This window comes from Ursus americanus, chromosome 32, assembly GCF_024610735.1.
Source record: "Ursus americanus isolate L20-20 chromosome 32, mUrsAme1.1.p, whole genome shotgun sequence".
In the NCBI taxonomy this organism is placed as follows: domain Eukaryota; kingdom Metazoa; phylum Chordata; class Mammalia; order Carnivora; family Ursidae; genus Ursus; species Ursus americanus.
Window position 1 is genome coordinate 6089710 of NC_142158.1, and position 138440 is coordinate 6228149.

General features: G+C 40.5%; 1 protein-coding gene and 1 long non-coding RNA gene across 3 annotated transcripts; one reads left to right on the forward strand and one right to left on the reverse strand.

Moving 5' to 3' along the window:
- Positions 1 to 40009: 40009 nt before the first annotated feature.
- Positions 40010 to 115719, reverse strand: LOC148107304 (uncharacterized). 2 transcript variants are annotated; one of them, XR_015722631.1, is made up of 3 exons: positions 115595 to 115719; positions 59930 to 59984; positions 40010 to 42394 (listed from the first exon to the last, which is right to left on the reverse strand). It is a non-coding gene; the product is annotated as an uncharacterized LOC148107304 (long non-coding RNA). The 2 variants fall into 2 exon arrangements; XR_015722630.1 differs by lacking the exon at positions 115595 to 115719 and adding an exon at positions 73307 to 73630.
- Positions 68074 to 71002, forward strand: FOXQ1 (forkhead box Q1). The gene has a single exon (XM_045811649.2). The coding sequence runs from the start codon at positions 68911 to 68913 to the stop codon at positions 70132 to 70134; it is 1224 nt and encodes a 407-aa protein (XP_045667605.1). The 5' UTR covers positions 68074 to 68910; the 3' UTR covers positions 70135 to 71002.
- Positions 115720 to 138440: the final 22721 nt, after the last annotated feature.

The window sequence follows — 138440 nt, forward strand, 5'->3', positions numbered from 1 at the left end:
GGGTCAAAACCTAAGCAGTGCGGGACATCAGTGCCATTCACGAAGCAGGCAAGCATGCAAAAGGAAGGAAGGCATTGAACCTCCAAACCAAAGTGGTACCTCCCCCTTAGAATTCCTTCCTCTGTAGTATGTCCCAAACAACGTTTGAAGAAGCACAGATATCCCTGAGTCATCACCCAGTGTTCCCCACCTCACTTCCTTTAAAGGGTCCATTCCTATTAAGGAGGGCACGTGTTGTAATGAGCACTGGGTGTTATACGCAAACCATGAATCATGGGACACTACATCAAAAACTAAGGATGGACTGTATGGTGACTAACATAACATAATTAAAAATAAATAAATAAATAAATAAATAAAGGACCCATTCCGTAGATAGGCTTCAAAATCCCAACAAGGTTTACCCCCCTGAAAAATGTGTGCCCATTAGCGCACAAAAGCTCTGGAAAGTCTGTGAGAATAAACCCAGCATTCCCCAAACATATTTGACAAAAGAACACCTATTAACATCACATAGCACCTCCTTGGAATACAGTTTGGATAAAGCTATCCCATAGCATTCTGTTTTATTCCGCCTTCTTTGGGGGCTGCTTATGTTCCTGTATAATCCGCCCCACTACGCTATAAGCTTTTTGAGGACACAGAACACCACATCTTCCCTGGCCTCGCTTCCCCGCACTGCCTGGCACGGAACCTTCACTTTCTCCAGCACAACCCGCTGTAGACTGTACCTCCTTCTTTGAATTCTCTCTTCCGCCTCGCTTGGATTTTACCTTCAGTGACGTCATGTCTTCCTCCGTTCTCTAATGTTCTGTCCCCCAAATTTACTCCTCACCATCTCCTTTTCTCGAGAAATAAGATGCCCACATCTTCCAACAGCGGCCCCATCCACACGTGCTCTCCCTCCTGCCTTGGTCCTGCTGCTCCCTTATTCACTCATCATGTAATGGGCCCCCCGATCTGGTAGGGCTATGTCTCTGGGATTGGGGTATAAGGAGGAATCAGCCTCATTCCCTATGCGTTCCCATTCTGAACAGGGAGTCAGGATAGGTAAACGGTAAGGACAGATCAGCATGACTGGTGAAGGATAAAGATCCACAGGCTGCCAGAAGCAAGCAGAAGAAGGAAGCATGAGCCAGCCTGGAAGGACAAGGGAAAGCCAGACTATAGAGAGGAGGCCAGGGCTGAATGAAGCCTCAAACAAGTAGTGGGAAGGGAGTGGGGCTCCAGTGTGAGGGAGGCAGCTGGAGCAGTCCAGTCAACGTACACGGAAAGCCATGGGCAGTTTGATGTTGCTGCAGTCCCATTTTGGATGCAGAGAGGAGTAGAGAGGAGCCCTCAAAGACCGGCCTGCGCAGGGTCTTGTCAGCCCCGGTGAGGACTCTGCACTTGGTGGTATAGATTGTGGGCTCCAGTGGTGGGCTTTCCTCACAGTGGTGACTTATCTAGTGCCCATCTTAGAGAGATCGCTCCTACAGCTGGGTTGAGCCAGGTGGTGAATTAGACAAGGGTTACCAAGACCTGGGCAGATGGGGAGAAGAGACAGGACTACGGATATTTATGAGGGAAATCAGCTGTACTTCACTGAGCTTCTCTAACTGGATGCTGCCCGTCCTGCCTCATTCTTTGTTTACTCAGAATCACCATTTTTTCACCCAAACATTTCTCCCCATCTACTTTCCCATTTTTCCTTGATTTTTCAAGTCTCCAGGCCAAGAACCTTAAGGCTATCTTTGACCCTCCCTCTCCAAGTCCCGTTCATCCTTCCTTTATCCACATGCTCTGTCTCTGTCCCTCCCTCTCCATCCAGTGGCCTCCTCCCTAGCCCAGCCACCAGCACACTGGATCATTGTTCCTACAGTCTCCCGTCTGGACCCCTTGTCAGCATCTCCTCTCTCTAATCCACTGTAATTCACTCTCAAAGCAATGACACACATTTCTCTTTCTGCCTTGCATGATATGGCCCTTAGATATATTTGCACTTCTCTCTCTGTAAATCTTTGATTCCAGCCAAACCGATCTTCTCAGTTCCCCACTCTTGCAGTCATGCTTTTTCCCTACCCAGAGTGCTGTTCTCTCTCTCTGCTTGGACCTGAGGCCCAGCCCATTGCCACCTCCTTGGGAGGACTTTCCTCTGAACGGTTGTATCTGTACCTTCTGCTCCACTGCTTGGACCCTGACCATGTGCTTTCCATGTGCTTTCCTGAAACTTACCTCTTTATGTTTAGGTCTTATTTCGGCAGCTAGACAGAAAGCCCTGAGATAAGGGAGAGGCTTTATTCTGGATTTTGGCCCCTTCTCCCCTAATATACACAGAAGGAGCATATTAATGTTGTTTGATAAGAGACTTTGTGCTCCTATTTACTCTATGGGCCACTCTTAGCCAACCATGGTCTCCCATGAGTAAATGTAATTTTCTTAGATTCCTACTGTGGGGAAGTGATTCAGGAAATAGGGAGAATCTGGCTCGTCGGCTTTTTCTATAGATAATTTTTGTAAGTACTAGAATTTTTAGTCCTCTAATTTGCTAGAAAAGAACCTGATCCAACAAATAACAGCTCCCAGGAGATTAGAGACTATGAGATACTGTGTTCTAAGCTTGTTTTAAAATCATGATAAGACTTAGTGAAGAATTATCATAGGTTTTTGTACCTTGTAATACTCTCCCATCATACTAAATATTCAAAACAAACAAACAAAAAGTAGAATCAGACCAATAAATACAAAGAATAAACTGTTGGTTGCCAGAGGGGAGGGGACTGGAGGGTTGGGCAAAATGGATGAAGAGGAGTGGGAGGTGTAGGCTTCCAGTAATGGAATGAATAAGTCATGGGAATAAAAAACACAGCATGGGGAATATAGTCAATGGTATTGTAATAACATTGTATGGTGACAGATGGTAGCTATACTTGTGGTGAACACAGCATAATGTATAGAGAAGTTGAATCACTATACTGTACACCTGAACATTGTGTGTCAGCTATATTTAAATTTAAAATTTTTAAATAAAAAATAAAATAAAATACTCATCCTCTTCTCCCTACAAGAATGATTCAAGTAGCATGAGTACAATATTTTAAGCATTATTCTAAATGCTTTTGCATTCATTTTATCACTTTGTGATCATATGTCTTCACAGTTTTAGCAAAACTGAGATGTCTGTGTTTTACTTATTCATGTCTGCAGATTTCACTGAAGCCAGCTTGTTCAAAGTTACAATACAAACTATGCAAATCAGATAATAGGATCTACTGAGCTACATTTAACTAGGTAACTAATAAATATTTGTGGAATATACTTTTGGAAACATTAAACTTAAGCTTTCATACAGCCTCACAAGGTTGGCATTAGCCACATTTAGTATGAGAAAACTGAGGGTAATAGGAATTCCTTGCCTATGATTACACAACCAATAAATGAAGCAGGATTAAACCCTGCTCCGTCTAGCTCCAGGTCTTGCTCTTGGCTGCCTTCCAGTAGGTAACCAAAAGAAAAGACCTAGACACTCCCAGATTCAAATCTTCCCTTCATCTTTAAGAGAGCTCAGTAGAAAGAGCCGGAGTATGTCTCTGCACAGAGCACGCATAACCACAAATATGTCAACATACAGACCCTGAGTGGGAGGCTTCTCCTCCCTGAAGAGTTCGCACTTCTAATGCAATGGGTGGGTTCTGTTACTTTACTAAGAGGAGTTGAAACCCTAGTGGAGGCCAGTTAAGGCAGGGATTTGTGGGAAGGTCTTCTCCACCTCACCCTCCAAGGAGATACTTCTGCAGGAGCAGACAAAATTGAAATCTGTCCTTTGGGGTCTTCTGGTCTATCCTACCACCCTACATGCCACATGCAATTTGCAATTTACAAATAAATCCAATCCATAAAACAAAAGTACTATAAACAATGCTGGAAATGACCATGCATTCTGTACTACACCCCCCAAATCCCAGCATGGTACCTCTTCCAAATGAGAAAGAAGCCACATATGAAAACAGCCAACATAAACAGCTACAGCTTTTACAACTTTAACCTAAAACATAAGTAACTTTGAAAAGGTAGCAATTGTTTTAAATGAAGTCCTTAGGAATATATATATGTATTATATCCCTTATAAAAATTCTCATTATTTTCAAAGCAAATGTTTCATGTAAAGGAAATAGCAATGTTGAGCTTGAAGGTTGAGTCTTCATTGGGAAAATCTGAATTCAAATAGAAGAAAGCTATTACACTAATGTGAATGATTCACTTATAAGAAGCAGAAAGCTTGTTCTTAAGAGGAGACGTCTATTCATTGCTCACTAACTTAATGATATTCATGGTATTATTCCTTGCAGTTCTACAATTAACCTTTAGTCATGCCATTTTTTTCTTACATAAGAATTACCTAGATTGTATATAAAACTCGCATATATATGCATGGTCTTTGATCTAGAGCACCCATCCACACAGGACTAATAACATATGATTGTGAAATTCTAAGGAAGGCTGGAATTCTCTGTGATGTTGGAGACGTAAAAATCATTACATTTTGGTGTTGTTATTCTGAGCGGTAGTGCTTTCAGTTTAATTATTGGTGGTAAATCTCTTAGCTGAGTGCTTCTTTTAAGGATGACTGTTATATTAAGACAAATGGATCTGTTCCTAGACCTGGTAAGTACAGTATGTAAAAGGTCTAAACATTTGATCGAATTGTACAGTTAATCCTCTAATTGCCCACTGAGAAACTGTTTCAGGAATAATTACAGTACCTGGTCCTATTCATATGCATTGCTAATCCTTTTAAAAATCTTATGAAGCTATTTGGCTCAACAATACCCCGAGGCTGAAGTTGGTATGAGTTTGATAGACATTTGCTGTAAATTACTGCCCTGGACACACGCGTGCACAAACACACACACACACACACACACACACACACACACACACACACACATTTGCTTTCAAAGTGCCCAGTGAATTTTAACTAAGTGTAAACTCATCTAATTTTTGCCTGAGCACTGCATATATGTCACTTCTTTCTCAGAGGGGTGGCAAGTGAACATTAGTAAAGATCAGCTAGACTGAGGAAAATGCACACTCTTCCCATGCCTCTTAGCCTTGCTAAGTTCTATTAGCCCTAAATTTAGAGGTCATTGCTAAAGACCCAAAATGAAGTCAGACAGTCTCCTTTCTGTTCTCCTTGTGTGTTGGGACACCTGTCTCTATGCACATGCCAGCTGCTGGTGTTTTAAGGGAGTAAGGCACGTTGCTATTCTCAAGGGACTACCAGGTATATAACTACAAAATGGTGAGGTCTCTATTGATCTTCAAACAATGGTGGCCAAAGAAGGGGCTGGGCCTGAAGAAATCTGGGAAGGTTTCAGGGAGAGGGTTAGCAAAAGAAGGAATAATTTAGGCCACTTTCCAAAGAATCTCCCATGGGGTGTCTATCAGAATAGGCAGCTTACCATGATTATTGTTTTAAACCAAGTGGAATAAGTGAGTATAAGTTATATGAGTTTTTAACACACAAAAAAAAAGATAGACTGGTCAACTCTAGTAAAAAAAAAAAAATATATATATATATATATATATATATATATATATATATATGGCATTTTTTTGAAACCCCCACCCCCTTAATTCCTCATTTTTAATTCTTACTATCAACAGCCTCCTCTCCTCCAAAGGCCATACAATCAGATGGACTAAGGGAAGCCAAGACCTAAATCAAGGATGGGAGAGCATCAGAAATGGGGAGTCAGTGACCACCAACAGGGAACAAAGTCAGAGCCTGGTTGTTGGGCTTTAATGACTGAAAAGTCAGGGCATCTGGGAGAAAGAAACTGTGGTGAATACAGGGTAGAGGACATCAGGGGAACAATTATTCTTTCTTCTGTTGACATAAGGCAATAAAAGGAAGAAAAGAGCTATAATTATGTATTCTAATATGTACATATTAATTGCAGTCTCATGGGAGAACTGATTGTCTCTTGTGGATAATTATCTTAAGCACAATAACTGTTAGGTATGATAGTATGTATCACATTAAATTTGTTTCAAGTTTCATTTTATTAAAATACTAAGCCTTATTCTTGTTTGTTCAATCTTCTGTTGCCCTGTTAACATGCTTATCTGTTCATAACTCTAAAAATGTAGAGGTAACATCAGTTCAGCACAATAGGATGATTCCCCCACCTCCCAGTATGTCTTTCTCTCCTTCTCCCCAGCCCTCCACCATCTCCATCTCCACAAGAAACAGTTTAGGAGAATGACAATATGTGTAATGAACAAGATATTAGGGTAAAATTTTTTTAATATATAAAAAGATACTAAAAACTTAATATTATGTCATGTATAAATATTAAGGAAAGTTGATTAGGAATTATGCAACACAAGTCTTATCAGAATAAATGACTCCTATACCATCTCACATAATATCAAAAAAAGATCCACAAAATTACAACCGCACTAACTAACTGAAAAATCCTGGATCAGGAGGAGAAAACAAAGAAAGTACAAGGGGATCCCCAAATCATCCCTGACATTGACCCTCTAATGTATGTGTGATGGATATTAATATAATGAAAGTCATCCAATTTTTTTCCCCACTTCACAGCTCAAACAACTGTTTGACTATCATAGTTTTTAACCCAGTGCATTATGCTAGATAAGGGCGGAAGGTGAGTCAGGGGAAAGAAAGGTGTCCCAGGAGTCTTCAGGAGGCATTTGGGATGGCCATATGGAAGAGGCGCTGGCATCACACTGTTCGATTTTCAACTCACTAGCCACTTTTTTCACTCCAAACAACAAGAACAACAACAACCAAACAAACCAAAAAACCAACCAGTGGCCAAAGAGTTCAAGTGCAACCATATGAGCACCAAAACATAGTCATGAAAACTCAGAGGACCCGGGTTTTAATGAGATACCAGGAAGTTGATAATTTTTATTTGGCATCACACATGAAGTTCCACTCCATGTGTCAGATGTGTTCACCTCATCATATTATAAAGACCAAATATCAAATCACACGAACTAGGATATTACTTGAGAAATTGCTGCTGACCACTGCAGTGCTTTGACCTGTGGGTAGAGGGATGGAGTCACATGGCTCTAACTGGGGAGACAGGAGGGGCAGTGGGAAGTTAATGGGCTTTGGAGCCTGAAGGCCAGAGCTAATTCTCAGCTCTGCTTACTTACTAACTTTGTAACCTTGGGCAGGTTACTCAGCCTCAACTTACTCATCTGCAAAATGGGAGTAATCACAGTGTACTGCCCTGGTAAGGTTGTTGTGTGGTTTTACACCTAAAGTGACACATGGTGAATGTGAGTTTCCTCCCTCCCACTTACATGAGATTCAAGAAAATCTCTCACTCTCTTTCAATTTTTCTTGTTTTTAAATAAGAATCAGTAATAATTGCTGCCATATTCTGCCCATAGGTGCCATGAAAACCAATTATACAATTGTTTCTGTAATTCATAAATGTTTATCTTCTAAGAGTGAGGAATTATACAGAAGCACTTGATTTCCTCCCCAAAATAACAGAACCTTATTATTTTACCTATACTTACCCACTTGTGATAACATAACATTATTATGGCCATGTTGCTGGATAGAAAATTGCTATTTAAAGCTAATGAAATCGAGAAACATCTGTTTCCATACTAGGTTAAATTACCAAAGCTCCCATTTCTATTATAGAAACCCACCTGTGAGAGCAGCCTCCAAGACAGTCCCCAAAGGCCTCCATCCTTGTCTAGTCCCCTCCTATGCTACACCAGACTTAGTCTGTATAACCAATAGAATATGTCAGAACTAATGGTAAAAAGTCCCCAGTGTCTGCCCTCTATCTTGAATCACTGCTTGGGGAAAAGCAGCCGCCCATTCTGAGGATATGCAGGCAACCTTTGCAGATGTTCACAGGGCAAAGAACTGAAATCCCAGCCAACAGGAAGAGAGACCTGCTAACAACCACACGAAAAGTGAATTCTCCTTCAGCTGAACATTTAGATGACTACATCCCTGGCTTGACTATAACTTGATGATAGAGCCCGAGCTAGAACCCCCTAGCTAAGCCCTCTTGGATTCCTGGCCCACCGAAACTGTGATATAATAAGTGTTTGTTGTCTTAAGTTACTAAGTTTGGGATAATTTGTTACTCAGTGGTAGGTAACTAATACATTACCTAATCAAAACATACAATCATACACATACATGTGTACACGCACATTCATTAAAAAATCCTTAGCATATACATCAGCCTAATAATTATATTGTATTCTGGACTCCTGCCCTACAGTTGTTCATACAGAGGTACCATTATATGATGCCCTTTAGTTCTTCAGCCAAAAGACTTTAGTTGCTGGTGTCCAAATTGTACTCATCTCACATCAAATTCCATCATACATCAAAAAGTATATTTTAGGTTGAAGATAAGAGACCCTTTTGGCTTCCATGTCTTTATCAAAAGAAGGACAAATATAAATGAAAATATTTGGCCTACTAAATATAAAAGGCCTCATTAGACTCTTCCCATGGGATGAAAGGAGAATCCCAATTTTACCACCTCTGGAAAATTTGCTAAACATGGTAAGGAATTAGTGAACGCTTGGTGTATTGCCTGTTGATTGAAAAGATTCTTCCGAAGCAATTATAATATGGGTTATTATCAAAAATAAATCAAAGAAAAAATGAATGGACAATTTATGCATATATTAATGGTTATGCTTTGAAATATATGGGAGATTTTGTAAGAATCTAAAGATATTGACTATTCAATTACTCAGCCCATCAGAAAGGATGACTACTTACCATTTACATAGATGTGGATGGAACTGGAGGGTATTATGCTGAGTGAAATAAGTCAATCTGAGAAAGGCAATTATCATATGGTTTCACTTATATGTGGAATATAAGAAACAGTGCAGAGGATCATAGGGGAAGGGAGGGAAAACTGAATGGGAAGTCATCAGAGAGGGAAAAAAAACCATGAGAGACCCTTAACTATAGGAAACAAACTGAGAGGTGCTGGAGGGGAGGTGGGTGGGGGGATGGGGCAGTTGGGTGATGGACATTAAGGGGGGCACATGATGTTATGAGCATTGGGTGTCATACATGACTGATGGATTGTTGAACACTACATCTGAAACCAATGACATACTATATGTTGGCTAATTGAATTTAAATTTAAAAAAAGGAAGAGAGAAAAAAGATATTGACTATTCAGTATTTATGTAAAATGCATATATAAGTACATTCATAAAAGATTAAAAAGATTATGCCTCAGATCTGTCATGACCTATTAAATCCTATATCCATCATTTACTTAATCCCCAAATTCTTTGCCATCATCAAGAGATGAAACACCCTTGATCAACAAAATGATTTGTTTATTTATATAAAATGAATCATGAAGTAAACCTTTATTTCTGGCTTAGACTATGAAATTCATTAAGTGAGTAATGCTGTAGTGAATTACAGTGCTCTAAATACTAATAGTAATGACATTAAAAATATTGGAGATGAGTAAAGGAAATAAGTAGACAAAAACTAGAATATGTAGGTGTGCCATAACTGATTTAATTTTGAAGAGGTGGTCTGCCATTTGAGTTATTAAAACTGTTATTAAAATTGTTATTTCAAACAATTCTGGCATGCTTTATTCTGGACTTCAGTTTATTATATAATGAAAATCTCCAGTGCCTGTGGACCTTTTTGAAGGAAAATGGACTTGAAGAAATGTGGTATTATTCTTTGGACTCAGAAAAAAAATGCAGACCAACTGTCATCAAATCAACCAAGAACAAGATAATTGCTCTTTGAAGACTTTCTGCAACCTACCTCAATTTAATTCAGACCTGAATACTTAGAAATTTCCTGAAATGCCAGCTCCTTTTCAATTCAGACTTGAATCCACCGAATCCAATGAAGATAAAACACTTAGAAATGTCTCAAAAGCCAAGAACTCAAATCAATTAAAACTAAAACTGCCAAAAGTTTACCATTTAATATATGTACAAAAAGAATTTGGCAAAATTTCACACTCATTAATGATTTTTTAATAACTTGTATAGAAGGGTACTTCCTCAAACTGATAAAAGAATCTATAAACAAAACCTAATGTGAAATATTAAATGCTTTGCTTTGCCCTTAATACAGAGAATAAAGCAAAGAGTCTACTCTCACCATTCTACTCAAAATTGTACTTAAAGTCTTAGCCACTGTAATAAGGTAAGAAAAAGAAAAGCCATAAAGGCTAAAAAAGAATAAGTATAACTCTCTCAATTTGCAGATGACATGATGTTTTTTTTAGAAAATCCTATGAAATATATAATACAATGACTAAAATTTACATGAGTATTTGTTGAAGTCTCAGAACTAGAAGATTAATATACAAAATCAATTATATTTTTAATACTAAAACAATTGGAAAAGAAATCTTTTAAATTTCATTTACATAGCACAAAAAGACATATACTACTTTGGGATAAGTTTAACATATAAAAACTACAAAAAATATTTTTGAGAAAAAGAAAAATTACATAAAGGAAAAATAAATGCTGTGTTCATGGATTAAAAGACTTAATATTATTAAGATGCCAGTTCTCCCCAAACTGAGCTACAGAGTCAATGCAATAAACTCAGTAGATTTTTTGTAGAAATTAAAAGTGATTCTAAAATTTCTATAGAAATTTAGAGAACCTAGAATACCCAAAGAAATCTTGAGAAGGAAGAACAAAGTTGGAGATGGGTTGTACTGTATGGTGACTAACATAATATAATAAAAAAATATTATTATAAAAAAGTAAATGTACAAGGAATGATATATTAAAAAAAAAAAAGAACAAAGTTGAAGTTGAATGACACTCTCTGAATTTAAGATGTACTATAAAGCTCCAGTAATCAAGAGAGTGCGGTATTGGCATAAGGACTGAAAGTAGATTAATGACACAGAATAGAGAGACCAAAACTATACTCACACTTACAAGATCATTCGATTTTTCTCTAAAGGGGCTAAAGCAATTGAATGGAGAAAAAATAATCTTTGAAACAAATGGTACTATAATAATTTGATGTCTGAGGGCAGGGGAGAAATGTACTTTGACTCCTGTCTACACCATCCACACAAATTAATCTGAGATGGATCACAAATGAAAGTGTAAAAGCTAAAACTGTAAGCCTTTTAAAAGAGAGCATGAAAAAGAGCATAAGAATATCTGTGACTCTGGGTAAGCAAAGGTTTCTTTCAGATGAGATATGGAAAACAATAATCATAACATAAATTGATTAGACTTTACAAAATTTAAAACTTCTGTTCACCAAAAGATATTGTTAAGAAAATGAATAGGTTGGGGCCCCTGGATGGTGCAGTTGGTTCAGCATCTGACTCTTGGTTTCAGTTCAGGTCTTGATCTCAGGGGATCTCAGCACAGAGTCTGCTCAAGACTCTCTCTTCCTCATCCTCTGCCCCTGCCACCCTGCCCCCGACTCAAATAAATAAATAAAATCTTAAAAAACAAAAGAAAATGAATAGGCAAGACACAGATGGGAGAAAATATTTGCAAAACATATATTTAGGTTATATGAAGAACCCCTAAAACTCAATAAAAAGAAAAATAAAAGAAAGAGATTTCAACATTTCACAAAAGAATACACACACACGAGAAAATGTTAAACATCACTAGTCATCAGGGAAATGCAGTTAAAACTATTATGAGATACCACTACGGACGAAGTAGAAGACATAAAACTGAGAAAGATTGACAATACTAAATATTGGTGAGGATTTGAAACAATCAGGGAAAAGTATAAAATGGTATAATCACTCTGAAAAAAAGATCTTGCAGTTTCTTAAACTAAACATGCATCTACACAGAAATTCCACTAGTGGGTGATTTACCCAAGAAAAATGAAGGCACATTTCTACCGAAAGATCTGTATGAGAATGTTTACAATGGCTATATTTATACTAATAGCCAAAAAGTGAAACTAGCCCAGGTGTCCATCTACAGGAGAATGAATAAGCTAACTGGGCTGTTTTCATCCAGTAGACCACTATTCAGGGATTAAAAAAAAAAAAAAAAAGAACCGCTGCTATGCACGATGACACACATGAATCTTCAAACCATTTTGCTAAGTGAAAAAAGGCTTACACGGAGTACGTGATGCATGAGTCTATCTATATGAAGTTCTACAAGAAAACTTCAGCTGAGGCTGATGGAGGTGGAGCTTGGTAGACAGGATGGAACTTTGCTGGGTGGTGGTTGTAATGCTCTATGCTTTGATAGGGAGAAACACTTTTGTCAAAACCCAGAGAACAGTCCACTTGAGGTTTGCATTTCACTTTTTGTAAATTTGCCTCAAAAGAGAAAAGCTGTAAATGAATAATAAACTCTCTTAAGACCAAGTATTTATGGAAAAAGGATACTCTTGAAATGCACTAAAATGTAAGATGGTTTGACAGATGGATCAAGAGACGGATAGATGACAGGCATGTTGTAAGTCTAATAAGCTTGCTTGACTGGATAGGTAGACTGTGTGTGGTGGATATGTGACTCTTCACTGTGAATTCGATGCAACTTTGCTCTGTGTTTTAAACTTTCAAAATAACATTGGAAAAAAATTTCTCCAAGGCCGTAATTTCCTAGTAACTACATATTTTAGCTTCAAACTTTCACCTGGGTTTTATTTCTTCTTTCTCCTGCCAACGGAACATCTTCAAGTGGTCTGAAATGGAATGATAGCCAGACAAGGCCTAACCCTGTGTGTCTGTACCAGCCAGCGGGCCCAGCAAGACTGTCAAGCTTAGGCCAGATGAAGCTCAGAGTCTCACAGACCTTTCTCCTACTGTCGTACGTGAAGAAACAAGTTGCCAATTTTACCTAATGATTTATAGACAGGAAATACATGAGAAACCACAGAATTTATCATTTAAAGGTCAAACACAATTAGAAAACAATCGTGAGCCAAGTTTTAATTGAGATAAAATTAAGAATATTTGAGGCAACCAACAAAACTTTAAATTATCACTAATCTGAGTAAGTTGACAAATAAATTTTATACAAATACTTTTAAAAACCTTCTAAGTGTACTAGTTCAGTAAAGGATACAGAAGAAGCAAAAGTTCATTCAGTATTTGAAACAAACTCACACAAAACAACTACGTAACACTGAAATGTTAACCTGTAAGACAGAGATTTGGATTTCTATAACAGGAAACCTCAGTATAGACTGGAAACAGTCCGAAGGTAAGTAGGGTTGAGACCTACTGATAACAGCTTACTTAATGTAGAGCCCAGAGTTAGGTGTCAGGTTCACAATGGTAAAAACCTCAAACCCAGCATTACTACATGGCTCCCTACGAACTATAGTCCCTCATCTGAAAAACGACTAACACCTTTCGGCATGATAGCTTCGCATTCTTTTTCCTAGAGAGGACTCCCTAAGCCCTATAAGCTTCAGGCCCCACGGAATCTTGATCTTTCTCTGTATTCCATAATATTATCTACTCTTATTTTATAACACATCACATGAGACAGTTACAAGGGGACAGGTGAGAAGGACACCTCCTTCCACACTGCCAATTATCGGCAGAGATGAATTCAAAAGCAGGAGCCCAGAGTCCCTGCCCTAAAGATACAGACTCTATTGCCTCTCCAAACACCAAAAACATTAATAGGTAATGACAGCAATAACAAATACTTGTACAACTGAGCAGATCCTCACCAGAATTTCTAAGAGTCTGTCAGTTCTCAGAGGTGCTTAGAGGGAAAAGAAATTCCAAAACTTTAGGTGTTAGTGTTTCCCCTGAATTTAAACAAATTTCACCATGTGCCCAATCCCCGCCAGGCCATACAGATCAATCTATGAGGCAGCAACCAGAGTGCCATCTTTCAAATTGATTTGATGAACTCTGTTTTACTCAGAAGATAAAACAGCCATTCGACTGGAATTCGAACCAAATGTCCTCAGGACATGGCTCTGCTCATAGCAATAGTAATTTTTCAATGGAAGTTAGCTTTTCTGAAGCTGCAGACTCAATGCTTTATATACAGACCTCACATATTGTGAGCTAGGTAGGCCAAGAAGCTCACAAGGGGTTAAAACAGGCTTAAACCGGTCACACACCAACCAAGTGGCAGTGCTGGGGTCTGAGTCCAGCATCCACTCTGGAGTCTGTGCCATGAGCTCTATGCTGCCCTGCCTCTCTAAATGGGATAGAATGACAGACTGTGGGAGCCAAGGGGACAGTGAACACTCACATATAACCTGGGCTCCTGGTTTTGAGACTTAATTTAAAATGGCAGATAGTGGCAGAACCAGAAACAGAGTCACAGTAGGAAAAAGGGGTCTTTCTCCAACCTGACTCTCAGACACAGGGTCTTTGGAAATCTCCCATCATCTCTATTCCCACAGTCCAAGAGAAACTGCCTCCCAGCACACCTGTGCCTCTCCTAATGACCTGGGCTGGGCACCATCTTGTAATTTTGTTGGAAAAGCCCGTCCCTCAATCTCCTGACCCAAACTGACCAAGAAAACTTTTTCTAAGCCCCCGACTCTTTCCAGGGAAAGGTGAGCTGAGGGTAAGAAGTGGTTGTTTATGTAGATTCCAGGTTTAGAACAACTATCATCAGACTGGCAGTCGACACGGGTGAGGAAGGTCAAAACAATAACAAAACGCCCTTCATTTGAGATCATTGCAATTGCTTAATTATATAGTGCATTATGTTATGACATTGCTGGGGTTTCCAACCTCCTGTAACAAATGCCGTTGAACATCCAGCTCTGTTTGTCTGGACGTGGCCCGCAGAAACTTGCCACTGGCTGAACGGTTTCCATGTGGACTTAGGTCTTCTGCGCTTTGACAGTAGGGTCACTTGGCAAACCAAGACTGGGAAAAGCCTGGCACCTAGAATTAACCTGAGAATCAAGAAGCTTTTAGTTTGGTGGCAATATCTCTCCTTGTCTGTAGAACAACCCTTTCTTCTATTTTCTTTCTAAACAAACAAACAAAAAAAAGATTTCTTTGTGTTGCTTGGTCACTCACTCAACACGGAAAAAGGAACTGTTTCTATTCTTTATCATTTGCTGTTTATTTAGTGTTCAGAGGTAGAGTCCAATGCTTGTGGAAAATCCTGTGCATGAACTGGTAATTCTGGCTTCTTAAAGAATCTTTTCATATAATTTTATTTTGGGATGTACAGATTTTCTTTTCACTGATTGTCAAAAGAATATTTAATATTGCTGAGCGTTTGGGGTTTTTGTTTTAGTTTCTGTTTGGTTTGGTTGTCTTTCAAAGAACTGTAAAGTTATAGAGCAGTAAGATTAAGGTGCATTTTTTATTTTCTTTTTTTCTGTTTTTATATTTTTGAAAAAGAAGCTATGCTAAGGGAAAAGTGAATATAAGTATTTTAAATAAAAAAAATATCAGTGGGGTTAGGTGGTTTGGGATAAGGTTGTTAGGTATGTCAGTAGAAAAGGAACATAAGGAGGAATGAAAATTTTAAATTATAAAGTTGGTCCTAGACTTTTTTTTTTTTTAACTTATTTATTCGACAGAGATAGAGACAGCCAGCGAGAGAGGGAACACAAGCAGGGGGAGTGGGAGAGGAAGAAGCAGGCTCATAGCGGAGGAGCCTGATGTGGGGCTCGATCCCATAACGCCGGGATCACGCCCTGAGCCGAAGGCAGACGCTTAACCGCTGTGCCACCCAGGCGCCCCAGTCCTAGACTTTTTAATCTACATTCTCTAGAATGCTCACCACCCATGCAAAGTAACAATCCTCTATATTTGTTTGCATTCACGGATGAAGAATAAAAGAAGGATAAAAAGAAAACACTCAATGGAAAAAAGTGGAAACATCCTCAAATTAGTATATTTGAAATATACTAAAGCATTATTTTACTAAAAATTAACCTAGTGGTTGAATGAGTAATTGAGATCTTTAAAGCAACCTAATTTTCAAGTATGAAGTACACAGGTTAGACCCCAGAGAATTAGAAAACCCAACTTCGTAGAGAGAGTATGCTATGAAGAATAAAGAGCTCTCCCAGATGATAAACTGATGACCGATGTGGCTTTTAGGAATAGTATTGGGCAAAGTGAAGAAACTCTGATATATTTTCATTTCTCCCACCAACTCCATATGCAGCTTTGGTTTCAACTGCATGGACTTGAGTTTTCTCATTCGTAATAAAGGCAGCTCAACTATAAGGTTGCTTTTAGAAATGTAAATCTATTGCCATTTGCATTTTTATCAATGTCAGTTTACTTTCATTTGTCTTTTATTTAAGTCTTTAATGTTTGAGATTATGTCTGATTGAAGTTCAAAATATACACTATTCACTTGCTCCTTCAAATACATTTTTTATAAGCTCAGCAAACATTCCACTTTTTGGCTTTGGCAGAGACCGTCAAATGCTATGGAGCGTTGGAACCTGTCCCTGTAGGTATGGGAGACTTGTGGCTCTTTTCCTTTGAGATCTCTTCCTGCTAGAAAACATCTTGTTCATCTTAGCATCTCAACAACCCTTTCAAAAAATGTTTTAGGCTAGCAGAAGAAAATACCATACACAGAAAGAACTACTATCTGAGGCCAAGAGTGGCAGATGCCATAATTGAGTTGTAAAATTCCTGCCTGTTACGGGAGCTGCAAACAATTCACATACACATTTTTCCTGGAAGGGATTTCTGCTAGCCTGCAGGATGGCTCTGCTCTCCTCTCATCAGGACCTAATCTGTTCAACATTCCTTCACCTAACCTAGACTCCTATGTCAGGGTTAACCCCCTACAGATTTACAAATACGGCGCTTCCTCCCATCGTGTGTGTCTCTCTCTCTCTCTGCTTGGCCTCTACCCAATGCAATAACCAGCAGCCCAACTGGCAAAGGGAAGCAGAGGAACTGAGGAGACGGGGTAGGAGGCTTTAAAGACCAGTCAAGCAAGAGGTTTGATGTAGACAAATTAATGGAGTTGTAGCTGGAATTTTTAATGATTATGGCAGACTGAATTGTGGTCCCCCCAAATTCATATGTTGAAGTCTCAACCCCTAATGGTTTGTGGGTTTATTTGAAGATAAGGTCTTTGAAGACGTAATTAACTTAAAATGAATTCATCAGGATAGGCCCTTATCCAAATCTGACTGGTGTCCTTATAAGAAGAGGAGATCAGGACACAGACACACACAGGGAGGAGGTGGCCATTTGCAAGCCAAGGAGAGAAGCCTGAGAAGAAACCAGCCCTGCTGACACATTGATCTCAGAATTGTGAGGAAGTGAATTTCTGTTGTTTAAGCCTGTGGTACTTTGTAATGGCAGCCTAAGCACGTCAGTGTACATATCAAATAATTGTCTTCCTGGGCACCGGCACTTAAGTTGCAGGAGAACATTTTGAGGACCCGGGAGAGCTGCTGTGGAAGTTATCACTGCTCACACATCAATGGACTCATCTGCTACTCTCAGAAAACCCAGAGGGACTCCTGGGTTTTGCCCTGGAGACTATCCTCATGATGCGTGGGCCTAGATTGGAAACTAAATTGCTGTTCAGCGGATGGCTTGCTGAGTCAAAGTCAGAGCAGACAGTGGAATTCTTTCTAAGTTGGCTTTTCATTACAAGACTGGAAAGGAACGGGCATGTAATGGGTGCTCAAGAAATATTTATTCAATGAGCAAGGGAAGCCTTTGAGAGCCTGATGAATTCCCTTCTCCAGGTAGGGAATCTTTCTACCCAAAGAAGCTGTCTGTATTTCTTTTTCTCCTCCTTTTTCGGAGTTATAACCCTCTTCCCCTCTTTCAAGTTCTAAAACTACTTTTTTCCGAAGTATCCTTTCTGAGCTGCATTCCCCTTCTCTTTTCAGTAACAAAATCTGATTGACTGCATTCCAAAGGACAATGTACTTTTGCCTGCAGGAAGATTCCTGGCAGATAATAACCATCCCGAAACAAGCAGACCAGTGCTACATACAACAGGGCAAAGAAGAGATCTTTCTCAGAGCTCTGCTCCACCTTTCTTGCAAGGTCAAGTTTTTCTCTCAAAGGAACAAGCCGATGCTGGCTTCATGTTTAGTGTGCAGATAAAGTATCTTTTGACTTAGTTACACAGCACTTACCATCATTTACACATGAAATGGGACAAATGATTTACAGTGACGAATTATAACAAGACAAAACGCATTTCAAGGATATCTTGGAGGTGGTAAGAAAAGCTGACTTTTCCTTCATCTTCTGGGAATAGGAATGGCACGTGGGTGGCACGAATCCAACAGTCCGCCTTGCATCTGCGGAACATATCCTGACCGTGCACACCTTTCCACCCTGGCCGGACACCACCCCTCCCACATGGACTCTGTAATGCATTAGGCTATTTCTGCATCTAAATAAATGTTCATGAGAGAGACTGACTAGCTCTGACCAACTGTTAAGATATTTATTTGTATATTTTGATGCTGCAGGTAATCTGATGACTAAAGTCATTAAAGCGACTTTAAAGTGTGTTCAGGAATGCCCTTTCTGATACTCTGCCATTCTGTTTTCGCATTCTCCCTGGGGAATCAGGGTGGTGAGCAACATTCTCTTTATAAATGGCCAAGAGAATTCTGAGCAAGTCAAGGCTGAACCAATGGCTGGTGCATTGGACCAAAGTGCCCCCCGAAGTGTGTGGCTATGACATATTCTAAGCTGCCCCAAACAGTAAAGGAAGCCGGCTACAGCCTCTCCCTGTCAGATGCATTTCATTTTCCAATGAAACCCACATGCCCAGGTCCTAACAGGAGCTGCCAATCACAGATGTCTTGGGAAGATGATGATTTTTTTTTTCCATTTCTAAGCATGAGTCAGGGAATACAAAAGCACCAACAGCTGAGATACGATATGCAAAGCCCCGCGGTTCGGGGCTCCATGCCGAGCTGGAGCGGCCTGCTTTCTTCATGCGTCCTCAGCAGCACCCAGAGAGCCGCGGCAAGCTGCTGTCACCTCAGATGGGTGCTTCTGATGGAACACCAGTCTTTGAAACACGGCTTTCACAGAACATTGAGGACCAGGAGGGAGAACAAGCTAGCAGGGAAAACTGCCAATGTATAAGGCCACGTTTGGTCCTGAGGTCAGCAGCCAAAAAAAATTAAAAGTTTGACTTCTCACAAATCAAGAAAACTTTCAGTTGTTACCAGTTTCATCACTTTTTGCAGTGTTTTGCCTTTGTTTTACGTTTGATCAAAGATGACAGTCCCCCTCTGCCACCTGCACAAGTTGGTTTTGAGTCATTTTGCTTGCTCAGGGAATAGGATATAAAATACCTTTCATGGTTGCTTATTGCATGCCTAATTCCCAGGCGGCTGGCACTTAGGAAGAAGCAGAGTTCACAGTGAATACAGGACAGGGGTGTGCAGCGCTGAAGTGTGTTTCTTCAGCCTCATTCAAACCTTGCCCTCACCCGCTGAACCCCGTCACTTAAGAGCTGGGCCTCACCCAGCCTCTTCAGATGGAGGCAGCCAACCATAAAACCCAGTTTTATGATTCTGGGAAGTCATAAAACTCCTGCAGGAGTGCCACTCCCAACACACACACACACACACACACACACACACACACGTGTGCACATGGGCAAACACATGCACACCCACACAGACATCCATGAGCATCACACTGCCTCCCATCCACCCATTCGAATGGGCTCCTCCTCAATCCAAATTATGCCTATTCTTTGTCCTCCACTAGATTTGAAATTACTTGGATGTTTGAGCTGCTTTTCCTAGACTTCTGTGTGTCTCAATTTAGAGCCGTCACAAAGAAGGCAAAGGCCCTGTGGGACTGACAGGTCAGGTTAGTTGCCACCAGCAGCCAGTTTAAAGAACAGGCTGAATTCAGGTGTGGACATTGAAAGAATCCACAAAACACAGTAAAAACTACAGCCCCCTCCCATAAATGATGGTCATTGACTCCTTTCTCAGGAAGAAAAATAGCAGAAGAAAAGAAAAACTAAATACCCAAACTAAAATAACTTCTTAAAACATCTTTAGAATCATTTTCACTTATTTTTCCTGTTGATGTAACTTACCAGAAGCTTTCCGGACCCATGGCCTCTTCACCACAGAAAAAAATTACTCCTAATTTGGTTCTTCTTATGGTCTGCTATAATTGATCTCAAAATACAGGACAAGGGAAATCCAAATAAAAAGGAGCCAGGGTTCAGAGAAAACAGCAAGGCAGTGGATATGCTTCCTACAGTGGCAGCCAAGATGTAATGCCCTAAATCCTTTCCTTGGTGTCTATGAAAAAAGAAGGAGATCACAAACTACTAGCCCTTGGCAGAGATCCATGGTGATAAAGGTAACAGAAAACATGAATGGATTAAACCTTGGAGTTAATTCTGTCCAACTTCCTATTTTAGCAGAGGAGAAAAATAAGATCTGGGGAATTGAACCAACTTGCTTAAAGTCACTAAGGCAGTTTGTGGCAAAGCTGGGCTTAGAATCTTGGTTTCCTAACTCCTCATCATGAACTCATGGAATCCCAGGGCCAGGAGGAACCGTCCGGTCCAACCAGCTGGTTGCCACCAGCTTTGTGCCTGAGCTTCGGAAATGAGATCGATCTCCCCTCTTTTCAGGGTGGCCTGTCCTGCCTTTGTATATCTCTGAATGTAAAAACGTTTTTGCTCCATCCCAGTCCTACTTCTGCCTTTGGAGGCTACACACAGTCGTAGCTTGCTTTCCTAGGCCATGCCTTCAGAGTAGAACTCTTCAGTTTTTCACTCTTCTTGAGGCCCTTTTATAGCTGATCTCTGTGCTTTGGGCATATGTTGTCCTTCTCTTACATGCATTGCCCAAAACTGAATGCCAGGACTCCCAGAGTGGTTACGCTGGCCCAGAGAAGAGGGGAGCAGTTCAGCACTACAGAAGGAAATATCTTCCATAATGTAGCCGAAGATCGACTGAGTAGACAGATGATGTCTACTTTCAACCATAAGCTGTAGGTTCTTTTTACACTTTATACTCCGGTGTACTGGGTGATGTTGCACCCAAGGAGTACTAGTGAAGTTAATTCATGCAACCCAATTGAAGATAATTTGCACTGAAGCTTTTAAAATGCGTTCCTATCTTATTCAGCCTTTCTTTCTCACCTGTGCTATAAAGTCCTTGGAGACCTTCATCTGTGCCGTCCTCCCAAATGTGTTTATCCTGGGTTAGGACAGAGCTGAGTCCCATGACTCAGCATGAGAAGCATCTCTCCAAGTTACTGCTGGTCATCACCTAGACCAGTCTTTGCTGAGCGCAGTCATTGAACCTGTTAAGGAACTGCCGTCATACTGACCTCTAGTCACGTGCCTTTGTGTGTACACAAGGATATTATCAGGAGAGACTGTGCCAAATGCCTTGAGAATACCCCACAGTGGCAGCATTTTCTTGACCGACCAGTCTATTGGCCCTGTCAAAAGAAACAATGAATTTGCTTTAAGGTGACTTATGCTTGTGAACTTAGACTTGAGCTTTGCCACTACTGCCCTGCTACTCCAGCAAATACTGATGAGTATGCCCATGCCCTGGATGCCCATGCCCTGGTTGTCAACGGTGCTACATAAAAGTGGTGGGAGAATTCTCTAAAAGAGCATTTCACCAATTTAAAGGAGGAGGTTATCCAAGATGGTGTGTGTGTCCTTGAGCCTTGTTACCCTTATATGTCCGAAACCTCAGTTCCTATTTTGACTTCGTTGACGTTGCAACCCCCAAGCCATTTCAGGTACAGTATACACATTGTGGGAGGGAAGGGGCTGGCCACACAGAAGACTCCTCCCCAAGAATTAGCAATAGACACTGCAAGGGTGACACCCATACCCCATCCAGTGGGTCTACAGAGCCACAGAAGACCAGTCTGGGCCAGAGCCACCATCCCTCCCCTGAGGTTTAGGAACTGAGGGGCTCCCTTCCATCCCAGTTGGGGGTTCCCAGCTATAACAATACTCCCTCTGACCTTCACCCAGATAATCACAAGAGTAGCTGTCTCTGCTTTCTCACCCCATCCAGATGAAACTGATATTTACTTTTCTTTTTCAATGAGTTAAGCAAACAGCTATTCCTGTATGCTTGTACGCATAAATTTATTTTTCTTAAGTTTTTACTTAAACTCCAGTTAGTTAAAATACAATGCAGTAGTAGTGTCTGATATACAATCTAGTGATTCAGTACTTCCATACAATACCCAGTGCTCATCGCAGCCAGTGTACTCCTTAATCCCCATCACCTATTTTCACCTACCCCCCCACCTCCCCTCTGGTAGCCATCCCCTTGTTCTTTATAGTGAAGAGTCTGTTTCTTGGTTTACCTCTCTCTCTTTTTTTTTCCTTTGTTCATTTGTTTTTTCTTAAATTCCACGTATGAGTGAAATCATATGGTATTTGTCTTTCTCTGACTGACATATTTCACTTAGCATAATAGTCTCTAGTTCCAGCCATGTCATTGCAAATGGCAAGATTTCATTCTTTTTATGACCAAATACTATTCCACTGTGTGTGTGTGTGTGTGTGTGTCTGTGTGTGTGTGTGTGTGTGTCTGTGTGTGTCTGTGTCTGTGTGTGTGTGTGTGTAGATGGACACCAGGCTCTTTCCATAATCTGGCTATTGCAGATAATGCTGTTATAAACAGCAGGGTACATTTATCCCTTTGAATGAGTGTTTTTGTATTCTTTGGGTAAATACCAACTAGTACAATTGCTGGGTTGTAGGGTAGTTCTATTTTTAACTTTTTGAGGAACCTCCATCCTGTTTTCCACAGTGGCTGCACCAGCTTGCATTCCTATCAGTTTGTACAAGGATTCCGCTTTCCCCACATCCTCACTAATACCTGTTGTTTCTTGTGTTGTTGAGTTTAGCCATTCTGACAGGTGTGAGATGATATCTCATTGTAGTTTTGATTTGCATTTCCCTGATAATGAATGGTGTTGAGCATCTTTTCATGTGTCTGTTGGCCATGTGGACGTCTTCTTTGGAGAAATGCCTATTCATGTCTTCTGCCCATTTTTAATTAGATTATTTGTTTTTTAGGGGGCATTGAGTTGTATAAGTTCTTTATATATTTCGGATACTAACACTTTATCAGATATGTCATTGCAAATATCTTCTCCTAATCCATAGGTTGCCTTTTAGTTTTGTTGATGTTTCCTTCGCCGGGCAGAAGCTTTTTATTTTGATGAAGTCCCAATAGTTCATTTTTGCTTTTGTTTCCCTTGCCTCAGGAGACATATCTAGAAAGAAGTTGCTATGGTTGATGTCAAAGAGGTTACTGCCTGTGTTCTCCTCTAGGATTTTTGTGGTTTCAGGTCTCACATTTAGGTCTTTAACCCATTTTGAATTTACTTTTGTGTTTAGTGTAAGAAAGTGGTCCAGTTTCATTCTTTTGCATGTTGCTGTCCAGTTTTCCCAATATCATTTGTTGAACAGACTTTTTTCCATTGGATATTCTTTCCTGCTTTGTCTAGGTTAGTTGACCATATAGTTGTGGGTTCATTTCTGAGTTTTCTATTCTGTTCCATTGATTTATGTATCTTCTTTTGTGCCATTACCATACTGATTTGATTACAACAGCTTTGTAATATAATTTGAAGACTGGAATTGTGATACCTCCAGTTTTGTTTTCTTTTTAAGAATGTTTTGGCTACTCAAATTCTTTTGTAGTTCCACACAAATTTTAGGATTGTGAAACTAATATTTCTGATTAAGGTTTATTGGTGATAGAAGGAAAGGAAAGGAAAGGAAAGGAAAGGAAAGGAAAGGAAAGGAAAGGAAAGGAAAGGAGGAAAGGGAAATGGGAAAAGGGGAAGGGAATGGGTAAAGGGGAAAGGGGAAAGGGGAAGGGAAGGAAAGGGTTGGGAAGAGAAGGGAAGGAGGAAGGAAGGAAAAAAAAAAGAAAGAAAGAAAAAGGAAAATAAAAAAGAAGAAAAGAAAAAGAAAAGAAAAAGAAAAGAAAAAAGGGGGAGTTGTCCTGAAAGCTCTGGAAACCACTTAGGTCTCCAGGCTCAGCTTCCCCCAGAATTCAGCTGGATGTGCTTCCAATGAGCAGGCCTGCTCTTTCTTTCATGGGCTTATGGGAGGACAGAAGAAGACAGGGAGTAGTCCAGTGCTGCTGCCCATGTATGGTCCAGCAAGAGGCTGGGCATGCCACTCCTGCAGGGAGAGGTCCTCAGACCTTCCCCCGCCTCAGACTTCCTTACCTGCTCCTCTGAACTAAGCTTCAGTTGTTGCCTGCCTCTGGTTTAGCTCACAGGTCTCTGTAGGCCTATTTCTACCTCTCACCCCATCTCCACTGACCCTAGCAGGAAGGATTTGCTCTCAGGGCTGTCTGGAGGGATTTTATTACTTTATGTTGTTAAGGACCCCTCACAGCAACAGCATAAAACATTCCAATCAAGCAAAAGATAAACATTTATGGAGCCTATGGTCCTTCCTTAGATCAACTGATGTGCCACTTGTCAATGTGAATTTCAGAGAAAAATACTTCTCTCCCTAAATAGAGATGTAATAACCTCTGTGTTTGCAAAGCCACAAATCTTCCTGATCAAAATTCCATTTAAAATCATTACAAATAGGTCAGTAATCTCTGCCTTCAACAAAGAGGGGCTCCATTCCATTTTTTTTCAGCAGCTTATTGTGTAAGTATTATTTTTGCCATCACTCTTCAATGGGTGGGATCTCCAGTGGGCAGAGACAGTGAAAAATGAGCCTCAAGGTGTTACCACTCTTAAGAAGAGTAGTTTAACAAGTAGTCCCTTAACAAGTACTCAGGAGGACTGAAGTCATTTTCAGAGGCAGCTAGTAGTGAAGGTTCCTCTGTAGAGAATTATTCAAAAAAACACTGGCATATTTCATAACTACATGACTCTCATGCACTCAAGGAGACAAAATACAATGCCAATGTGTTGAATCCAGTTGAATCCAATTCTGTCAATTTTCTCTCTATTCCGGCAAATTACATTTGATGTTGGGCTGCAAATAACACAATACATGTGGTGGACTTTGCAAAGCAAGAGAATATACAGTACTTAATCCGACCATATGGTAAGCATGGAAGTTGACTCTTCCTAACTGTTTAAAGAACCAACTCCAGGAATGTGAGGGATTTAGTCAAGACTTCCAGGTTAATCAGCAGAAAGGTCAGCACTAGAATTCAGGTTTCTTTAGCCCAAGACATAGACTTTTCAGGAGAGAGATAATAAAGGAAGATGGAAGAACTATGGAGTTGGATCTATGAAGCTCTCCTTCCTACCAATTATGTGGCCTTGGGCTATCGTCCAAGCAGTCTGAGTGCTAGTCTTCTTGTCTATAATAGAAAAGTGCTGCAGACTCTCAGGATGGTGGTGAGAACTGGAAATGATGCACGTAGTGTGCTTGGCAGGGATTAGCTGTTACCGTAACACCACCGTGCCTCCACTTAACCTTGGTCTTCCTCACTGTGCAAATGTTTTCCAAAGCACATCCCACAAAACCCATGTGCCAGAAAATGTTCTCGCAAAGAGGGTTTCATCGGTTAAGTATGTTTGGGGACCTTGTCCACTTTATCTCCCTCTTTGAAATTAACATTTTAAGAGCTCCACCGGGGTTTAATCTCTGTGAGGGCAGGAAACATACCTGTCTTGCTTTGCACTATCTTCCCAGGACCTAATATAAATCCTGATACATGGTAAGCACTCGATAAAAGTGGTTAATGAGTGAAGAAGTGAATGAATGGCAGCATAAGAAGTCCTGCTTCAGGAAAAAAGAAAAACAAAAAACCCCATATAACTTTATGGAACCCAGCCTTTCCAAAGCTTGTATCAGGGTCCATTTTTCTTGGAATACCTGTAAACTGCTTCCTGAGGATGCTATTCTAGAGGAGTTAGTGCATTCTCAGTCCCTCTCTGGCTATGATTAGTCTGCTGCCCGAGAGATGAGGTTAGATAGAACCCAGCACGTTCTCCATTCTAACCATTGTGAATTTTAAAGAAAGCCCAGACTGGCTTTTCCCATACCTAAAGGTATAGCTGACTGCCTTTCTCCATCCACCAATTAACTGAGAAAACGCAAATACTAATTTCACTGTTAGTCTATGAGAAAAAATAATTAAGAAAGTCAGCACGATGCAAATCTGCAATGTATTCCAAGAAGACATAAGAACTTTTTCTTAGAGGTACTAATAAATGAACCAAGTCCCAACTCGCACCATTAGAATGATGTCAAGTCTTAATATTTAAATTTCTCCCTAGGAGGGGGCGGAAAAAAGGATGTCATTTCTACAATCACAAAGGCGTTCCAAATGAGGTTGTTTTATTTGCACAGAAGTCTTTGTAAACGTGACCCTTGCCAAGGGAAAGCTCTCAGCAGTCATAGGGGCAGGGTGTTGGTCCCCAGGATTCACAGCCTTGACTCCCCCTCACGGATACCATACAGCATGACTGAACAACACATGCAAGCTCGAAGCTGCTAGCTGAGGGGGAAAGAGTTTCTTTCTCTTATAGGTCCCTAACCATCTTAGTCAGCTCAGGATGCCTCAACAAAACACCACAAACTGGGTGGCTTAAAAACAGACTTATTTCTCCCAGTTCTGGAGGTTGGAAGTTCCAGTGAAGGTGCTGACCGATTCAGCTTCTCATGAGAGCTCTCTTCCTGGCCTGCTGAGGCCCACCCTCTTGTTTTGTCCCCCATGGTAGAAAGAGCTCTGGTCATTCTTTCTCTCTCTCTCTCTCTCTTTTTTAAGACTTTATTTATTTATTTGAGACACAGAGAGGGAGAGAACACAAGCCAGGGGAAGGGACAGAGGGAGAGACAGAGGCGGACTTCCAGCTGAGCAGGAAGCCAACACGGAGCTTGATCCCAGGACCCCGGGATCGTGACCCGAGCCAAAGGCAGATGCTTAACCGACTGAGCCAGCCAGGTGCCCCCATTCTTCCTCTTCCTGTAAGGGAGCCCATCCTATTGGATTAGGGTCCCACCCTCATGAAACTCATCTTACTTTCACCATCCCCTTACAGGCCTTACCTCTAAATATAGTCACAGTGGAGTTAGGGCTTCAGCATATGAATTTGGAGGAGACATAAACATTCAGTCCAGAACACTAACCTTGTGCTGAGCAGAGCCACCATGCCAATTGTCTTGCGGTTGCGAGAAAGTCTGAAGTTGAATGGACTTGACATAGACTAGCTTTACGTAGTGTGCAGCTGAGCCCAGCAGTAAGGAGTCGGGCGGACATCTCACATCACTAGCCCACACCTGACACACCTGGTCCCTAGGGCTGCATTAAACTTGAGAAAAAAAAAAAAACCACAGGAATAAAAAATGCACCCCAGACAATCTCAGTGTCTATCAACAAACAAAATGTGGTCTAAAAATACAATGGAATATTACTCAGCCTTAAAAAGGAAGGAAATTCTGACACAAGTTACAAATGAATGAACCTTGAGGACAATATGCTCAGTGAACAAAGCCGGTCATAAAAGACAAATACTGTATGATTCCACTTACATGAGGAACCTAGAGTAATACAATTCATAGAGATGGAGAGTAGAATAGTGGTTACCAGGGGCTTGAGGAAGGGGTGAGTGGGGAAGTATTGTTTAATTGGCACAAAGTTTCAGCTTTGCAAGAGAAAGTTCTAGACATAGATGGTGGTGATGGTTGCACAACAGTGTGAATATACTGAGCACTACTGAACTGTACACTTGAAAATGATGAAAATGATAAATTTTATGTTATGTGTATTTTATATTACTTTTTGAAAATAGCACCAGCTATTATTAAAACAAACAAACAAACAAACTTCTTTGAAGAAGCTATGGACAGCTTTATACAGCCTCCTCAGCATTCCAAAGTGAGTTCCTTTCCCATCCCGCCGCCCAAGCACGGATAACCATTATAAAAGCTGTCTCTACTCACCAAACCTAGAACTGCTGGCACTTTGGAGAAGTAGGGATATTTCTAAAGTGGTGGCTTCTGTTTAAGCCTGGAATTAACTCTCCTGCACGATAAGGCCTGTGCTGAGGCAGCTGGGTTGTGGAAAGCTCTTTGGCATTTCATAACTCACCCTCTACGTTCAACAGCACTCGGCGTTGGCTCTAGCTGGAAAAGCATCACCCCTTGGCAGAGCTCTGTGAGGACTGGCATCCTTTCACAACTCTTGCTCTGCAAAATGTTGTTTTAAAGCACCTCTGCCCATAAAGGCAATACAAACAAGTGGCCTGTGAGTCATAAAACTATAGAACACACACTAAGTCCGTGTAATAATCTTTATGCAATTTGCTCCTTAGTCATTGTCTAGCCCATTAGGTAAATAGGCAGCATGTATTTCTTTGAAAATAAAGGCCTCTATAAAAACAACCATTGTAAACACACTGAGCAATAAAGAGTTCCACAACAAGTTTCACCAAAAGGAATTTTTAAAAGATAAAAATAGAGTTGTTTTGAAGTCATTTGAGGTGAAATATCAAACAGGATTTCCCCCAAGTCAACTCTGGGCATTAACTGCTGTTAAAATTACATCGGAAAAAAGTCACGATGGCCTGTGTGAGCAGTAGGGACAAATGCAGAAGTGTCTCAGCGGAGGTCGACTTTGCACAGGAAAAACAGCAATAAGACCCAACAGGTAGAACACAGAGTTCGACCATTTGGCTCCCTTTCCTAAGCTTGACCTTGGCCATCCTTGCCTCATGTCCACACAATGAGCACTGTCTCCAGCACTGCCCTGCAGAGAAAGAGGCTCCCAAGAAGGGCATGTGTTCTCAGCACTGTACACAGTAAGAAAGTTAGGAACGTTTTACTGCTTACAAGGGATGGCGACAGAAGTTAATGTTGCTTCATACCTAACCTAACCTGATTTATTCAAAGTTATTTTCCTCACAAATAAAATGGAGAGAGTTGAACCTCACAGAGTAAAGTAGGATTCTATCAGAAAGATCCAAGAATAATTTGGGAGAAACAGGCATCATCACCTACACAATACACACACATGCACACTCACATACACGTACACACGCTCACACACTCGGACACACTCACATATGCTTACATCCACATGCACACACTCATCTTCACTCTCAGATGTTCAGCAAAGGGTTGAGAGTTCAAGACTCAAGCATGGGCCCTCTTGCCCGCAGAGCCCCAGGCAGACCTTAACTGACCATGACACCTCTCTAGGCAGCAAAGTCTTCCGTCCAGTTGGCTCTTAAACTGGAACCTGTGTGATCCTCTGATATAAATTTCCTCACTCTTGAATCCAGAAATCTTAAAAGAGCAAATCAAGCACAAATGGAATTTCATATCAATGGACTATTAATCATTTTTTTGCCTATTTGTGTAGAGGGGAAAAGATATATTACTGTGTAGGACAGGTTGTAAAGTTACTTGAATGCCAACCTGATTTTTTTCCTATGGCTTATTATGTAATGGTGGCATCACCTTGCAATGTCTCCAAAAGTGTACATGAGAGAATAATGTTCTCCTAGGGCTCTGATCTGGGACACGGACTTTTATGTGTCAATCCAGATGTTGTGGCCCTTGTCCATAGAGTTTGATGAGCTGCCGGACGTACCATGTGAATCCTGAATACACAGAGATGAAATGGAATGACTAATACTTCCTAAATCTCTCCTCCCTTCAAAAAGAAAGGAAACCATTTTATTTCTATTTTTATTAAGTTTATTGAATAGAATTAATTTAATTCTGTTGAATTAAGCTCAAAAATTTGAGCAGCCATCCTTCCTTTTCCTTACTGCGTGTGGGGGGCTGGGGAGGGAGCGGATGAGCATACATGTGGGTTTCAAGGAAAGAGAAGGGAGGACAGGAATTTTCTGGCTGCGTCAGTTTCACAGAAATAAAAATACAGGTATATGTGTTCGGCCTCCACCACCAGCTTCTTCAAGCCTCAGGGGCTACATGGTCCTTCTGTCCAGTAAGTCATGGCTTCAAACAAATGGTTAGCAAGGCTAAGGGCCTGGGTAAGACAATGACTCATGTGAGGAAATCAGAACTTTCCAATGAAGCATTTTGTACCAAGCAGTTTAAGAAACATGACCTATAAGTCCTTTTTCCACTGTGTCCCAGAACCAGGACCTACCCCAACGTTATCCTTTATGTGTGACAGAGTGCTGGGATGTCTTGCTCCTCTTGCCAGTTCATCACCAGGAACAGAAAGGGTAGATGCCAAGAGAAGAGGCGCAGTGACTCCTAGGCACACCTGCAAAGTTAGGTGGGCCAGAGATAAGAGGGATAGTGTGACCTCAAGAGGGAAGGGTAGGCTGTCTATTCCTACAGTGGGCTCCCAGCTCCTCCTCCCCTCTCACTTCAAAGAGGCGGCCAAGATCACCCTACTACCTGCAGTGGCCACCAGTCACATCCGTGGCTTGCCGATGTCACTGCTAGCCTTGCACGTGAGTAAACAGACCCCTCACTTCAGTGAATATAACATTAAGAGAGGTATATATCAAATGTAGCTTCAAGTATACTAGTTGAAAGTCAAATACAGGAGGAATTGATAACATATACCAGGGTGTTGGGTTTCACAACACACATTACTGTTGGCCCCGGATCCTTCTAACCTTCTTCTTTGGGCAAACTCTAGTCTCCACTCATCTTTCAAGACTGGGCTGGCTCAGGAGTGACCCTCTCAGTGAATCCTTCCCAAAGAACCCTCCTCACCTGGGCTTTTCCCCAGAACTCTGCTTTTACAGTACTGATCACATTCCACTGTAGCTTAGCCAATCAGCTTGCTTGCCTGGAATTTGGAATTCTGTGAAAGAGGGAAGAGTCTTTAATCTTTCGATCCACAGTTCAGAGACCCTCGGTACACGATGCTGAATGTACACCTGACTCGATCTATCAATAAGTATTTGTTGAGTATCTGTCTTCAGACCACAACTGAAGAGATCCCTGTGGGAAATGAAGACTAAGTAGAAGACATGATTTCTTTCCCTGAAGAGCTCATATTTTTTGTTGGAAAAGATGCACTTGGGTGGCAAAGTGTATACTATAGACGAGTTTCTAAAGTAACCAGAGGACATGGATGGGAATTTGACTAGTAAGGGAAGCTGCATGGAAGAGAGGCAAAGGTCTTGGACACGGGGACTGAGAGGAAAAGTGACAAGGAAAAGAACACATGAACTGAGAGGCTGCTGAACACTAGGGTTGTGAACATAACCATTGAGCAGTCAGTCCTGTGTTAAAACACTTGCTGCCCCATTCACTAATCACGTGATCTTGACGCTCTCTGCCTCAGCTTTCTCTGTAAAACCGTGGAACCTCAAATGGTTTTTGTGGAGAGTAAATGGGATAATGCATGGGCGGCCCTTAGCAGATGCAGAGCAAAAGTGCTCCTCAATATTAGCAATTAGCAAGTACCAAGTGGGAAGGAGCCCAGCTTGCTTACAAGATAGAGACAAGAGCTGTGACCATGTTGCCATCCACCAAGAAGAGTGCAAACCTTATTTGAGAGAAATATAGCAGGCATGCATTATAAGGACTTGGAAAACTGGCAAATGCATTTGAACATCATATGGGGAAAAACAGGAAGCCCCCAGAAGTATTCTCCCAGCCCCAAGAGAATACAGAACTGAGCCCTAGTCCTGATCCTGAGTCTCCTCACCTCATTCTCCCAGAGTTGAACATGGGCCTGCCCAGCATACCAACTACCTAATGGGGCTTTCAACAAATCAAATCTTCTGTGGTGCTTTGATTAGTGTGTGAGGTTTTGTTTCATTTCATTCCACTAATAAAGAGAGCCTAAAATAGGCTAAAACAATAAAATCTCTTCTCATCTCTAACTTTGTCTTTAACCTCAACTCAAGTAACACGAACCTGTGCTCCTCAATTTTCACAACTTCACAATATAGATGAAGCCAGTACCACCCGGTACTGGGAGGATGAGTATCCATCCAACATACTGGAAACCTTGGGTCCAATGGCCCTAGAAGGGCTGAACCTCTCCACATCTTGCTGTCCCTCAGGTCTATGCCATTCTGGATGTTCCTTCATTCCATTTTCATGTATCTGACTGTCCTTTACAGAGGAATGGTTTTCTCTCCAAACACCATTGCACATATAGCTGTTTTCTTCCTCTCTGTTTCTCATCATATTTCTCATTTGTTCCAAGTTTCCATGCTTCTTTCAAATCATGGAAACTAAGATACAGTCTGTCACCGACTCCCAAAAGGTTTGGTTTAAGTTCCACCAACACTGCTTGTAGGCTGGAGCCAGTTCATGCCTACTCACTAGAGCCAATTGTGAAATTTTCAAGAGTCTAGGAACTGGTTGTGAAACAACTGGTAATTTGAAATCATCCACAGTAGGAGTATTTACACCACAGAAATCAGCATACACTATAAATCATGGCTTGATTTATTGTTTTATTGATTGCCTAGACTTAAGAAAGTGATAAGAGAAAATGTGAATACTGCAGATTGAACTTTAAAATGTGTCTTGTCTGTAGGCATTATATTGCGGACAGCACAAAATAATTGAGGAAACATTCCTCCAGTGTTTGAAAACTCCTGTTTGATTCAACAAAGAAGTTGCTCATATCATGTCTTCATTGTTTCATTTTCATCTCACTTATTAATGGTAAACAAAATGTCAACTAACATGTATATGGGAACCACATTCTGAGAGCTAGCCCTGCATCCACCATCACTACCCACAAAACAGAATACCCTGGGGAGAGACGGCATTTCTTAATTTCAGTTCCATGGGAATCAAGCTGGTCAGCCCTCCTCAGCCTGCATGCTGAGATAGCTGACCCCTCCCCTAGGTGCAGACTCTATTCTGGTCATATAATCCATCCTTCAACCTGGCACTTCAAAAAGCAAAAAGGGCCCCTGAAGATAGCCATTTGTGGGTACTACCTACTTTTGCCTTCTTTGCTCACAGGCTTTGGAATTTGAGAATTTCCCAACAGTGAGATGCCTCAGAGATTGTGAAATAAATAGGAGCACGTCTTAAGCAAGTCATATACAAATGATGGGAAAGGAAATAGCATCCCCTCAGGCTGGACATTAATAAATATTTAGGATAAACTCTAAAGAAAACTAGACTTGGCCGCATTTTTCCACAGATTCTGTTTTGCACTTTTAGAAAATTTACACCTGGGTACAAAATTGTTTTTGCAAACTAATTGCACCTACAGTTGGCTAATTGGAGGGGCAAGGATCCAGCTGTGCTTGCAATTAGATAATTGCTGTTGCAATTCCTTGACTAAGAACAATGATCATTTTTAGATAGCACCTACAGGTTTTCAAATAGTTTATAGGCATCATGTAGTTATTCTTCCCAATAACCTTACACACCATACACCTTTTATGATGGTGAATCGAGCAGAGAGATCATGGGGCCAAAGCAGAAGAGAGAAACCTTGCAACCCCAAACACACGAATAGTACCGTATCACTTGTGTGTTTAAAACCAGCAAAAGTCCCTGGGATCTGCTAGATAAAAATCCAAATTCTTTAGTAAGACACACAGGTTTTTCTTCACTGGACTCCATCTATTCCCTGTGCCATTCCTATGCTTTCTCACCTTCCTAACAGCACCCTCGGCTCTAGCCACACAGCTCTGTACCATTCCCTGTGCACAGCATATTCAAAGGGACCACCACATATTTGCAAGTGATAGTCTGCCAGATGCCCTTCTTCATTCTCTCTCAGAAAACATCCACTTAAATGAGCTCAGCTGTCACCACTCTTGAGTTGACTTCCCTCGATGCCGCCAGGTAAAGTTGGTCAGTACAACTCTGCACTCCAAGGCAAAATTGTTTCTTGTATGATATTATAACTGAGTTATTCCTTGTGTGTTTATCTTTACAATTAGACTTTATTATGAGCTTGTCCAGGGTAGGAATGGTTTCTCTTCCATCTTCATATCTTCCTCCGCCCCTGGGAACCAGGTACATGCTCAACAATGCCCAGGGGATGAAAAAATGTAGTTGGCCCGGCTAAGGAAGGCTGTGGGCAGTGAGTTCTGGATGAAGGGACTGGAGCAGCTGAGAAGGAAATCTCAGGACTCATGGTGGAAAAGGATGGGGTCTGATGAAGGTGTGGGAGGGACCTCAGGCTAACTTAACCCAGCACTGTTGCACAGACTCAGAGGGTGAGCCAACTGAGAGAGAGCCTCCCTCTGTGAGAGAGAGGAGGAGCTCTCTCTCCACTGTATGGGCAAAGTAAGGTGCGATTTCACATCCTGGAAAGCCTCCTTATGCCGCCTATTTTATCTACCTTTGATGGTAAAATAACTGCCAACTAAAGACGAGATCTCTTTCTTTCTTTCTTTTTTTGTAACTAAGGAAAGGGTTTTATTTTTTTTTTTCATGTCTTATTGTTATTTGTTTTATTTTTTTATAAGAATTTTTTATTATGTTATGTTAGTCACCATACAGTACATCCCAAGTTTTTGATGTAATGTTCCATGATTCATTACTTGTGTATAACACCCACTGCACCATGCAATATGTGCCCTCCTTAATACCCATCACTGGCCTATCCCAATCCCCCACCCCCCTCCCCTCTGAAGCCCTCAGTTTGTTTCCCAGAGTCCATAGTCTCTCATGCTTCATTCCGCCTTCTGTTTACCCCCCTTCATTCTTCCCTTCCTTCTCCTACTGATCTCCCTGCTATTCCTTATGTTCCATAAATGAGTGAAAGATATGATAATTGTCTTTCTCTGCTTGACTTATTTTGCTTGCATTATCTCCTCCAGTCCCGTCCATGTTGCAGCAAATGTTGAGAAATCGTTCTTTTTGATGGCTGAGTAATATTCCATTGTATATATGGACCACATCTTCTTAATCCAGTCATCTGTTGAAGGGCATCTCGGCTCCTTCCACGATTTAGCTATTGTGGACAATGCTGCTATGAACATTGAGGTGCATATGGCCCTTCTCTACACTATGTCTGTATCTTTGGGGTAAATACCCAGTAGTGCAATTGCTGGATCATAGGGTAGCTCAATTTTTAACTTTTTAAGGGACCTCCACACTGTTTTCCAAAGATGAGATTTCTATCCAAAAGTGGCTTGATATATTTACCCACAAACATCAGCTTGCATTTTGAAATTTTCTGTTCTGATTCAAAGTGCCACCACTGTTGGCCCAATTGCCCAAGCCAGTGTCAACGTCCCTGGGCATAAAGCCCAATCCACATCACTCCTGAATCCCTCCTTTGTCCATCATCTCCTCTTTGTCCCCATTGGCACTGCCTCAGTGCTGGTCTTCCTCATCGCTCACCTGGGTCACTACAACCACCTCCAATTTATCTCTCTGGTACCATTCCCAGCTCCCTGAACTTAATCCAAAAGCTTCAGCTTGCTCCCCACCTCCTACAATATAAAGTTCAACTCCCTAAAGACTCTATGACTCCTCTTTGCCTAAATCTTCACTGTCCAATATGGTAGCCACTAGCTACCTGGGGCTATTTAAATTTGAATTTGAACTAAACAACATTACATGAAAACAAAAATTCTCAGTAGCACTAGCTACATTTTAAGAGCTCAAGAGCCACCTATGGCTTGTAGCTACTATATTAGACAGTGCAGTTCTAGAAAATTCTGTCACCACAGGAAATTCTACTGGACATCTCAGCTTGAGCTATACCTAGAGAGAGAGAATCAAGAAGCTATTCTAGGCTGTTCTTTGGTTATACCATCACCCAGAGAAGAGTTCCTGAGTGTCCCTTTTCTGGAGATGGAGGGCATGATCACAACAGTTTTAGGGCAAAACAGATTGGGACTGAGGAACTCCTAGGTGAAGTATCATTGTGCAGAGGGATCTGAGGGCTCTAGACCTACCCTGAAATGAAGTGCTACAACAGCAGGACTGCTCAACAAGTTACCTTCAGTAGCTGGGGTAAGGGAGGTGGTGACATGACTAACTTAGTAGTTCTCAACCCTCGCTACACCTGTAGGATGCCCAAGTTCCATCCCAGACCAACTGATACAGAACCCCAGAGGTGGAGCCCAGATGATGATACACTTCAGAGCTCTCTAGTGATTGAAGTGTGTACTTTGAGAACCACTGATTTGGCCCAACAAGATGTTACTCCTGTTTGGTCTTCTTTTCCCTTCCATCTTCCACCACAGGTACACATTCATAATAAAATGGGTAGAAAATCAGAATTCCTTTATGCTAATTTGATATGAATTCTTCATCAAGTATATTGATATAAAATTGGTGCTGTTGATTATTATTAAATTACTCATAGAAACATCTTGACATTTTTACAGCAATTTTCTCCTGAAAGTCACTGGAACTCCAAATGAAGAGGGCCTAGACAGACCTGTCCCTGCCCCAACTCCTGAAACCACTCTCCAGCCATTGAATTTCAACTTGTTGTTTTATTTGTAGCCATTGTGTATATTTGATATGCAGTTTATACACGATTGATTCTATTACCAAAATTTACCTGCAAGCATTTGTCAGTATTTACTCATACTTAAAAAACAAAGAAAAAGCAATTTGCTTTCTGTCGACTTACAAAAACTATTTTAAGAATAACTGAATTATTTTAAGCATCAAAAAGAAAACTGCCTTGTACCACAATATTGGGTTGACCAGCATTAAGTTGAGGAGTCATAGAATTTTGGAGGTTGAAGGGACCTTGAAAATCGTAAGCCAATAGCCTCATTTTACAGGTGAGGCCCCAACACTGGCGGGCTTGCCCAAAGCCAGCTGATTAATGCCAGAGCTGAGAGGAGGCCATGGTTTCCTCCCCCACAGTCCCGAGTCACTGGAAGCTACAGTGAAGGAGAATAGGAAAATAAGTGTTTGCATTGTTCTCTCAATAATTTATTTTTAAGACTAAAATTATAAAGCTTTGTACTGAGCCAAATATCCTCTTGCCCAGGTCCTTCAAGTTCAAGAGGCAATTACCAGCATTTAAGACAAACTTGTATACATGTGTGGTTTCCTTTCAAACTAGTCAATGCTCACAGGCTTTGGCCTCAGTAGACCTTCATTACCCCTTGCTCAAACAGCTCAGCTCAGTTCAGGTTGATGACAGGTGACCCTTTCCTATGTGTCAGGAAGTTGAGTGAGCACTTTACTTGCACGACCTCATTTCATCCTCACCGTAATCCTACAGACCACTACCATTATTACTTCCATTTTGCAGATTAGGAAACGGAGGTTAACAAATATCATTTCAATGTGCCCAAGGCCACCCCACCTGTAAGAGGCAAAGCTGATATTCAAACCTCGATCTGCCTAATTTGAGCTCTGAACCACCAAAGTGTACTGCCGAAGAGTCAATCCTAGAATATTAACCTCCAGTCCTGTTCAGGACTCTACTCCACCATATAGGTCTGCAAAACTGTCTTAAAATACTTCCGTGTATAATTCACAAGTCCCTTTCTCCCACATTTGGGACGCCCAGCTTCTCGCTAGACGATTTCTGGTAATGACACACCACGAGCCTGTTTCATGTCTTATAAAACTTTTAAGTAATCAGTTTCAATCATCACCCAAAGAAGAACTCACTGCCCTGATTCAGAGCTGGCTTCCCTAGATAGTCGATTAGTTAGGATGTCAAAACGTCTACCCAGCCAAATGTCATCCACATATGGAGACCTCTTCTTGCTGAGACTAATTGATCCTCATAATGACCAGGGATTTCACAGAAATAACCCTTATTAGCTAAACTGTGAGGCCTACAAAGCAAAATAAGGCTCCAGTGAATGCCCTCCAGGAACTTACCTCAACAATTAATTTGGGGAAGTTTCCTCCTCTCCCTTCACTGTCCCTTATGCTCAACTTTAAATATAATCACCAGCACCCAGTAGTTGTATTTTGACAGAACTGGTTTAGCACATTGTCCAGAAGCATGAAGGTTATTCTTTTTAATCATCACATGGTTGTTCTTAACATTAGATATTGCACTGAACACTTTCATTAACACAAGGAAACAAGATCCTTCAACAGCAGATCAATAGTCTTGCTAAATATAGTTCCTTTATAGCTATGGGAACCCTCTCCCCTTAGAACCCCTTGGCGATTAAATAAGATGTTGTGCCTCTAACAATGTTCCCAAATGACTTTGTATTTCAGGTCATAAAAATGCAAAGTAAATCACTCTCTAGGGATCTTGCCAGGCTATTTTTAAGTAGACCAATTCCCATAACACTGTTCATTCATTCATTCATTCCATAACTTTTGTTGAATTAGTCCCATGTCCTGGGTACTGAGGACACACACACGCACACGCACATACACATACATGCATACAACATACATTCTTATTCCCATGCATACACACATGTACATACACATGCATACACACGTACCCATGCGTGCACACACACACACACATACACACACATTCTAACACAAACACAAAGTGCTCCTATTTATTTTAAAAAGGTCTAGTAAGGAAAACAGACAAATATCTAACAGTACGGTGTAATAAGTATATAATGTAAGCACAGTTCCCGCAGGAGCACAAAGGAGAGACACTGAATCCAAACCAGGAGAGGGGAGGAATATCTGAGTCTTATACAAAGAAGGAAAAGCTAACACAAAAAAAGAAAATTCATCTAAAATTAGTTGGGTGGATGAATGAGTGAATGAGTGAAGGAATGGATGAATCTAGAGAGGGGTGATATGATAGACAAGCAAACGACATCAGTAAGTGTAACAGGGTTAGCCCAATGTGCTGTGGCTGTGGGGGAGCCCACATCTAGGCTCTAGGGGGATGTGCTTAAATGTGGAACAGAAGTTGCCAAACAAAAGAAATGACTTTCTGGGCTGCAGGAAGTGCCTGCTCAGCAGAACCCAGGAGAGCTTAGCATGTTTGGGAAACGTTTCATTTGTCTAAAGCAGGGAATAGGTTGGGGAGAAGAGTCAAGGGTGAGGGCCTGACATGTACTTAAGGTCACAGAACATGGACAGCCAGCAGAGGAATTTGGCTTTTGTCCTGGAGATGATAGGGAGGCATGGAAAAATGGCCAAGTAGATGGTCTGTGCTTCAGAAAGATGGCTGTGATAATGATTTGGCAGGTGGCCTGGAGAAGTGACTAGCATTCTGAATCTACTGCAATAATTTCAAGGGAAAATAATGAGGATCTGAAGTAGGACTGCTGAATTGGACAAAGGGAGACTAGGGTGGATTTTTAAATTATATATACATATTTTCAAGCACCTAGAGTGAGCAGGTGACCAAACAGACCAAGCACAGATGCTGCTGTGATCACTCCTAGAGCAGAGCCTTGACCAGAAGGCACCAAGGGGCAGGCTTCCAGCTGTACTGCCCCCATCTTTGCTCCCAAGTCACTAATTGTAAAAATGGACACCATTTCTTGAACACCTACATCTTGCCATACGCTAGACTAAACATTTTATACACATCACCCAACCCAACCCTGCCCAAAACTCTTAAGTGCATATTAATCCTCCCTTCTAGAGATCAAGTAATTTGCCCAAGATACAGGATTTAAGTCCAAGTTTAGAGTGACTCCAAAGCTGTTGTTTAACCATCACAGTAGACTCTTTCCCCAAATGTTGTCTTCTTGGAGTCCTGTTTCTTGCTGTCTCCCAAACCAGTTACTCTCAGGCAGCCTAGGTCAGTGCATAGAACAACAAAAGCCCCGATGCAGCCCACTGGCCATTCATCCACAGTTTTTTAGAGTGGGGTCTAAGTTACTGAAATCTACCCTCTCAAGGTGTCACATGGGACTGTCCAACCCCCACTTTTGGCCATGCAATCAAGTCCCAGGAACAGTGTGGCAGAAACTGATGCCAGATTCCTGATACAGATTGTCCCCTATTCCTTAATAGTAGAACTCCCAGTTCTTAGTCAGTCCCCTGTTTCCCTGAATAAAGACTATATTTCCCAGCCTCCTGTGTCTAGGTGTGGCCGTTGTGAGTACATTCTAGTCAACAAGGTTCAAGCAGAAGTGTTGCATCTTAAGAAATCTTGCATACAAGGAAGAAAGCCAACCTTCATTGCCCCCTTCTTCCTTCCTCTGGATGGAATGAGGACAAGATGGTAGGAATTCCAGCATTCATGGTAGACTGTGAAGCCTTGGAAGTGACAGCACAGAAACCTGGAAGAAGCCAGGGTCTCTGATGACTTAGTGAAACAGACATACTAACCCTGGACTTGCTATCATCCAACCTTTTTTGCAGTGTATCAAACATTTTGTGTTTGAGCCTCTGTTAATTTGAGTTTTCTAGCACTAATAACTAATGCTATTCTTAATGAATACTGGCTACAATATCGTGGGGGAGCTATTGCCAGTTCCCCTATTTTCTCTAAGTTAAACACATGTTACCTGCTTAGTGATTTGGGCTGACTCTCTCCAACGGGAAAGCTGCCTATGCATTAGGGGACATTCATGTTCCTCTCCATACTGCATTTTGATATATGAAGCGGGGAAATGACCAGAATGGAAAACAGCACATTCTGCAGCTGAATAAGTTAACTGTCCAATCCCAATCATTTGTGCTCTGATTTTTCATAGCCTATTTTAGGACTTTCATTCTGTATCATTAAATTCTAACCAAAACTCAACTAATCTTCTGGCCCATACAGTCCACAACCCTTAATCAGCCATGGTATCTGTTTCCATAGAAGCAATAGAAACCTTCGCATCTCAGATACTTTACTCCAAATGGCAAGCATCTGGTGGTAACCTAGAATCTTCTTTCATTCAATGCACTGATCTTATTGGTTAGCTTTTTCCTTTCTTCTGACTATTCCCAAAGCACATATCTTTCAGACCAGAAGAGAGGTAGTATTCTTAGAAGGCACTGGGTGAACAGAGCTCCACCTTGCCCTGCAAGTCTCCAGGCTGTAACTCAACCTATTCAGAAGTTGGCCTCTGACTACACTACGCTGTCTTGCTAATCCATGTAATCTTCCAACATACTACTTTATATAAACTAAGAGTCGTTCATTTTGTTAGTGCTCTTCAGCATTAATTGAGTGTCTACTGTGTGTTCTAAACTGTCCTAGGATCTTAGAAGACATGGAAGGAAAATACAAGTGATTCTGCTCTCGAAGACCCAGGCAATAGCCATGGGAGGTTTTCTTATGTAGAAAGTAAATAAATTGGTGGCACCTGGGTGGCACAGTCAGTTAAGCGTCCAACTCTTCGTTTCGGCTCAAGTCATGATCTCAGGGTTGTGAGATCAAGCCCCATGTTGGGCTCTGAGCTGAGCGTGGAGTCTGCTTAAGATTCTCTCTCTCCCTCTGCCCCTCCCATTCACGCTTTCTCTCTTTCTCTCAAATAAATAAATAAATATTTTTTTTAAAGCACACAATATTCTATTTAAAATATGGATTTTTGCTGTGTATTAAATCAGAAATCAGGATCAGAAATTATAAATCTATTTAAATGTAAATTAATATATAATAATAGTCTACAAATGTCCTTGTATATCAAAGGACCATATTCATTCATTGCGACAGAAGATATGGATATAAGGAAACATTTTAACAACGATGTTGAAGAAGCCCAGATTTACCATGAGCGATCAAAAAGACTCATGTAAAATTATAACGTTTATATCAAATTTTACTTTCTCTGAAAGATTTCAAGACATTCCAGTGGGATAGTAAGTAGAAAGTCATACAGACTTAGAGTCATATTTCAATTCTGCCACTTAATTAGCCAGCAACCCTGGTCAAGCCACTTACTTTCTTAACATTCTCATTGCGGGCATGGGGTTAGTAATGTTTACCTCCAGGTGCTTTTCTGAGCATGAAGGGAGACAGCACCTGTGGAAATGCCTAGCACAGTGCTCAGCGCGTTGCAGCTCCACCTGGATCGTGGCCTGTGCCCTGCTAAAAGCCTTTGTCTGACTCCAAGGAACCCTGAGACCAGTTACCCTGGTAACATGGCCCTCATTGCAGTTCCTCAACTGCTAGCTGCAACGGACATGATGCACCTTGACTGGCAGTGGGACAGAAAAGCTGCATTTCCTCCAGTAGATCTCCCCAGAGGCAGGACAGCCTGAAAACTGTGAAGGAGACAAAGCTGGACTTCAGCCTTCCCAGCATAATCACACGGTCTCCATACTACTGGTGAGATTCTCAGTGCAAAAGACAAGAAGGCATAAAAATGAAGCAAACATCTTGGCCCACTGTCTTGAGGTGTTTCATCCATTCCTGCATACCTCAGACTTCAACCCACTTGGCCCCAACCAACTTTTCCTTTCTGTAGAGATAACAACAGAGAATCTCAGCCCCTCCACTCTAGTTCCATCCCCCATACAGGCCAAGTAGCCAGATTGTCCTAAGGAGCCCACAGAAATCCCAGATACCCTATGCTGTGCACTGGTGCAGGTGCGACAAGAGGACCATCCAGGGCGTCAGGAAATGGAGTCGCTGAGTCATGGGCTACCTTTTCTTTCTCTTTTTCTTTCTTCTTCTTCTTCTTCTTCCTTCTTTCTTCTCTCTTCTCCTCCTCTTCCTCTTTTTCTTTTCCTCCTCCTTCTTTTAAAAAATAGAATAAATTGGAATGAAAAGACTAAAAACTCCTGAGTCATTGAGTACACTGTGTGGTAGGGTTAAGCTTTGTTTCTTGAAACTCTGGTTTCAGTCTTTGTGTGTATGTGTGTGTGTATGTGTGTGTGTGGATTAAAATTGTGTGTCTTGGTTAGGAAACTGAGAGAGAAATATAGGGCAGTCACATAGAGCTTTTACATGACGACAACAGCTTTCTGAAGAGCTGTGAAATCACAGGGGGAACAAAAAACAAACCAGTAGGGACAGAGAACCTGAATTCTAGTCCTGGCTGTGCTGTGTGGCCCCAGAAAAGATCCATAATCTGTTCCATAATCTGAACCCTTTCCTCATTTGTAAAATGAAGACAATAACTCCTACTCTGCCTATGTGGCAGGACAGCTGTGTGGTTCAAATGGAACAAGGTTCACTGAACACTATGTACACCGCAGGACAAAGGCTGGCTGACATTAGGCATTTTGAAATTCTAATTTATGGTGGGAAGTTCAAGTCAGGAAGGGAAGCGATGGACAACAGGAATGTTTGGGAGCTACTGGGTGACACAGAGAGTGTTACAGATCCCCCAAATCCTCATTTGTGGCATCCTTCCAGCTCTCCTATGTGTCCAGCTAGGTGACGCAGTCCAGGTGATGCCTCAGGAATCCTACCACAATGATTCTAAGCAACACCAGCAAAGGAAATTTCGTGTTTGTTCTGTTACACGTCATTGGCCCTAGGGCTAGTATTTGATAGCACCTGAATGTCTAGTGTTGACCAGTTCTTTCTGGTTCACTCCACCCCTGCAGAGTGGTAGGAAATCCATGCAACCTCATCATTATTGATGAAGCAAGGCAAAATTAAGTGCACACCTCTTACTGGAGCGAACATTGATGTTCTTTCCATTTCATGGAAAGGTCTTGCAAAACATTGGTTCTAGTATCTTCTTGCATGAGTCATAGACTAAGGAATGAAGAAACACTTCTGAATGACAAACAAGGAAAAAAGAAAAGAAAGAAAGCTATGATGATGTGTTCTTGGAACCCAACTCCAAGTCCGTTTACACAAGCAAAATCAACATGTAGATCTCTGTTTAGGGTATGCTGCTAAAGGACAAAACAAAACAAAAAGTCCATTCCTATTCTTTTTCTGATTAAAAAGATAATGGAGAGTCACACAAAAATCAAATAATAAAATTAGTTCCCAAGAGGAAAAGAATGTCAGCATTTTAAAGTGCATCTTTCCACACCTGTTTCTTTTACTCAGCTATCAGGTGGATAGACATAAACGTTATACAGATGTTATTTTGAAACCCACTTGTTTATACAGTGATATGTCAGAAAGCCTTAGCCATAATAGCGAATGAAGATCTAGAACACTGCGATTGGTAGTCATATAGTATTCCATCATACAGATGAAGCTTAATTTATGAATAAATTTCCCTAAAGGACATTTAAGTTGCTTCTGAATTTATTAGTGGGCTCTAATTGACATATAGCATTGTATAAGTTTAAAGTGTACAATGTGTTGATCTGATTCACTTATGGTTGCTTCTGAATTCTTGCTTTTATAAACAATACCAGGGGTGTCTGGGTGGCTCAGTCGGTTAGGCATCTGCCTTTGGCTCAGGTCATGATCTCAGGGCTCTGGGATTGAGCCCCACATCAGGCTCACTGCTCAGTGGGGAGTCTGCTTGTCCTTCTTCCTCTGCCCCTCACCCCCACTTATGCTTGCTCTCTCAGCTGAATAAATAAAATATTTTCAAAAAACCAATACCAGTATAGCATCCTTAAACATTCATCATTGTACACTTGTCCAATTATCTCCCTGGGATAAATTTCTAGGATATGAGCCAAAACGTATTTCGTTTTCAATGTTAATGCATATTGCCAAATTGCCCTGTGGAAATAGCGTGCTACGTCCCATTGCCCCAGCAATGTAGGAGAGAACCCGTTTCTCCACACCTCACCAACAGTGGGTATCATCAATTCTTTTATCTTTTCTTCCAATCTGAAAGGTAACAAATAATATTGCACTGTTGTCTGAATTGCATTTCTTTGATTTCAGTGAGACATTCAATATTAATCTTGCTTGCTATCAATACACATACACTACTAGTAATGATAATAGCTAACATGCATTGAAAGTGTATTATGCATCAGGCATTGTGCTAAGCACCCTACAGAATTATTTTTTTAAACCTCATGATAGCCCCTCAAGGTAAGTACTATTATTATCCCTATTTCACAGATAGAAACAAAGACATAGTTACGACGCTAGTAGATAGTAAACCCAGAACTCAGTCCAGGTAGACCTGCCCTCAAAGCCATGTTGTTGAGCAGGGCATTGTACTTCCATTTACAACTTCACGCAAGTGTGCTAATTCTGTTTCTTCTATGTATGCTTTTATATATGAGTTTTACGTGTTTATGGCCTTTAACCATTTTTCAATTGGAATGTTCATCTTTTCCTTATTAATTAGCAATAACTATTTTGTATCGAGAATATTGATTTTGGGGGCACCTGGGTGGCTCAGTCGGTTAAGCATTGGAATCACGGTTTTGGCTCAAGTCATGATCTCGGTATCCTGGGATCAAGCGCTCCACATCGGGCTCCCCACTCAGCAGGGAGTCTGCTTGTCTCCCTCTCTCTCTCTCTCTGCCCCTCCCCCGACTCATGCGCACTCTCTCTCTAAAATAAATGAATCTAAAAAAAAGAATATTGATTTGTTGTCATTTTTTGCTAGCAACTTCTTTTCTCTCTGGAATGTACTTATACCCAGTTTACAACTTTCACTTCTGTTTATAATTAATGTAAGGACTTGAGTAATGACTGTAATAAGCCTGATGTAGTACCCCTGACATGGGAACAAGCGTATGCAGATTCACGAAACTGATGGTGTTAGATTTTAGTGGTAATGCAATAGTGGACACTTAAGGGGTTTGGACAACAGCACAGGGCAATGGAGAAGGGGGAGAAGTAAGAGAGAGGAGAGGCAGATAAAGTCACAAAATTGTAATCTCCCCTTTAATGGGTCTCTTTCTGAATTTCTTCACCTTGCAGGACTTCTTCTGCCACTTTGGTCACCCCCAAGAAATAGGGTTTTATCACTTGGTATGGTTTATAGAGATCTAAATCTCTTCTTTTCATTTCCCAATTTAATCACCCTTTATTATAACAAAGATGACACTTTGGCCGTGGACCATTTCCCAGAGAGTGGAGCATATGCAAGGGAGAGGACGTGGGGTCAGAGGCCCCATCTTGGAGCCCTGCCAGGTGAGGACATGCTGTGTGGCCTAGCAAGTTGTTTCATTCTTTTGGCTTCCATTTCCTCATTTGCAACATCGGCATAATGACAACTATGTCACACAGCGGTTGGAAATCACCTAAGCAAATGTTCAAGTATTGGTGCCTCACAGGACCCTAAGTGCTCACAGATGGTCCTCTGCCCCCACCCCCACTGATTCAAGCAAAAGAGAAAGAGAGGGTTCCGTGGGATTCACAAGAGGAATGCAAAGGCTTGCTCTGACTCAGCTGCCCTGCTGTTAAACCAGAACTTCAGCTTACGTGTCTCCAAAATTGTCCCATGAGACACTGCCAGAGTTAAACAGGAAGACAGCTGACAACCTAACAACCTAACTCCAGTTGGCTTCTCCCTCTACCCCATCTGTGTGCAGGCCGCTAAAGTGCTTCCCCGCGGCCTGTGTCTGTCATCCACAACCATTGCCTCACTGGTTACTCCAGAACAATCTCCTGGTCCCAGAAGCCTCTAACTTTGCCTTGGATTATACAGGATAGCAAAATTCCCATTTGACTATATGAGAATATATATCAGGAAGATAGATGAGAAAGGTGATCTACTTAATTTATTATAAGGACCAAAGCAATCCCCTCATTTGCTGATAACCTACTTAATTCCCAGGCATCTCTCCCGCCCCCCACCACACCACTCCTTTGGCCTCAGGCTATGTTTATTATAATACTCTTCCTGTGTAAAGCATTTCAGAGGTAAAAGAAAGATTCCTACCATGAATTGAGCCCTACTCCGCGAACCCTTTACACAGGAGGAAACTGAGATTCAGAGGATTGAGCAGTTTCCAAAGCCACATAACGAGACCATGACTAAAGTGCAGCTCAAACTCAGGTGCATCTTCCCCCAAAGCCCGTCCACAAAGCCCACCATGCCCTTGCCCTCTACACCTCCACAAAGCACTTTCACACCCATTAGCTCCTTGATTGTCTCCAAAATCTTTCTGAGTAGCATAATTCCCTCCCGTGGCCTCCATTTACTGATGGGAGACTGAAAGAGGCTGCAGAATATAAGCACCCCCACTGTCACCTAGAACCCCTGGGGTTGGCCTAACCCCACCAAGCAAGCCCCCCACAGCCAAGCCCTGGGAGTGCCTGCCAGAAACATCATGACCCACTGAGAAGTTCTCTGTTGAAGGAAGACACAATGCTATATTTCGGCAAGACCTAAGTCAGTGTTGACCAACTCACTGGGGAAACCAGAATTCAAAGGCTCTGGGCCCCTCAGCCCTCCTCCCCAAGGTGGTCACTTCAGGAAGTAGGTGCTACTCCCATAGTCCTTCAGCCTGTCCCCATAGTTCATTCCACAGGTGCGTTGACTTGTAAGAAAGTTGATCAATATAACCAGCCCCTAAAGGACACATAATAAGGCCTAAAACCAAATACAACTCCTAAGGAGGAAGCTCAGAAATGAAGCCAAAACAAATGTTGCTGAGATGAAGGATTAGAATGAAACTACAAGAATAGCTGGCACAATGAAGATACATGCCCCACATGATTCAAGGACATAAGATATCAAGGACAACTCATCTGCCAGAGAGGGTACCAGCTCAGTCAAGCTCATGCCATTTTACACTACTTTCAACAAGGAATCATTAAAGCTTCGAAGCATTCATATTGGAAACAGACTTTTCAAGCTGGAAGACCCTTTGGGATAAGCCAGTCCAAACCCTGTATTTAACACTTGGCAGAACTAATGTCCACTGACTTGGTCATAGTTATATAGCTGGTCAATGGCAAAAAAAATGGCCAGAAATCAGGTAACAGAGCTCCAATAACATCTTCACACACATGTTTAAGCACTTAATCTTTCCTCCAATTCTTCTTCCTCTATACATAAGAGCATACACACACACACACACACACACACACACGTGCATACTCATATGCACCTGCATCCATGCACACATACACGTATATGCGTACGTATACATACAAGTGTGCACACATGCTTCTTTGCCTGATGCCACAGACTCCATATGCCACATCCTTATCAAGCCCTTCTGAGCATTCAAACAGGAATATAATTCAGATGACCTGTCTGACCATGGGGCTTACTAAGAGAACCACTGTGCCCCAGGAGGGACCTGGTTCACTCTCAGCTTTATATTTTTATAGATTGTTCAGGCGATATTTAGCCAATAACAGTAGTGGGCTATAGGGCAGTTAAATGACTGAGTGCAAAAATGTTCCCAAAGGGCTCAGCATGGTGCCTGGTGCACCACAGACCCTAAATCACGTCCCAGCTGGGGATGTGTCAGGCAGAAGACCTGGGTGTAAATAGCAGGGGTTCTGTGGCCTGGCCATGACTCCCCCTTTCTGTTCTTGACCTTGGGCTGCTTGCCTACCCTCACTCGAGTCTGGAGTCGATATATACATAGGCCACTGCAAGGAGTAAATGAGATGACATGTTTGCTGCCTGACTCTGAGCCAACAAACAGTAAGCGCTAAACAAACAGTAAAGCAAGCAGGTTTGTGATTTGCATATGGTGGAGAAATGCACTGTCCTGCCCCTTCCTTCCCTAAAATCCCAGGACTGCAGTTTCCTCCTTGAGGGTGATTTCTATAATTTCACAGTGCAAAGCATTGGGTGTGGCATAGAATTGATATACAGTTCTCTTCTGTAGAAGGGAAGTTTCTTCAAACCCTTTTATTTATTTTTTTTTTTAAGATTTTTTTATTTATTTATTCGACAGAGAGAGAGACAGCCAGCGAGAGAGGGAACACAAGCAGGGGGAGTGGGAGAGAAAGAAGCAGGCTCATAGCGGAGGAGCCTGATGTGGGGCTCGATCCCATAACGCCGGGATCACGCCCTGAGCCGAAGGCAGACGCTTAACCGCTGTGCCACCCAGGCGCCCCATCTTCAAACCCTTTTAAAACCCACCTAAACAGGAAGTCTTTGCCTGGGGATTCTGAACTGACTGGGGTGGGTCCTTTCTAGGTAGATACTCAGCACTTGGCCTCTACAATATTATCTTCCAGGTAAGGTTCTTTCTGAGCATTCTCAAATCATTTCATCTGGGTTCGCTCTTCCCAAGTAGAACATAATGCCCTAAAGGGCAGTGACCCCCATGCCAACTGAGAGAACATTTTGACCCAGTAGGAACTCAAAGGCCTGATGCCAGAATATCTTTCTTTCCACCCTAGCCAAACCTTGCGGCAAGGCCCCTGGCATCTTTTAAAAGATTCTTCTAAAAGTCTGCTAAAAGAGAGTCTGCTAAAAGTCTGTTTTCCAGACATTCAATTCTATGTGTGGGAAAAGGTATGGGTACATCGCGATTTCCCTCTCTCTTCACACATTCTGAATATAAGCTTCTCAAAGGCCAAATGCATAAGACCAAATGCATCGCAGGAGCAAGGCAGACACTTCACAGAAGCTGTGGTCTCAAAAGCAGCTCACACTCTGGAGGTCTCACACACTCGGAGCCTACCTGGTGAAGAAGTTCAGCTCTACTGTCGGCCCTCAAATCTGGAAATATTAGAATCAAGAGCAACAAGAGAAGGAGAAAGAGCCATGTGTTGGAAGAGTCAACTGTGAGAAGTCCCCGCTGGCAAGGGTTAGTGTCCAAAAAGGCTCTCCACCCGTTCCATCCCTTGGCCAGTGTGAAATATTGGAACCAGACATTTGGTCCAGCCGGAGAATCTCCAAGTTCAAATTATAACCATCATGGAAGTGGCCTAAACTCACATGAGGCCTCTGGTGTAAGTAGGTCACAGCGTACTGACACTCAATCTTTTCAGGGGAAAAGTATAGGAAATTGCCAAGGATTCAGTACCAGACAATATATGGCTCCCGTTAGTTGCCCTCTCATACTCGGAAATCCTCATTATGTACTAAGCAGTTAGTCCAAGCTGATCGTTTCAGGAACATTATCATATTTAATTTAATCCTCACCACAATTCTTATTTCCCCCATGAGGAAACAGCTGCTAAGAGATTAAGCAGTTTGGCAAGTTAACACTGCTAGAAGGAGATAGAAGCCCATGATTGGCCTCAGCCAGACCTAAATCCAAAAGGTCCCTTTGCCACCCACTAGCGGAGGCCCCTGAAACAAGCTCTTGGAGCTTTCTTCTCCTTTGCAAACAGAGGGATGATAATATTGACCTCACAGAATTATTATGAGGATTAGATATATTAAAACAGATAGAGAGCTTAACATGCTCAGTAAAAGGTAGCTTCCCTGATCGCTCCTGTTACTATTTTGTTTTCTGATGCCCCATTCTGCCTGCCCCAGCTCATGCTTTCATCCCCTCAGTAGGGCTTTAGAGATAACAGGAGCAGCTCTCAGTTAATGAGGCCTCACACATATTAGGTTCTGGAGAAGGACAGCCTGGCTTTCCAGCCCCTAGGGATGCCCCTGTGGCCTTTCACTTTGACACAGCCTTGACTGCTATTACACACTTGTGTACAACCAATTGAAGACATTTAAATTTGTGTAAGTCCCTCCATACAATTCTAGTAATCCTTAAGTGACCTGTAGAAAAATAATAGAAGATAAAGGAAATATTGACCCACCATTTGCTTGAACTGACATCAGACCTGGGATAAACCACACAGCCCCTTAAAACTACCTGCATACAAGCCTGGCTGTGTCTCAGGGAAACCCAGGCTAAGACAAATCATTTCCTGCAAAAATTTCAACGATCACAGTTTTAAAATCAACAAACAGGACATGAGACCTTACAAAACAATGTTTCGATACCATTTCTACATTCCAGGAAACAATCTGGAAGATACGGATTGAGCATTGAAATATATAAAATTCCAGAGCATCTCAATAATTTATGTAGCTAGTCAGAAATTTTGAAACAGGACTATTACCCAAGTGAGTGTATGGTTGCTGCAGCTCTACAAGAATGGTGAAAATAAAGTGTAATTTTACTTCCCTCAAGAGAGTGAGACAAAGAGGCAAAAAGGATCAAGTCTTGTTTGGCAATGAGCCAACAACAGGCCACATCAATGCTAAGAGGTTGTCACCACACCTGAGTGGAGATGGCTGAAGTAACTTTTAAAACATACTTTCCAGAAAGCTGAGACCAAAAATCCCACGCTAAACAAATATTTTAACTTAGAGAGGAGGAGATTACCTTCTAAGGTGTACCTGGAGTGTGGTAAAGGAAGAAATACTAATACCGCAATACTCCAAAAATAAACAGCATAGAGCTTGAGAAACCAATATTGTGCTTTACCAAATATACAAAACATCTTGGGAGCGTTCCAGAAGGACAAGGGTTAGCTGCAGATTCGTATAAGCAAGCAGACGGATTGCCTGCATGGCTCAGACCACTGCGGGGAGCACACCTACACACACGAGTTATTGAGCATACCGATAAAGATTAACCAACACACTAGACAAATGTTCCAGAGTTTCCCAGACATTGCAGACAAATGAAATTCAAAGCAAGACACCACAAGCAGCCTGACCCGCAATAACTATCCCAAAAGCTACTTGGAAACCATCAACATTGATTCTTCTTTACAGGTGTGGTGAGTAGGGAGACTAAAGAGAACCTTTCCACTGGGTTCTACGAGGCATGGAGTGCAAATGTGTAATAACCAGGGATTAGAGGCAGGGAGCCCTGGCTAAATGAGGTTCTCCAAATCCCTAAATCTTCTGTGCCCCAATTTCCAACTCTTACAAAATTAGGCTGATAATATCAGATTAAAAAGGCTGAAGAAATGAAAGAGTATAATAGAAAGGTGTTCGTAAAAATAATTTCATGTCTACTAGTATGAAAGCTAGGACAGACACTTGCTTTTGTTTTAAAAATCCTATGTTCACAAACTCATGGTTACCAGGTGGGGGTGATGGGTGACATAGGTGAAGGGGATTCAGAGGACACTTATCTTGATGAGCACTAAATAATGTATAGAATTGTTGGGTCACTATATTGTACACCTGAAATTAATATAATTATAAATTAATATAACAATATAAGTGGTATGTTAATTATACTGGAATTAAAATTTTTAAAACTGAAAAAAATCCTATGTTCACAGATAATATGAGTCAGCCCCATAAACTAGCCTGAAAGGAAATATTTAAACAAATTTAGGCTACAAACATCTTTTATGTGCCCTTAAGCACTACAGAAGCGTCCTTGTCTTATGACTGATAAGAAAAGCCATTCTTGCTGCTCATTGAAAGACTTAAGGTGCCTTCCCTCATGGCAGTATCATTGAATCCAGCTTTATTAGAGCACAACCTTGAAAGTAACATGTATGAATTTATATAATTCAGGCTGGCCTCCTTTCAATTTGTAAAAATGGGCCAATGTTTCCTTGAGCAAGTTTAAAAACACTACATTTTTTTTTTTTTTGCAACAAAATAGATGGATCTAGAGGGTATCATGCTAAGGAAATAAGTCAGTCAGAAAGACAAGTACCATATGATTTCCCTCACATGTGGAATTTAAGAAACAAAACAAATGAACAAAGAAAAAAAGAGACAAACCAAGAAACACATTCTCAACTGTAGATAACAAACTGACGGTTACCAGAGGGGAGGGAAGGGGTCAGGCAGGTAAGGGTGAAATAGGTGAAAGGGATTAAGAGTACACTTATCATGATGAGCACTGAGTAATGTTAGAATTGTTGAATCAGTATATTGTACACCTGAAACTAATATAACAGTGTATGTTAATTATACTGGAATTAAGACTTAAAAAAAGTAAAGAAATAGAAATAAAAGAATAGATTACTTTTAAAAATTCATTTTTTACCAGAGTTCAAATATGTCATCGTAGTTCATATTTTGAAAACAAGTACATGCCTAAAAATAATATTTCCATTTGCATAGTCTAGAAATTCCACCTAACCAGAGACCAGTCTCTATGGCAAATTAGCAAAAAATTTTTTTAGCTTTGTGAATTTATATTTTACAATACGAATGTACACATTTCTTTCTCTTAGATTTGAATGTTGTCTTAAAAGATTCACTTATGGAAAGCTAAACCAATATAAGGAGTACATGTAAATCCATAACCTAAATGCCATGAACAAAAATTCTTGAGGATACTCTATCTTCAGTCATCAGAACTGAAAGCTACAGGCAAAGGAATATGTATCCCCAAATCTCATCTTCATTTATAGGAATGAGACTGTGTTAATTATAGGGTAAACCTGACCAACCAAATTTGCTTCTCCATTGGGATGTTTGGTCTTAACTATTTGTTTTCACTTAAATTCTTTTTTTTATTATTATATGTTAGTCACCATATAGTCCATCATTAGTTTTTGATGTAGTGTTCCATGATTCATTGTTTGCATATAACACCCAGTGCTCCATGCAATTAGTGCCCTCCTTAATACCCTTCACGGGGCTAGCCCATCCCCCCACCCCCCTCCCCTCTAAAACCTTCAGTTTGTGTCCCGGAGTCCATAGTCTCTCATGGTTCATTTCCCCCTCTGTTTACCGCCCCCCTTCATTTTTCCCTTCCTTCTCCTAACGCTCTCCCTGCTATTCCTTATGTTCCATAAATGAGTGAAACCATATGATAATTGTCTTTCTCTGCTTGACTTACTTCACTTAGCATAATCCCCTCCAGTTCCATCCATGTTGATGTAAATGGTGGGTATTCATCCTTTCTGATGGCCGAATAATATTCCATTGTATATATGGACCACATCTTCTTTACCCATTCATCTGTTGAAGGGCATCTCGGCTCCTTCCACTGTTTGGCTATTGTGGCAATGTTGCTATGAATATTGGGGCACATATGGCCCTTCTCTTCACTACATCTGTATCTTTGGGGTAAATACCCAGTAGCGCAATTGCTGGATCATAAGGTAGCTCTATTTTTAATTTTTTAAGGAACCTCCACACTGTTTTCCAAAGTGGCTGTACCAACTTGCATTCCCACCAACAGTGTAAGAGGGTTCCCAACTTTCTCCACATCCTCTCCAACGTTTGTTGTTTTCTGCCTTATTAATTTTAGCCATTCTATCTGGTGTAAGGTGGTATCTCAATGTGGTTTTGATTTGAATTTCCCTGATGGCTAATGATGTTGAACATTTTTTCATGTGTCTATTAGCCATTTGTATGTCTTCATTGGAAAAGTGTCTGGTCATACCTTCTGCCCATTTTTTTATTTGATTATTTGCTTCCTGGGGCAAAATTAGCAAATTTTTAAAGAGGTGCTTTGATCTTGTTATTGAACACCCATGGCTGCTAACATTACAAAAAGAGAGACATGTACCCCTTGATGGAAAAACAAACCAACAACTTTAAAGTAGTCTTGGAAAAAAATAATCTGAATCTGATTGAACTTCTAAGTTCAATTACCAATTACCAGGAAATGCATATGGAAAAATATGTTAAAAAACACTATGGGAACACAATCAGTAAAATCTGGAATGTGGGAAACCCTATAGGCATACATTGCAGTTTTTATCAACAAAAGAAAATGGAAGGAAAAAGATGTGAGGAAGCTGAAAGATGGACTTAACTAAAGGTGAAAAGATGAACATAGATAAAGGTAAAAAGACATACTGACCAATAAAAATGTGTGAACTTTATTTGAATCCTGATTCAAATATTTAAACTGCTTTAACAAATTACAACTCTGATTCTTGGCCATAAAGGAGATACTGGTTCAGAATATTTTTTCTCCTCAAAACAAATAGAAAATTGTACAAAATAAATAAAAACTTTTTTCAGACATAGGAAATCAAGCAATATTATTGTGATCCTGAGAAAAGGAAACAAAGGAGCTGAGATTTACAATCATCCTGGATTTTTGCCTGAAAGCAACTTTAAAAAAACAGCAAAGGGACAGGAAAAGCCAAGAGGAGCTCCACAATCTCACTGAGTTGAGGAGAAACAGATCAGAGTTCAGGGAGGCCAAGTCAGTCGGAATTTTTGGGACAAAGTACCAGAGAGAATTGAACTAGCAAAGAAGAGTTCCAAAAATTTGGATGAGGGCCCCTTAAGTCTTTCACTGAATATGAATCCGTGCATTCATGGGGTAAAAATCCACAAGTCTGGACAGAGAACCGAAAAAGAACTGTAATCATTAATAGATCCTAGAGGTTTCATAGGACTGGAAGGTATACAGATTCTAACTAGCCAACAGAATTCTCTGGGCAATATGCAGAGTTGCCAGAAGGAGCACACCTCAGTAAGAGGGCTAACTTAGCCCTAAAGTACAGACTATTCTAGAACTGCCCTAAAGAGGCTTAAAAACAAGTCTGCTAAGAATCAATCAGTACCATGAAACCTAATTTTCTGCCAAAACAAATTTTGAAACTCTTTACAACAACAAAATCCAAATGTTCAACAACATAAACCTCACAATGTCCTGCATCCAATTAAAAATTACTAGACAGGCAAAAAGTCAGCAAATTATGTAACAAGAAGAAAACTCCATTAAAAAATAGATCTATAAATGATAAAGATGTTAAAAATAGCAGTCAAGGGCTTTAACAAGCTATTACAAATATGCTTAAGATTTAAAGGAAGCACGAACATAATAAAATATTTTTAAAGGATCAAATGGCAATTCTAGAGAAGAAAAATACAATAACTGTAGGGAAAATTCCATTGGACAATCATAACAGCAGATCAGATGCTGCAAAAGAAGTGGGTACTAAGGAGGGCACATGTTGTGATGAGCACTGGGTGTTATACACAACTAATGAATCACTGAACACCACATCAAAAACTAATGATGTACTTATACAGTGGCTAACTGAACATAATAAAAAAAAGATCAGTGAATATGAAAACATTGCAACAGGAAAATATTCAAATAATAGATAGAGAAGGAAAAAGACAAAACATACACACTCAGGGAACTGTAGGACAATATCAACCAGTCAAATATACATGTAACTGGAGTCCAAGAAGAAGATAGAAAGTAAACAGCAAATAAATATATATTTGAAGAAATTACTGAAAATTTCTCATCTGTGTTGCAAACAACAAATTCAAAGATTTAAGATGCTCAAGGATGCACAAGATGGAAAAACACAAACCATAGCAAGCAACAACATAATCAAATTGCTGGAGACCAGTTATAAGCTGGAAATGTTTTAAGTGGTCAGAAAAAAAAACCAACCCAGAGAGACATATACTCATATAATTCATACGAATGTACAGAAAGTAGATTAGCTGTTGCTTGGGGCTAAGGATGGGGAAGGCAGGTGGAACTGACTGCAAGGGGGCAAAAGGCAACTTTTTGTGGTGACGAAAATGTTCTATATCTTTACTATGGTGGTAGCTATAGGAGTTGACACACGTCAAGACTCATTTAACTGTGCCCTTAAAATAGTTAAATTTTATTACATGTAGAACAAATCTCAATGAAATTGATTTTAAAGCAATATGATTTTTTAAATAATCAAAAATTTGAGCACCTACTGAGTGCTTAATGATATTAAAGAATTACTGTTAATTTTGTAAATATGATGGGGTGCCTGGGTGGCTCAGTTGGTTAAGCATCTGCCTTCGGCTCAGGTCATGATCTCAGGGCCCCAGGTTTGAGCCCCATATCAGGCTCCCCCCTCAGCAGGGAGTCTGCTTCTCCCTCTGTCCCACCCTCCACTTGTGCGTTCTCTCTCTCTCAAATAAATAAATACATAAAATCTTTTTAAAAAATACTTAAAATTTTTTGAAGATATGATAATGGTATTGTGGTTATGTTTTTTTAAAAAGAGTTCTTATCTTTAGAAGTATATAATGAAATATTTACAGATGAAATTATATGTTGTCTGAGATTTGTCTTTTAAAAACTGTAAGTGGCTGGGAAATGTGAAGAGTACAGATAAAATAATACTGGCCAACAGCTGATATTTGTCAAACTTGGATATTGAATATATGGGATTCACTACACTATTTTCTCTACTTTTTAAAAAATAACTATTTGAAAAAAATAAAAATAATAGCTATTTGGAACCTTTCACAATAAAAAGTTTTTTAAGTACTTTAAACACATGAATGATGTCATAAATTACTCATTTAAAAATTATAAACTGAGCAACTGTTCTGAGATATTATGGGGTATAAAAAATGTAAAATGATATTTTCATAATATTCCCTATTATTGATTCACTATCCATACTTAGTTTAATTTAGCCAAGATTAAGGAATTGGATGGAATCTTATGGAAACTTTGAAATGTACTTTTGAACAGTCTCAAAGACATGAGTGCTCTTCATTAAGTCCAATTGCCCATCGTAACTTGTACACTCCTCTCTATTAATATAGTATCAGCAGCACTAGGCTGGTGTATATTAATTGTGATTTGGATAATTTTCTAATTCACAGATATAGAGCTTCAATGAGAAGAAAAGGGAAAGAGAAATAATTCAAACTCTCTGATAGGGAATTAAAAATGGTAAAACTGTGTCTTGGTTATAACAGTTTCCTCAGAAGGCACCATTAGTTCAACAGAGAAGAGCTTGATTATAGTCTGGCCTGACAACAAAGTTGGCCTCATGGACTTTTAAGTGTATGGTGAAGACAGTGTGTAAAAACAACTAACATGTAAAAGACCTTGAAAGTTAAGAATATGAACTTGAGGTACAAGTCCATCTGTATATAAAAACAGTAGGAATATGGATAGATATCTCCTTTCTATAACTTGGGAAGAACTTGGTAAAGTAGTTATAAGAATTCCACTAAACTCAAAAAGGACAATTAGAGAAATTCATTATCAGTATTACGCAAGACAGATTATTTTAATTTTTGCAAGCAAATAATGCTGATTAATTCAGTGTGCATTGCCAGCATGGTTTCTGAACATTATATCCAGTGTTTAAACTCTACACATGTCATGATGCAACCTTACATATTCGGTCAACCCTTTCCAGGTGGTCAGAGTATACCAACAGACCAGTATGAAGTCGTCTTTAGGTAGCAACACAGCCAGTCTCCATCTTGAGAGGCTGAGTTAAGTAGAAAGTAGCTGACAACTTCTTGAGTATACCAGTCAGAGCTCAAAAAGATCAGGACAAGTTTCTTCCCAAATGCAGTTGGGAAAAGGTCCAAGGCTCATGGAATCATTTATGAGAAGGCTAAAGGAATCCTCGGAACAGGCTGATTCTGGCTTAGCACCACAATCTGCCAAGAACTAATAGGAAATAATGTAGAACTCAGACTTCAAGCCATGCCTAAAAAGTAATAGCTTTATACTTCTAACACAGAGATCATTACTTTCTTATTATTTGTTGGATCTCTAAAACTAGGGTGCCCATAGAATTTACTGTCAAAAATTGGAACACTTTTAAAGAGGGAAGGCCTTATTAATAATGATATGAAGACAACCAGAAACTGAGACTATTCTGGGCAGCTGACATCTATGGTCAGACCATCTAAAACCACAGAATGTTGTAATAAACAACTGATCACATCATTTTATAAGGACACCATACATGCGATGCAATACATACCACCAATTACATAGCTTCCATTTTCACTGGCCAAACTCATGGTGTTCTGATGTCACATGGCCTGGTAGCTTCTCTGTCTTCTGATAATGTCAGAGTACTGTTGTACTGCACACATGTACTCCATGTCTCTGGGCCATGTTCTCTTTACATATGTCCTTGCCTCTATCTTATATGGAAAAATAGACCAGTAACAAGAAAGGTTCCTCCAAGATCATACATAGAGTCTGAAGTCGTACATACAAGAACCTCAAGGCCATTCCATCTGTACATAGTCATACATTTTTATGCCTCAAATAGCTCTCCTACCATCTCTGAAATCTTAAAGTTGAGTGAAAAATCTATATATTTCCTTCAATGTCAAAAAATTCTTGAGCTCAATGAACCATTAAAATATTATCTTCCAAATAGGAACAATTCTATATATTGGCATGGAGTGAGCTCCAGAATTTTTTGTTACTAAAAAGATCAAGTAGAGAGAACTAACTATATAATGTGTTAACACTATCTACATGGAGGAAAATATGAATATATGTGTGTTGGCTTAGTTTACTTTTTAAAGATTTTATTTACTTATTTGAGAGAGAGAGAGAGTGAGAGAGAGAGCACAAGAGGGGGGAGGGTCAGAGGGAGACACAGACTCCCCGTTGAGCAGGGAGCCCAACCAATGTGGGACTCTAGGATCATGACCTGACCTTAACCAACTGAGCCACTCAGCCACCCCTCCTTAGATATTTTAAATGGAAGTGTGAATGTAGTTGTAGATAACATCTTTAAAAAGGTGATTAAATCAGGGTGCTCAGGTGGCTTAGTCAGTGAAGCATCCGACTCTTGGTTTCAACTCAGGTCATGATCTCAGGGTTCTGAGATCAAGCCCCACATTGGGCTCCCTGCTCAGCGTGGAGTCTGCTTGAGATACTTTACCCCTCCCTCTCTCTTTCTCTCTGCTCCCCCTACTCACACTCTTTCTCTCTCTCATACATACATACATACATACATAAAATCTTAAAAAAAAAAAAAAAAAGACACTCTTCAGAAAACTCAGGGAATGCAACCAGCTCCTAACTCGGACAGAACGGAGGGCAGTTCAAGCACAGATGAACCAGGGGAAACGAAAACATTCTAAAATAAAAAGTGATCAAATCAAAATGAGGTCTTTAGGAAGAGTCCTAATCCAATCTGACTGGTGTCCTTATAAAAAGAGGAAACTTGGACACAGAGACACTAAAGGGACATGTATGCACAGAGCAAGACCAAGTAAAGCCATACTAAGAAGGTGCCCACCCAGCTGACACGGTGATCTTGGGCTTCCCGCCTCCAGAACTGGGAGAAATAAGTTTGTTGTTTAAGCTGCCCAGTCTGTGATGTTCTTTCTGTTATGGTAGTTCTGGCAAACCAATATAAAGGGCAATTTTTTAAAGAATTTGATCAAATGGTTATCTATAGAGTAGAGGAGAAAGCAAGGTAGAAGAAACAGGGATGGAAACTAAATTTCTGGGGGGTGCCTGGGTAGCTCAGATGGTTAAATGTCTGCCTTCAGCTCAGGATCGAGCCCCATGTCGGGCTTCTCCTCTCCCTCTGCCTGCTGCTCCCCCTGCTTGTACCGTCTCTCTCTCTCTCAAAGAAATAAAATCTTTAAAAAAAAAAAAAAAGAAAAGAAAAGAAAGAAAGAAAACTAAATTTCCCTGACCATATCTCCCATTATAGCTTTGACTTTGAAACCAGGTAAAAATTATATACTTAATGAAACAAACTAAAAACAATGAAGGAAATAAAAAGCAACATGCACCAAATAATACTAACAACTTGATTTTAGCTGAAGAATATACTTACAATTATCTGAAGTTATTCTAAAACTTGGTAATTTGTGTAGCTAGTGAGCTGTGTCCTGTAAAGGAAAAAAAAAAGCAAGTAAAAATCAAACTGTCTTCAGTTACCACATTGTTAGCAGAAGTTGGAATTGATATTTTGATACAAGCACAGAGATGAACACCTATATATAAAGGCATGATAAAGCAATAAGTAATCATGTCGATGTGATATTCAGCATAAATGAAAAGAGATACAGGTATCAAATGAAAAACTTTTGCAAACCCTTATAATCCTATGGGGAATTGGAAATATCATGCGATTTCTTTTAAGAAAATTTTTTTCTTCTTAGCAATGTCCCCTGTAAAATCCTAGAAGCAATGACCTACCCAGAAGCAACAAACACTTCTAGAACTTAGATTTTGGTCTCAATACTATTTCTATCAACAAAGAACCTGGACTACTTGGATAAATAGGTAATTCCACGTATAATTCAGGATATGTAAAGTGAGTAATATCTTGTCATATTAGAAATCTAGAAGGCTATGAATGGATTTAAACACATCATACATGTTTAAAAAGCTGTTAATTATATGCTTATATAGGTGTGTGTGTGTGTGTGTGTGTGTGTGTGTGTGTGTGTATCCTTTGCAGGGTTCTAGGAGAACCATCAAATTATTTGAAAACAGGTAAATAAAGAGAATTAAGCATTTAGCCTACTTCTGCACAAACCGTATTCCCAAGTAACAAATAGTTGATGAGGAAAAGTTTTTCTTTACATAAGTATTCCAACTTATAAAGAATTCTTTCTTTATATGATAATGCCACTATCTTGCAATCTCTGATGGCAATAAACAATTGTCATTAATAGCTTCAAAGACCATGAGGCAATAAGCTGATGGGGAGTTTTATAATAGATGAATCAAGCGTAGACTCAAAATCACAGATATCTTAATTTGCAAAGCGAGCAACAACCAGTCATCATGAGCCTCCATAGAAAAATCCGCATCATCAGTACTCTTGAAAAATAAAAATAAAAGCTAAATATGCTCAAGCCTCTCGATCTGTCAATTCACCAAAAATATAGGGGACAGAAGAACATGTTAACCAACACTACATAATCAAAAAGTCCAAACTGTAGGAAACATCTACAGGACAAACAACCTGACTTGTCTAACAATTCAACTTCAACGATAAATTAAACACAGAGAAGGAAGATCTATAAATTCAAGAGAATTAGAAGACTTATCAACTAAACAGAATGGGAGGATCTTTGGATTCTGGATCAATCAAACTGTTTATTAAAAATGACACTATTGGGGAAATTTTAAAATATTTTTATTGAGGTGTAAGTAATAAACAGTGTTATATTAGTTTCAGGTGTAGGGTATACTGATTCAACAATTCCATACATTACTCAGTGCTGATCGTGATAAGTGCACTCTTAATCCCCTTCACCAAGTTCACCCAGCCACCCACCCAACTCCCCTCTGGTAACCAACAGTTTGTTCCTGTATTTGAGTCTGCTTTTTTGTTCTTTTTCTCTTTGTTTATTCATTTGTTTTGTTTCTTAAATTCCACGTTTGAGTGAAATCATATGGTATTTGTCTTTCCCTGACTTCGTTCACTTAGCATCACACCATCCAGGTCTATCCATGTTGTTGCAAATGGCAAGATCTCAACCATTTTTATGGCCGAGTAATATTCCATTCATTCTTCTTCATTCATTCATCTATGGATGGACATTGAGTTGCTTCCATATCTTAGCTATCATAGATAATTCTGCAACAAACATGGGGCACACCCATCTTTTCAAATTGATGTTTTCATTTCCATTGGGGAGCCATCTGATAGTGGAATTACTGAATCACAGGGTAATTTTATTTTTAATTTTTTGAGGAACATCCATACTGGCTTCCACAGTGGCTGCACCAATTTGAATTCCCACAACAGTGAAAAGGGTTCCTTTTTCTCCATATCCTTGCCATCACTTGTTGTTTCTTGTTTTTTTTATTCTAGCCATTTTGACAGGTGTAAGGTGCTATCTCGTTGTGGTTTTGATTTGCATTTGCCTGATGATTAGTGATATTGAGCACATTTTCACGTGTCCATTGTCCATTTTTATGTCTTCTTTTAAAAAAGGTCTATTCAGATCCTCTGTACATTTTTAAAATCAGATTATTTAGGGTTTTTTGATGTTGAATTGTATAAGTTCTTTATATATTTTGCATATTAACCCCTTATTGGATATATTATTTGTAAATATCTTTTCTGAGACTACTAGGGAAATTTAAATACTGACTAGATATTTGATAATATTAAAATACTGGCAATATTATGAGGTTTGATAATGATACTGTGGTTACATTATTTTTTTAAAAAAAAGAAGTCCAAATCTTTTAGAAATATTAAGGTAAATATGATGTCTTGGATTTTTCCCAGAAAAACCTAGGGAAGGGTGGGAAGTAGGGACAGTGAAGATACAAATGAAATAAGAGAGGCTATAAATTAGTAACTATTGATTGGGATAATGGTTACATGAGATTTCATTATACTTTTGTCTTTACTTTTGTATATGCTTGAAATCTTCCATGATAAAAAGTTGACAGATAATAAAAAATAGACCCTTAGACAGACAGATATTCTCTTCACAGCTCAATCACAGTCTTTCCCATATGATTTGCTAAGATGGGTTTTACCCTCTCTGAATAACACAATTGTCCTCAATTTTCTGGAAGAAAAACAAGGGACTTGACTTTTCTCTTTCTTTCTGAGCACTGACTAAGGCATTAGCTGCATGCTAGGCCTAGGAAGTTTCCTATCCACCCACAGACTGTTTTTCACTTTTCCAGTTTCCACCTGGAAACTCTGCTTAGTAGATAACTGCCAAAGAATTTGCCTGACTGGGCTTACGTAGACAGTCTATCTTTGCAAGATGATCTCCCAAGGATGAGGAGAATGAGAAAGACAGAATGTACATTCTACGGAGTTAAGTTGTTAAAATTTGGACAAGAGTTATTTTTCTAGATTAAAAAAAGAAAAGTGAGGACCAGTAAGTTGCTTGGTAGAACAAGGATACAAACCCAAGATTATCTATCTCCAAATTCCACACCTATCCAAAGAGTAACAACACCTTCTGTAGAGTTAAATGGAGGAGTTCACTCCACCTCTACCCCACATGCACAAACCTAGACTGTGGGTCCAGAAGCTGGGGACTGCTGGCCAAGGCAAGAATGACATAAGACCCCTCCCTAGCCTGATGGGAGGACTGAGTGGGATCCCTGCAAAGACCCGTTTTGTTTTGTTTGCTTATACATCCTCATTTGTAGATCCAAGGATACCAACTAGACCTCATTTGCCACCTGTCCCTCTCTCACCAGGATTTGTATGACAGTGTGACAATGGGGCAGTACCCGGGGGTGTAAGAGTCAGAGGTACCCCATTCAGATTTCCCTTTGGAAAGACAGACAGTCTTCTCTCGACAAACAGTGGGAGAGAGTCTAATTTTTAATTTGTTATGGAAAATGGCAGCCTCAAATTTAAAAAGAAAGGACTGGATAATTCATTGTAAAAGGAAATTCAATTTTTTTTCTCAGTTTTTAAAAACTTAAAATTTAAAGAACTTCAGGTAATAGGGAAACTGGACTAGAACTAAACAAGAAGGGTTCCTCAGACTTGGTCAGCTCTGAAGGGATGGATTCCATGACCACAGTATCAAAGCTGTCATCTTATTGTTACAAATCATCCCAGGGCCTTTCTTTCAATCTCTGATAATATTTCATACATTGCACAGGATTTTGTCTCTGAATTGAAGAATCAGACAGCTTTTTCAGTGATCTCTACTCCCTAGCATACTGGGGCTGATCTCCTTTATACCTTCACATCTTCTCTCCTTGTCCTTTACTTCCCTCAATTTGCCTTTAGCTATTTTCTCTCTTCTCCACCATCACTAGACCTGCCTGCCATTCCCCCTCGCCAGGACCCACTACCTGGAAGTTACACTCAAGTAGCCCAATAACACCCCGGTTCAACGGAAGCCCAAGGGATTTCTTGTGGGTTGTGACCCTTGGACTCTCAGAAAAAACTTCAAGGATAGCCCTTGGGTTTGCACCTGTTCAGTAATGCCTAGCGAAATACTGGGCTTCTTTGATTAAACCATGTCTGTGGGCTGGGCCAGAATCCCAAAAGTAGAGTGCCAGAATACGGGTGTCAAACAGACACAGGAGCCTGTGTCTACTACAAAGATATGTAAAATGACCTAGGTTTTATCCATTCTTTCATGCCCACCCTGAATCTCTGCAGGATTCTTCCCAAGTATTCAGAATCTACAAAAGAATCAGAGGAGGTATGGGTTATAACAGGGCACAAAGTATTGTTCCCTATGTTTTCACTAACAGAAAGGAAGACAGAGGGAACTTTCACTGCCACCTGACTTCTAATACCACAAGTCCGGACCCTTTCTATGCCTAAAGAGAGAATTTACATAGGTCCAGTGCCATGCATTCTGCCCTGGGACTCTGAACATTAGCCTGTCCTCTGTGCCTGCAGATCTTAGGTTCTTAAGGGCATTATAATGTAGACTCATCCACAGGCCCAGGCTCCCACAGGAAAGTGCTTTTAAGTTCACCTTCTCTTCATACCCAGAGGCCAACATCAGCTACTAGCAGAGGTTAACAACACAAGAAACTCAAAGCTGTTTCCAGGTTACCCACAGGGAATGTTATCAAGGTGATTCCATGTTCCCACTGTGCGAAGTCTGTATGCTCTTTTAATTCAGGGGCCAAGTCATCACTATTTCCACTCAGAGTCAATTTCCAGTCTCCCAAATTACCTTAGGCATTTTAGGAATTAAATGATTTCCCTCCCATATCAGAATTTAGGAACTGGGTTATGAAGCACTATAAAATTATTAAATGTGCAGATTGTTTCCACGGTTAACTTAATTCTTGGTGTCTGCAGATAGATGCATTATCTTCCTTTGCCTAAACCCACTATAAGGAGGCCACAGGATCACAGAAATGTGAACTCATCTTTGGCCATAGCTTATTCACTTCTCTCTATGGAAATTAAAAGGCAAGGGGAACAAAACCAGCTAATGGGTCTCCTGTAATTGCAAGTATTGGTCAGGGTCCACCTGCAGGCATTGATTATTGACCCATCAATAGCAGACCCCCAAAGGATGAAGAATTAGGGAACAGAAATTTCCAACCTTTTCTGCACAACTATGAACTAACAAAATGTGAATTTTTTTTTACAGTGCCTGGGCTTGAGGATATTGTGGATAGAGATGCACAGAATGGATCCTTTCGCCGTCCATTCTCAATCTGGACAAGGTGAATGACTTCCTTGGCTGCAAATAGCAGTTAAAGATAATATACCCAAATCAACCACAGAGGGAAAGAGCAGTTTTATTTCTGATCTTAAAGACAAATGCACCATGTCCTCAGCAAATGGCACAATCTGACATTCTGGAGGCGAGGACTGGGTATACAGCAGTGACGGACAAAGACAAAACCCCTGCCCTAGTGGGGCTTCTGTGGATCTTTTTATCTTCTCAAGGTAGCCCACCTCCTGCCATTCTTACCAGGGCCTTCCTTCCAAGGTCCACTGCCAATGGTCTAAGTCACTCTGAAAATAGAAAAGATTTTCCTGCTGAGAACTCTCCCACCTCCACCCTTCCCTTCAAACCTTTATAGGCTCCAAACCAGCAGACAGCAGCCCACCAGCGTCCCAGCACGGAGGCAAGGGAAAGGCCTATCCCAAAGGAGTGACTGGCAGGTCCTTTTCACATCTGGGATGGGGTAAGAGGGTCTGCTCCTGCTGAGGTTGGGCGAGAGGGAAGGTGCTGGGTAAGAAAGAGAAAAACAGCCAGTGATGGGGGCAGTCTGCCTTCCTTGGGGGCAGCCAACACTCCTTTGATCAAAGCCCCATCCCCAGGTTGCCTGCCCAGGAGATCCACAACCCCCTCCCTCTTCTCACCAGGCCCAATATGCACATCCTGGAGCTAGCAGGCTAAGGCAAAGAGTGCCACAGCCACTATAGTCCTGGCGGCTGGATGTTCACACTCCCTTGCCCTGTGAACTTCCTAGAGACCGAAATGTACCTCCTGTACATTCAACCCAAGAAAAAACAAGTGCCAAAAAACTATGTGTGCAAGAGCTGAGAGAAAATTTAGGAGTCCATTGGGATCAGCCTCTTTTTACAGGCAAAGATCCAAACCGCAGCCCCTTACCTGGTCATGTGTAAGTGGCAGCAGGGCCCAGTACGTTGTCCAATTTTCTTCTCTGCTCTCTGAACAATATCCCTATCAACAGTCTGGAACTTTCCAGACTAACAGGAGAACCCCCTCCCCCCCAGCACCTGGCTGGAGGATCTGGTGAGGGAGGAGGAGGGGAGATAGGAGGATGCTTGCAGGACCAGGGTGGAGGAAGCCATGGCAGTCCGGAGGGCCCTTGAGATGAGTGTTGCTGCAAATCTGGAGGTGGCTGGGCTACATCAGGGTCACCGGTTTGGTGTAGCTGTGTGACTTCAGTCCTGTGGGACAGCACACCTGTGCTATCTCTAAGATGGAAATGGGTGATGGCTGGGCACCTTGGTGCTGCAGTGTCTTAGCTGCCTCCCTTAGACTCTGCAGCCAAACTGGGCTCCCACCTCAACTCGCCTGGGCTTATCTCACTCAAAAAACAGGTCTTCCTCCTCTTGCCCTGCCCATGTCTAGAGTTCAAACCAGGATGACATTCATCCTGCGTGTCTTTTATGGCTAGCCAAATCGCTGGCTCTTTACCTGGCTGCTATCTTGCCCCAGCCCACTTCCCCTCTCCAGGTTCAAGGGACCGTAAAGTCCCAGGGCTAGAGCGAGCAGATCCCCTAGAGGGAGGCTCATCTCTGGAAAAGAATCCACTCCCCACCCCACTCCCAACTCAAACACGCAAGAAACGTCAGTCTAATCTCCAAATGATCATTTCTCCAAATACGAAAATAACAGAACCGCCGATGGATCTGTCATTTTGCCCGCCCCATTCTAAATGCCGTCAAAACTGCCTAAATAAAGATAAGAGAGGATTGTGTACGTTTTCTACACAAATGGTGGAAAGTAATAAAATAAACATCAAAGGTAAGCTTCCACGTACTTGCAGCTCCGTCGCTATTTTCAACAAAGGCAGGAAAAAGGAGGAAACCTGAACGTGGAAGGGCAGCGGGTTAGAAGTGCACCTTCCGGAGGGGTCCAGCGCGCCCGTCCCTGGGGTATGGACACCATGTAGGCCCAACCATCGTGCGGCAGAGAAAGGGTCCCCCTTTCCCGACGGTCCGATACCACAGCAAAAGCCCTCACGGGGAAAAATTGGGAAGAAATGGTCGTAAACACATCATGCTCTCGGCTCCCGCCCCTGGGAACACACCCTCCCTTTCGTTCCTGTTGATAGTCGGAGCCGGGAATAGCACATCCCCCGCTTCGCCCGCGTCTGGAGGATTCCGCAGGGGTACAAACGCAGGCAGAGAGCCTGGCACCCTGCGCCACACACAGTCGCTCCAGGGAAAGAGGGGAACGCTGCTGCCCTTACCCAAGAGCCACCAGCCAGGTATAGAAAAGGTAAAGGAAAACAAAAGAAAAGTGAAAGTCAGAGGCCATTTAAGCAAGAGTCAAGGTCATTAAAAAAAAAGTTCACAATTTCAAGTCCAGTACTGAGAAAGAAAGAAGGGGAGGAGAGGAGGGAGGGAGGGAGGAAGGGAAGAAGAAAGAAAGAAAGAAAGAAAGAAAGAAAGAAAGAAAGAAAAGAAAAGTCCGCAAAAGAAAATCATAGAAAGGTGCACAGCATGTGGCTCCCAGAAGCGGTCCCTGCAACGCGTCCTGCGCGTTCTTTGCTGTTCAGCACTTCGTCAGTGACGACAAGGGTTTGCTTTCCGAAGAAGCACGGTTTTCACTACACCGCGTGCAGTTTGAGAGAATCGCAGGCCTGAGCAAAGTTCCTGCTGCCCAGGACCCAGCCCTTCCACGTGCCCCCTGGGGATCGCCCCACCTCCACTGCCCAAATCGTCTTCTAGAAGTGGGAGACGCAAGGACCCTCCCAGGCGGTCGGGCGCTCACACCTGAGGGAGGAGCGGGCGGGCGGGGCGGGCACGCAGGCACACTCAGAGACACGCGCACACCCCCAGCCGCGCGCAGGCTTCCCATTGGCAGGAGACGGAGGGCGGGGCCGGGCCGACCCAAAACAAACAACCTGCGCCGTGACTTTGCTACCGTGCTGCCGCATGGCCTCGGCCGGGTGTGGGCCCTCCGGGGAGCCTCGGTCACCTAGGCCACCTCGTTCCCCCACCCTCGGCCGTCGGCGCCCAGGCCCCGCCCCCTCGGAGCCGCCGCAGGGTTATATTGGGCCGGGGCGAAGGTGGAAGCGAGACGTAACAGCGGCCGGCCAGCGCGGAGATGCAGCTTCGGAAACCGGGGGCGGAAAGGCGGCTACCGGCGCTACGGCCTCAGGGACTCGGCTCCGCAGGCGCTCAAGGCTGAAGGTTCCATAGCTTCCCCCAAGGGTGACACGAACACAGGCTGGCACCATCTCCGTGCCCCGAAGATTCCTGCCCGGGACCTGGGACCTCCAGTGAAGAACACCTCCTGGTATCTTGAATGGATAGCAGATGCTCACGCTTCTTCCTTCCAGCAAGAAGTCCCAAGCCCGGCACACTTGGGCATCAGAGGGTGGAACCGCACCCCTGTACGCATTCGCCCCGAAGTCTCTCATCCTCGAACTGAAGACAGTACCCACCCAACTCCTCCCTCTCCGCCCCTCTTAGTTCACCCAATAAGCACAACCCCTCCAAAAAAAATTCCAGCGGAAGAAGACTCTTCAACGGGAAAGTGACTGTCTCTCGCAAGAGGAGGGAGAGCTCCCAGGAAAGAAAGGCGAGGACCCCTGGCCTCGAGATCTCCATTCCGGCCCCCGACACCACCTTCCCAAGGCCGCGCGAAGGAAAGGGTACGGCGCAGGGCAGGGACAGGGTGCGCGGGCATGAAGTTGGAGGTGTTCGGCCCCCGCGCGGCCCACGGGGACAAGCCGGGGAGTGATCTGGAGGGTGCAGGCGGCAGCAACGCGCCATCTCCGCTGTCGGCAGCTGGCGACGACTCCTTGGGCTCGGACGGGGACTGTGCGGCCAACAGCCCCGCGGCGGGCGGCGGCGCTGGGGAGCTGGCGGGCAGTGGCGAGCGGAGCGCAGGCGGCCGGCCCGGCGCGGAGGAGGAGGGCCCGGCGGTGGCAGCGGTGGCGGGGCACGCGGAGGTCTGCGCTGCGGGGCCGGGTGCGGGTAGCGCGGGGGGCGGCGAGGGCGCGCGCAGCAAGCCATACACGCGGCGGCCCAAGCCCCCGTACTCGTACATCGCGCTCATCGCCATGGCTATCCGCGACTCGGCGGGCGGGCGCCTGACGCTGGCCGAGATCAACGAGTACCTCATGGGCAAGTTCCCCTTCTTCCGCGGCAGCTACACGGGCTGGCGCAACTCGGTGCGCCACAACCTCTCGCTCAACGACTGCTTCGTCAAGGTGCTGCGCGACCCCTCGCGGCCCTGGGGCAAGGACAACTACTGGATGCTCAACCCGAACAGCGAGTACACCTTCGCCGACGGGGTCTTCCGCCGCCGCCGCAAGCGCCTCAGCCACCGGGCGGCAGCCCCCGCTCCGGGGCTTCGGCCCGAGGAGGCCGCGGCCCACCCCACCGCCGCGCCCCCGCCGCCCGCGCCCGCCGCCTCGGCTTCTCCCGGCGCGCGCTCGCCCGCCCGCCAGGAGGGGCGCTCCAGCCCCGCGGGCAAGTTCTCCAGCTCCTTCGCCATAGACAGCATCCTCAGCAAACCCTTCCGCAGCCGCCGCGACGGGGAAGCGGCCCCCGGGGCGCGGCTGCCATGGGGCGCCTCGCCCTGTCCGCCGCTGCCCACATATCCCGCGCTCCTGCCCAGCGCCTCCGGAGGGGCTCTGCTGCCGCTGTGCGCGTACGGTGCGACCGAGCCGGCGCTGCTGGGCGCGCGCGGAGCCGACGCGCAGCCCTCGGTGCCACCCGCCACACCTCACCTTCTGCTCGCGCCCCTCTCGGCCTCGGGGCCAGCCAAGCCGTTTCGAGGCCCGGCGGCCGGCGGCGGCGCGCACCTGTACTGCCCCCTGCGGCTGCCCGCGGCCCTGCAGGCGGCTTCGTCCTGTGGCCCCGGCCCGCACCTGCCTTACCCAGTGGAGACGCTCCTGGCCTGAGCGGCGCCGCGGAGCCCAGCAAGGGTGGGCGCCGTCGGGGAGGCAGGAAACGCAGGCCGGGGCTTTGCATTTTCTAGCCAGACAAAAAAAGACGGTAAAAGAAAAATCTCCATCAAACGTGCCTTAAAACTAAAGCATTTTTGACAAAAGTGTTTTAATTTAGTTCAGAATATTTTCCTTCTTCTTTTGTGACTTTACAGAAGACCAAACCAATTCTCCATAATTGTTTTAGGTTCTTGACCAAGCCTGTCCTCCCCTTCCTTCACAAAGACTTTTCCTATCTTCTTACTTCCCCTTACTCCTATTTTTGTCTCACCTTCCATTGGTTTATCCCTTTAAACACACACACACACACACACACACACACACACACACACACATCAGGGAACCATTCCGTCTGATAAATGATATGACTACTGTTTGGGGCTTAATGGCCCCCACTCCGTGTAAGTATGTGGCATTTACAGGCATAACTGAGTGTGAGAAAGGTGTCAGAGAATCTTCAGTCATTTCTCTGCTAGTGACCAATGCTTCACTGTGCCAAAAGATTAAAAAAAAAAAAAAAAGTGGGGTTTTGTAATTAAATTATTTATATATTTTTGAGACCTGAATTGAAAATGTTGCAGGCAACGGGCTACAGCCTTATTAGTGGTTTGGTGATCTCTAACTGTGGTCTCCTTGGGCCCAGCAATTTCTTTAAAGGAAAAGTTAGCATTATGTATGTGGGGTGCCAGGACCACTGCCACGTGAAAGCAAGTGTGATTTTTATTTTTAATATTATTTTATTTGTGTCTGTACATACTCATGTATAAATTTTATGAAACCCAGGGATAGTGCTTATTTTTAATAAAATTCACAACTGACTTTAGCACTTTGTGGTAGTGGGTCGGAGATGGAGAGTTTTTTACATTCCCCCTACCCTGCCCCTGCCAAGAAAATGGGTTCAGGCTTAACTCTCAAAAAACTTCCTATGGGGGTCAAATAATTTCTTGAATAATTCAATAAAGGCAGAGGCCGAGTGCAGGTTTCCTTACCTAACCAATTGCCCTACAAATCTCCAGGATGGGACTTCTATCAACATGATTTCTTAAACTTCGAACCAATGACCTCTATGAGAACTCACCTAAGAGTTACCAGAACAAATGATAAGGTGTGTGCCCCTCTCCTACAAGAATCCTTTAGCAGACAAATTGAGCTATTAGCAAGCTTATAATCAAGCAGACATTTTTAAGAAATTGGTTCTGACTTGGAGCTCAAAAAGCTGGAAACAATCTTGGCATAAGACTATCTTAATACACCAAAGATTTCTTCAGGGCAGTTTTAAAAGCAACTTGAAAGTCAATGGTTTTTGTCAAAATGAAACGATCTACCTTTTTAGGAATGCAAAAGTTAATTTGTTTATGAACCAATCAGTGGTATTTTTTTTCACTCTCTCCTTTCATACGAGGATATCATTTGTAGAGGTGGGGCTGCCAGGCCTATTTCAGTTGTGATCTGAAGAGAAAACACCACCTCAGATGGGGCGAAGACAATTTCTCATACTTGATCAGAGGAAGTACCAGAAAACAGTGTGAACACCTGTTGTTCAGTAAATTCAAAGGCAGTGGGGCTCTAACAATTTATGGATTGCAATATTCTAATTAGTCAACACAAAGAACAAGAAATTCAGAAACTAGAAATTTAGGCCCCATTGTTCTTCCTGCAGTTCTTCCATAGATCTCATCTAATTTAAAACAAGAGGATGATTTAGGGTTTACATATTGTGAGGTGGGGTAAAGAAAGTGGAATTTGTTTCAGGATGCTCTCTTTGGGCAGAAATGGGTGGGGGATGGGGGGAAGCCCATTTGCAAGTCTAGTAATAAGTAACAAGTCTTGACAGATTTTGGTTATATCTACTTAGTAGTCGTGAAGAGTGATAATAATAGGGTTGAATTATGACAAAAGGTAGACATTGAAGTCAAGATTTGCACCCAGAGGCCAATAATTAGACTAAAAAATAAAACTGAAATGGAGTAGGGGCAAAGGATGGGGGCAACGAGTTCATTGGGTTGAAAATATCAGGACTCGTATACTCAATCCTTTGCTTTTTCTCTTGAAAACACACTCAGATTAAAGGTGAGCAAGGAGTCAGACGCTTGTGCTTCTGAACTCCAGCAGACCATTTCTCTCTGTGTGCCTTGCCTCCAGAGGCAAGGTGCTGCCTACTTTTAAAGCAGTTTTGTAAAGCCACGATTTTCATTTCTACATTGGTACGTGAAGTCAGGTCTGCAAATGGAGATTTTAAATCGCAGTTTATTTATGTATGTTAAAGAACACAGGGCAATGTAAAAGGGGCAAAGGGAAAGGTGACTTTAAAAAAAAAATCACAGCTATTCTCCCCTCTGTTGAAAAAAATCTTTCCTTCCTAATGAACACTCCGGAGTCGCGCTGACTGGGGTCCCCTCCCTGGCTTCTGGTCCCCTTCGCTGTCTCCCCAGGTATTGTAAGGTTTTCTAGAGAATGGTCAGATGCCCTTGAACTTGGCGTCCCTGTACGACTTTCCATGTCCAGCTCCAAACTCCTACTCCCACGACCGAGACTTTGGGGGGGGGGGGGGTAAGCAGGATATGGAGAGTGGAGGGATGGAGGGACCTGTGGCTTAGTCGCTGCCTCTCTGCCTCACCTTCGCACTCCCCAGCCTCTCCCTGCAGGGCCGGCGGAGGCCCCGAGGAAAGGGAACAGCACAAGCTCCGGTTTTCGAAATGAAAGTGGAAAGTTGCAAGGACGCTTTTAGTTCAGGCGGCACTCCAATTTCACGGGAACCGCACCTCGCGGAAGAGACTCGGGCCCTCAGCGACCAGGCTCGGTCTTGCTCTCAGGACCCCGGTCTGGGCTGCAGCCTAGGCGGTGTCACCCCGCCAAGGCTGTCCCTTGTGGCTTCCGCCCAGAAAACCGGATTCCTCTGCGGCGCCAGAGGAGCGCTCCGGGCTCTGCGCGCGTCCGGTGGGCCTAGCGCTGCCTGTCGCTCCGCCCGCACCAGGTCCACCCCCCTCCCACAGCCTGCCCTTCCCCCCGCTCGCCCCTTGCCGGCCGCGGGGGCCCCGGGCCACCTGTGCAAACACCCGGCTGCCGAGCGCGCCGACCCTAGGGTGGGGGTGGGAGGCTGTTTGGTTTGGGAAACGCCCTTTGATACCTGTCAGGCCTGCCGGGAGCCGGAGATGTGGGCGGAGGGTTCCGTGGGTCAGTTTTCAAAGATCCTCTCTACTGCTCCTGCGTTGGCACTTTGCAGTCCCTTTTCTCGTCACCCCTGCACAGCTCAGAAGAGCCCCTACAGACCGCCGTGGACAAACGCGGGGAAAGAAGTACACAACCGCAAAGCCCGGTCCAGCTGGGCCTCCTCTTAGGGTGCGGGACCTGCTCCCGTCTGCCTTCCCCAGAACCAGGGATCAAGTCCGCCGCTTTGGGGAGCTGAAAATTCTCTGCGAAGCGACACACGACAGCCTGATAATTCTAAAAGCCGCTTTCTACTGTAGAAGACGAGCGTCCTAAATACAGGAAGCCTGGGGCTGGGTGGTGCGAGTGCCGGTGCCGTGGTCGTGCCGTGCGCCCGGAGGCCCGCATTCCACCACCTCTCGGCCTGTGTGTGAGCCTGGGCAGTGAATAACTTCAGCCATCACTGGCGATGGCTTACTCCAAGCCCCTTAGCTTATGGATACGCAGCCTAACTAAAGCTCCTTGTAGAATTGTAAATCAGTTTCCGGATCCCATAGGAATTTTCGACGACGACGACAACAAAAAAGAAAGAAGAAAGAAAGAAAGAGAAAGGAAAGGAAAAAAGAAGAGAAAAAAGAAAAGGAAAAAAGAAGAAAAGAAAAAAGAAATCGGAGAAAGTCTCACCCCCAGCTGATGAACAGTGGTTCCTCTATGAGCACCCCAGGGTTGACCTTGCTGAGCTGGAAGCATCCTTAAGGAGAATTACCTATGCCCACTCTGGTTCCACTGTGGCACAATTTCACAAATTTGGCATTTATCTGTGTATTCACACACAAAATACTAAGTTAAATTCATTGACTCCCTTAGGTAGACCCCTGATTTTATAGATGTGAAAACAGGCTCAGAGTAGCTTAAGCACTCCTTATGGGAGACCCTGGTGGAAAGCAAGATCCAACTCCCAGTTCAGAATTCCCTTATAACACAGTTATCTGAATAACTCAGACCAAAACATACTTTGGCCTGAGCTGAGTGGAACTATTCAGATAATTGTCTCAAGCCACTTTTATTACAATGACAGGCAGATTTCTCAAACCGGTAGGTGGTTTCTTTCGTTACTAAGAACTTGCCACCCACCAGCACCACCACAGTAATTGTCCTTTTCTGGAAGAAGTCATGCCCACTCCTCACCTGAGACACCTGAATGTGAAGTGTCTTATACCCTTTAGCTTTAATGTATAGATAGATGAGATAGGTGGCTACCACAATGGAATTTGGCAACTGCTTTCTCTCACTTCTGCAGAATGCCAAGTGCATACCCCTACTGAAGGTAACAAGCACAATTCTGTGCTGAGAAAGAAGGATCTCTAGAGGACATAGTACCTGCTGTCTGGTGAGAGCACTCACAGATGGGCACTCCCTGATGCACACCTCTCCTACTTTTCCACACCAGGCCCAAAATAACAAAAATGGCCCCTTTCTCACATGAAAAAGAAAGTAGAACTTATAATCGTTTACCTTCCATTTTTAGTTTTAAAAATTGCCAACTCAATCCAGCACATGACTGACAACTTTCTTAGGTATTAGGGCACTTTGTTGGCATCAAGCATACAAGAATATTGCTCCCCTATTTTACTATTTGTTTTTAATCTTTAGATCAGGAGTTTTGCCTTGCTTCCAGAAATTAGAACCCAAAGAGTCCTTCAGTAAATATTTCCTGCTTTCAAACACCACAATATTTCTCTCTTAAGTAACAGACTTTATAGTTCTCTAATGAAACCATTAAACTTTTGTTATGCTTTAACAACATAATTTGTTAATTCTTAATGTTGTCAACAAATGGCCCTAATAAGTATCTTCTAAGAAGATTGTGATCAAAAACATAAAAATGTAACTCTCCCCGGATTCGAGGTCCTCTTTCAAACTGGCAAAGATTCCAATGTCATGAAATGCTGGTTATTGTGCAATAGTTTCTGCACTGTATCTGTTCGGCATTATTAAGATGGATGGGTGATTAGAAGCAAATGTTGTTCCTGTCATTTGCCAGCTTACACACAGACTGGAAGAGAGAACTGTATTGACCTTCATTTTTGGTGAACTACAGCCAAACATAAACATTAACATAATACCACATTTCCCTTACCACTCCTGGACCCTCTTTGCAGCTCTTTTCAGGAAAAGTTTAACTTAGAAGACTTGCCATAACTAAGCCTTTTTATCACATCTGTTTGAAGCCCAAAATAATACACGTATTCAACATCCTTGACAAGTATTTGTTGTTTCTGACCACCAATTTCTAACCATTAAGGGAAAAGGTAGAAAAGTTTCCCAACCTTTGGCTGGCTGTGCTCACTGTAGTTACATGTCTGGTAATGCTCAAAATCACAAAAGTGGTCAATTCAAGAAGGAACTCAGAATGCAAGCTCAAAGAAGACCCGAGTCTAAATTCTGGCTCTGTCTCTCACAGCTGTGTGACCTTGGGAAAATGGGTCATCCCTCTAAGCCTCAGTAAAACAAGGAAATTGAGCTAGAACATACCATAGCTCCCAGCCATGAAAGCTTGTATAGAATGTCAGAGATATCAACGCATATGGATGCTTTTTCTTTCCCCTAAACACTATCATCTTGGGATCAAATATGTATTTCAGGGACAAGTTTCATGTTAGCATTATTCAACATAATTGAAATACTTATAGACATAGCAAAACATATTGGAGACCATTAGGGTACAGAGCACACATACAGCTGTCATTCTAATGGATCATAACATATATTTTCAATAACATTTCCTCCCCCCAGTGCATTCTCAACAACATGATTTTTGCACAATATCCCAATTTTCACAATTAGGTATAAAACACCAGCGTGCTTATTTCAGTCTGGAAAGCAAGGCTGAGAGAGGTTGGGCTATTCTCAAGAGATTTCATTATAAGCAAGGCATCCAGGGCTACTTTCCTGGCTTTGATGGCCCCCCCAGGCCAGTGTTCAAATCCTGCGATGAGAGGATCAGATCAGCCCTTTGTTTTCTTATTGAAGAACAAAGTCCAAAGATGCCAAAGGCAATTCTCAGGGTAGCAGAGTCGATAAAACCTAAAAATGCAACTAACATGAAAACGAACATGTGCACATGTGTGTACAAATAGAACACGGAAATACTAACATTAAATACTAACATAAAATAAATGTAGGAACACTAAAGGAGGGCAAATCTAGAAACTAGAGAAAAGCCCTAGAAATATGAAACTAAATGGTTGTAAATATTATTACTTAAAAAAGCATATTCTAGATACATTCCAGGCTCAGGGAAAGCATGAATGACAAGACTTACTCATTTGGAGGAGCTGGTATTTTTCTGGGGGAGTCAACATTTGTATCTGCCATCCCAGGGTCAACACCCCTGCCCCTGGTCCCAGCACCCTGATTTTCTTTTGGTGAGCCACCTCACCCTGCAGTGCACCATTCTGTGTGTTATGCTCTCCAGTCTAAGAGTCAGGCAGGCGTTCTCTTCTCCAGGACTCTGGACCTGGAGCAACAAGACTCAAGGGCCAAACCTAAGCTGGGTTGATTTGTCCCTGCTGCCCAATGAAATGGTCCATCCTCTCCTGCTAAGGAACCCCTGGAGGTGCCCTGGCTCTTCTCCTTTCTAGAAAAATCCTTCCAATCAAGTCCTGCTTTGCTCACATTAGTCAAGTTATCTGTCATTCTCATGGTTCTATGCCGTCAGGCCAGGAACAGCTCAAGGCAGCCAAGATGGCCATGCTCTTGCCCATTTCCTTTGGGAACTCTTCTCTTCCTGGCCCTCCTTGGACACACAGTGCTCCAACAGAAGGATGTGGGTGACACAGAAACTGCCGGGAAATGTCACACGGGTGGTCAGACAGTGCAGGGCAACTCTCTCCTCTCTGGGGAACAACCAGCAAAGGAAACCTCATGCTATGGATGGCTACTCGGGAAAACAAAGGCATGAGACCAAGTTCAGCCACAAGGAGACCCTCTAAACATGAGGCTGAGTGGAAGGAACCAGTCCCAAAAGTTCACATCCATACAATTCCAATTACATATATGACACTCTGAAAAATAGGACAGAAATCAGATCTGTGGTAAGCAGGTGCTGGGATTGGGGAACTTGAAGGAGCACACGGGAATGTTGGGGTGATGGAAGTAATCTACGTCATCATTGTGAAAGTGGTTTCATGATTGCAGATGTTGGTCAAAACTCAGTGCTGTATACCTAAAAAACCTTGTAGATTCTACTTAGTCACCCTGACTTAACAAATAAACTCATAGAGAATAAATGCTAAGACTTACTCTATGGCCCAAACCAGTGACATTTCCCAATAACAACTTAAGTTAAAAGAAGGAAAGTCTTATTTATAAATTTCAGCTAACTAGAACTAGTTAGGGGAATATTTTCTGACGAAAGGTAAACATTCCAGTGCCTCTTAAATCCTACATGGCACTCGGCTGTCCCCTCCCCACTGTGGGCAAGGCAGCCTATGGCATTGGTGTCCACTCCACTTCAACATGGGAATGATCTCAAGGACCACCATCGAGAAGAGATATCATGTCAGGACTTCCCCTACGTGTGCTCTTCCCACATTCAGACAAATTGTTTTCTTCACCTGGCCAGTTAGCTGATGAAGGCCAAGGGGTTATGAGCCGTCAACCCAAGTGGAAGAGAAAGTCCCACGTGCTCCCTGAAGCCTGGATTAGTTCACAAAGCAACTCCTGGGGGATGCTGCCAACCCTAAGACCTGGATCAATGCCTGGCACCCCTGCAAAGAGAGGTCAAGAGACGGACCCAAGAGGGAACTACCAGGACAATGTGACACCACCCAAACCTATCAAATACACCTACGAATACTAAAGGAAAGAGATCCCACAAGCATAATTTATTCCCTTTGCTCTCTGACCCCTACCTACACCCCAATTCTGTAATCACAAGGGTCAGAATGTTGAGGAAATGTTGAGCAAACTGGACACTTTTGACCCCTCACAGCAGTTACACAAGTCAGCAATCTGAAACAAGATAATTATTAGTTCTCATATTTATTAGCTGAACCCTTTTGAGTAATAGCCTCTGGGCATATTTATATATGCAGTAAAAGACCTCGTCATTGTTAAGTGCAAAATGATGTGGCTCGTTTGGGATTTGTGCTGAAGCAAAACCTTCGGTCCATGCAGTGCTTTTGTCTAATTCAAGAAAGGTAAAAGCTCTGACTTGACCCTTCTCCACTCTTGTGAACAACTCTGGTGTCTGCCTTGTAAGTGCTTGTGGAACTTAGAGGTTTGAAGTTAGTAAAAGATATGGGCCAATTTGGATACAGTAAAGATAAATCTGAGCCCATATTTTCCAATATGTACCCCTGGAATGACTCATGACTGTTAAGAGATGTCTGGTGGCCCAGGTCACCTCCTCAAGCTGTGCCCATGGGCAGAGTCAAAGTGCTTGAGCTCACACATTTGGTCTTAGAAACAAAGTGTGCCCAATGCGGCTTTCTTAATGAGTCACAGGAAATTAAAACTAGTGCATCTTTTAGTCACAGTTGATTCAACTGAATCAAGGGCTACTCCACATCTGGGGCCAGTGGTTGGTTGCTCACACAGACTGATTTATGGAGGGAGCCAAAATGCTCTGCCAGAGAAGATCTCTCTCCCCACACTTTGCCCACCAGAAGCCCATTACCATCCCCCTGGCTTATTCTGCTGTCTGAAATATTACTATTTCAGTCTATGGAGTTATTTAATAAAATAGTGAGCATAAGCACCACTAAAAGAAAAAGAAATGGGGAAAGGGGACGGGAAGACAGATGCGATCATTGTTCCATTATAGACACAACTTGCCCTTTCTCAGAACTTTGCTAATTGCAGAACCCAAGCAGACCAGCTTGCTGGCCACAGAGTACTCATGTTGTATACACAAAATCATCTGTCCGTAGACAAACACAAACGACAGAGTCATCAGAAAAATTCCTGGTGCCAACGTTAACTTTTATCATCTTTTTTTTTTTAATTTAAGATTTTACTTATTTATTTGAGACAAAGAGAGAGAGCACAAATGAGAAGAAGTGAGAGAGAGAAGCAGACTCCCTGCTGAACACAGAGCCCGATGCGGGGTCCAATCCCAGGACCCTGAGATTATGACCTGAGCCAAAAGCAGACGCTTAACCAGCTGAGTCACCCAGGCCCCCCTTAACTTTTCTTTTCTATACTTCACTAGGAGAGGTACTGGGTATAAGTGAAACACTTCCAGTAAGCGGCAGTAAGTTCAATTCATACAGTGAATTTGGTGTTAAGTTCTGCTGCCCGTTGGCCACAGTCAGCCTTCCCTGTTGGTGGTCACTCTTCCTTTGTTCTAGGATGTAATAATACCACATTGTGGACTTCAATAAATTTGCTTTTAAATTCCTTTGACAGATCATTTTTCTCCCACTTACATCTTTTTACTGAAGTTAGAAAGCAAACCCAAGAGCTTAACAAAATACACAATCTATATTTAGAATTCAGGCTTCAGGGAAATGGGAGTGATGCAGGACAGGACAAGATTATAGTGACTTGGGAAGGAGCCATAACCTGCCCTCCCCTCCAGCCTGGCTCTTGGGTCAGCCACGGCTCTGAGGTTCTTGTTCCTCAATTCCTAGTCCAACGTCAGCTCTCTTTGCCCTTTTGGAGAATGAACATGTGCTGTTAGTGCTGAGCGCTCCCAGTAGCCAAAGGCAGGCTTTAACTCTAAGTCAAAAGCAATCTAAAGGATAAATGGGATCACCATAATCAAACATATCAGCTCAAAAATCTCTATTCCCTGCCAGACCCAGGTAAGAGACCAGTTCAAACAGACTGCTTCCCTGAAATGTTCTGCTAGAGATGTCTGTTACTGTCACACCTAAGCGAATTGGTGACTTCCTCCAGAAAGTTCATGTTGTCCACCTGGAGGGAAGGAGATCCAGGTAATATCTACTCTGGGCTTGTGGGGGGAACACCTCTCAGCTAGCGTCAGAATGACAATAACAAGTTCATGTCACTCTTTTCTTCCATCTAGGGAAACTCTTTTAGACACTGCAAGGTCTTCCCTGGAGAAATAGGCGGTGGTTTGGGCAGTCGGCAATGCACCCTCACCTCCAGGAGTGTGGTGGGAGGCAGGGCACACACCAAGACAGGAGGGCCAGCAAAGCCATGGAATGGAGTCTCTGAAATACAGAGCAAGAGCCAGGGAGGGCTGAAGCAGTCCAGCTCCTTGGCCAGGCCCCCTGCCTTTGCATGCCAAGCACCAGGGACTGCTCACTCAGCCTCTATTAGATGAGGTGCCCCCGGAAGCACTCTCCCAGAAGAACTGGAGTACAAGTTTATTTAGAAAGTGCAAGAAATACCAGGAGAGGGCAGGGGATTGAGCTAGTGAGCTGAAGGCAGCAAATACAGGATGAGTTATTAAGCTAGCAATGACTAGAGCTTTAAGGCTATGAGGAAATTCTGGGCGATGTATAAAATGCCTGCCTCAAAAAGATCCCACTAATGACCAGAGGGACAAGGAAGCCATTGGTGAAGAGGTTCTGGAGTTGGTTGAGGCAGGGGAGTGTTGATTCCTTGGCATTTCTGGGCTGTCATGCATTAGGCTGAGAGGCTTGCCATGCCTTCAAATAGAAGCTTCAGGCTGATTCCAGCAATTGAAAACATCTAATCCAGCCCAGCTTGGCCCTTGGAAAGTAAAAACAACAACAGACAAACAAACAAATCCACCATCCTGTGGGCTCACATCTGGCTCTTTCAGTCAAGAGTGGGATTCTCCAGAGGAACTCTGGGGATGTGGTGTCTGATTTGCAGTGTTTGCCAATTTCCATGGTGTAAATATTCCTACCATGGCTGATTTCAAGCCATCAACAGTCTAGCACCGGATGCAACATTCCCAACTAGTTAGCAATTGGCTGTTATGCTCCAAGCTAGCAGAAGACAGTTCTAGCACACCGCTGAGACTGGAATGGGGATCCCCAAGTCTTGGGACTCCGGTGTAGTGCACTGGCTTTAGCCTCATCATTTGCTATCTCCTGGGGACTGGATCTCAAGGTCACATGACCCCTATAACGGGATCCTCAACCCAGAAGCAGCTCTTGTGTCTAGTGCTGACTTTTAAAGTTCAGGAGTTAACTTCGGGGTTAAGAAGCAATGTAGCATAGTAATTAAAAGCATGGACTCTAAAGCCAGACTGCCCGGGTTTGAATCCCAGATCTACATGTATTATTGTTGTAACCCTGGGCAAGTTACTTAACCTCTCTGTGCCTGTTTCCTCACTCATAAAATGGAAATAATAATGATAATAATAGTAATTATCTCACAAGGTTCTTGTAAAGGTTAACTGAGTTATTATATGCACAGTTGCTTAGAACAGTGCCTGGCATATAGTAAGCACTACTTAGAGATAGCTATTATTACTTAGGAATAGGAATGAGCAGTTGATCAGTCAAGACCCTAATAGCATAATGTTACATTTCCACCAACTGGAGTTACACTCAAAATTGATCCTGGGAGAGAAAGAGAGAGAGAGGGAGAGAGAGAAAGAGAGAGATGAGAGAAACTTTTTAATGCCACAATCAATGGAATAATCCTTTCAGCCCAGGGTCTTAGAAGAGCAGACCTACCTTGTTTTGGGGTTAGCAGAGCCCCAGGCCCAGGTCAAAGCTATTTTTAATAATGGATGCCTTACCTTTCCTTACCTTTCTTTTATATCTATAGTTTTTTTGGTCTATTGTGTGCCTTCAATAAAATAAGGAGGTTCCAATTGAATTATATGAATGGAAATCCAAAGATAAGATGAAGTTCTTCCATGGATCTTGTTCAATCCCAAGCCTTGTGAGCAGCTTCCTATGTGCCAGGCACCTAGCACTGATGGAGAAGCAAGGGCAAAACACAACCTCTGCCCTCCAGGCTTCACTGAGAGTGGGCAAGTGCAGCACCTATGCTAGTGGTATACTAGAGGCAGGTCTTCAATGCCACGTGGCTCTATGAGAGATGCATCATTCCCAGGCCTTGGGGAATTTAGAGAGGGCTTTCTGGAACTAGTGGATCTTCCACTGAAACCTGGACCATTAATAAGCCTCAGGTAAAGGGCCAGAGAGTAGAAGGGAAGATTTCTATGTGGAAGGAACAGCATGTACAAGGGTATAGAGCCAAGAGACAGCATGGCTTAGTCAGGGAAAAGTAAATTGTCTGCATACATGAGCTGCAGAACCTGCGGTATGTAAAAAAAAAAGGAGAGCAGAAAAGGAGGTAAATATCAGCCAGATCACAAAGAGCTTCGATCGTCATGCTGAGGATAATGGGGAGACTGACTGGATACGGAGGGGACACTGGGCAGGTGTGAGGCCACCCGTGCAGCAAGAGCATCAAGAAGGAGTTAATCCTGCTTACAGGTGGGGGTGGAAGAGGGCTATGAGTGTGCAATTGTTCAGTACTTAATATAGTTCACAAATAGAGGGAGTGCCACCTATACTACAGTCACAATAATTCTGTGTATCAATTACAATTTTTACTTAATGAAAATAAAGTATTTTGAGGAAAGTATATTTTTGTAATCTGCTCAAAGGCACCATATGTGCTAGCCATGGCCCTGAGTGCAGTGTGTGGTTGGACTTTGAAGATACTGAGTTCGAGTTGCCTACAGGACATCTAAGTGAAACAAGCAGGTAAACACACGTGTGAAGTCCAGGAAAGATCTGGGCTGGAGATGCAGGTTGAGAAACATCAGCACATAGATTGCTTTACAATCATGGAAATAGATGATGTCATTAAGGAAGTGTGAGCTGAACAAGGGTTCTTAATTTGCGGGTGTAACAGATTTCTTTGAGGTTCAGTTGAAAGAAATACACAGAAATACCAAATTGAGGGGTGCCTTGGTGGCTCAGTCGGTAAGCGGCCAGCTCTTGATTGCAGCTCAGGTCATGATCTCAGGGTCCTGGGTTGGAACCCCGGTTGGGCTCCATGCTCAGCAGGAAGTCCGCCTGAGATATTCTCTCTCTCTCTCTCTCTGCCCCTTACCCCGCTCACTCTCTCTCTCTCTCTAAAATAAATAAATCTTTTAAAAAAATACCAAATTAAACCTATATCAAAATGCATATACATATATATATGATAGGAGAGAGTGAGGGAGAACAGGGGTAACAACACAGCTTCTGAAGCTAACAGTAAAGCATCCCCGAGCAAAGGAAGAAGACAGGAGAGCCAAGGATGTGATATTTACATTTAAGAGGTGAGTAAAGGAAACCAAAAGGGAGGGAACCAGCAGAGTATAGAATCATGAGAACTAGGAAAAATCATGTTTTATGAAGAGAGAAGCTATCCATTAAACCCAAATAGAGCAGGGAAGTCAAGGATAATGAAGTTTGACTTCCCAGCAAGATCAGCAGTGACCTTGGGAGCAGGGGCACTGCAGAGCAGAGTGGGTGGGCCGGGAGCAGCGACTGGGATAAATCCTCTCAAAAAACATTGATCTGGAAGAAAACAGATTAGGGGAAATCTGGAAAAAGAGTCCAGAGAAGATTATTCTTCCTTTCCAAGAAAAAAGTAAAAAGCTTGAACATTTTTAAGTGTTACTGGAAAAGAGTCAGGAGAGAGGAGAGGCTACAGATGCTTGAAAAGAAGTAGTGAGGGCTAGATTGGGGGGCAGTCACAATTTGACATGATGGGCCAACAGGAGCTAATCACACACACCTGGCACACTGATGGGTGGAGGTCTAAGGGCTCCTCCCAGACCTCTCTCACCCCAACCCTGACCGCTGGTCCTTGCGCAAGCCCTCGTTTCAGCCCGAAGCTAACAGTGGTCAGCCTGGGAGAAGCTCCCTGCCCTGCCCAGGGCTCCACAGGAGCTCTCTTAGGATAGTTGGAATACCAGAGTGAGGGCAGGGCTGGGGGCTCCTAGCGACCTTAGAGGTAAGTCTTCCACAGCAACAAGGAGATGGCAGAACTGATGAAGGGAGTGGTGGAAAGAGAGAATATGGTAGATCTTGATTCCTTAAGCTGATATGGAATTAAACTTTCACTGGAAATTGTCCTGCCTCTCATCGTGTCTGCACCTGTCTTTGCAGAAAGAGATACTAAGAAATTGGGGAAGAGCATGGAGTTTGGGGTCAAATAGTTCTGGGTTAGGTCTCAACTCTCTACTCAATAGTTGTATGATCTTATATTCTACTTTGTCAATCTGAGCTTCTGAGCCTCTGTTTCTTCTATTTGTAGAGTGGACATAATGGAACTGTCTCGTGGGCCTCATAGGAGACATTAGGATTAAATTAGAGTATATACACACACAGATTTGTTGACTACAGTACAGTATATGGCACAAATGGTAATCAGTATTAATAGTAGTGGTAGTATACCTTACCCTTTAATGATGAAATCAAATCCTCATCAATCAACTTATAATTATTATACAAATTACACAGTTTATGTGAGGCAGACACTTGGGGAAGAGAGAGTTCTTCAGTATCTTTTAACTAAATCACCTGGAATTTGATTTACAGGATTATATTATTTATATTGCAAATCAAAGTCACGTTGGTCTTTGCCAACATGCATATCATATCACTCATGCCAAGAAATACAAACCTCTGGCGTTACTGATTGTGCAATTACTTATTTGGTCTTCAAAGAAGAAATACCTTTAGGAAAAATGGGAGGAACACTGAAAACCTAGTAATATAGTAAATGAGATTTCTTGACCTTCTCATAAGAATTTTATCTGTTAAATCAAGAAAATTCATGCAGAAATATCATTACAATGCAAGTAACATAAAAGTTGCGTATTCCTTCTTTCCTTTGTGAGCAGAGCTAGATGAATTAAAGATAAACAGAATTCATCGGCTCAACTGCGTTTTAGCCCAGTGATTCTCTGTCTTCAATGTTCACACTATTAAAGTAAAAATAGGCCCTATTAGCTCTATGGTTTATGCACATAAGTGATTAATCTCATCTTTTAAAAAAATATTTTATTTATTTATTTGAGAGAGACAGAGAGAGAGCATGAGCAAGGGAAAGAGCTGAGGGAGAAGGAGAGAGAGAAGCAGACTTCCCACTGAGCATAGAGCCCAATGTGAGGCTCGATCCTAGGACCCCAGGATCATGGCCAAAGTCAGACACTTAACCGACTAAGCCACCCAGGTGCCCCTAACCTCATCTTAAATTTGTGTTTCTCACTTCCCACCAGAATCTCTCAATTTTCCATTTTCTCCTGATCTTCTTTTGCCATCTTCTCCCTATTTGAGGCCTCCTTCAAAGTACAGCCAAGTATTCTCCTGGCTGGAAAAGGGCAAAATCTTTGATCCAAGGAGAAGAGAGAATGAGGCAGGTCCCTGCCTGGATCCACAAAAGGGCTGTCTGAGTTCTTTCATTTCCAAAGCCTCACTAGGCAGCATGTCACTATAGCTAATAGGCTGGCTTGCAAAACTACATAGAGCCAATAGAATCTCCTCAAACTGAATCCCTACCTCACTCCATACACCAAAATAAATGTGTGAAATAGCAAAGATTTACTAAAAGCAAAACCTTCAGAGCACTAGAAGAAAGCACGGAAGACCGTGAAGTCTACTTGATGTAGGCACGGCTCACTGAAGCCTGGTGCAAACCCTAAATGTTATCCAAGAAAAGGCAGGTAAATTTGACTTCACAGATACTGCAAACTTCTATTTGTTTAAAAAAATACACAAACAAGCTGATGATAAATGAGAGCTTTTATAAATCAATTTTTAAAATTACTAAAAACCCAGGACAGTGGTCAAGATCAGATAGTTTCCACAAAAAAAGAAATGTAAATAACCCATAAAATGTGAAAAATGTTCAATCTTTCATAATTAAAATGTGAATTAAAGCTCTGGGAAACAAACTGAGGGCTTCAGAGGGGAGGGGGGTGGGGGATTGGGATAGGCCGGTGATGGGTATTAAGGAGGGCACATATATGCAAATAATGAATCATGGAACATTGCATCAAAAACTAGGTATGTACTGTATGGTGACTAATATAACAAAATAAAAATTATAAAAAACTAAAAATAAAACAACAATGACTTGCCATTTGTTGCCTGTTAGCAAAGATGTAAAAGTTTGATAGAGCATGGAGTTGGTGAGGTTTTGAGGAAATAGGCTGTTCATACAGTGTTAATGGGATTGTAAGTTGGTGCGACCTTTTTGCAGGGCAATCTGGCAATATTTATTAAATGTAAAATGCACATACACTGTGACCCAGCAATCCCATTGCTAGGAATTTATCCTAAGGATCTGCTCTCTCAACCATGCAAAAAACACGTGTGTGTTTGCATGCGTGCCGCAACGTTGCTTATAATCCCCCCCAAACTGGAAGAAGGCCTTTTAATACCAATTTAAGGAACTGATTAAATGAATTAGGATACAACCACACAACGGTCTCTAAGCTGTTATGAAGCGAATGGGTGGGTGTCTGTGCACTGTTATGGTGTCTGTTGGAGGTGGGGCATAGAAAGCTGCAGAACAATACATTGACTGAGCCTCTTCATGTTAAAGATCTGTAAGTATACGGTTTGTCCGCATGTATGAATGCTTATATATGCAGAGGAAATGTTCAGAAAGATTTTGAGAAATGCTTTAATTGTAAAGTTACCTCTGGGTCCCTGATATTACCTTACATACTTTACAATTTAAACAAACGTAGTTTACTAAAAGGGAAAGAACACAAAAGGGAAAAGGAGAGAAAGAAAGAGGACAGAGGGAAGGCATAAAAGAGTGAAGGAGGGAGGGGAATGGGCAAGAGAGAGACAATAAACACTTTCCGATTCTTTTGAGATGAGCCCTATGTACTTGTTTTGATGGAGACAGATATCAGCACATGTGAAAACTTCAGCATTTTAGCAAACTTCACAAACACTACCTTGTTACCTCTTTTATAAATGAAAACAAGGAAGAAGTACCAGACTGCTGGATTTGTCCGCACTTTTTCTTGGTCTTTGCAAACCACCTTGGGATAAAGTCCTTACTGAATGTAAGCCAAGGGTGACTCCAGGAAGCCAGACGGCATTTCCTCCCATAATACACAAATTTGTATTTTGCCTGATGTTTTTGTCTCTGTGCCTAGATCCCACAGTGATAGGCGCCACAAAAGTACACAGTCGGACAGAGAACTCGCCCTGACTTTGCAGAGAGGAGACAGACATGTGGAGGTCAAGAGGCTCTCTTTCTAAAGGCCACGGAGCCCATCAGAATTCCAAGGGAGAGCTTTGGTGTCTGGGGCAGATTAGAGCGCCAGTCTTTGTCACTAGAGCATGCGAGCTTTTACCAGATAAAATATCTTTGCTTTTTCCTTTTATGATTCGGGTAGCTGACCAGAAGCTACCATAATTTTTTCTCACTCACTTTAAAAAAATTAAAATCATATTTGAGATCTATTTTAAAAGATAATGGCTTATTGCAGAGGATTTGTTTTTTAAAGAATTGGTTTCCTAAAAATTGATCTTACGATGGCTTTTTTTTTTTTTTTTTTTTTTTTTACTTTTCTATAGGAAAGGAGCAAAATGTAGACCTGTTACAGGGCCATTTGCAGAAGGACAAAATCCTCTAGAAAAAGCAAATGGGACCTCCTCAACACCCTGCTCCTACCCTGCCTGTCCTCGGTTCCTAGCCCCACGCTGAACTCTGCAACCATGACCGAAGCTTACAAAATATTCTTCTAGTACTCGACAGTTTAAATATTAACGAGCATGTAAAGCTACTGGGGGTAAGAGCCTGGGGCCTGTAATAAGAAGCAAGCCTCTGCTGGCTTCGGTAATTACTTCTTACGCAACTGCAGGCCACAGTCCTGGCTTTCTGAAGATGACACATTTCCAGCAGCTCTGGCATGAGGGCCCCACTCTGCCCGGGTTGCATAAGCTTTTTCATAGCATCATAATTAGTCATTAAGAAGCAGGACAAAGGGCCATTCTGACACCAGGGCTCTCTAATATTGTATGAATTTGTTTTCCGGAAAGGAGATATTTCTTGCACATTCTCCCCTATAAGAGTGTCAGGGGGATTAGGAAGGAAAGTGAGGGAGGTGGGGAGAAGGAGGTGGGTCAGTTTGTTGCAGATCACAGACTCTGTGGGGATTTTATGTTCCTGCTGTTGTGTTTCTTGTTGTTGTTGCCACTGTGTTTACTCTCCCACCAAATCAAAACGTCCCGGCCCACCGGCCTTGGCTTACCAATTGGGACCGTGCCTCCCGTCAGGCCTCTGAGCATTCTTGATTTCTACTCCTATCCCAGGAAAATCACTGTCCTCTTGTGCCACACATGTCATTTTTCAACGGACTAAATCTATGTGAAATTAGAGTTCTACAGGATTGCGGCCCTAGCTACTTCTAATTAAATGAATATAGAGAACTTGAATTTGGGGGGTACAGAATTCACTTTAGAAATAATCTAGTCTAGTCCAGTGATTCTACAGATGAAGGAACGGAGGCCAGAGAAGCCAAAAAGTGAGCTTACTTACAAACATCTTGGGGCCCCAGTGAAGGCACTTGGCTTTACCTTATACTTGGAATACATAGCTAACCTCTCACGTGCTTTCTTTGTCTTCTGTATGAATTCAGCGTCCACCTGAAACCTTCACGCAACCTGTTCGTGCACAGCCCTGTGTACGGGCGAGAAGATAATCGTGGCAACAGTGCAGCCTGCAGGTAACTTTGAAGATAACAGCAGTGCACCTGGAGATGGGCCCAGGCCTTCAGAAAGCCTCACCCTCCACTCAACGGTGCCCAAAGAACCTGCAGAGACGGTAGTAAAGAGGCACCCTTTGGCTTAGGACTCAAATGGTGGAGCCAAAGGAGTGGTCTGATACTCAGAATGACCTTTTCCAAAGTTTACGAGGAAAAAGTTTAATTTCCCACAATATTGCCAAGAGAATTGAGTGTTTTCCCCTGTGCTCTATGGATGACGTCCATGAGGATAGAAAATGTCCCATACGTCCTCCTGTCTCCGCCCTTGCCCACGGCAGCGTTCTAATCACTAAGAGTTACTCCAAGTTGACAAGAGAAAAATAGCCTTTCCTATTAAACTCATTTTCCTTATGTAAGAGTCTGACTAGCCTGGATCAGGAAAATGCCGTGGATGCTAGATACCCAGGTTTACTATGCCTCAAAATGTCCTTAAAAGCATTGTAGAGAAATGCAGGCTAGATACTTAAGTCACAGAGGGTTTCAATGGATTAGTCACTTGTGCTCCAAAGGTATGAGTTAATGGGATTAACATCAACCTATGGGGAGGTTTCTAATGACAGATCAAAGAATTATTTTTCACCATATTTTCTAGTGAATTAGATAGAAACATCTTCAGATCTCTGCTGAAATGTCACCTTTTCTGTGAGGTTTTCTCTGACCCCCATATCCAAAATTACAAAACCTCCTTCTCCTCTCTTCCTAGTTCTCTACCCTGCTTTATTTTATTTATTTTTTATTATGTTACGTTAGTCACCATACACTGCTTTATTTTTCTCCTGGGCTCTTGGCGTTACCATACCATATACATAACTTATTTATCTTTGTTTAGTATCTGTCTTCCCTAAGTCAATGAAAGCTCCAGGAATACGGAGATTTTTTTCTGTTTTGATCACCACTGTATCCCCAGAGCTTGGAACAGTCAGTGCCTGGCATATTATAAGGTACTCAATAAACAGTCACTGGGTGGATAAACGAATGAATGAATGAAGATAGCATGCTTACTAAATGTGAAGATAACATAAACCCAGGAGAGTTGAGGAAAATAGTAGATGCCAAAGTCAACAACCAAAATTACCAAGACAGGTGCGAATAGTCTAAAGCTAGCAAATGAAATTTAACAGGCTGTGTAAATCAATCCCACACTTAGATTTCAGAAAAACAATTGCACAAGATCAAGATGGGAAAGATAATGTGGCTAAATAATAACACAGGCAAAAATGACAGGCTCTCCGATGACCGCCAGCTCAATGTGAGTCAAAAATAAAACCAGCCTGTCAAAAAAGTGTGATCTTTGATGTCATCACTAATTAAAATAACCATACTTTTCAGTATATAAGTGTGCCCATATGCATCCCTTCATTTGAACTCCTATCTTTTCATACACACACGCAATGCACATGCAAACAAGGTTATTCCTTGCAGCCCAGCTTGTAATAGCAGAGATGAGAAACCACGGAAATATTCATCAATAGGAACTCATTAAATAAATTAAGAAAAGCTACGCCATGGAATACAAAAGAGTCTTTAAGTAACAATGAAAACATTCTGAATGTACTGATGTGGAGCAGTCTCTAAGGCAAGCAGGTAAGTGGGGCAGGGGAAAGAGAAAGATTTAAAGGAAAAAGAAAATAAATGCCAGTTTTTGTTTAGAGTTAATTAAAAGCCTTTCTACTCAGGGTGATCTCTAACCATTAGCTTGGCTATCATCGGGGAGCTTGTTAGAAATGCAGAGTAAAAAAAAAAAAAGTAAAAAGAGAAAGAAAGAAAGAAAGAAAGAAAGAAAGAAAGAAAGAAAGAAAGAGGAAATGCAGAGTAGCAGACTTGATCCCAGACCCACTAAAACAAAATCTGCAGTTTCAGAAGATTCTCAAATGATTTCTTTGCACATTAACTTTTGAAGAATGTTATTTTGGAGAACAAATTTAACCTAGCCTGTCTCATCTCATCCACACCCTGAGAAGAACCTAGCCACCTCTCCCTCCAACCTCCCTTCTTGCAGTCCTTCTTCTTGTTCTAGAAGCCAGGGAGCCCTTAGCATTCCAATGGCCTTGGGTCCATACACAAAAGGCTCTCCAGATATTCTTAGGAATACTGGATCTTGCAGGGTCCTGCTCCTCAGTTAGCTCCAAAATGTTGGTGGCTGAGCTGACACTAATGTTAACCAAATTTGCTTGGCCAAACTGCTTTCCACAGGGACATCTGTGAGTACAAGTAATTTGCCCATGTTTGGCCACACTGCTCAGGTCAGGATGCCTGCTACAGCCAACACCTGATGGTTAGGGCTAATTTTCAGTTGTCACATCTAAGTATCTATTCCAACTGATACAACCCCAGCTTCAGCTGCACATTCTCCTACAAAGATATACAACAGGTAAGATGAATCAGAAAATCACCCAGATTCCCTTCCAAATTCCAAGGTACTGAGCCACAGCGTGACACCTCACGTGCCAGAATTAGGAAACTGATGAGGGCACTTGGTAGTACTGGCATCATATTGGGGGAACACATACGTGGAGCTGTCTACTTATGGGGCTCATCTCCTTCTCCTAGAGCTGATGTCTGAGCTGACTTATTCTTCCAGTCATGTGGCTAGTCTCATCCCATCTTCATTCTCTGCTACATGTCCATCCCTGGCAATGATGCATAGCTTGAACCCCATCAAAAAGGAGAATTACAGACCGATATCCCTGATGAATATGGACGCCAAAATTCTCAACAAGATCCTAGTTAATAGGATCCAACAGTACATTAAAAGGATTATCCATCATGACCAAGTGGGATTCATCCCTGGGATGCAGGGGCGGTTCAACATTCACAAATCGATCAGTGTGATAGATCATATCAACAAGAAAAGAGTCAAGAGCCATATGATCCTCTCAATTGATGCAGAAAAAGCATTTGACAAAATACAGCATCCTTTTGTGATTAAAACCCTTCAGAGTGTAGGGATAGAGGGTACATTCCTCAATTTCATAAAAACCATCTATGAAAAGCCTACAGCAAATATCATTCTCAATGGGGAAAAGCTGAAAGCCTTTCTCTTAAGATCAGGAACACGACAAGGATGCCCACTCTCGCCAGTATTGTTCAACACAGTACTAGAAGTCCTTGCAACAGCAATCAGATAACAAAAAGGGATAAAAGGTATACAAATTGGCAAAGAAGAAATCAAACGTCTCTCTTTGCAGATGACATGATACTCTATATGGAAAACCCAAAAGACTCCACCCCCAAACTACTAGAAGTTATAGAGCAATTCAGTAATGTGGCAGGATACAAAATCAATGCTCAGAAATCAGTTGCACTTCTATACACGAACAATGAGACTGAAGAAAGAGAAATGAGGGAATCCATTCCATTTACAATGCACCAAAAATCATACATTATCTCGGAATTAACTTAACCAGGGACGTAAAGGATCTACATTCTAGAAACTACAAATCACTCTTGAAAGACATTGACGAAGACACAAAAAGATTGAAGAATATTCCATGCTCATGGATTGGAAGAATTAATATAGTTAAAATGTCTATGCTATCCAGAGCAATCTACACTTTCAAAGCCATCCCGATCAAAATACCAATGACATTTTTCAAAGAACTGGAATAAACAGCCCTTAAATTTGTGTGGAACCAGAAAAGGCCCCGAATCTCCAAGGAATTGTTGAAAAGGAAAAACAAAGCTGGGGGCATCATATTGCTGGATTTCAAGCTGTACTACAAAGCTGTGATCACAAAGACAGCATGGTATTGGCACAAAAACAGACACATAGACCAATGGAATAGAATAGAAAACCCAGAAATGGACCCTCGGCTCTTTGGGCAACTAATCTTTGACAAAGCAGGAAAAAACATCCAGTGGAAAAAAGACAGTCTTTTCAATAAATGGTGCTGGGGAAATTGGACAGCTACATGCAAAAGAATGAAACTTGACCACTCTCTCACACCATACACAAAGATAAACTCCAAATGGATGAAAGACCTCGATGTGAGACAGGAATCCATCAAAATCCTAGAGGACAGCATAGGCAGCAACCTCTTTGACATTGGCCACAGCAACTTTTTTCATGACACATCTCCAAAGGCAAGAGAAACAAAAGAAAAAATGAACTTGTGGGACTTCATCAAGATAAAAAGCTTCTGCACAGCCAAGGAAACAGTCAAAAAAAAACCTAAGAGGCAGCCCACGGAATGGGAGAAGATATTTGCAAATGATGCTACAGATAAAAGACTGGTATCCAAGATCTACAAAGAACTTCTCAAACTCAATACACGTGAAACAAATAAACAAATCAAAAAATGGGCAGAAGATACGAACAGACACTTTTCCAATGAAGACATACAAATGGCTAACAGACACATGAAAAAATGTTCAACATCATTAGCTACCAGGGAAATTCAAATCAAAACCACATTGAGATACCACCTTACACCAGTTAGAATGGCAAAAATTGACAAGGCAAGGAACAACAAATGTTGGAGAGGATGTGGAGAAAGGGGATCCCTCCTACATTGTTGGTGGGAATGCAAGTTGGTACAGCCACTTTGGAAAACAGTGTGGAGGTCCCTTAAAAAGTTAAAAATTGAGCTACCCTATGATCCAGCCATTGCACTACTGGGTATTTACCCCAAAGATACAGATGTAGTGAAGAGAAGGGCCATATGCACCCCAATGTTCATAGCAGCATTGTCCACAATAGCTAAATTGTGGAAGGAGCCGAGATGCCCTTCAACAGATGACTGGATTAAGAAGATGTGGTCCATATATACAATGGAATATTACTCAGCCATCAAAAAGAATGATTTCTCAACGTTTGCTGCAACATGGACGGGACTGGAGGAGATAATGCTAAGCGAAATAAGTCAAGCAGAGAAAGACAATTCTCATATGGTTTCACTCATTTATGGAACATAAGAAATAGGAAGATCGGTGAGAGAAGAAAAGGAAGAAGAAAGGAGGGTAAACAGAAGGGGGAATGAACCATGAGAGACTATGGACTCTGGGAAACAAACTGAGGGCTTCAGAGGGGAGGGGGTGGGGGAATGGGATAGGCTGGTGATGGGTATTAAGGAGGGCATGTATTACATTGTGCACTGGGTGTTATACGCAAGTAATGAATCATGGAACTTTACATCAAAAACTAGGGATGTACTGTATGGTGACTAACATAATATAATAAAAAATATTATTAAAAAAAAAGTAGGGCTTCAAAGAAATATCTTTACAACTGTATTCATAACAGCATTATTCACAATCATCAAATGGTGGTAGAAACCCAAGTGTCAATCAACAGATGGGTGGATAAGCAAAATATGGTATATGAGGACAATGAAATAGGATTCAGCTTCAAAAAGAAAAGGAATTTCTGACACATGCTACAACATGGATGTATCTTGAAGACATTATGCTGAGTTAACTAAGCCAGACACAAAAAGACAAATACTGTGCTTACATGATGTGAAGTAGCCAAATCCATAGACACAGAAAGTAGAATGATGATTGCTAAGGGTTGGGGTGCAGGACAGAGTGTAGGGAGGTGTTATTTAATAGGTACAGAGTTCTGATTTTGCAAGATGAAAAAATTCTGGATATTGAGTGTACAACAATATGAAAATACTTAATGCTACTAACCTGTGTACTTAAAATTATTAAGATGGTAATTTTTATGTTATATATCTTATGACAACTAAAAATATTTTAAATAATAAAAGTGTAAGTCAATATTTGGAATGAGTTTGCTTATGTACAGATTATTCCCGGATGAAAATACAAAAACTGAATATAGTTACTTAAGGGAAAAGAAGGAGGGGATTGAACCAGGGAGGGAACTCTTAGCATTTTTTCATACCATTTACATTTCTCAGTTTAAGAGAAAAACGGTCAGCCAACAACTTCCACAACCCTTTCAAACAGAAGCAGGTAATTCAGAAAGAGATAGTTGAGGTTTTCTCACATACATTTGTCAATTTTTAAACAGAGCCCCTACATTTATGGTTTAATTCTCTTAGTGTATATTTCCATCACTATAGGTAAACTTTTCTCAAAGTACAGGGAAGCCATTTATCCACAGGAGCCCAAATTTGTAGTCTTTGGCACATAAAATGAACAAAACATGTCTATTGATGGCATCATCTCTATTGTTCTTTTTAAGAGCGGTGGTGGATTTTTGCAAATTCATCTCTACCTTGTCCCCCAGGCTTGTGTCCAATCATACCACTACCTGATATTTATTGAGGGTTTACTATGCGTTACACACAGTGCTGAGTTCTTATGTATATCATTTCCTTTAACATCTAATAGGCCTACGTCTCTACACTGCTATTATCTCCATTTTATACATAAGGAAGCTGTACATAGGAAGGTTAAATTACTTTTCTGAGGCTTTGATGCATTAGGAATGGGTTTTGCACAAGCTTTCCTCTATGAATCCAAAGCCTGTGTATTAAACCATGACACCATACCTCTACTGAGAGCATTTCAGGGCAGGCATGGAGTTCAGCTTATTGTGAAACCACGAAGACAGCTAGACTGCATGCAAGCTACTGTCTTGTTCACTGCAGTATTCCTAGCAAATTGCACAGCACCCAGCACAGACCAGTTGAATGATTTCATGAATTTACTGGCCTCACCAGGACCAATAGCTATTTACCTAAAAGTGCAAATAAGTGGATAAGCTCTAGAGGAACTAAGAATATAAATCCCTCAGATGGTCTGAATAACTAAGATAGGACTGCTGGAAAGTACATCTGGAGGTCTGCTTTTCAACCGCCAGCTCTTTGTACTAACTAGCAGCACATTCTAACTCTGGTGAGACTTGTATTATCCAAATGTATATTTGTAAAGTATTCTTTTAACCACGTGTCACCAATGAGTGAGTAATTGCTGATTGCCAAGTTGCTTCTTAAAGGAGATGCTAACAATTTCAGCAAATGCTGTCACCTTAGCATGTTGGAAAAAAGTAACATAAGTGGCAGCATGGACTCATCTCTGTACCACAGAAAGCTCCAAGGTGAGAACCCCATGTGGACTATGAAGGCTGCAGTCCACACCCCGTGATGGCTTGTGAATAACATGGCACACCCACCTGGCATTCTGAAACAGAGATGAGTAGACATGCTGTCATATGCATGCTCTTGTTTTCCTCTAACCACTTCTGTCCCTGCCAGCCCCCAACTCAACTAGCCCCCAAGTGCCCTTAACGACTTTTAAAATAAAACTCTCAGAGCAGGAGGTGAAACATGACAAACAACACATCAGCACCATATAGAACTCTTTGTTATAATGATTATTTTTAAATTATTGCTATTGATGGGAGATTATTCTGCACGATTATCCTCTTTTGCCTTAAGTCTTTTCTTAAATGGAGCCCTACTAGAATTTCAGGGCTTTTCTAAACAAATTTATTCATTATTCATCATGTATTTTTGCTCTGGTTTTTTCCAAGAATGTGGGCTTAAGATGAATGGATAAAGAAAATGTTTTATACACACACACACACACACACACACACACACACACACACACACACTGGAATATTACTCAGCCATCAAAAAGAATAGAATCTTGCCATTTGCAACAGTGGGCAGGGAACTAGAGGGTATTATGCTGAGTGAAATAAGTCAATCAGAGAAAAACAAATACCATATGATTTCGCTCATATGTGGAATTTAAGAAACAAAGCAGATGAACAGAGGGGAAGGGAAGGAAAAATAAAATCAGATGAAAATAGAGGGAGGCAACCATAAGAGATGCTGAACTCTAGGAAACAAACTGAGGGTTGCTGGAGGGGAAGTAGGTTGGGGATGGGGTAACTGGGTGATGGACATTAAGGAGGGCACTTGATGTAATGAGCACTGGGTGTTGTATGCAACTAATGAATTACTAAATTCTACCCCTGAAACTAATTTATTTTTATTTTTTTATAATAATATTTTTATTATATTATGTTAGTCACCATACAGTACATCCCTAGTTTTCGATGTAAAGTTCCATGATTCATTACTTGCATATAACACCAAGTGCACCATGCAATACGTGCCCTCCTTAATACCCATCACCAGCCTATCCCATTCCCCCATCCCCCTCCCCTCTGAAGTCCTAGAACTTTCTGAATAAGTATATATTTACTATATGTCTGCCAACTTTTGCCGAATTTGAATCTTATAAAAGGGTAAATTTTCATATCTGTATAAACAAGATTGGCCCTTTGGCAAAATTTTGGGGTTTTTTCTTCTTTAAATCTTTCTGGTTTTGAGACTTTTTAAATTTATTTATTTTGGAGAGAGAGAAGGCATTCTAGCAGGGGAATGGGCAGGAGAAGAGGGAGAGGGAGAGAAGCAGACTCCCCACTGGGCAGTGAGCCTGATGTGCGGCTGGATCCCAAGACCCTGAGCTCACGACCTGAGCTGAAATCAAGAGTCAGTCGCCCAACTGACTGAGCCACCCAGGCACCCCTGGGTTTTCGTTTTTTTTTTTTTTTCTTCTGAGTCCCATGCTCTCTTTCTTGGGGTCCTGGTTGCTCCTAAAAGTTAAAACCATGTGTTGCTCTTGCATTTGTACCATTCAAAGTCTGAGGATTGAAATGAGTTCTTCCTTTTCCCATACCAAAACCTGCTCCCTGAATAAAATATGATTGGGCCATTCACACAAAAGTGTAAAGTGGCTGGTATTTTTGAATGTGTGATTCCTCTTAGAAGAAACTTATTTAAAATATATTGTTTTCTCACCTACTCATAAGTGTACTTCATGTTCCAAGTAAACTAAGAAGGTGAAAAAAACTGCAAAAAAAGAAAACGGAAATCACATAACCTCAAAGTCAGGTAACATATATGTTAAAATTCTGGCTATCTCCTTGTGTATATATGCAAACACACCCCCCCCAGCATTATCAAACTGGTAGAAAAGGTAAGATACTTAGAACAGTGCCCAGAAAAATCCCACCCATGGAAAGAACCATTTTTTCCAAGTATCACATAAGACATATTTCAACAAGTACACATATACTTACAGAAAAAAAGGAAAGTATTCAAAATTAAAAAGCTGCAGCATATGGCTTTCCAGCCCATGAATCCTCAAAATCCTAAGGGCTGCTCTGCTCATAAGGAAGGTGTAATCGAGTTGCCTGTTGACCCTTATGAAATGGGATCGCTGTCCTGACAGAAAACATCACACGAGACAACTAATAAGGCCAGGCTACTCAGCTGGGACTGCAGTGGGTGCACCTGTCATAGACTCTGCCCTCAAAGGTTTCTAACCTGGCCATGACTCTAGCGACCTGCCAAATTCTTCAGATAAACAGTCAGCAGCTCTGGCATGCTCATGGTCCTCCAGGTTAAACATGGGCCTGAGCTGACACCCCGGCATACTCACATTTGTATTGAAGACCTCATTTGACTGACACTTCCTCCCAATTTCTCCGGTGCAGGGCTGAGTTAGAATGTGGTCTTCACTCACATCCTGTCAGCAGCAGTGCTACAGTTCTCCCACCCTCCACGCCACATCTCTGCACCTCTTCAGAACATCACACAGTGTTTGCAATGACAGCATCATGGTTCTGAATATAGCACCATTTAAATCATACATTTCCTATAACCAAAAGAAAGGGGATGTGTAACCTTGGAGGGAAAAAAGATACAAAAATGTGGCAAGAGAAGCAACATTAAGGAATAACAGCACGGACCATAGCCCCTAAATAACAGCGGCATACCATAGATGTGGCAGTGGTGCTTGGCAGACAATTGGCAGACGGTGAGAACTACGGTACATATCATGCTGCATACACACCTATCAGGTAATGAGTCCAGAGCGATGCTGATGTCGTGGGGAAGTATTATCGCTCTATTAACCATCTAGGGAGTGGGAGGGAAGCAGAGACTGTTCCAGGGTTTATCAAAGAATACCAGCCAGAGGCAACAGAAGCCCCCCGGTGTGCTCTTCTCCCTGGAATTGTTCCGTGAACCTGCAATCATCCAGCACAGGCAGGGCCCCAACTCAGCAAAGTGGAAGTAGGGCAGTAGAGGATTTAGGCTTGTCCTGCAAACTCTTCTCAAGAGTAAAGCACATTCCTTAGAGGTTGCATTACTACAGATTTTAGAGTGTCACGTGAGGACAGAGGGCACAGGAAAAGAGAATGTCCTCTAGGAGTCCCACAAGACAAAGCCAACCCTTCCCTTTCATTACACTCTGAATATTTCAGGAGTTTAGCAGGTAGCAGTGGTTGCAGGGGCCCTGTCGACTGTTTCAGCCATCTTTGATTTACCATAAACACAGTATTTTGGCATCAACTGAACTACTCATCTCCTTGACTCTAAAACATAGACTCAACAAACATGGAGAGCCAGTGCACTGCTTAATTTTTTGAATTATGAAACTTGTGGTATACTCGGAAAAGGATAATACAAATTTAGGGATGTCTGGGTGACTCAGTAAGTTAAGCGTCTGCCTTCAGCTCAGATCATGATCCCGGAGTCCTGGGATAGAGTCCCTCATCAGGGTCCTTGCTCAGCAGGGACCCTGCTTCTCCCTCTGCCTGCTGCTCCCCCTGCTTGTGCTCTCTCTCTCTCTCTGACAAATAAATATATAAAATCTTTTAAAAAAGAATAATACAAATTTATCCATGGTTTACTATAAAAAAGTATTGTTATGGATATAGAAAGAGAAAAATTTTAATGTAAAATCCTTTAGGACTTGTAGAATAATGCATAGTTTTGTCCTCATAAATACTTCTTAAGATAATGTTAACTTCAGAAATGAAAAGTGTAACATATGGTTACCACAATCTCTGAAACAATGCAAAGGTAATTAAAAGCTGATAAAATATCCCCCACACTCTGTCTCCTTGTAGACCCCAAATCTCATTGCAGTCAATATGGACATCCCAGTATTATCCTTACACACCTGCCCCAATGCTCAAAAGAAAACACAGGCACATACGTAGGGGCTTTTGGTTGTTGTTTTTAGAAAAATTGGAGCTAGATGGATAGATAGATGATAGATATACGCATACCGACATACATATATACACACATACATACACACAAAACACATGAACTCATTCTCTCTATCTTCTCTAATTTAAAATGTCATGGACACCCCTCCTGGTCAAGAGACAAAACTCTAACTCATTCTTTTGAGTGGTTTCACAATATACCATGACATGGGTGTTCCATGACATATTAAACTCTCTTGTTGATAGAGCATGAGGTTGTCAGATAGTTTTAAGGTTTTTGCTCTTAAATACAATGCAGACATCACTGTGAATGGCAAAGTAATGACCTCCAAAAATCTTCTTATCTTCTTCTCCATAAAAGCAACAAAACCACTGGCAAAAATTATCATCATCAACTTTCTCTGGCATCTGGAAATTAACTAAGGCTTGCAATTACCCAAGGATATTTTATTCAGGTAAAACAGCTGAATCTCTGTAAGAAAAGAGAGCTTTGTGGCATTTTAAACTGCCCTATTCCCATCTCATCCTCTCTATCTCCTGGAGCCTTGAAAACCAATAGCCCAAAATCATTATGGAAACTGGCAGTGTGGCAACTGCTGAAGGGGAGGTAAGAAGTTAGAACATCTGCAAAGCCCCATTCCCAAAAAATTGTCATGATGTGGTTTCTCAGGTTATCCTGTGAAAGACCATGCTTTATTTAACCTGACTCAAATAAAGTGCAAACAACATTTGTATGAAAGACAAATCAGTAGCAATTATTTAACATCATGACAAATCAATAGCAATTATTTAATATCATGACTGCCTGAAATAATGGCTAAAAGCAGAGCAAAAATTAGGCTAACCAAAAAGGTTAGGAGGAAAAATTGTGGAATGAGATATCCATAGAAGGTTTTGAAAAGCTGTGGCATATTCCTGGGACTCTAGTAGGCCACATACATGTGTAGGGCAAAAGACTGGACAAGGTCCTAATGTCTCACCTTTGGCTAACCTTGAGGCTTTGCGCAAACAGCAAGCAAGGGCTAAGGCAGAGATGGCATTTCCCCTGCTGAGTATTGAAGGCATACCCTAATACACACAAAAGGTTCTTGGCAAAAACTGGAAAACTTAACAGTTTTAAATATTTAATGAAATTGCTGCTCAATCATGAGATCATCGAGCAGATATTTCAGTGACTATGTATGGCAAAGAATACAGATTTTATAGAATTAGTTCAAAAAAGCCAAACCACAACAAAAACAACAAAAAGCAGTGAAAAGAACAGACCCTAGGGAGGAGGGAGAATTTGATTTACAGAGTTGCCACATTATATTATTTAAAATGTCACCTTCCAGGGCACCTGGGTGGCCCAGGTGGTTAGGTGGCTGCTTTTGGCTCGGGTCATGATCTCAGGTCCTGGAATCAAGCCCTAGGTCAGGCTCTATGCTCTATGCTCAGCAGGGAGCCTGCTTCTCCATCTCCCTCTGCCGCTGCCCCTGCTTGTGCTCTCTCTCTCTCACTCTCTCTCTCTCTCTAATAAATAAATAAATCTTTTAAAAAAATAAAATGTCATCTTCCAAGGGCCAGATAGGTAGAGTCTAAGATGGTGGAGGAGTAGGAGACCGTGGTTTCATCTGGTCCCAGGAACTCAGCTAGACAGCTATTAAATCATTCTGAACACCTGAGAACTCAACCAGAGATCCAAGAGAAGAATAGCTGCGACTCTACAAATAGAAAAAGTGACCACTTTCTGCAAGGTAGAAGGTGCAGAGAAGTGAATCCGAGGTGATATGTGGAAAGATAAACCACAGGGGAAGGAAGCCTCCATCAGCCAGCGACCAGAAAGTAATATAGCAGCAGAGCACAAAATCAGAACTTTTAGAAGTCTGCTCCGGTGAGGGATGTCCCTGACTTAAAGGTGCTCAGGTGGTGAACTGGAGCAGAATCCTAAGTAGGACAGTGTGGTCTCAGGATCCTTGGGGTCACAGGAAGACTAGAGGTGCCTGAGTGAGGTAGAGTTCCCAGGCATTGGAGCAAGGAAGCCAGCTGCAATCATCCAGGCTAGGAGTGGGCTTTCAGCTCAGGGTTGCCATGTACTGTGAACCAGCAAGCAGCAGAACCACCCAAAGACCCCCCCCCCTTTCTCCCCCAGAAGGACCAGCATGGGTGCACACCACAAGAGTCTGGAGGGTTTGGAGACTCGAAACAGGATCACATGCCTGAGATACAAAGCTCAGTCACAGGCTGGGTGAGCACAGAGTGCAGAAGAAGACCAGGGAGAAAGAAGTGATTGACTGCTTTTCCCTGAGGGCTCACTGAGGAGTGGGGCCCCAAGTTCTTGGCTCCACAGATAGAAATTGAGATGCCCCCATTTTCATTCTCATCCTCTAAAGCTGTGCAGAGAGCCTTCAGGGAATAAAAGCCACATAGAGCAAACTGGAAGAGATTACTTAGCCTGGCCCCCTGGCAAGGGGGTGTGATTCCACCCAGGGCAAAGACACTTCAGAACCAATGCAACAGGCCCCTCGCCCAGATGATCAGCAAGAATGTCCAGCCAAGACCAAGTTTACCGATCATTGAGAACTACAAAATTCAAGTAGAGGAATATAGCATAGAGAATTCATGGTTTTTCCCCCATGATTCTTTAGTCTTTCAATTTTAATTTTTATTCCCTCTTTTCTTTTCTAACCAATTTCTTATTTTATCAAAACTTTTTTAAAAATCTCTTTTAATTTTCATTTTTACACTTACACATTCTATCCTTTCATTGTATTTAATTTTATTTTAGTAAATATATAAGTTTTTCTTACTTTACAATTTTGGGATCTAGTTTTCTATCAAACAGACCAAAATAAACACAGGATCCAATGTATTGGTCTATTCTGCTCACCTGTCTGATTATATTATCCCCCATTTTTTAATTTTTTTTGTTTGTTTTGGGTCACTTCAGACTACTTTAGTGTATATTTCTCTGGGGTAGTTGTTGCCATTCTAGTATTTTGTTCTATCATTCATCTATTCTTCTCTGGACAGAATGACAAGACAGAAAAACTCACCTCAGAAAAAAGAACAAGAGGCAGTACTGACTGCCAGGGACCTAATCAGTATGGATATAAGTAAGATGTCAGAACTAAATTCAGAATAACAATTATAAAGATACTAGCTGGGCTTGAAAAAAACATAAAAGACACAAGAGAATCCCTTTCTGGAGAAATAAAATAACAAAAAGCTAATCAAGTAAAAGTCAAAAAGGCTTTCAATGAGATGCAATTAAAAAAATGTAGGCTTTAACTGCTAGGATAAACGAGGTAGAAGAGAGAATTAGTAATAGAGTAGACAAAATGATGGAGAATAAAGAAGCTGAGAAAAAGAGATAAGCAACTACTGAATCAGGACGTAAGAATTCAAGAGATAAGTGATACCATAGGAAAAACAATATTAGAATAATTGGGATCCAAGAAGAGGAGGAAAGGCAGGGGGGCAGAAGGTATACTGGAGCAAATTAAAGTGGAGAACTTCCTTAACCTGGGAAGGAAACAGGCATCCAAGTCCAGGAGGCACAGAGAACCCCCTTCAAAATCAATAAAAATAGGTCAACATCCCGACATATAATAGTGAAACTTGCAAATCTCAGAGATGAAGAGAAAATCCTGAAAGCAGTTGGGACAAGAGGTCCATAACCTACAAGGGTAGAAACATTAGACTGGCAGCAGACGGGCATGATATATTCAAGGTGCTAATTGAGAAAAATATGCAGTCAAGAATACATTATCCAGCTAGGATATCATTTAAAATAGAAGGAGAGAAAAAAAGCTTCCAGGACAAACAGAAACTAAAAGAATTTGTGATCACCAAACCAGCCCTACAAGAAATATTAAAAGGGATCTTTTAAGCAGAGAGCCCAAAAGTAACATAGACCAGAAAGGAACAGAGACAATATACAGAAACAATGACTTTACAGGCAATACAATGGCACTAAATTCATACCTTTCAATAGTTACTCTGAATGTAAATGGGCTAAATGGACAAATCAAAAGAAACAGGGTATCAGATTGTATAAAAAAGTAAGCTGTCCATCGACAGATGAATGGATAAAGAAAATGTGATACATATATATACAATGGAATACTACTCAGCCATCAGAAAAATGAAATCTTGCCATTTGCAACCATGTAGATGGAACTAGAGGGTATTATGCTATGCAAAATAAGTCAATCAGAGAAAGACAATTATCATGTGATCTTACGTGTAGAATTTAAGAAACAAAACAGGATCAAAGGGAAGAGAGGAAAAAATAAAACAAGACAAAATCACAGAGGGAGACAAACTATAAAAGATTCTTAATCATAGGAAACAAACTGAAGGTTGCTGGAGGGGGAGGGGGAGAATGGGTAACTGGGTGATGGCAATTAAGGAGGGCACATGATATAATGAGCACTAGGTATTATATAAGACTGATGAATCACTGACCTCTACCACTGAAACCAATAATACATATATTGTAATTAACTGAACTTAAATAAAAATAATGAAAAAGGAATAAAAAAAATTAAATGTCATCTTCCTAAGAACTATAAGACATGCAAGAAAAATGAAACAATGGCACGAGCACACACACACACACACACACACACACACACACACACAGAGCAAAAGCAATCAAAAGAAATATATCCGAGGAAGCCCAGGCATTAAATTTAACTAGACAAAGGATTTAATTCATCTATTTTAAATTTGTCCAAAGCACTAAAAGCAATCAGACCCAAACAACTAAGGGAAAGTATGAGAATGATATTTCACCAGTATAGAATATCAATAAAGAGAAATTGTTTTTTAGAAAAGATGAAATCTAGAAGGAAAAAGTATAAAAATTGAAATGAAAATTCACTAGAGGAGCTCAACAGCAGATTTGAATAGGCAGAAGAAAAAAATCTAGATAAATTAATAGAGGTTATTTAGCATGGGGAACAGAAAAAAAAAAAAAGAATGAAAATAAAAATGGACAGTACCTTTGAGACCTGTAGAACACTATCAAGCAAATGTACATATGCTTAATGGGAGTCCAAAAAGGAAAGGAAAGAAAGGGACAAAAAGAATATTTAAAGAAAATATGGGCAAAATTTCCCAATTTTGATGAAAAACAATCAATGCATCCAGGAAGTTCAATAAACTCCAAGCTGGATAAAGTTAAAGAAAACAAGAACTGTCAAAAGACAAAGAGATCACCCTGGAAAGCAGCAAGAAAGAAGCAACTCATCATGTACATTAGCTTCTCAAAAAAATTAAAAGCTGATTTCTCATCAAAACCATGAAGACCATATGGTAATGAGATGACACATTTGAAATGGTGAATCAAAAGTACTGCCAACCAAGAATTCTATATCCAGCAATACCATCCTTCAAAAATGAAGGGGAAATTGAGACATTTCCACGTAAACAAAACCTGAGAAAATACATTGCTACTGGACCTGCCATACAATAACTACTATGGAGATTAATCTGGGCTAAATCAAATCCAAATAAAAAACTAAAGAGTACCAATAAAAGTCACATATATAAATATGTGTGTGTGTGTATTAAGTAAAATATAAGACAGTAAAAAAGTATTTTTATTTTAATTCTTTTTCTTTGCCTACCTAATTTAAAAGACACTCCATAAGACAATAATTATAAATAAATCTGTGTTGATGAGCATACGATGTATAGGGTGTAATCCATATGAAGATAATAGGACAAAGGAAAGGAGAGTGAAACTGTATAGTAGCAATGTTTCTGTATACTACTGAAATTATTTGGTATTAATCTGAACTAGGTTACAATTTAGTTATAGATTATAGATTAAATTACAGATTATAACCATTTATAATTAAGGATGTTGATTTTAAACACTAGAAAAATAACTGAAAATAACTTTTAAAGTTTAGTTTAAAAAATGCTGTGGGATATTTAAATTGTACACTAGAAAATATCTATGTAGCATAAAATTAAGTGATACTGATTGAATAAAGGAACAAAAATTATAGCATATAGAAAATAGATAGTAAAATGGTAGATATAAATTCTACCTTATCATTAATTACATTACAGTAAATGGATAAAAGAGTCCAATCAAAAGAAGGAGAATGGCAGAATGGATTTTAAAAACATGATCCAACTATATGCTATCTTAAAAAAATACATTTTATACTTAAAGACACAAATAAGTTGTAAATAAAACATAAAAGAAAACATGACATTGTAACAATAAAAAGAGAGCTATAGTGGCTACACTAACATCAGATAAAATATATCTTAAGACAAACAAATGCTTCTAGAGACAAAGGATATTTCATAATGATACAAGAGTCAATCAGTCAAAAATATTACAATTCTAAACATAGAAGCACCTAGCATAACATATATGCACCTAACAACAGAGCCCCCAAAATACACAAAGCAAAAACTGACAGAATCGAAGAGAGAAATGGATGTCTCAACAATAACAATTGGAAACTTTAATACCCTACTTTCAATAATGGATAGAAAAACTAGACATTGGTCTATGTGTCTGTTTTTGTGCCAGTAGCATGTTGTCTTTGTGATCACAGCTTTGTAGTACAGCTTGAAATCCGGCATTGTGATGCCCCCAGCATTGTTTTTCCTTTTCAATAGTTCCTTGGAGATTCGGGGCCTTTTCTGTTTCCATACAAATTTAAGGACTATTTGTTCCAGTTCTTTGAAAAATGTCCTCGGTATTTTGATCGGGATAGCACTGAAAGTGTAGATTGCTCTGGGTAGCATGGACATTTTAACTATGTTAATTCTTCCGATCCATGAGCATGGAATATCTTTCCATCTTTTTATGTCTTCCTCAATGTCTTTCAAGAGTGATTTATAGTTTCTAGAATATAGGTCCTTTACGTCTCTGGTTAACTTAATTCCAAGGTAACGTATGGTTTTTGGTGCTATTGTAAATGGGATGGATTCCCTAATTTCTCTTTCTTCGGTCTCGTTATTCATGTATAGAAATGCAACTGATTTCTGAGCATTGATTTTGTATCCCGCCACATTACTGAGACCAATGGAACAATATAGAGAACCCAGAGATGGACCCTCGGCTCTTTGGGCAACTAATATTTGATAAAGCAGGAAAAAACATCCGGTGGGAAAAAGACAGTCTCTTCAATAAATGGTGCTGGGAAAATTGGACAGCTACATGCAAAAGAATGAAACTTGACCACTATCTCACACCATACACAAAAATAAACTCCAAATGGATGAAAGACCTCGATGTGAGGCAGGAATCCATCAAAATTCTAGAGGAGAACATAGGCAGCAACCTCTACGACATCGGCCAAAGCAACCTTTTTCATGACACATCCCCAGAGGCAAGAGAAACAAAAGATAAAATGAACTTATGGGACTTCATCAAGATTAAAAGCTTCTGCACAGCCAAGGAAACAGTCAGAAAAACTAAGAGGCAGCCCGCGGATTGGGAGAATATATTTGCAAATGATGCTACAGATAAAGGACTGGTATCCAAGATCTACAAAGAACTTCTCAAACTCAATACATGAGAAACAATTAACAAATCAAAAAATGGGCAGAAGATATGAACAGATACTTTTCCAATGAAGACATACAAATGGCTAACAGACACATGAAAAAATGTTCAAAATCATTAGCCATCAGGGAAATTCAAATCAAAACCACACTGAGATACCACCTTATGCCAGTTAGAATGGCAAAAATAGACAAGGCAAGAAACAACAAATGTTGGAGAGGATGTGGAGAAAGGGGATCCCTCCTACATTGTTGGTGGTAATGCAAGTTGGTACAGCCACTCTGAAAAACAGCGTGGAGGTCCCTTAAAAAGTTAAAAATTGAGCTACCCTATGATCCAGCCATTGCACTACTGGGTATTTACCCCAAAGATATAGACGTAGTGAAGAGAAGGGCCATATGCACCCCAATGTTCATAGCAGCAATGTCCACAATAGCTAAATCGTGGAAGGAGCCGAGATGCCCTTCAACAGATGACTGGATTAAGAAGTTGTGGTCCATATATACAATGGAATATTACTCAGCTATCAGAAAGAATGAGTTCTCAACATTTGCTGCAACATGGATGGCACTGGAGGAGATAATGCTAAGTGAAATAAGTCAAGCAGAGAAAGACAACTATCATATGATTTCTCTCATCTATGGAACATAAGAACTAGGATGATCAGTAGGGGAAGAAAGGGATAAAGAAAGGGGGGGTAATCAGAAGGAGGAATGAAACATGAGAGACTATGGACTATGAGAAACAAACTGAGGGCCTCAGAGGGGAGGGGGTGGGGGAATGGGATAGACCGGTGATGGGTAGTAAGGACGGCACGTATTGCATGGTGCACTGGGTGTTATATGCAACTAATGAATCATCGAGCCTTACATCGGAAACTGGGGATGTACTGTATGGTGACTAACATAATATAATAAAAAATCATTAAAAAAAAAAGAAAAGAAAAACTAGACAAAAGGAAATAAACAAATTAAGCAACACTATCAAACAACTAGACCTTTAGAAAATTCCACCCAACAACAGCAGAATACATATTTTTCTTCTCAAATGGATGTGGAACATTCTCCAGGACAAACCATATGTTAATCTATAAACAACTCTCAATAAATTTTAAAAGATTAATATTATACACAATATGTTTTCTAAACAAACTGGAATGAAATTAAAAATCAAAAAGGAAACAAACAAAAAACCAGACTGTTAAATATAGAGGACAAACTGGTGGTTCCCAGAGGAGAGATGGATGGGAGATAGGTGAAATAGGTGAAAAGGATTAAGAGTACACTTATCACGAGGAGCACTGAGTAATGCAGAAAATTGTCGAGTCATTATACTGTACACCTGAAACTAATATAACACTGTATTCATCATATTTAAATTTAAAAATAAATAAATAAATTTTAGTGACACCTGGGTGGCTGTCGGTTAAGGGTCCAACTCTTGGGTTCAGCTCGGGTCATGATCTCAGGGTCGTAGGAACAAGCCCTGCAACAAGCTCCGTTCTCAGCATAGAGTCTGCTTGGGATTCTCTCTCTCCCTGTGCCCCTCCCCCCACTCTCACTCTCTCTCAAAAAATAAATAAATAAAATCTTTTAAATAAATAAATAAATAAACTTTTAAATGACAGAAGGAAGTTTAGGAGATTCACAAATATTTGCAAGTTAAAAAACACCTTCCTAAATATCAATGAGTCAAAGAAAAAATCACAAAGAAAATTAGAAAATACTTTGAGATAAATGAACACAAAAATAAAACACTAAAACTAGTGGGGTGCAGTAAAATCAGTGCTCAGTGGTAAATTTATAGATGGAAATACCTACATTTTTTTAAATTCTCAAATCAATAATCTAACCTTCCATCTAAAGAAACTAGAAAAAGAAGAGCAAAAAGAAAACATAGGGAAGGAAGACATAATAAAGACAAAAGTACAAATTAGAGGAAAAAATAGAAAAACAGTAAATAAAACCAATAAAACAAAAGCTGTTTCTTTAAAAGATTAACAAAATTGATAAACTTTAGCTAGAATAACCAAGAAAAAAATGATGAAGGCTCAATTGCTAAAATTAGGACTACAACAGTAGATATTACTATCTTCTTTCTTTCTTTTTTTTTTTTTAGATTTTATTTTTTATTATTTGTTTGACACAGAGAGAGACAGCCAGTGAGAGAGGGAACACAAGCAGGGGGAGTGGGAGAGAAAGAAGCAGGTTCCCAGCAGAGGAGCCTGATGTGGGCCTCGATCCCAGAACACCAGGATCACGCCCAGAGCCAAAGGCAGATGCTTAATGACTGAGCCACCCAGGCACCCCTATCTATCTTATTTCTTATAAGGAAAGAAGAATTATAAGGCAATACTATAAGGAATTAAAAAGGCAACAAATTAGATGACCTAGATGAAATGAGCAAATTCCTAGAAAGACACAAACTACCAAAACTGGCTTAAGAAGAAGCAGAAATTCTTAATAGAATTTTAACAAATGAAGAGATAACATTAATAACCAAAAAATTTCTCACAGAGAAGGGGCCAGTACAAGGTGGTATCAGTGGTAAATTTTACCAAGCATTTAAAAAATAATTAATACAAATTCTTCACAAACTCTTCCAAAAGAATGGAAGAGGAAGGAACACTTCCCAACTCAATATATGAGGCCAGTATGAGCCTGACACCAAAACCAAAAACAACACAAGAAATCTATAGATCAATATGCCTTATGAACATAGATGAAACAATCCTCAACAAATTCCAACCAACTTGAATCCAGCAACATATAAAAAGAATTATACACTATAACCAAGTGGGATTTATTCTGGGAATGCAAGGTTGGCTTAACTGAAAATCAATTAATGTAATAAACCATAGAAAAAGGACAAAAGCCATATGATCATCTCAATAGATTCAGGAAAAGCATTTAACAAAACCAAATACCTTCTCACAATAAAAGCATGAGAAAAATAAGAAACCTTTTCCCCTGGATAAAGGAATTTATGAAAAACCTGTAGATAACACCAAAGTTAATGGTAAAAGAATGAATACTTCCCCCTATCATTAGGAACAAAACAAAGATATCTGCTATCACTATTTCTAGTGAACATTGTACTGGAGTTCTAGGAAGAATAATTAGGCAAGAAATAAGCAGACTAAAAAAGACAAAAAAGATATCTACCTATATTTACGTTTGACATGATCTTGTATATAGAAACACACACACACACACACGTACATATATATACAATGGAATAGCATTCAGCCATAAAAAAGGGAATGAAACCTTGCCATTTGGGACAACATGGATGATTCTAGATAGTATAACACTAAGGGAAATAAGCCAGAGAAAGGCAAATATCATATCACTCATATGTGGAATTGAAGAAACAAAACAAAACAAAGGGAAAAAAGAGACAGATAAAAAAAAAAACAACCAGACTTTTAACTATAGAGAACAAAGGGACGTTACCAGAAGGACAGTGGGTGAGGGGATGGGTGAAATAGATGAAGGGAATTAAGAGCACATGTATTTGATGAGTACTGAGTAATATATGGAACTGCTGAATCACTATATTGTACACCTGAAACTAATATAACACTACATTAACTACACTGGAATTAAAAATTTTTTTAAAAATCTGGAAGAGCAAACATTGGAGAACCAACAATGTTTCAAACAAGTTGTAAAAACTATAGTCATCTTTCCAAAAAAAAAATTTTATACTTTTGTATTTCAAAGGACATAATTTAAAAAGTGGAAGTTGACACAAGAACGGGAGAAAATATTCATAAATCATGTCTTTGATAAGGGACTTGTGTCTAGAATATATTAAGAAGTCTTATAATTCAACAATAAAAAACACAAATAACTCCAATTTTTAAAAATAAGCAAAGTATTTGGATATTCCTTTCTCCAAATGTATACAAATAGAAAGTTTATAGAAAGGTGCTTGGTATCACTAGTCAAATGCAAATGCAAATCGAAACCACACTTTATACTTGTGATGGCTAGAATCAAAATAATAAGCATTTGTGAGAATGTGGAGAAACTAGAACTTGATACATTGCTAGTGGAAATGTAAAATAGTGTAGAGCTTTGGAAACAGTTTGCAAAGTTCCTCAAAATGTTAAACATAGCATTACCATATGACTCAGCAACTCCACTCCTAGGTGTCTACCAAAGAGAACTGAAAACATATGTCCACACAAAAACTGACACACAAATGTTCATAGCAGCATTATTTATAATAGCCCAAAATAGGAACAGCCCAAAATGTCTATCAACCGATTGACTGATAAACCAAAGTGGTATATTCATACAATAAAATATATAACAAGGTATGGATACATAGTACAACATGGATGAACCATGAAAACATAAAAGTGAAAGTAGCAGAATGAAAGACCACATAATGTTTTATTTCATTTAAATGAAATGTCCAGTATAAGCAAATCATAGAAACAAAAAGTAGATTAGTGGTTGCCAATGCCTGGGGGAAGGAGGAAATTGTGAATGACTGCTAATAGGTACAGGGTTTCTTTTTGGGTGATAAGTATGTCCTGGAATTAGATAGTGGTGATGGTTGCATAACTTTATGAATATACCAAAACCCACTGAAATGTGTACACTAAAGGGAAAGGAATGTAAATAGAGCGTGTTTGTATCTCAATAAAAGAAAAAATGCAATAATAAACATTTTTGTACATGTATTGCTACATACTAGGGTTTTCTTTCTAAGGATAGATTCCTAAGTGTGGGATTGCTGTGTCTAAGTTATATGGGGTTATTTCCCAATTTTCGATATTGCCAAGTTTTTTTCCCCAAAAGTGGTACATTACTTCACACTCATAGCAACAATATATCAGTGGGTTCTTGTCTCTGAATTCTGCTTTTTCACTCTTTTTAATTTTTACCAAGCTGATGTATGAAAACAATATCATTATATAAACCCCATCTCCCTATTTCATTCAGCTTCTTTTCATACTGATATGTATATGGATTTCCCTAACAATGAACTGCCAAATTGTATCTGTTGCCTATTTTTCTATTAGATTGTTTGTCATTTTCTTAACAATTTATAAGAGTTCTTTCTACATTTGATGTATTGACCCTTTATCTATCTTACACATCACAGATTTTACCCCCTTTCATTTATGATGCCTAAATCTTTAAATGTCCATTTATATTGTTACAATATGGTTTGAATAATTTGTAAAATCAGAAATATGCAAGACTACTTCATACCTCCTCTTTCCATGAACGCTCATACTCTCCCATGTCCTTATTCTCACTATTCAAATAGAAACCATCCTGCCTGAATCCGTACCTATATATGCTGCCCCTTAAAAATCTCGAATCCGTCAACCAGTCTCACTTGGGATCCAAAGACCATCATCCACTTGCATAGCTCCTTGGAATTTGAATTCAAAGTTTTGGTTTTGTACCATCACTTACTATGACCAGAACTTGATAGGTGTCAAAAAATGCTACTTGAATTGAATTAACAGGTTTGGGAGAAGACAGACTAGGAATTGATCAAAAATAAATCCATTTCCTGAAATTAGTGGGACTAGATTAATCTGGTCTAGTCAAAATTCTAAAGCAGTGTCTCTCACATTTTTTTCATCTCAGGACCTCTTTACCCCCTTAAAAACGTACCCCCAGAGGCTTTTGTGTAGGTGATTTATATCTACCAACTTTTACTGTATTCAAATCAAAACTAAGTTTTAAAATATTTATTCATTAATTTTAAATAAGAATAAAACCATTTTATGTTAGCATAAATACATATTCTATAAAAAGGGGTGCCTGGGTGGTGCAGTCAGTTGAGCAACTGACCCTTGGTTTCCCCCAGGTCGTGATCAAGCCCCAGATCAGCTCCGCGCTCAGCACTGATACTGCTTGAGATTTTCTCTCCCTCTCCCTCTGCCCCTCCCGTTCATGTTCCCTGTCTCTCTCTCAAATAAACAAATAAATCTTTAAAAAATATATTTTATGAAGTAACTATGTTTTCCAAAACAAACTAGTGAGAATGGCAGCATTGTTTTATATTTTTGTAAATCTCTTCAATGTCTTGTGCAACAGAAGACAATTGGGGTCTCATATCTGTACTGCATGTCATCTGTTGCCATATATTGCTTTGTTTCAAGTACATGAAATAGATCCAATCTCACACAGGTATGTAGTAGGGAAAGGGGGAGTATTTTATTACCTTTTTAGATAACTATGCATATTCTTCTTATGTATTACATCAAAACTTGCCAAGTAGCAATTTCTTAAGGCTTAGTTGCAATGTGAAATCTGAAATCATATCACTGTACTTTTTAACTCTGTTACATAAAAACCTACTGCTGTATCTTGTGTGATTTTGTAACACCATGCATTATTGGTCATTCAAAAAAGTTGAATCACTGAAGTATGGAGATTTCCTAAATTTGACACATTTCCTTATACAGATATTTTTAAATAACATTTATTAATATCACCAGTGATTCTAGCTGAAAATTCTTTAAGTTTTAGGAATTATTAAGCTCACCATGGTGGATACAAGTTTCCAAAATTCTAATTTTCACAAGACAACTAAAATTTTATTATTGACAACAAATATAGACAGAGATTGTTTCCCTAGAAATGACAGAGATTGTTTCCCTAGAAGTCACTCACTGCATTCCTTCTTAAGAAAAAGCCTACCAGGGGCGCCTGGGTGGCTCAGGTCATGATCCCAGGCTCCTGGGATTGAGTGCCACATCAGGCTACCTGCTCAGCAGAGAACCTGCTTCTCCTTCTCCCTCTGCTGCTCCCCCTACTTGTGCTCATGTGCTCTACCAAATAAATAAATAAAATCTTAAAAAAAAAAAAAAAGCCTGCCTACCAAATACTTAAGTGAAAATACCAGTTTGTTAATCATTCTTTCAAAAATGATGTTCCATGAAAAAAAGCTGCTAGTGCAGCTAGCAACTCACTCATTTTTTTAATGTTTCAAGTTTTTATTTAAATTCTAGCTAGTTCACATATAGTATGATATTTGATCTAATACAGATAAACAGAAGCAAAATAGTAAGTCTAATGTCCATTTATAAGCAAAAAGTAGAATTTTGCAGACAGGTTTTTAACTCAATCTTCATGCTTGCAGCAAAAGCTTTAACACAAATTACAGTATTGTTGGAAAGTGGCAGTGCCACACTTCTTTCACTGACGTTTCAGCCAGCAAACATTCAGCAAAGTCAACTGTGTAAGACTTTATTCTTTCCTAAGCTATTGTGTGTACTTTTCCAGCCTATGCAATATAATAATTTATTCTCTAAGATTCTCCTGTGGCTTTTTCATTTCTAGTTTGAAAAGCTATAACAATTTTTAGTTTTTAAAAGAACTCATCATGGGGTGTCTGGCTGGCTCAATCGGTTGAGTGTCCGACTCTTGGTTTTGGCCTAGGTCATGGTCTCAGAGTTGTGGGATTGAGCCCCGTGTCAGGCTCTGCGCTCAGCAGGCAGTTTGCTTTTCTCCTTCTTCCTCTCCTTCTCCCTCTCTGCCCCTCCCCCTGCCCACACAAGTGCTCTCTCTCTCTGTCTCCCAAATAAATAAATTAAATAAATCTTTAGAAAGAAAGAACTCATCATGTCTATGTTTAAAATATTCTAATATTTAATCTCTGAACTTTGAATGATAGGTCCAAAAATGGTACCACAGTATTACTGGCACTATAATATAATTTGAAATTTTTTCTGTTGCATTAAATACAGTAGGGAAAATTCTTATTCTATGGATTGAGGAGGAAATAACTTTCATCATATTTTCACTTCTTACTTACAGTTTCAAACAATTTCTTTGGACTACAATTTTCCTTTCACAAGTGAGCTAACACCCTTATGTATCAATCTATCCTTATCCTATACCATAAATGGTGCAGCTGCTCATTGAGAAAAATCTAATCTCCTTTTTCCAATTCAATGATCCATCCTTAAATATAATGAAAATACATTATAAATAGATTTCATCTTATTTTAAATAAAGATATTAAATTCTAAAAGAGTAAAAGATTTAATAGAATTATAAAATTAAGAAAAGTTTTTCAGAAAAAATTAAAATATTACTGAAACAAAAGACAAAAATATACTTACTTTTTGTTTTATTCCCGTGTAGGAAACGAGATTTCTTCCATCTCTTTCTTCCTTTCTTCCTTCCTTCCTTCTTTCCATGCTTCCTTCCTCTTTCTTTCTTTCTTCCTTTCTTTCTTTTTTGCTTTCTTTCTACAAATGATGGCAGACAATGCTAACCTATTGTTCTCTGATCTTTTAGTGACATTGAACATCTTTTTTATACATACTTTTTCATATTTCTATATATACTTTTTCATGTTTTTATATATACTTGTTCATATTTTCACTAAATTGATTGTATTTGTCCATTTAAAAATTTAGATTGTCTTTTTCTTAATAACATATAAAATTTTACCCCACTGTAATTAATACTTATCTTCTGAATGTCAGTTTTCTTCTTTTCAATACTGAATCTTTTTAATATTTAGGTGCTCAAACCCATCAATTTTTTCTTTATGCATTTTCCATATTATTTTAGATGTCATCTTTATCACAATATTATAAAACTATTCACTGGGGGAAGAAAAAGATGGCGGAAGAGTAGGGGACATTTTTTCAGCTGGTCCCCTGAGTCAAGCTGGATATCTACCAGATTATCCTGAACACCCATGAAATCAGCCCGAGATGCACGAAGATACATCTGGATCTCTACAAACGAACATCTCCAGCACTGAGTATTGAGGTACGAAGCGGTGAGCCATGAATCCGCGCACAGATAGCGGAAGATAAATGGAAGGGGGAGGGAGCCGACATGCTCGGGTGCCGGGAAGCGGTACCCACCTGCACTGGAGAGTGGGCTGACCCACAGACTGCACACGCAAGAGCGGACTGAGACCATGAGCCCGGGAACGCATGTGCGACCAGACTGAAAACCGGAGCTCCGGAGCGCACACAAGAACTGGACCGATACCAGGAGCTCAGGAGCGCGCATCCAAGCTGAGAACCAGAGCTCAGGAGTGAGCCGAACCACACTGAAACAGGGTGCTCGGGAGTACGCGTGGGAACCGGGGCAGCTGGTGGTGTTAGAAACACAAAGGACAGAGACGAGTCAGGCCTGGGAGCGAGGGCTGTAAGAGTGGCTGTGGGGTGCACAAGCCGGGACTCTGAAGGGTTTTTGGCAGCATGGACAGAAACAGTTAAAGTGGCCAGAAGAGCTCAGTGGAGAGCGGACTGCAATCTCTCTGTTCTGAGACAGAGGCTGGGATATGGCCACTGCTACTGACTCTCAGAAGAGTCACAGAAAACCACCAGGAAAAGCCACCAGAAAACAAAAGCCCGGAAATACAAGTTTGCCTTGTGCCCAACCCCACCCATCCCCACAGGGGACGGGGCAACTCTACCCAAAAAGGCTTGCCTGAGTAGGCCCCTCCCCCCAGAAGGCAGGCTGAAAAATCAAGAAGCCCACATCCCTAAGGTCCCTATAAAACAAGTGCACACTGCCTGGGTCCTGGTCAGTAATCTGGGCTCTGTACATTCCCACAACCACTCCTCATCAGAATGACAAAGAAGAGGAACCCCCAACAAAGGAAAGAAACAGAGACTGTGGCCTCTGCCACAGAACCAATGGATAGGATATAACCAAATTTTCAGAAATGGAGTTCATAGTAACAATGGTCAAGATGATGTGTAGGCTTGAAAAAAAATATTAATGAAAATATTAACGAGAATATAGAATCTCTAAGGGTGGAAATGAGAGTGAATCTGGCAGAAATTAAAAATGCTATGAATCAAATGCAGTCTAAACTACAAGCTCTGAAGGCCAGGGTAAATGAGACAGAAGAACGAATTACTGAGTTGGAAGATGGGATGATAGAAAAGAAGGAAAAAAATGGGAACTTGGCTTTAAAAAGTCCAATCTCAAGAGTGTAGATTACAGGAGATTACTGACTCAATGAAACGTTCCAATGTCAGAATTATTAGCATCCCTGAGGGGGTGGAGAAAGAGAGAGATCTAGAAGAGATATTTGAACAAATTGTAGCTGAGAACTTCCCTAATCTGGTAAGGGAAACAAGCATTTGTGTCCAAGAGGCAGAGGGGACCCCTCCCAAGATCAAATGAGAACAGACCAACACCATGTCACATCATAGTACAATTCCCAAATCTTAGATCCAAGGATAAAAACTTGAAAGAGGCGAGGGGGAAAAGAATCCTCACCTACAGAGGGAGGAACATCAGAATAATGTCAGACCTGTCTACAGACACCTGGCAAGCCAGAAAACGCTGGCAAGACATATCTAGAACACTGAGTGAGAAGAACATGCAGCCAAGGATCCTTTATCCAGCAAGGCTGTCATTCAGAATTGATGGAGAGACAAGGACCTTCCAAGACTGGCAGAAACAGAAAGAATATGTGACCACCAAGGCAGCCCGACAAGAAATATTAAGGGGGGGTTCTATAAAAGAAAAAAGACCCCAAGAGTGATACAGAACAGAAATTTACAATCTATAGAAACAAAGACTTCACAGGCAACATGACATCATTAAAATCATATCTCTCAATAATCACTCTCAATGTGAATGGCCTAAATGCTCCCATAAAATGCCACAGGGCTTCAGATTGGATAAAAAGACATGAACCATCCATATGCTGTCTACAAGAGACTCATTTTGAACCTAAAGATACATTCAGACTGAAAGTGAAGGGATGAAGAACCATTTTTCATCCCAATGGACCTCAAAAGAAAGCTGGGGTAGCAATTCTCATATCAGACAGATTAGATTTTAAACTAAAGACTGTAGTTAGAGATACAGAAGGACACTATATTATTCTTAAAGGAGGTATCCAACAAGTGGACATGACAATTATAAATATCTATGCCCCCAAGAGGGGAGCAGCTAGATACACAAGCCAACTCTTAACCAGAATAAAGAGACATATAGATAATAATACGTTAATACTAGGGGACCTCAACACTCTGCTCTCAGCAATAGACAGACCACTTAAACAGAAAATCAAAGAAACAAGAGCTTCAAATGACATACTGGACCAGATGGACCTCATAGATATATACAGAACACTACACCCCAGAACAACAGAATACTCATTCTTTTGGAATGCACATGGAACGTTCTCCAGAATAGACCATATATTAGGTCACAAAACAGGTCTCAACCGATACCAAAAGACTAAGATTACTCCCTGCATATTCTCAGACCACAATGCTTTGAAACTGGAATTCAATCACAAGGAAAAATTTGGAAGAAACTCAAACACTTGGAAACTAAGAACCATTCTGCTTAAGAATGATTGGGTAAACCAGAAAAGTAAGCAATTTTGGGAGACCAACGAAAATGAAAACACATCAGTCCAAAACCTAGGGGACACTGCAAATGCAGTCCGAAGGGGAAATTACATAGCCATCCAAGCCTCACTCAAAAGAATAGAAAAACCTAAAATGCAGTTTTTATATTCTCACCTCAAGAAGCTGGAGCTGGAACAGAAGAACAGGCCTAACCCACACACGAGAAGGCAGTTGATCAAGATTAGAGCAGAGATCAATGAATTAGAAACCAGGAGCACAGTAGAGCAGATCAACAAAACTAGAAGCTGGTTCTTTGAAAAAATAAATAAGATCAATAAGTCACTGGCCAGACTTATTCAAAAGAATAGAGAAAGGACCCAAATTAATAAAATTATGAATGAAAGGGGAGAGATCACAACTAACACCAAGGAAATAGAAATAATCCTTAGAAACTATTATCAACAACTATATGCCAATAAATTAGACAACCTGGAAGAAATGGATACCTTTCTGGACACCTATAAACTACCAATTCTAAAACAGGAAGAAATTGATTATTTAAACAGAACAATTAATTATGAAGAGATTGAAGCAATGATCAAAAACCTCCCCAAAAACAAGAGTCCAGAGCCTGACGGATTTCCCAGGGAATTCTACCAAACATTCAAAGAAGAAATAATATCTATTTCCTGAAGCTGTTTCAAAAAATAGAAACAGAATGATGGGGCGCCTGGGTGGCACAGCGGTTAAGCGTCTGCCTTCGGCTCAGGGCGTGATCCTGGCGTTATGGGATCGAGCCCCACATCAGGCTCCTCCGCTAGGAGCCTGCCTCCTCCTCTCCCACTCCCCCTGCTTGTTGTTCCCTGTCTCACTGGCTGTCTCTATCTCTGTCAAATAAATAAATAAAATCTTTAAAAAAAAATAGAAACAGAATGAAAACTACCAAACTCATTCTATGAGGCCAGTATTACCTTGATTCCCAAACCAGGCAAAGACCCCATCAAAAAGGAGAATTACAGACCGATATCCCTGATGAATATGGACGCCAAAATTCTCAACAAGATCCTAGCTAATATCCAACAGTACATTAAAAGGATTATCCATCACAACCAAGTAGGATTCATCCCTGGGCTGCAAGGGTGGTTCAAAATTCGCAAATTGAAAAGTGTAATAGATCACAACAAGAAAAGAGACAAGAACCATATGATCTTTTCAACTGATGCAGAAAAAGCATTTGACAAAATACAGCATCCTTTCCTGATTAAAACCCTTCAGAGTGTAGGGAAATTCCTCAATTTCATAAAAACCATCTATGAAAAGCCTACAGAAAATATCATTCTCAATGGGGAAAAGCTGAAAGCCTTTGCCTTAAGATCAGGAACACAACAAGGATGTCCACTCTCGCCATTATTATTCAACATAGTACTAGAAGTCCTTGCAACAGCAATCAGACAACAAAAAGGGATAAAAGGTATCCAAATCGGCAAAGAAGAAATCAAACTGTCTCTCTTCGCAGATGACATGATACTCTATATGGAAAACCCAAAAGACTCCACCCCCAAATTACTAGAACTCATCAAACAATTCAGTAATGTGGCAGGATACAAAATCAATGCTCAGAAATCAGTTTCATTTCTATACACAAATAATGAGACTGAAGAGATAGAAATTAGGGAATCAGTTCCATTTACAATAGCACCAAAAATTATACGATATCTCGGAATTAACTTAACCAGAGAGGTAAAGGATCTATATTCTACAAACTACAGAACACTGTTGAAAGACATTGAAGAAGACACAAAAAGATGGAAATACATTCCATGTTCATGGATTGGAAGAATAAACATAGTTAAAATGTCTATTCTACCCAGAGCAATCTACACTTTCAATGCCATCCCGATCAAAATACCAATGACATTTTTCAAAGAACTGGAACAAACAGCCCTTAAATTTGTGTGGAACCAGAAAAGACCCCAAATCACTAAGGAAATGTTGGAAAGGAAAAATAAAGCTGGGGGCATCACGTTCCCTGATTTCAAGGTATACTACAAAGCTGTGATCACAAAGACAGCATGGTACTGGCACAAAAACAGACACATAGACCAATGGAACAGAATAGGGAACCCAGAAATGGACCCTCGGCTCTATGGGAAACTAATCTTTGACAGAGTAGGAAAAAACATCCAGTGGAAAAAAGACAGTCTCTTCAAATAAATGGTGCTGGAAAAATTGGACAGCTATATGCAAAAGAATGAAACTTGACCACTCTTTCACACCATACACAAAGATAAACTCCGAATGGATGAAAGACCCTGACGTGAGACAGGAATTAATCAAAATCACAGAGGAGAACATAGGCTGTAACCTCTTTGACATCGGCAACAGCGATTTCTTTCATGACACATCTCCTAAGGCAAGAGAAACAAGAGAAAAAATGAACTTGTGGGACTTCATCGAGATAAAAACTTTCTGCACGGCAAAGGAAACAGTCATCAAAACAAAGAGGCAACCCACAGAATGGGAGAAGATATTTGCAAATGAAACTACAGATAAAAGGCTGGTATCCAAGATCTATAAAGAATTCTCAAACTCAATACTCAAGAAACAAATAATCATATCAAAAAATGGGCAGAAGATATGAACAGACACTTTTCCAATGAAGACATACAAATGGCTAACAGACACATGAAAAAATGTTCAAAATCATTAGCCATCAGGGAAATTCAAATCAAAACCACATTGAGATACCACCTTACGCCAGTTAGAATGGCAAAAATTGACAAGGCAACAAACTGAGGGCTTCAGAGGAGCAGGGGGTGGGGGAATGGGATAGGCTGGTGATGAGGAGTAAGGAGGGCACGTACTGCATGGTGCACTGGGTGTTATACGCAAGTAATGAATCATCAAACTTTACATCAAAAACCAGGTATGTACTGTATGGTGAATAACATAATATAATAAAAATATTATTATGAATTAAAAAGAATTGACAAGGAAAGGAACAGCAAATGTTGGAGAGGATGTGGAGAAAGGGAAACCCTCTTACACTGTTTGTGGGAATGCAAGTAGGTACAGCCACTTTGGAAAACAGTGTGGAGGTCCCTTAAAAAGTTAAAAATTGAGCTACCCTATGACCCAGCAATTGCACTACTGGGTATTTATCCCAAAGATACAGATGTAATGAAAAGAAGGGCCATATGCACCCCAATTTTCATAGCAGCATTGTCCACAATAGCTAAACTATGGAAGGAGCCGAGATGCCCTCCAACAGACGAGTGGATAAAGAAGATGTGGTCCATATATACAGTGGAATATTACTCAGCCATCAGAAAGAACGATTACCTAACATTTGCAGCAACATGGACAGGACTGGAGGAGATTATGCTAAGTGAAATAAGTCAAGCAGAGAAAGACAATTATCATATGGTTTCACTCATTTGTGGAACATAAGGAATAGCAGGGAGATCGGTAGGAGAAGGAAGGGAAGAATGAAGGGGGGGTAAACAGAAGGGGGAATGAACCACGAGAGACTAAGGACTCTGGGAAACAAACTGAGGGCTTCAGAGGGGAGGGGGGTGAGGGATTGGGATAGGCCAGTGATGGGTATTAAGGAGGGCATGTATTGCATGGAGCACTGGGTGTAATATGCAAACATTGAGTTACAGAACACTATATTAAAAAGTAATGATGTACTATATGGTGACTAACAAAAAATTTTTAAAAAACTATTCTTTAATACATTATTCTAGTATTTTATTTAATATTTACATCTATATATTTAAACTGCCAGGGGTGCCAGCGTGGCTCAGAAATCAGTTAAGTGTCTGCCCTCAGCTCAGGTCATGATCCCAGGGTCCTGGGATCAAGCAGCAGGGAGCCTGCTTCTCCCTCTCCCTCTATCTACCACTCTTCCTACTTGTGCTCTCTCTGTCGCTCTGTCAAATAAATTAATTAAATATTTAAACTGTCTGGGTGGGGCGCCTGAGTAGCTCAGTCAGTTAAGTGTCTGACTTTGGCTCAGGTCATGATCCCAGGGTCCTGGGATCGAGCTACATGTTGGGCTCCCTGCCCAGCAGGGAACCTCCTTCTCCAACTCCATCTGCTTGCTGCTCCCCCTGATTGTGCGCTCTCTCTTTGTCAAATAAATAAATAAAATCTTTTAAAATAAAATAACATAAACTGTCTGAATTTGATGATTATTTATGGTGTTATAAATTATTGTTTTTCTTCCACATGGATAGCCAATTTTTCCAACAATATTTTTGAATAATTTTTTGTCTCCCAATAAGTTAACATGCCACCTTTAACATTAATGAAGTTCCTTCAGAACACAGAACTACAAAAACAACCAGAAACAATTAACAAAATTACCGTAAGTATGTTCCTATCAATAATTAAATATAAATGGACTAAACATTCCAACCATAAGACAAAGTGTGGTTGAATGGATTAAAAACAAGCAAGACCACCTATATGCTGCCTGCAAGAGACATTTCAGACCTAAAGAAACATTCAAACTGATAGTGCAGGAATGGGAAGGACTCCACACAAATGGAAATGACAATAGAGCTGGACAAAGCAACTAATGAATCGTTGAACACTACATCAAAAACTAAAGAGGTAGTATACGTTGGTTAATTGAACATAATCCAAAAAAAAAAAAAAAACAGAGCTGGAGTAGCAATATTTTTATCAAACAAAATAGACTTTGAAACAAAGACTATAACAAGATACAAAGAAAGCCATTACATAATGATAAAGGGATCAATCCTCTAAGAAAATATAATAATTATATCAATAAATAAATATCTATGCACCCAACATAGGAGCACCTAATATATAAACGAAATACTAATAGACATAAAAGGAGAAACTGAAAGTAATACAATAATAGTAGAGGACTTTAATATCCCACTTACATCAATGGATAGATCAACCAGAGAGAAAATCAGTAAGAAAATGGTGGCTTTGAACAACACATTAGACCAAATGGACTTAACAGATATAAAGAAAATGTTCCATCCAAAACAGCAGAATACACATTTTTTTCAAGTGCACATGAAACATTCTCCAGGATAGATCACAAGTTAGGTTACAAAACAAGTCTCAGTAAATTTAAGAAGACTGAAATCATATCAAGCACCATTTCCAATCAAAACAGTATGAAACTAGAAATCAAATACAAGAAAAAAGAACTGGAAAAAAAACCAAAAACATATGGAGGCTAAACAACATGTTAATAAACAATGAATGGGTCAATGAAGATATCAAAGAGAATATCAATATATATCTTGAGACAAATTGAAGTGGAAACACAATGTAACAAAATCTATGGAATGCAGCAAAAGGAATGCAGTTCTGAGAGGGAATTTATAACAATACAAATCTGCCTCAAAAAGCAAGAAAAATCTCAAATAAACAAAGTAACTTTACACCTAAAGGAGCTAGAAAAATAAAAGGACATACAAGGCCTGAAGTTAATAGATGAAAAAAATAGTAAAGATTAGAGTGGAAATAAATGAAATAGAGACCAAAAAATGGAAAAGGTCAATGAAACTAAGAGATGGTTCTTTGAAAAAATAAACAAAATTCTTAAACCATTAGTCAGACTCACCAAGAAAAACAGAGAGCCCAAATGAATAAAATCAGAGATAAAAAGAAGTTACAACCGATACCACAGAAATAAAAAGGATGATAAGAGACTACCACATATAACGCTGCATGTTAGCTATACTGGAATTAAAATAAAACAAACAAAAAGACTACTACAAACAATTATACACAAATGAACTGGAAAACCTAGAAGAAATGAGTAAATTCCTAGACCACTACAATCTTCTAAGACTAAAGCAAGAAGATATAGAAAATCTGAACAGACTGATTGCTAATAATGGATTTGATTCAGTTGTTAAAAACTGCCAACAAACAAAAGTCCAGAACCAGATAGTTTCATAGGTGAATTCTACCAAACATTTAAAGAAGCATTCATGCCTATCCTTCTCTAACTATTCCAAAAATAATTAAAAGAAATGCTTCCAAACTATTTCTACAAGGTCAACATTATGCTGATACCAAAATCAGATAAGAAAGAAAGAAAGAAAGAAAGAAAGAAAGAAAGAAAGAAAGAAAGAAAGAAAGAAAGAAAGAAAGGAGGGAGGGAGGGAGGGAGGAAGGGAGGGAGGGAAGAAGGGAAGAATGGAGAAGGGAAGGTAGGTAGAAAGGGAGGGAATTACAGGCCAATATCCACAATAAACAAGGACACAAGAATCCTCAACATGATATTAGCCTACCAAATTCAACAATACATCAAAAGGATCATACATCATGATCAAGTGAAATTTCTTCAGGGATGCAAGGATGGTTCAACATCCACAAATCAATCAACATGATATACCACATTAATGAACTGAAGAGTAAAAATGGTATGATCATCTCAATAGATGCCAAAAAAACATTTGACGGAATTCAACATCCATTTATGAGAAAAACTCTCAACAAAGTGGCTATAGAAGGAACATACTTCAACATAATAAAGGCCAGATATGACAAACCCACAGCTGACATCATACTCAATGGTAAAAAGCTAAAAGCTTTTCCTTTAAGACCAGGAACAAGACAACAATACCCACTTTTGTCACTTTCATTCAACATAGCCCTGGAAGTCCTAGGCAGAGCAATCAGGCAAGAAAAAGAAATAAAAAGCATCTGAATTGATAAGGAAGTAGTAAAACTATCACTATTTACAAATGATATAATGGTATATATGGAAAACCCCAAAGACTCCACCAAAATGCTATTAGAATTAACAAATTAATTCAGTAAAGTTGCAACATACAAAATTAATATTCAGAAATCTGTTGTGTTTCTATATACTAATAATAAACTATCCAAAAGAGAAATTAAGAAAAAAATTCCCTTTTATAATTGCATCAAAAAGAATATAATATCAGGAATAAATTTAACCAAGGAGGTGAGAGACCTGTACTATGAAAACTATAAGACATGGATGAAAGAAACTGAAGACAACACAAATAAATAAAAAGATACACTGTGCTCATGAATTGGGAGAACTAATATTGTTAAAATATCCATACTACCAAAAGGAATCTACAGATTCGTTGTGATTCCTATCAAAAATTCCAATAGTATTATTCACCAAAATAGAACAAATAATCCTAAAATGGAAACACAAAAGACCCCAAATAGCTAAAGCAACCTTGAGAAAAGAACAAAGCTGCATGTATCATGCTCCCTGATTTCAAACTATACTTCAGAACTGTAGTAATCAAAACAGTATGGTATTGGCATAAAAACAGGTACATAGATCAATGGAACTAAATAGAAAGTCCAGAAACTCATGCTTAGATAGTCAAATAATCTAGGGGCATCTGGGTGGCTCGGTTAAGCATCCAACTCTTGATTTCGACTCAGGATTGTGAGACCAAGCCCCACGTCAATCTCTGTGCTGAGTGTGAAGCCTGCTTAAGACTCTCTCTCTCCCTCTCCCTCTTCCTCTGTCCCCTCCATCCACCCTCTGGTTAATGCGTGTGCTCTCTAAAAAATAAATAAATAAAATAAAAAATAGTCAAATAATCTATAACAAAGGAGGCATGAATATACAATGGGGAGAAGGCAGTCTCTTCAATAATAGTATTTGGAAAACTGGATGGTTACATGCAAAAGAAAAAAACTGGACCGTTTTCTTATATCATGTACAAAAATAAACTCAAAATGGATCAAAGACTAAAATTTAAGACCTAAAACCACAAATTTCGTAGAAGAAACCGTAGGCAGTAAGCTCCCTGAAATAGGTCTTGATGATAATTTTTTTCAATTTAACACCAAAAGCAAAAGAAACAACAGCAAAAATAAACAAATGGTACTACATCAACTAAACAGCTTTGCACAGTGAAGGAAATTACCAACAAAATGAAAAGTTATCCTACTGAATGGGAGAAGACATCTGTAAATGATATATCCAATAAGGGGTTAACATCCAAAATAAAGAACTTATACAACTTAACACCCAGAACACTAACAATCCAATTACAAAATGGGCAGAGGATGTGAATGGATATTTTCCCAAAGAAGATATACAGATGGCCAATAGTTACGTGAAAAGACACTACATCATTAACCATCGGGGAAATGCAAATCAAAACCACAATGAGATATCACCTCATACCTGTTAGAACAGCTAGTATCAAAATGACTAGAAATAACAAATGTTGGTGAGGATGTGGAGAAGAGGGAACCCTTGTTGGTAAGTGTTGCTAAGAATGTAAACTGGTATGGCCACTAGTCAGAAACAGTTATGGAGGTTTCTCAAAAAATTAAAAATAGAACTACCATATGATCCAGCAATTCCACCTTTGGGTATTTATCTGAAGAAAATGAAAACACTAACTCAAAAAGTTATAGGCACCCCCATGTTTGCTGAAGCATTGTTTGTAAGAGATAAGATATAGAACAATGATATAAGTGTCTACCTTGGATGAACGGATAAAGAAATTGTTACACTCAGACACACACACTGGGATGTTACTCAGCCATAAAAATCAGGCACCTGGGTGGCTCAGTTGGTTAAGCAGCTGCCTTTTTGACTCAGGTCATGATCCCAGCGTCCTGGGAACAAGTCCCGCATCAGCCTCCCTGCTCAGTGGGGAGCTTGCTTCTCCTTCTCCTTCTGCCACTCCCCCTGCTTGTGCTCTCTGTCAAATAAATAAATAAAATCTTTTCAAATAAAAATAAATAAGAGAAAACAAAATAATAAAATAAAATAAAATAAAATAAAATAAAATAAAATAAAATAAAATCTTGCCTTTTGTGAAAACATGCATAGACCTAGAGGGTACTCTGCTAAATGAAATAAGTGAGACAGACAAAGACAAATACCATGTTATTTCACATAAGTGCAATCTAAAAAAATCAAAACAAATGAACAAACAAAACAGAAACAGACTAAAAAAATACAGAGAACAGGTGGTTGCCAGAAGGGAGGTAATTGCGGATAGGCAAAATAGGTGAAAGAGATTAAGAGGTACAAATTTACAATTATACAATAAATAAGTCATAGGGATGTAAAGTACAGCATGAAGTATATAGTCAAAAGTATTGTAATAACTTTGTATTATGACAGATGGTAACTAGACTTATTGTGGTCACTTTGCAATGTATATAAATGCTGAATTACTACTGGGTTATACACCTGAAACTAATATAGTATTATATGTTAACTATTCTCCAACAAAAGTTAATTAATTAATTAGTTAAAATTAATTAATTAATTAATTAAAAGTTCCTTGGGGTACCTGGGTGGCTCAGTTGGTTGAACATCCAACTCTTGATTTCAGCTTAAGTCATGATTTCAGAGTCCTGAGATCAAGCCCTGCATCAGGCTCTGCACTCAGTGCAGCATCTGCTTATCCCTCTCCCTCTGCTCCACCCTCTACTCTCTCTCTCTCAAATAAATAAATAAAATCTTTAAAAAAAAAAAAAAAGGTCCTTGGGTCTTCAAATCTGTTTCTTGACTTTTGAATTTGTTCCATGTATTTGCCTTCCTGCGCTCATACCACACTGTACCTTCATAGTAAATTTTAATAATATATAAGGTATATCCCTGGTCACCTATCTTCATTATCAAAATTTCTTCAGACCTCATACCTTTATTTATCATACAAATATTAGACATATTTTGTCTAGTTAAAAAAAGCTGATGGGATTTTGTTAAAAATTGCATTAAATTTATGTATTAATTTGGGAAGAATTATTGTTTTATTTATTTATTCATTTATGTATTATTGCCTTATTTGTCAGGTGATATATTCTGTTCTTTGATAAAATATGGTTTTTAAAATACAGGTTATTTTGATTTGGGGTATATTTTGATTGGGTATATTTTAATTTTGTTGCAGTGTACAAATTTTTCCACCTTATTTTTATACCAAATATCCTGTTCAGCTCTGACTTTGGTATTGAGTCTCTTGGATTTTCTATGTATGTAAGCATTTCACTTGTAAATAATAATTCTTTCTTTTTCATTAGTAGGCCTTTAAAAGTGCTGAATATTAGAAATTACATAAGACACTTTTATCCAATTTCTGATTTGGGGAGAGATATTCTTAATATTCTGCAATGCAAGTAATTTGAATAACAGTTTCTGGTAAAGGACACTTCAGGTTTCAAAATAACAGTTTATGAAGATTATAATAGGTATAACAGGAGATAACTAGCAAGAACATAGAAGTACTAAGAACTGAGTTAATATCTGAAAATGCATATATGTACACCTTTATCCTATTAATTTAGTATATGCCAAAAAATGAAAGAGTGTATAAGCACACATTTTATTGGCTGTCTGAGTAATGACATCTTCACATGCCACATAGCCTCTGGAAAACACTATTGTAACTTGTGTAGGAATGTTAGTGAAAAGAGTAAATATTGTCTTACTATTATTAGAAAATAGTTTGACCTTGCAGATCTCCTGAAAGGGTCCCAAGAATCCCAGGGGTCCACAGACCACATTTGGAAAACCACTGTTGTAGATGACTCCCTTTGGAGGCTTCAGGGATGCTGGATTGAACTTGTCCTGAAGCTGGAAGCCAGGTAAAAGAAGAAAGAAAATCCAGGCATAGAGAACCTGGGCTTTCCTACGGTTGTGGGGGCTTCTAACCAAGCTTAAGAGGGCTCAATTCTTTGAACAGGAAATGTCTCATAAACACTCATGTGCTGTTGGATCTTCTCCTGGAGTTGTAGGCTTCCAAAACAGAAAAGACATTCAAGGGCAGCCCACACATCATTCTTGCTTTTCTGCAGCTTTCCCTCAGTTTCTGGGGATATGTTCAACTGCACTGTCAACCTCACACATATGCACACCATTCTGGAGATGGGTCATAAACATTTAAACTATGTTGGCTCAATAATGGGGACATTTGGCTCCAGACTGTGCTGAACTTTGCCCATTCCAGAAATATCCCATAAGACATTCCCAAGGCACTGAATGATGCAAACCACATTTCTCCACTTACCATAGACAAAAATGTGACTGAAAAGCAGGAACTCAAATTCTTCCTGAAAAAAGAAATAGTGTGAACTGTGTTCCTGTACAAAACCTGACTTCTTCCCTTACTTGAAAACAACCTCCCATTGCTCAGAACGGAATCTTTCAGTGAAGTGATTTTCTTTAGATCTGATATCAAATACCATCTCCATTCCTATGCCCTTAAACAGAGTGGCAGGATAAGGTGTAGCACGAGGCATCACGGCCATGCTTCAGGAGTTTTGCAGATAATAGTGGAAGTGGTAGTGAAAGCAATAGTAATACATCGCCTTATTTCTTGCAGTCTCAGTAGGCGAGCATTAACATTTATTTAGTACATACTTTGTGCACAGTATTGTATGTGGCCCCATGACAAGAGGACAGTGAGCTGACATTTGGCCCATTACCCTTAAGCACTATTCACCTTTCATCTCACGAGGAAGTTTCTAACTGTATTAGTTTGCTAGGACAGCCATAACAAAGTGTCACAGACTTGGTTGCTTACACAATAGAAATTTATTTCCGCACAGTTCTGGAGACTGGAAGTCCAAGATCAAGGTGTCAGCAGGGTTGTATTGCTTTTCTTCCTTTCCTTTCCTTCTTCCCTTCTTCCCTTCCTTCCTTCCCTTTTTTCCTTCCTTAGTTTTTTCCTTCCCTCTTTTCTTTCTTTTCTTTCTTTCTCTCTTTCTCTTTCTTTCTTTCTTTCTTTCTTTCTTTCTTTCTTTCTTTCTTTCTTTCTCTTTCTTTTTTTTTCTTTCTTTTGGGTATTTTCTGAGGCTTCTTTCCCTGGCTCATAGGTAGCTGTCTTCTCCTTGTGTCCTCACATGGTCTTCCCTCTTTGTACGGTTATGTCCTCATCTCCTCTTCTTATAAGGACACCAGTCAGATCAGATGAGGGCCCACCCATATGACCTCATTTTAATTTAATTACCTCTTAAAGACCCTGTCTCCAAAACAGTCACATCCTAAGGTACTGAAAGTTCAGGCTCAAATGACATTGTGGGGTGAACACAGTCTCTCCTATTATCCCTATAGGCTCCCTTACCTTTGCAGTGTGTGGGCCAGGCAGCAAACACATCTATCTTATTCACCTCTCAATCTACAGCACTTAGCAAAGGTTCCTGGCATGTAGCAATGGTTCAATATATATTTGCTGAAAATATGAAAATTTTACAAGTGTTCACTTGTACATCCACCAGCATTACAGAGATGAAAAATAATAAAACCAAAACATCCTATTTTAAATTAACTCAGTTCTATAATTTCATAATAACAAATAATAACAAACAAATAATAACAAATAACAAATTTGTATTCTTATACAAAGGACCCCAAAGCATTAGACCCAAAAGATGACTACATAATGGAATTATTAAGCCACAAATTATGTTCTTGGTGATAACAAAATAATTCTATGAACCTACTTTATTTATTTATTTTACCTTTATTTTAAAGATAAGAGAACTAAATAAATTTTTAAAGTACCATTTTCAGAACAGGGTTTAGGACCGACTTAGGATGTTGCTAACCCAGTAAAGCTTAAACCGTGCCATGCATGGACTACAGACTTCCACGGTGATAAGTAATTTGTGTGTGAGCTCACGCTGTCACAATCCACAGCATGTGCACATTAAAGGAAAACGGTTTTTGGTAAAAATTTCCCCACATATGCTATCACATGATTCAATTTCATATGTAAATGAACTCCTTTAAAGCATAAGTGCTCAAAGCAGGAAATTAAGCAAATCTGGTGCGGGTTTTTTCTCTTTCCCTCTCTCTAAATAGAAAAAAAAAAAAAAAACGGATGCTTCTCAAGGCATACAGCTAAGTCAGGACATTTATATCTTCTATTCCATGAACTCATAACATCTGCATCTGCATCTGCAGTTATATGGCCTCTGTATCTAAACTGAAAGTCATCCGCACATTGTATCTGGAAAATGATTCATCAAAAGGAAAAGTACTGCAAAATGTAGCCAGCTTCTTAAAGGTCATGGAAAAAAAGAATCTTAAAAAAAAAAAAAAAGCAAAGCAAAGAAAAAATGTTGTTCTGAACTCCACAAAATTGGCCAGAAGCTTAAGATGTCCAGGATTTTTGTCTGCTGGTTTTATTCTTCTTAAATACTTACGGAGCCCTAAAATACCTCCATTGGAGCAACAGAGAGAAACAGGAATAGCAGCATTGTGCCGGCCTCAGTGGGCCGTCCTGTTTCACAGAGCAGCCCGCAATCTCTTGTGCCACATTCAGGCAAAAGCACAATTTTAGGAAATGCAAACAACCTGGAAACCCACTGACCTACAGATAACCTATTCAGCAACAATGAAACTTGAAAAAAGATTTCATCTAAAAAAAAAAAAAAAAAAGGAAAGGGGAAAAGAAATTTGTTTTTTAAAATATGCTTCCCTATTTCAGTAACTAAGTTGATGAAGTCTCAGATACTTCAGATCCCCACCTTACTGGGTCTGCTCTGGTTTTGAAGCCTCTGGCAACAGCAAATAAGTAGCTATAAAGTGAGAGCTTGCACTGGGGCTCTGATGTGCTGGAAACCAGCTCATATAGGGAAGAGCAAGGAGTTAAACGTCTCATACGCATAGAGGCTCATTCGCAAAATCAATTGCTAAGAGCTTAGCCCTTGAGTCAATAACAACAAGAAAATTACATTGGAGCTTGCAGGACTTTCCAAGACAAGACCTATTCTTAGAGAAAGAGGACAACAATACCTCATATGTGCAGATCACAGAGACACAGACAAAAGAAATGAAGGAAATTCAGATACCTTGTGGAGTTCTTCTAGAATCTTCCCTCTGCTTTAGAGAATGGTCGATGGCCAGATGACTATTCATCTGAATTTTATTCCAAACAAAAAAGTATTTGAAAATCTTATTTTCACATTCAAATGGTGATAATCTAGAAAAGCAGGAAAGCTTTGATTTTTTTGTTTGTTTGTTTGGTTGGTTTTTTTGTTCTTTTCTCTTTGTCCTTGAAACAGAGGAAATACTTTTTAAAATAAGGAATTTAGCAAACTTTCATCAAGGTATTAAAAGCAAAATGAGGAAGGCAGCCCTGGATCTTGAATAACAACCTTGAAAAGCCAGTGTTTTCTCTAAATCAAAATGAGAAAACATAAGACTTTTTAAACAAAGTCTTTTTACATGAGAGGGACTGAAGCAAAAATGAGTATGTCAAGAGAACAGAGGAGACACTGAATGAACAATCATTGGTTGTGTCATCAGAAGCCAAGTACAGTAGGACAAAAGATGGAGGGGCTGCCTCCAGGCTTTCCACTGTGTGGTAGAAGCCTACTGCCAGTGACCCCCTCATCTCAGCAGGGAGGTCATCTCTGAAGGAACAAGTGTGGGAAACATGACCCAGCCAGACATCCAACCCAAGAAAGAACCCAACGCACTGGGACCAGTGCTGGTGATGATCCCAAGGGCTCAGGTGCCTTGGCCTCCACCCTCCACTTCTAGGCTTAGACTAGCCTGCCCTGTCCACACCTCATAAAGATGTCTTAGAGGATGGACCCTTGGGCATACATTTCCCATTTTAAAATGAAGATTAAAAACCATTTTATAATCTTGGAATTGCAAAACAGACTTTGAATAATATTTTAAATGAGAAACACTATCAAGTTAGATAGGAGAAGAAAGGGGGATTTATGCTCACTCCATAATAAACTTATTCTAAGTGGTCGATACGTAATTGTTGGACATTTTGTGACTTCTAAATCTACAGCACTTAGCATCTTGATATCTTCATAGATATCAATAAGACTCACTTTTATAAACTCCAACCCATCATCCCATTTCTCTTCATATGTGTGCCAGAGGGCCTCTGGGATTGGAAAGCCAACTTGATGGTAGGAAATCGGATGACTTCAGGGCCTTCTGTGTTTTCATTACTGTTGGTTCTAAGAGGGTTTCTCCACTCACGAGAAAATTATTAGTTTTCAGTCCCAATTCCTTTGAAACTTTTTCAAACTCACACACACACACAAGACTAAGAACAATAAAGACTAAGAATTAATATGTCATTACTAATTTCCACCCTTCCTCCACTCATCGTTCAACTTATATTTTCTTCACTCATTCAAAATAAAATTTCCAAAATGTCACAGTTCCCAGACTGGGGACAAATCGCAGGAGAGAAGGTAGAGGTCATCAAGCTTTGTCAGAGACCTAAGAAATGAGCTCTTGTTCTGTCACCCTCTTAGATTAGGGTTACACAGCCTCTCCTAAAAACTGCCTTGCCCCACAACAAAATGGAAGACCTGCGTGTGCGCCGGGTTTTGTATGAAATATCTTAACAATCCTTGGGGCATGGGGGAGGAAATTACTTGCACCGTGAAAAAGTGGCCTCGCTGAAGACAGAGGAAAGGCCAGGGAATGTTTTATAGTCAAGTTTATAACAGAACATTTGAGTGGTGAAGGGCTATTTGTGCAGCCTCAGGGCGTACTGTTAATAAAACTGCTGGCTAACCTGCTGTTTTTAAGTTCCACAGACCTATGATGTCAGAATTCATTATGCACACAAGGGCTATTTATGGCCTCATAAACTGGTAGACAAGGAAATTGTTGGTGAAAAAATGGCTTCCAAAGCTAAAATGCAATCATTCATTCGTCAGCTCTCTGAGGACCATCAAGTCTATCTCCAAGGACTTCTCCTGCCTAAAGCAAAATCCTGTGTCCTGAGTAGTAAAAGCCTTTCTGCCCTGGTTCCGTTTTGAATATTTATGTGACATTTGAGCCACAGTTGGGTCAGGGTGTGGATCTCCAAGGGAAAGATACCCATCCATATCCCAGTGCCTACGGCCAGCAGACACACAATGTGGCTAAGATGAGAAATGGGGAAGGGAGGAAAGGTGAGGAGAAGAAAGATAGGAGACCAGAGACAGAAATGCACACATCTTAGGTCTTATTGGCATGGGAGATGCAGATAGTCCCACATCAAAGTTAACTCTTTAAAACTTGGCTTAGACTGACAATACGAGACATATCACCCAACAATGCCTGGCACACAGTGGGCATTCAAAAAATATTTGCTGAATGAATGATAAGCAAGTTAGATGCCTTCCCTCTTCTCCAGCCTAAGGTCATGAATCTCAACACCACTTTTTTGGGAGAAAATGTGGGTGCCTACCTCAGCCCAGTGCAGAAACCATGTGCAGGAGCACTGAAACATTTTCCCTAGTTCATCAAAAATATTTCTATTTGCTAAATGAGTATCCTCATTTATGAATATTTATGAATATCCTCAAAAATGAATACTTTTCCCCTTTGTATGAGAAGCTGATTTCTTCATACTCATTTCTGGTTTATTATTATTATTCAATGTATTTAAACTAAAACCAAAAACAGTTCATCTGTTTTCCCACTCCCTACTCCCCACTTCTGGCAATCACCAATCTTTTCTCTGAATCTGTGAGCTTAGATTTTTTTTGTTTGTTTTTATACTTTCACATATAGGAGAAATTGTATGATATTTGTCTTCCTCTGTCTGACTCACGTCACTTAGCATACACCCTCTAGCTCCATCTGTGTTGTCACAAATGGTAGGATTTTTCTCATTTTTTATGGTTGAATAATATTCCATTGTGTATCTATACCACAATTTCCCTATCCATTCATCTATGATGGACATTTAGGTTGTTGCCATATACTGGCTACTGCAAATAATGCTTCAGTGAACAAGAGGGCACATATATCTTTTTGAATTAGTGTTTTTTGTTTTCTTCATGTAAATACCCAGAAGTGGAATTGCTAGGTCATCTTGTAATCCTATTTTTAATTTTTTCAGGAGCCTCCATACTGTTTCCCATCATGGCTGCACCAATTTACATTCTCACCAACAGTGTATAAGTGTTCCCTTATCTCTACATCCTACCAACACTTATTTCTAGTCATTTTGATAATAGCCATTCTAACAGGTGTGAGGTAATACTTATTGTGGTTTTGATTTGCATTTCCCTGAAGATTAATGATGTAATTTTCATGTACCTGTTGGCCATGTGTATGCCTTCTTCAGAAAAATATCTATTCAGGTCTTCTGCCCATTTTTAAAATATTTTTATTGAGGTATAGTTGACACACAATGTTACATTAGTTTCAGGTGTGCAACATAGTGATTTGACAATTCTATACATTATGCTATGCTCGCCCCAAGTATAGCTACCATCTGACACCATATACTGCTATTATAATACCATTGACTATAGTCCCTATGCTGTATTATCTGCCAGTTTTTAAATCAGATTGTTTGGGTTTTGGGTTTTGGTGGGGGATCTGTGGTTTGTTTTGTTTTGTTTTGGTGTTGAGTTGTATGAGTTCTTTATATATTTTGGATACTAGCCCCATACCAGATAAATGATTTCCTAATATTTTCTTCCTTCAGTAGGTTGCCTTTTCATTTTGTTAATAGTTTCCTTTGCTATGTAGAAGCTTTTTAGTTTGATATACTTCCACTTATTTATTTTTGCTAATTTGTTGCTTTTGCTTTTGGTGTTAGATTCAAAAACTCATTGCCAAGACCTACGTAAAGGAGTTTACCACCTATGTTTTCTTATCAGAATTTCATGGTTTTGAATCTTACATTCAAGTCTTTAATCTATTTTTGAGTTAATTTTTGTGTATGGTATATCTTAATGGTCCCATTTAATTCTTTTGCGTATGGCTGTCCAATTTTCCCAGCATCATTGATTAATGACATTGTCCTTTCCACATTGCATATTCTTGGCTCTTTGCCATAAATTAATTGACCACATGTGATTGGGTTTAAGTCTGGCTCTCTATTCTGTTCCTTTGATCTATGTGTCTGTTTTTATGCCAATACCATACTATTCCAATTACTATAGCTTTGTAATATAGTTTGAAATCAGAGAGTATGATGCCTCCAGCGTTGTTCTTCTTTCTGAAAACTGCTTTGACTATCTGGGGTCTTTAAAATTCTGTACAAATTTTATGATTTTTTTGTTCTATTTCTGTAAAAATGCCATTGCTATTTTGATAGATATTACACTGAATCAGTAGATTGCTTTGGGTCGATGGACATTTTAACAATATTAGTCCCTCCAATCCATGAGCACAGAAAATCTTTCCATTTATTACTGGCTAATTCAATCTCTTTCATAATGCCTTGTAGTTTTTAATATACATGTCTTTCACTTCCTTGGTTAAGCTTACTGTAGGTGTTTTATTCTTTTTGATGAAATTATATGTGGGATTATTTCTTTTTAATTTCTCCTTCTAAAGATTCATTATTAGTGTATAGAAATGCAAGATATTTGCATATTGATTTTGCATCCTGCAACTTTACTAAATTCATTTACTAGCTCTAATAGTTTTTGATGAAGTCTTCAGCATTTTCTATATATAATATAACGTCATCTGCAAATAGTGATAGTTTGATTTTTCCGTTTGCAATTTGGATGCCTTTTATTTCTTTTCCTTGTCTGTTTGCTGTGGCTAGGACTTCCAACACTACACTGAACAAAAATGGCAAGAGTGGGTATTATTGCCTTGTTCCTGATCTTAGAGGAAAAGCTTTCAACTTTTTACCAGCAAGTATGATATTAGCTGTGGGTTTGTCATACATGGCCTTTATTACGTTGAGATATATTCCTTCTATACCTGCCTTGTTGAGAGTTTATCATAAACAGGTGTTGAATTTGCCAAATGCTTTTTCTGCATCTGTTGAGATGATCATAAATTTGTATCCTTCATTTTGTTAATGTGGTGTATCACATTGACTGATTTGCAAAACTTGAACCATCCTTGCATCTCTGAAGTAAATCCCACTTGATCGTGATGTGTGATCCTCTTTTGTCTCATGATGTATGATCCCTTTGATGTGTTGTTGAATTTGGTTTGCGAATATTTTAAGAATTTTTGCATCTAAGTTTATCAGCAATATTGGCATGTACTTGTGTGTGTGTGTGTGTGTGTGTGTGTGTGTGTGTGTGTGTGTGATCCTTGTCTGGTTTTGGTATCAGACTAATGCTCTTCTCACAAATTATTTTGGAAAAGTTCCCTCCTATTTATTGGAAGAGTTTGTGAAAGATTGGTGTAAATTCTTAGTTCCTTATTTTTTTTTTATGATTTTATTTATTTATTTGACAGAGAGAGACACACACACACACACACACACACACAGAGCACAAGCAGGGGGAGCAGCAGAGGGAGAAGGAGAAGCAGGCTCTCTGCTGAGCAGGAAGCCCAATGCAGGGCTTGATCCCAGAACCCTGGGATCATGACTTGAGCTGAAGGCCAACACTTAACCAACTGAGCTACCCATGTGCCCCCAGATCTTAGTTTCATTCATCTTTTCTATTGCCTTTTTAATCTTTATTTCATTTATTGCTGCTCTAACCATTATTTCTTTCCTTCTACTGACGTTGGGTTTTGTTCATTCTTCTTTTTCTATATAAGGTATATAGAGGTATAAAGTTAGGTTGTTCATTTGAGACTTTTTATTTCTTGAGATAGGCATTTAGCACTTCCCTCTTAGAACTGCTTTTACTGCATCCCATAAATTTTGGTATGTTACATTTGTTTCAAGGTATTTTTTTAATTTCTCTTTTGATTTAT

Coding starts and splice junctions, on each gene's coding strand:
- FOXQ1 (XM_045811649.2), top strand. CDS start 68,911: ATGAAGTTGGAGGTGTTCGGCCCCCGCGCGGCCCACGGGGACAAGCCG.